Here is a 124,202-nt window from a genome sequence, read left to right as displayed (position 1 = left end):
TAATCATATTTCAGCACTAAAACTTAACTACTACTAGAGTGAGAGTTATGTCTCTGTCTTTGCCTCGCCTTAATTATGCTCCAGTTATTTTTTAGTGTCACAGGCTTTCCATTGAGCCATCATCCACAATACCATACCAACTGAAGAGGGCCATAATTAGTATTAACTATACCTGTGTTTACCCTGCCATGTCAAAATTGCTGCTGTGATAACGACCAATTATCTTATTAAATGGACAACGTTTTTTGAATGATTCCACTAAATCATCAAGGGCGTCTGCTAAATGACCTAAATGTAAATGACCTAAATGTAAGGGGTCCCATTTCGGGAATTATAGCCTATATGATGCCAAAATAAGTAATAACGTTTATATTTAAAAATGGTCACCCTTTTTTATGTAGTGTAATCATAATTGGATGTAAGGGAAAAATGTCAATCTTTAAACCAACTTTGAGAGGGTTTATCAATCCAAATATTCCCTTTATAATTAATGGGAGTCAGACCCTATGTTTGGCTGGCACGTGTCAACAAATCCACTATCCTGATTGGACCACGAGATGGCGACAAAGCACAATTTAAGTGTATCCCTGCCTTCATCACAGCTCTCTATTGATTCCCTCTCACCACATACTGATTTTCCCTTTTCTCTCTCTCCCCGCCATTCTCTGTCTGAAACAACCCACTCACTTGTTGACTGAGCAAAACATTGCATAATCTGAGAGATTGTGTGTCATATATAATAACGTGATCATCTAATCTGAGGCTACTCTGAAATGCACACCAACCAACCAAGGTGCCTCTCAGACTGATTCAAGTCAGGCCAGCGCGCAGAATCTAAATCGGTGGTGGATTAAAAAAGCAAAAGGTCACATTCAACACACACACACACACACACACACACACACACACACACACACACACGCACACACACACCACATTGGAGCCAGTACAGTTCACTGGGCAAGTACCAAAGGAAAAAGGAACACAGCAAAAGATTTAGCTCTTAAAACACAGAGAGAGAGAGAGACAAAGACACAGCGTTCATAGAGAAGATAGTGAGACAGTAAGGCACACAAAATGTGTATCCGGGGGGGTGGAGGACATAAAACGGAGTCCATTCTGCGTCATGTCCTCTGGATTCATTGTTTATTTATTAGTTGTTATACAGAGACAGAGAGGCACTGGAATGAAAAATTCAGACAGGAGGAACGGCCTTTTCTCCTTTTAGAAATCACAAGATTACACACACCGGGGCGGTAATGGCTCCTGTGCTCAGTCGTGTGTGTGGGAGAGACAGAGAGGGGAGAAGATGTGTGGACGGTGGCTATATTTCTCCACAACTCTGACACAGCAATAAGCATCCGTGTGTGCTTGTGGGTGTTAGATTTGATGTTAGAACGGCTGCTATACATCACAAATTCCTATGTTTTATTTGTGATTATTGTTGTCCATGTAAGTATACTTCGTTGTGTGAGAAAAGTGCGCCTTCCCTATGTGCTATACCGACCACTCAAAGCTTGGACTGCGTGCCCGTATTCATTTTTGGCAGGGTAATGTCCACGTTGATGGTGAGGCGTCTCAGGAATGCCAAGATAAATGAATTAAGTAAGCAATCTTCTGTATGCGCTGTAATGGAACACTATCATTACAGAATTTAGCAGCAATCTTTAATGCCCGAGAACAGTGGCGTGTGCTTTATACAAACGTAATTAGAAGCAGCGTTGCAGGAAGGTTGGCTGTATTATTTCTTATACGACAGTTTGACATGTCATGTCACTAATAATGTTAATGATGCTTCTTTTCTATTCAAGACTCCCAGTACTTCCTGACAATGTGACAGTGAGTCAGCGTGCACAATAGCGGGACCTTGAAAGTGAAGCGCCTAAATGGATTTCAGCTGTCATTAATTTGATTATTCATAACTGTGTTTTTCTTACTGTGACATGTCACAGTGTCTTCTTTGATAAGAGCCTATTGTGAGCAGTTCAGTCTTCACCAAGTTAACATTTGCCCTTCAATTTCGTTTGAATTTAGGAAGCTTTTTCTGAACACCAGTCACTAAGGAGGCATATTAGATGTGATTGGTTTCTGTAGAAAAGTATACTAAGTTGACTTTGACTTAAGGTTTGTTGTTGATTTCTTTCGATTTGATGAAGAATAAACTTTCATGCTCAACACCTTTATATTTTTCTTGACTTGCGATGGACCTATTTCACTTTCTATAGTGAGTTTTTTGTGTGTTTTCTGAACAAAATCCACACAGATTACTCTTCACAACAGATATCTCTAAACTTCAATGTATTGTTCCCAATCTGAAGAAAGTTTCCCGTAAGGCTTACATAGAGAAGCAGAATTTTAGAAAGAGCACTTACAATAAGAGGGAGGAGGTGGAGGAGGAGGCGGTGAGAAAAGTAAGAAGAACAAGGAACGGGAATGGGAGAAGAGAAAAGGACAAGAGATTGAAGCAGCAGGACAAGAAGGAGGAGAAGGAGGCTTTGGTTTGTGATGTTGGACGGAAAGCCTCATATCTACCATGTTCTTAATTCATGGCAGCCGAGATGCTCCTCTGTACTGCATCTAAATTCCACTGCTGGGGAATTATGACCAGGGACCATAAAACACACACACACACACACACACACACACACACACACACACACACACACACACACACATGAAGCATAGTACTATAGAGTACGAGAGAGAGAGTGCACACAGGGTGCAGTGGACGGACGGGGCGAGAGAGAGTGAGCACACTGCTGCAGGATGAGGGGTAGATGAGGGGGATGATTCAAAGCGTGTCATAAAACATCGATACGCCGCTAAAGGCCACGCTATATGAGCTCTGCTTACACTGGAGGCAAATATGCCTCTAAATAATTCACAAAGCCGGCACGAGCACTCATTCACACAAATGCAGTGCAAACACAGAAATGGATACAACACACACTTCTTTAAAGAACACACACACACACACACATGTATTATCCTGTTGTGGACCATACCGACACAAATCATCGATCACATGTTGGAGGTTTGGCTGGAGTAAAACGTTAGACTCCTTGGTGAAGGCCTCTTTGTTAAAAGAAAGGGGGAAAAAAGCAGCTGATAGATTGTTGGACTGTTTTAGTTACGAGGCAGACTCTCGCTAAGCCGGACACTGTCAGCCGTGATGGAAGGATACCGCCGCAAACCTCCAACCTCACTTCCACGACAACATCTCAATCAAAGCAGTATTGATTCCCACATGTGGTGTTTGTGACTGAATGTTACAGATGCCTTCAGGTTCGACAGTCAGTCAGCCTTAGCAGTCGTTTCAGATCCTACAGCATGCTCAACATGTTCTCGACCTCAAACTGAGATGCAGTGTTATCAGACAGGTAGTGTGATTACATGATGACTGGAAATAGAATAAATAGATACATTTCCAGACATTTTTCCCATGTGCTCTGATTGTGACAGTAATTCCCTGTCACAGTGCAATTCCTGTAGAAAAAAAATGAGTTTGAATGTAGCCACATCAAAGAGAATCCATCATAATCTGAAAGGTTTTTTTTTTTTTTAATGTCTGGTTGTATTAATGCCTTCACAAAATGGCTATTCATGTCTCTGCCAGGGAGGCCTCGGTTTGATATCAGCTCCTATATGCCTCCATCTGTTGCTGTATTCTGTGGTGTGTGCTAGTTCTCATTCATTAGCTCTGACTCATCCTTCTAATAACAACCTCTTTTTCCTCTCTGTAATAGTTTTCAGTTGTTTTTCCAACTGTACGATTAGTCTGCTCGCCTCTGAGACTCACTCTGTTTACTGTCAGCATAAAGCTTCCCGTTTTCGTCTTTTAGCTTTCGTACGGATGACTTTTCATTGTGGCCATCGTCTCAGGTTGGTTAATCCTGGCAGTTAAGCAGGCCATATTTGTTTGTTAGCTTCCCCATTCAAACATGTTTGCCGTCATGTTTGCCTTCAGGTCTTACCGGATCTGTATGCAAACATACCTAGCTGGTGGTGAGAGGTTTGATCTGTTACAGGATGTCTGATTAACACTAAATAAAACCGCCTATTAATTTTATTATTATTTTGAAGCACATTTTCTACCCCTGTCGTATGAAATGTGCTCTATGAATACATTTGATTGACTAAATGATAGATTTTTTTAGGGAAATGCAAACCAAGCTGCTTTTTATTTGGTCTAAATCTCCCTTTCATTCCTGTGGTCTATAAAAAAATATTGTCTCTCTGTGTGGCTCCTCTGTTTGCGGTGTGGTTAGCTGATATTTACCCTGTGTTTAGTTCACTAAATAAAATAATCCAGGATGATGCACCAATACTTTGGTTGAATCCACTGTTCAACATTTGGCAGCCGGCAGAAATATTGTCCCGTAGAGCTCAGGCACATTCTCATTACAGCAAATGTCCATTGATAACCCTTTATATCAAGAAGCACTTCATGGTACACAATACAAACACAGTTTTAAAGGTTTAAAGTACTTGAATTTAAATAATTACTTCTCTTCACACACACAAATTTGAATATTAGCCACGAGAAAATGTTACTCGACATGTGTACCCGCCTTCGTCCAATGTCAGCTACAGGTATAGCCTATTGATGGGTGGATCGATGGAGAGATGAAATCAACAGCAAGAACATTATAGATCAGAGGGATTTTCACACCATTTTATTAGCAACAATGTGTCTGTTAGTTATATATTAGAAACAAGGACAGAAACATTTCTGCTGTACTGTACTGAGTCTGAAAAACCAGCTGGATCATAAAATAAAGCAAGTAATTCAAAAACTGCAGGGAAAAAGCAACACTGCATTTGAATATACACTTGTAATAATAATAATAATAATAATAATACATTTCTATCATAATTATTTATGGCACAACATTTCCTGTGCAACTGTCACATCTGCTTAAAAAGTAAAAGCATAGCATTGAGAACTCTGTGTGTGTGTGTGTGTGTGTGTGTGTGTGTGTGTGTGTGTGTGTGTGTGTGTGTGTGTGTGTGTGTGTTTGTGTGTGGGTGTGTTTGTATTACTCATACGTTGTGGGGACATGAATCTGTTTACACAGTTACACTGTTGGGACTTGCCTTCCTTGTGGGGACAAAATGCACATCCCCTTAACGTAAATTGGGTAAGATCAGGATTAGGCAAGACGGTAAGTCAATGTAATGTCCTCTAAAGTGATGGAAACACAGCGTGTGTGTGTGTGTGTGTGTGTGTTGTAGTGTTTTTGCAGGAAAAGCACACATGTCACAAGAGGAAAAACTAAAACAAAATCACTCACTGTTTCACCCTTTGGGAATCTAAATGAGCATGATTGCTGATAAGATCAACAGTGTGTGTGTGTGTGTGTGTGTGTGTGTGTGTGTGTGTGTGTGTGTGTGAGAGAGAGAGAGAGAGGGAGGAGGGGGCAATCAAAGGGACAGTCCAATCAGCTTCAAGCCCCTCACGCTACCACAAGCATTTCATCTTGAAATCCAGCAGTAAATTATTTCATTCATTAAATGTGCATCCTCTGTCCATAAAACTCAGTCACTGCTCCTCCAGTCAGAAAATCAGCCGTCCAGCCAGGCCGGTCAGCCAAGCGCTGAATATAAAAACAATCCCAAGAAGGAACTCTCTGAGTACCTTGGAGGAAGAGCAAATATTCCTCAGTCCAACGAGTCGAGAGAAGAGAGAGACCGGAGTGTATGCTATGGTGTGTCAAATATTTATAGATGTGCCTTTAAAAGGTGAATTACTCTTTAGCCCACGAATCCATATATCAACAAATCAGAGACGACACAAGGAAATGACGTGAAGCATCCACGAAATTAAACTTCGTTGAAGAATTAAAAATCTCACTCTGAGTCGGCGGTTTAGCATCAATCAGGAAAATAAACATTTACAAAATAAGAGTTTGTCACGTCATCTGGTTGGGTCTTTGCACGAAGCATGAATTTTAAAGGTAAAGTGGCAAACTAATACAATCCCTTCACCCTTTTACAATATATGTTTCAAATGTTATTGCAACCCACCACTGGGTTCGGTACACATACAGGAGTGACAGACTGTGTTTAACCGTATGGAATATAGAATCCTGGTATAACCACTGATGGAGTTATACGCACACGCACACATGCATGCAAGCACAGTCACACAAATGCACACGAATCCAAGAACCCCAACCCCCTTTGGCACCTAGTCCACCCTGCCTGCGAGAACACAGAGGCCGATCTCTGCTGAAGTGTGTGTAGTATACTGCGTACACACTTTGTGTTGTCAGCAGACGCTCAGAGAAACCAGCCTCCCGTCAAACTGGAGACCTCTGTGAAAGAACGTGGAAACCGAGCAGGGTTTTCCATCTTCTGTAAGCCCTTTATGTCGTGAAATATTATGGCCTAAGTCAGGTCTATCTGAAATGTCGGTGGGTGGCAGCGAAAACATGACATCCCTCTTCCTCCACTGGTGGCGAGCGATATTTTATTAATCTCTATAATCTGTGGATGGAGGAATGAACACATCATCCCGTCATAGGAGAAGGGAAACACCGGACGTCTCCTAATCCTATTTTGTTTGTAGCAGCTATGGCAGAGAGAAAATCCCTGCCGATTATGTCATTTTGACATGGCGGGAATCTGTGTGTCCAGAGAAACTAGGGCTACACAAACGTTATCAAATTGTAAAACAAATTCCATTCTTAACGTTAAAAAAGAGCTATTCAAGACGAACCGAGAACTTCAATTTAAAACATACAACATTTTAAATACTTTAAACTCTATAGCAGCCCAAGTGTAAGGTCCTGGAACTGAGCATAGTACCTTTGAAATGCCTGTCCTGAGAGCCATCTGAGTCTTCCATTCTGCAAGAGATGACTAGTAGAGTGAGACCAGACTAGATCAGACTAAACTGGTCAAGATGACAAAAACACAGTCTGACTCATGGCCCGGTCTGGATTAGGCCGTCCCAATTCATTTAAGAGCAAATTTACACCGAGTTCCAGTCTCGACCAGCTAAACATCAGTGCTGATGCTACAGCTGCGTGTGAACATGTCCCTCATGGTGACCGACCGGGCGAGGTTTGGTTTACGGTAGTTTGAAATGTTCACAGGCACGGGCAGGTCCAGGTCCTGCTGCTGGACGCTGCGGTAGCTGATCCGGTCGCCTCCGTTCCTCAACCCATCTGGTTGATGGTGGATCTGTGGCTGAGCAGGGGGGGGCTGGAGGTAGAAAGGCAGCTCATAGTGTGTGCAGGACGGACAGAAGGTCTGTGAGCGTGTTAGTTTCCTGGCCAGTGGAGGGGTGGAAAAAAGGGCGGGGCCATTTGGGATGGAGGAGGCGGCGGCCGTCGCCGCCACGATGTTGTGATTGGAGTGAACCGGTGGGAGGCGGGACGTAACGGCGAAGTCTGGCTCCTCCTCCTCCGACTCGGACTCTTCCTTCTTGCAGCAATAATACTAGTGGAGGGAAAAGAAGGAGGAGGATGGGGAAAGGAGGTGAAGAAGCGAGAGAGAGAGGCAGGGATATTTATTAGACAGAAAGGTTCAGAATGATGTAAATTGTAATTGATGAGAGATGGGAGGTAAAAAGAGGCATAACAGAATGTTAATGAACAATAAAGAGAAAAATAAAAGAAAGGGAGGGATATTTATCATATTGAAATGTCTGCATGCCCAACCACAAGAAAATAAATGCTTCTGCAAATTTGTTTACATGCACTACCTAGCCAATAAAGTCTGGGTCAGCTTCTGCTTTATAAAATTATAGTCTTTTTCAATGCGTACAGCCAGAAAGTCAGAGTTTTTGTGCATATTGAAGAGAAGAAAATGTAAAATAATATTCCATATAAAATAAAAATGTTTTATACATTTATCTACAACATAAGAACACCATGAGGCTGTGGTTTGTATATTAAGCATGCATTCAGTCAACACCCTTCAGAGGAAGGATGTGCACATGATCCACATGACCCTATAGATGGTCGTATTCGTCGCCTCAGTGCAGCTGCACGTGTGCTATGGGGTAATTTAAAAAAAACGTTTTTGTCTCCTTGGTTGATTCTTTCATCATTCAGTTCAATTACAGTTCAAACAGACTTGCATACAGAACCCATTTCAGTGCAGAATTAGGGGTTGATAGTCCTGGCTTTCATGTTCATTCCTGGCATCCTGCCAACTAATATGAAGCCATAATTTGTGAATCACTTTTGATTTTTTTGCTGTGAAATATAAAAACCCCAAGAACTGCAATCAGCTCCAAGTGGAAATTATTATATGAATTCCACTCTAGCAATGTTTTCAGTTGATCTCGTTAAAAATATATATGTGTATGACTGCGTGCTCTGCAATTTGCCTGTCCTTCCCCTATTCACACTCAAACAGCGAGCTAGGAGCATACCACGACCCAACCATTGGGAGCCATTTGGAATTCAATGTCTTGCTCAAGGACACTTTGATACGAGGCTAGGAGGGCCATGTATAACTCGGCAATGAATGCTCTAAATGCTGAGTCACAGGCACCTAGAGTCTTACATCAAATGTGTCTGCCATAGCCAGATTTAGCCATTATATACATATTGCTGTACATGTATCTTATCGTGACATACATGCTGTTGCTTTTACACTCCATTAAGACATGCTTTTCTACATTAGAAGTGAATGATTCCATGCAATGTGAAAAGATTTCTAGTACTGCTCATCCCTTTCTAGTCACTGCCAGGGTCGGCTCATTGTTCTGGCTTCAAACCTCCCCTCCTCCTTTTCTCATTTAGACTCTGTAAAAGCTGTTTGATTGACTACTGAACACATCCACAATCAAAGCATTTAATGGCGTGAAGCATCATCAATTGATGGGGCTGAATAAACCGCTCTTGTAACGTTTTCTGAATTATTTGAAGCAAAGTTCATGAAAATACTGTAAAGAGCTTATGGATTTTGGAATTCTTTGATGAAATCATTATTAGTCTCTAGACATCAACCGGACCCAAAATCTTGTGTATATTGAAGCTCAAGAAATAACAACTGGAAGCAGATTTGGAGTTGCTGGTAAAGTGAAGACATACGTTTGTCTCTTTGATACTAGTTTGATACTACTGTCATCTAAGTGTGGAATCAATCTAATTCAACAGAAACTGACTAAAACATAAGTTGCAACTGAATTTCTTTCATATTCTGTTGCCAAATCGATTTTTTTTTATGCTGCTATGAAAGTCAAGCAGTGAAGTGCACAGGGGGATTAGTTCAGTGTACCAGAAAGTATACAGTAGTAATACTTCCTGGAGGTGTTAATAGTGTTTCAACACAACTGGTGTTTCGTCAAGCATGAAAACACAAAGCAGTTTCTTTTCACCTAAATCCGTTTTCAGTTCATTCTTACATCAGATCCACAAACTCAAAGAAAGGTTTGTCAAGCATGAAATAATACTGAAAGTCTGTAACACAACTATGTGAGATAAAGGTAATTATGTGAGTGCAGACATAGCTTTTACAGCAATATTGGACGTGTTCTCTTCTTCCAGCTCGACAATAGATGATTCACCTCAGAGTCTGAGGCCCAAAGACCAGGATGAAGAACTACTGACTGACATTCGGAGAGTTTATGCTTCGTTACCATATATATAAATTTTAGTGGTTCAAGGGCGGGCAATGTCGTTCCACCATTTTTCAAATGTGGAACATCAAATGTTAGAAAGCTAAACGGTGATGAACATCGTAAAGATGACACTAAACATCAGCATGTTAGGATACTGACATTAGACTGTAGACGCATTCCCCAATCTGTGCATTGTGAAAGTTCCTGTTCTATTCAGATAACAGAGAGAATGTGTGTAGCCTGGACAGACACAGAGGATGCTGCTGCACTCATAAACTACATTTTTGGGGATTGAAAGAAAGCGCCTATTATCCTTGGTAATAGAAGGCCACAAACACGATTTCGCAGATTAAAGCAGCTATACTTGTGACTGTCAACAAAGTGCTCACTCAAGGACATCCCTAACATGCAGCTGTGCAGACTCTCCGAGGGAATAGTCGGGAAGCAGCCGTGCACTCACCTGCAGCCTACAGTAGCACAGTACTGCGATGATAAGGAGTAATATAACTGTAGCTAGAATTCCTCCAGTGATGACCACTGTCCCGGCTGTCATTCGAATGGCTCTCCATCAACACCCTGCAGAGAGGAGCGGATGGAGAGGGAAAAAGAGTGGAATAGGGCAGAGGAGAGAAGAAATGACGGAGGAGAAAGCACACAATTCATCAGCACACTGGCTTCATTAAGTAGATTATAACTGTGTGTCATCTCGGTAGTGCTTATTGAATTATCCAGCAGTTAGGAGACATGTAATAGAATCATCCTCCAAATGCTGCTCGCAATATAGACGGCATCTGAGGCAGGAACACGTAGGGATGAGGAGGAGGAGGAGAGAGAGAGAGGGGAATCAGCAGAGCAGCAATAGGAAGGAGTGGAAGAAAATCGGCCCGAGAGCCGAGAGATAAATGGGTGGTGGGAGCGGGGAGAGTTGAAGTGACTTTGCGGGCGATGGAAACAAAGGCGGGCGCGAACGGGGGAATTTACATAGGGCGAGAGGGAGGAAGAGGTCAAGATGAGCCGAGGAGGGATGGAAAGGGATGTAATGAATGGAGCGACAGGATGATGGAGGGGATGAAGACGATGCTGGGAGAGATAGATGGGGAGAGGTGATACATAAACAGAGGGCAGATGGAGATGAAGAGGATGGGAGAAAGAGCAGACGAACAGAAGAGGACAAAGGGAAACGGGCTGTGCATACTAACATACCATTCATGACTTGAGTATACTATATGAAATGAAGAAATATTTATATATATCATTTTAATTTGCCTTAAGATGGAAAGCTGAGAGGAAGAGGCACATTTGTGATGAACAATAGTCATTCGGAGTTTACTTCAGTGTGAATAGTAACGGTGTACTCATGTGTTAAATTAGTAGGCAGTGTGCAGTACATACATATTGAGTAGGTAGTAGCATGCAGTACATTAGTATGCAGTATGTTAGTATTCAATTTCAAACAAAGCCAGGGTTATTGGGTTACTAAAAAGATAAACAGGTGCAAGAGAACAAGAGAAACGAGAAGCAATTCTGCCGAGATGTTGAGTTGTGAAAGCTTTGAGCCGACCTCACGGTTGAACGAGAACATCCAGGATTCACAATCCCATAATGCCAGAGACTTTTTGTTCAGGCTCGATGCTTTAACAGTAATGAAAAATAGATCCATTGGTCTATGGTAAAATTAAAAAATTAAAAAACTAGAAATATCGAGCACAAGTTCTATGCCACAAACTTTGGGAGAGGCCAAACTCTTGCAATCGTTGTAAAAAAAAACAGTTTAAAACATCAATGTTGTCATACCAGCCCATTTGAAACGCAATATTGTGATACAAAATACTTAAAGTTACATCAAACATTGTACAATTAAAGTAAAAAAAAGTGTTTAAACGGAGGCTGAAAGGTCAGAATCATTGTCATATCATTGAAAAAGATCAAAATAAACTACATAAATTGCTTAGAATTAATGCAGATAGTCAGTGACGTATGGTTCACTATATTCCCGGTTTAAAGAACAATGTCTACTATGACATTGACTGGAGCTGTTATGGACGGACGTATAACTGGAGAGAAATGACTCTGTGGTTTTCAAAGTCACAATGAAACAGCATTTTGAGGGCATCGCTTCCTTAATCAGATAAATGTCTTGATGAAACTTAGATCATTTAGAAGTCTAGACTAAAGGGACATCAGATGAAGGAGCGAAGAACAATCTTAGATATCGACTTTTCATTTTTTGCTCCGATTCAACAATGAGCAGATCGAAAAGAATAAGGTTCTGTGACAGAGAAAGAGACCATGACCTTTATTGTAGTAATCAGCAGGAAACATCCAACTGGACAGCTGTGAGCGACCTGTGAACTCTGACCTTAAATCAGAGAGCACAATAAAGACAAATAGACATGTTGACCTAATATTCACCAAGCTTTGCAGAATCGCACTGCAGATCTGCAATGACTGTTATCCATCTTGTTTTATTTCGATTGCATTGTTTCTTTTTGTTGCACGCTTATAAACTATGCAGAGATTTTGTCTGTTCAGGTAGTTTGATTTTCCAGATTGAAATGACTGGGGGTGAATGCTACAGACGTCATAAGAGCATTTGCAGCAATATGATTGACTTGATTCTGAGCTGACCTCATTCTCAGTTTATTAGATCAGCGCTTCCCTTTAATTACCTCTTTTCAGTCTCTACAGCAGCAGGATTACAGGAAGAAGCCTTGAGCCCACAGGCTTGAAATATTCATGTTCCTCTTGAAAGTAGTGTATATTAATCACAAACATTGTAAATGCCATTCAAATTGTCAAAAGCAATTACTTTTCTCTGCCTTCCCTTCACTGTGATGTATTTGAGGCTGTCACATAACTGAGGAGTGTCATGCCCGCAGCAGCCAATGTGTCCATCAACAATACATTTTGTGTGTCAACAACACACACAAAAAATGTGTAATTTACTTAAAGCATGAATGACCACTTGGAGTAATGTATAATCACACTATAATGTATTTCAAAAAGATTAGAATGCATTACAATTATAGGAATTATAATACACTAGGATCTTGCAGGAAAATAAGGTCAATGAGTGACCTGCAATTACGAAATATTACGATATTTGACCTTATAAGTCATTAGAAAACGCTTTATAATAGTTATAATAACAATAATATAGTTATATTTATTGTTGTACAGCATTATTTATATTTATAAGATGTATAACTATAATTATACAGCTATAAGCAGATTATAACACATTAAAAGTATGTTTATAAGGCATTATAGACTTGGGTGTCATAGAAACACAGATGTAAAAATTGCAAACCCACATTATGCCACAATATTACATTTGCAGTAACGACCACAGTAAACAGGCTCTCCAATGCTCTAAATGTCATATGACCTCCATTCTAGTGTAGATTTATATAACAGCACATTCTGAGAAATCAATCACAGTCCCTTTCAACAGAATAATAATGAAATATAAGTAAGAAATGTTGAGTTGTAAAGAGTTGAGATGGATCTGTATATCATGTTGTTTTCTTTAAAATCAGGCAAAAATGAAGAACATTTTGCAAAAACAGCCATAAATAATATAAAACAAACATTTTGTGTCCTCCTATCCAATCCAGTGTTTATCTTGCAGTGACCTTTTGCCCTCTTGTCTTGAAAGTATACTATATCTGTATTGCATAGTAATAAAAAATAAATAAATACTGAAAAATCAAGGTTTCATTCTTAGATTCTTATATATATATATTGGGGAAACCCTGCGGACACTTGACAGGTGTGGGAACAGACCTTCAAACTGGAAGTGTCATAGCACCACACCATTACACTGCATTGTGGATAATTGCCTGCAACCAAAAATAGGACGGCGGGCTTGTTGCTAAGCTATGACTCAACGGTGCGAGCCATTATCAGCAACAAGCATACAGCGGTATAGGCCGGCGTTGTCGAGATGCCACTCAACTGTGACGCGGACACACCCTAAAATAGAAATAGAGAAAAAAAGAAGCAGGACTGCCAAAGTCATACGGAGCATTGTTAGGTAAATTTAAGAGCGTGTACTATTCACAGAGTCACTGACAGCTCTGACCTTCTCACCCCGAAACACCTCTAAAGCATGTTGAATTCCTCTGTGGGTAACTTGGCCAAACCATATTAGCTTTCATTGCGATATGTTTCTCCAGAGACGCTCTATAAAGTTAGAATGGATCAGACTGTCTCTGCAGTAGCTATCTGCCCGGGCTACAAACACAGCACAGCTAGCCTCCCCTCAGGCTGGAATACAGCTGGAGCTCTAATCCAATCTGCAGGCCACACAGTCCAACCAGGCAGATCAATATGAAGGAACAACAAGAGCAGAGCGGTATATACTCGGAGTTAAACCGAAGAGGGAGATGCGGTGATTTGGGGACGTTTTCGGTATCAGGAAAGGAGATTTTGTTGTTGTTGTTGTCTGACATTTAGGTGAAGTCGAGAGTTATTGATCTATGCACTGCAGGCCTCTAATCAAGTCTTCACTTATCGCTTAAATTAGGGCTTTAAATATCAATAATCCGTGAATTCATGATGTTTCGCTTAAAGCTGCACCAATCAATATTTTAATATCAATGGATCAAAAACCAAACAGGGAATTATCACCTAATTCTGCAGTTCCCTTCATCTTTATGGGTGTTTTAGCATCTTTTAGCTAATTTTTCAGTCTGCAACTTCACCGTCGGTCACCCTTGCTGATCTTATCAGCGTTGTTTCTGGATCACTGCAGGCGGCTGTCTGCCACCTGCTCAGCACCACCAGACCACACAACATAAGGGACTAGTTGGTGAATAAATTAGAGTATTCCGCAGAGAGGCAGCTATTTCCCTCCGAATATTGGACCAAGTCTTCAAACATATGACCCCAAATCACTGCTGCTGTGTCCGCTGGATGATAAACTGAGAATATGTCAATGTTGTGCTAACAACAACATGGTGCTTGTTCTACTGTCCCCAAGTGTCCAAAAAAAATCTATTATTTCTGCTTTACAAACACTACCCTGGGGACGGGGTCACATTGTTCATACAGTATGCTGTTATCTTTACCACACATAATGAATACAGCCAATGAGAATCACTTTTACGAAAAACAAATACAGGATGTTTATTGAATCCAACACCATTTCTTTTTCACTTTAAAAGTCTGACAAAATATATTATACTAGTAAAATATATTATCTAGAAACCTGTCGATATCGTGAGCAGTATTTCCCGTGGTGGTATTGAACTGTTTCTCCAGAAAATTGCTTTTACTCCTTAACCTCTAACCTTTCTCTAATAAGTGCACACAAAGGAATAGCGTGAAAACACACACACACACATAATGCAGGAATATAGCACACAAGCAGTCAAATGGCACAATATTATTAAGCATATTAATAATATTATTCTATTCTATTCTTTGGATGTCTGTGTATTACAAAAAAACTACCCAAAATCTTGACAAGCTTACACACACTAATGCACACAAAATAATGGCACTGGAAAGGTCATTAGTCATGTGACACACACACACCCACACCCACACAAACACACGTGTACATGAAGCATTAGTGATGTGTATCTCCTGGAGCTCCCTTAATCAGAACTGTGTGTGTTAATTATTTAACACCCAAACACGTAGCTCAGGCTTCATTGTGAAATAGTGGAGAAAGGAAAACTTGTCTGCTCGGCTCCTTTTGCTGGTAATCATCCACAGGAGTGACAAGCGGGTTCGGAAGCACACGAGGAACAGCAGTGTGCACATTGCACACACAAACACTCACATGCAATAATTTTAGTACGAGCTAACGTGCTCAGACAGTGGGGCTTTGGAATAAACTGCCACGCTTTGATGAAACATGGCAGGGATCACAGCAGAGGTCTTGCCAGGAATAATGGCTGTTGACAGGCTTTCAGTGGAACGGGGGACAAGTACACAGTAGGTGGTGGAGTGGAGTCATGCACAAGGGACAATAACATGCCCCCGGAACAATGGGATGAGCCCTCTTACAGCTGGAGCTGTCAAAGAGTGATTTCACACATGTACTTTCAGCCATACTCACATGCATGTGGTTCTCCAAGGACATGACACAAGCACCTACAGCATGCATTTGTGCTTAAAAGTTTAGTGGACGAGTGCTCAAGTTTATAAGTTTCTAGAACTAAGACACAATGAACCCTTCTTTGCGACAAAATCAGTTCAACAGCTCTTTGGCTGCGATGAGTCTACCCACTGATTGTGCAATCAGTGGTTATTCAACTAGGATTTGGCAAAAAAAAAAAAAAAAATAATAATAATTTCCACCTACAGTGTGATTAACTCAGATTTCCATTTTACAACATTCATCACATCTACATCAAAAATGAGCCGTGATGGTGGAACGCTGACTATTTATTTATTTATTTTTTAATCTCCATTAAACCTCGATGCAAGCAGTCTTATAGACCTCCCAAAAGCTTACAAATTCCTCCTTAAGCCCGGTCATTTTAATATCCTGTCTGGCTGCACTGACCCTGACTGCAGCATCCCTTATTCTCCCTCTCAGGCTCCCAGCTCACCGTGTTCCAGCATAAAATTTCACTCGGCGTACAAACATTTATTTTTCCCCCGTTTCTTTGTCTCTGTGCACTCGACTCCCACCTCATCCCTCGATCGAAAGGAACCGACAGGCTTAGCTCATCCCAAATTCTGACCTTGAATGAGGTAGGAAATCCCAAATGCTGGGGGTTGTGGATAAAGAAAATAGAGGAACTAGTTTTCTTGCGTAGCCATGACTGGGAACAAGGAATCCGTTTTATCCCCATCTTGTGTCCTAGTATAGCCCGGTAATCATTTCTGTAATTAGTGCCCCTCTGTGGATGATATATCATAAAAATGGCTTTTGGCTAGTACGAATATAGCACCATGAGGACATTTGAAAAAACCTTACTGGTGACCTGCGGGTCTCTTCATTTAATTACACAGCTCGCTAAATGTCTCCCATCCATCTGAATGACCTTGCTTCGTCGCGCTTCCAGTTCGAATTGCATGCTGATGTAACGTAACTTTAAACGCATTGTTCATGCACTGGAAACGACGGAGCATGCCCTTCGTTGTCCACGACGTATGGTATTTTTAGACAGTGGGGGGTTTTTGGTTTTGGAGTCCCAGTCCACATCATAGGATCATTATTTGTCATATTGGAGAAAATGAAGCCTTTTCAAAGGAGTGTCATCCCCTGTAGTATTTCTGAAATTTGGTTTTTGTCTTGTTTTTGGATTAAACCACTAGAGGTGACAAGAAATAATCAAAGCAAATGTTGTTCCCTCTTCAATATTCCAGTGAAAAAGTTGTCTCCAAAGCCGTAGTCTCCTTTATTCTGCCCTCTACATCTTTTTTGACTAATCTAAAAGAGATTTAGCATGCTCGATCAACATGGGATCTACTAACTGTCACATGTATTTTCCTGAGTCCATGCCAGAAGTACTCAGCTCTAATATTTCTTACAGAAATGTGATAGAACGTGGATTGTTTCCCAGTGTAGTGCTGTAATCGGCTCCCGGAGAAAATCACATTATGAGAATGCTTTCTTGAGTAGCATCAGTGTTCAGACAAAGGCTCTCGTCATTTCAGTGTGCAAGAAATGATAATGGTGTAGCAGGAGACCAACATCTCATTTCACCTCACTTTTTAAGAGTGAGTGTTCTTGTGCTTTACGGTGCAAACAATTCCAACAAACAATCTTTTAAAAAGGATGTTCATTCATCGATCCGTCAGTCTGCAGAGTACATTGTTTCATTTCCAAAATTGTCTTTTCCTCCCGGAATGGTTGAAGAAAATGAGCTTTCATTTTCGAATCATCCCAAAATAATTGCATGTAATCACATTTTGTCAGTCTGCCATTGCACTTCCTGCTCCTCCCCTCTGCCACGCCATGCTCTACCCTCCGCTGTGCAAATAATACCACTAGTCTTTGTGTGACAGGCTATAATCTTGGCACCAGCAGGAGCTGAAGTTGGCTAAGAGATATTACGGTTCTTTCAACTTCGCTGTTGATGGATTGAGGAGCAGTTCTTAGCCCAGAAAACAGAGTGATGCAAGCGTTAAAAAAGGATCCTCCGGGCACTTAAGCTCTTGTCCTGGAAATAGGTGAATTTAAGGGGCATGTTAAGGGTTTTTAAAAGTGACTGTATGGAACTTAATCTATACATTTGGCCCGACAATAAGTACATTACATCACTTTAAACAATAATCTGATTTTACAGAGAACACAGATTGGTTCTGTCTCATAGTATACAGTATCACACTGCCTGCCTCTACTGTGGGCTAGTGCCAGCAGTGTTGGACACACCTCAAAAAGGTCTGCTACAGAGGCTCAATGAATTTCAGCTTGGTGCATCAAGGCCATTAGATACACACCACCAACCCATCACCTCAGAACTGAGGATGTGTGCAGACCTCTGTTTAATATAGGGGTCGTAGTTGAGGCAAGTGCACATCATTGTTAGTCTGTGTCAGTGTGTGAGTATCGTCAGCAGAGAAGCATGATTTGATGCTTTAGAGCAAATTATTTATTCCAACATCTCCTCACACACACACACAAACTCCAAGCAACTCCTCTCTAATAGCACGGATAGTAGTTACTGCCACATAAATATAACAGGCAAGAGTAGAGCTAGAGTTCGACAGCACGGCCGGCAGAAATAAAGTGCTGTTTACGACGGCACGTCTGCCGAGAGATATTCATGCACACTCTCTACACTGTTTCTTCTTTCACATGAAATATTTGCACATAGGTGTGTCAGTTCTACTCTAACTCTGAACAGTATCATAACAGTAGCTGCTGCCAGCTCAAATTCCTGGTTCATAAATTCAGTGTCAGTCAAGTCTGCTCCTGAGGAATCGCAGCGACATGAGGAGACAGTCTGTTGTGACACCCGGAGCTCCGTTAGGGCCGCCTGGTGCGAATATCGTTAACCATGCAAACAACAGGCAGATGATACTGTGACAGGTTAATACTTTATTGCAGGGACGTACGCGGCGTACACTGCAGGCTACATGGTCCGTTCAGGGTAATACACTGCCCTGGAATACATATAATTCCTTTTCCCCATTAGATTACATTTGTTCCTTGACACTTGACAATGATGTTGACTTTTCCCACACTTTGCTTTCTCTCCCCAAGCACACATGATGGTACATATCACTTCAGCCCTGGGGACCGGTTAGTCTGTTTGGGATGACTGGTGGAAACATGTCTTGAAACATCTCTATGTGTCTCAGATAAGCTGCCAAATTGAGGTATACGTATAGTAAGTAAAAGTACTTGTTTCGAGACATATCAGGCTTATTAATCAGTAAATGCATGGCAAATAAAGCTATAAAAAGTAGCTCTGATTTGTGTGATCGCTTTACAGATTTGGCTTTTTTTAAGATCAAATCCTGAGCTTCATTAAATGTTGTTGGATGCATGATTTTGTACCGTTCCATATTTCAGAAGACCCACTCGCTATGTGACAGAGCTGTTGAAGCCGTAGGTTTTCTTTGGATATACAGCAGTTGTCATTGTACAGTATACCGAGGCATCAACATGTACAAAGGCACATCTCTGTCAAAACCCTAGCCGAGTCCTCACTCAGAAAAGACACCATTCCTGGCGCCGCGCCAGTCACGTCATTCACTTTTTGTCATCTTTCTGTTGCTTTTGCTTTCCTCCGCCATTGTCTCCATCGTTTCTCTCTTGCTGTCTCTTTCCCTGTGCCCTCCCTCCGTCTGCTTAGCCCTCTCCTCCCGTCTGCCTCTCTGTTCTCCACCACTCTCTGCCTGTCCAGATGATGTGCGAGCAGGCCTCCGTTTCAAACATCACCAGGAACCACCGGTGCCACTCACCGGGCCGAGGCGGCGCCTCTGAACCGGAGATTGATAGATCCCGCTGTGTGTCACTTTGCATATTCAAAGTGTCAAGAAAACATGATATCGACAAGAAGTCACTCAACTCACAAGAGTCTCAGGGGAGTCAGACGTTACTACGCATCTCAGGCACTGATGAAATCATCACACAGCTGTGGCATGGCATTGCAAAAGGCACTGTGGGAAATGATACCCACAGAAATGTGCACACACACTATATATCATCAGTTCTGTGTCTACTGCATATGAGTGCACTTTTAAAGGTCTAAAGGTCCTTGCAGGAGCAACAATGCATGGCAATGCATGTCAGCATAAAGGAGGTAGGTAAGACGGCCAAGATGGAAAGAGAAGAGGAGTGATTAGTGGGAGTTAACAACATGAAGGGAAGAGAAGATGCAGACAGAAAGGAGAGGAAGATGTAGACGTAGGTGTAGAGCGCATGGAGAAGAAAAGGCAGCAGAAGGCACGGTTGCGAGGATGAGGCGATAGACATCCTCGATGAAATGTAACGCTAATGAATGCGAGTGGTCAGTGCTCAAGAGGCAGCGTGTGTAAACGTACGAACAGGTCTTCAGTTTCTATGGCGACAGGGCTATTACAGACTGACATTTCACCGTCGCCTCTCCCGTTTCTTTAGTGGGTGGTTTACACTTAAACCCTCTAACCATATTTTCCTTGAAGCAACTTTTCTCTGTCTCCGAGAGAAAAAAAAATACTAAGCACCGTACAATCAGGCAGATTTGCAGAGATGCACAATAAGATGCAATACATCGGAAAGAGAGGTATTTATGAATGAGAATTTCTCCTTTCACATGCATTTCTGTTGCGATCAACTGACGGGGTAAGTCACGACCTTGCTGAGCTTGCTTGTTCTGGAATTCTTTTCGCTTCATCACTTTCTAAAAGGACCATGTCAACGTTTGCAGCTTTTTAGTCTCAGATTTAACATATAGCTAAACTTGGCTGTTCCCACAATGAGCGCATATGGCCTTGGACCATAAAGTTTGTAATGAGAAGGTCCATAATGCTGTCTGAGCAATGTGCCATCTGCCTACAAGTCAGACAGGTCAGTTGTGTTCAGACTTAGAATAGTCTATGTTTTCACAACTTTATTTGCATCTTTTTCTATCATTCCTAACAGTTATGTCAACATTTTAATAATATACCAATATGGGATCTGAGATCACAGTAACAGGTGTTTAATTAATCCCTAGCATATTCTTACATATTAAGAAGTTCAAACTGAGGTCAATCTCACAATTGCATTGTGAATAGAGGCTCAGATTTATTTTAAAGTATGCAGATGATTCTGTCATTGTAAGCCTGCTACAAGGGAATGAAACAGGCCATGGCCCAGTCGCTCAGGATTTTGTAGACTGGTGCGATACGTCCTTTTTACACATGAACATTTTAAAAACTAAAGACATGCACATAGATTTCCGGAAACTCCCCAGTGCTAAGGAACTCACCAGCATAAAGGGTCAGACTGTTGAGTGTGTGGATAACTATAAATACCTTGGGACCATCATCGACAATAAGCTAAACTTTGAGACAAACTGCGAAGCTGTGTACAAAAAGGGGAACCAGCGTTTATATTGTCTGAGGAAACTTTCATCGTTTCACATTGACAGTAAAATGCTAACCATGTTCTACCGCTGCTTCATTGAATCTGTTATATCCTTTAGCCTGGTGTCTTGGTTTAGTAACCTATCCCTAAAAAATAAGAATTCCCTGAACCAAATCGTGAGGTGGGCTAGTAGGCTGATCGGAGAGCCACAGCTGAACCCAGAATCCCTGCATACAAGGCAGCTACAGAGACTAGCTGGGTCTATCTTAGAAGATGGATCCCACCCACTATATGGTGAATTTCAACTTCTCCCATCAGGCCGTAGGTACAAAATGCCTGCCTGCAAAACAAAGAGATACAGAGGCAGTTTTGTTCCCTCAGCTGTCAAAACGTTAAATAGTCAATAAGTAATTAAGCCACTCACTAACTTATTAACCTATGGATTGTATTTATTTATTTATTCTGACCTGTTTTTTTTTTGTATCTGCCATGATGGCTTGCATTTAGTATTTATTTATCTTTTGATAGTAATACCCTTTTGTATGCTTCCTATCCATATTCCTATGTCTGGAGCACTGTTGTCACTTTTATGTCTATGTCGGTCGATGATGTTAATGTTGTCTGCGTGTGTGTGTAAGCAGCCAATTCATTCTTTCTTTGTACCTGCAACCAAATCTACCTTCGGGTACAAATAAAGTTACCTTAACCTTATATGAAAAAAAAAAAAACTCTGGTTATCATATTATCTAATTCAATTATTATTGAACTATTCATAAACATCTATGCGTTAAAAATAATCCCCAGACACACATGATAATGAAGCTGCCGTGGATGAGCAAGAAGGGAAGGACACACAGCTTTTCTTCTGCTGCTGCCTCTCCTCACCCTCTTCCTGTTTCCTTCCCCGCCTCCCTTACCTCCCTTCTACACTTTGCAATGGGCTTCAGTTTTTTTCCCTCCCTACAATCACTCACTGGGATGAGGGCAGCCGACCAACGGCTCGTGCACGCGCGTGCTTGCGCCCGGCGTTGTCTGCGTGGGAACCCATCTGTGCGTGAGCGTGATGTGTGAGCATGTCAACGTGTAGCGGCGAGGGGGGGAGCGTGGTGCTGAGGGGGAGGGGAGGGGAGGGGAGGAGAGACGGGTGGAGGAAGGGAGAAAACGGGTGGTGACTGTTTAACATGATCATTGAGCAGCCATGTTCCCTTCCCCCAGTCTCAATCCATCCACTCCACTTCTCCATGCTCCTCTTTATCTCGCCCACAGCAGCGCTACCATGAGTCCCTCCTCCCAGTTGTGCATTTTAAAAGGTAATTAAGCTGATATGTGAGTACACTTTAAAACGTCCAGGAAACAAAAAAAGAAAGAAGGAGTGGATATGCTGCCTCTGTAATTGCATTTACTCTTAGGTGATTCAGTGTTAAAACATACCCTCCTCCTCCTCTTGTCCTTCCCTATCTCCCTATTTTACATGCAATCTTCTCTCTTCACCTATCTTCTTCTTTATTCATCACCCATCTGTCTTTGAAATGTGCTTTCTTCCATCCAACTCATCTGCTTGTCCTTCAACTCAACTCCCTCTCTCTCCGTCTGTCTCCGCCTTGTCTCTCTCCCCCTGTAATGACTGAGAGGCTGGTAGACCAGCAGCAGCAGCAGCAGCAGCAGCAGCAGCAGCAAGCAGGCAAGCAGGCAAGAAACACACAGTCACTCATACTCACGGTCTGAGTGTGTGTGTGTGTGCGTGTGTGTGTGTGTGTACGACTGATCTCCCAGGGGGCCAAGGTTGTTTCAAGGGTCACTGAGGATGTCGCCATGGGAACACAAGCCCTGCCTTGTCTTACACTGTTGTTGGCCCTCTCAAAGCACAGTATGCTTTTTGTGTGTCATCGTCTTTGCAATCGACAACATGGATTTAGTCCTAATTGCCATCCCTTATCTTAGTTTTAAGTCGGAAATTATTTGATACGCAGTGTTCAAAACCAGTCTCTGTGATGCTAAAATAGGACAGCATATGATCCTAAAAAAGAAATAGCAGCATTGACATCACAACATTATTCATCATAGCTCAGTAAACAGTCACACAGCGGAGGACTCCCAGGTATCAATCTCAGTAAGTGTGCAACCTTCAGCCCCTCTTTGCCCCCGGGAAATTAAAGCAAAAAACCTACATTAACCATCTAAGGTGTTGGAGCACAACGAGCCTCCAGAGCCTCTCTGGAACTGTACTGGAGGGAGGAACGCCACTCTGCCAAAAGATATATCTCCCATTTGGTGATTTGACGATGGCGGTGGAGAGCAACGGTAACTGCGAAGAAGGCCGTGGTGTTTGGTTCTCATCATATTCATGCATTCAATGACCCTTCCATGCCCTGTATGGAAGCATCTGCATTGTTTTTGCCCATTTATTTACTCTGTCATTTGTATAGCATTTAGGGAGATAAGCTAAGGGAAACAGACACAAGAAATGACGCGTGAGAATCAATCATTCCAAATCACATCTGCTCATACACAAGTACAGCGGAGAATAATGAATACTATTCCTGCTTTGGTAGTTTAAGCACACAACGGAGCCTGATCTGGGGCTCCATTAAGACTGAAACAGCACATCAGAGTTTTGATACTCTAGCAGTTAAGGAAGCTGCATTACATTGATATTTTTAAAGAAGTTATTGTCCAAGCTGGACAGAAATAGTGTGTTTAGTTAAACACATCTGAGCAAATTATCCATATCCACTATAACGCCTCATAACTCTTCCCAATCACTCTTAAGACACATCAACTACAGCGGTCAGGAGTTATCATTATGTTTTTTAGCCCAATGTCTGGCTCCCCCTGTGTTCCTCCCCTGTGCTTTGACTGCAAATGTTCCCTTTTATCGGCTCTAAATGCTTAGGAAGCTATTTAATTTCCCCACACCTGTGGGTTCAAAGTTGGGATGGTTAGTTATGACTTCATCCACCACAGTGTTTCCAAAACACCCAGTATAGGTGGTGGGTTGCATGCAGTGTGTTCCCTTGCCTGAAACATATTTGTCGTTTTTGTGTTGTCTCGATTCTGCATGAGATGCATTTCAGCCCTGCCTAAAAATAACAGTTTGGATGTGCCCATGGCTAACAGTTGGTGACAGTAGCTGTGCCTCACAAGACATGCTGATTTGTCAGCATGTAGCTAGCCAGACGAGCCAGCGAAAGCACTGAACCTCTCCCCTCGCCTTTTCTCATCTACCTCTCTGCCCAGTTATATATCGATATCTGTTGCATACCCACTACTGTATCATGTTTTCATTTGAGCTTCTGGAAACACACTCTGCTCCGTTGCACATTTGCACTGAATGTTATATGGACTACAAGTCATTCTAAATGTTTTGGGTGAAATACTGTAATAAGAAGAGCCTCACATCCTGCAAGTGAGGTTCTGTCCATGGTGCTGAAACGAGAGACTAGCTTTGCTTCTCAGCCCAAGTAAGTAGCCATCTGGCTCTCTGTCTATTCTCTGTCTCAGGAATGAATTATATCTAATTTCTTACAAGCTAAGAAGCCAATTTCTCATTAATCATCAAGCAGATGTATCCCTAAAACAATGTTAATATCCAACATGAGGGTTAGAGCAGAAGACATTAGGACTCTTACCTTCAAAGATAAGAGGAATTCGCAGGGTCACATCTAGGGTAGTGATGGCTCAGGTCCCGACCTCTGCTGGTTGTAGTTTATTTGGACCTCAGTCACTGAATAATGACACCAATAGCAAAAAACACCCCAAAAAACACCCGATGTCAGCAAAGTAATCAGCAAAACACTGAAGTGCCAGCTATCGAAGCTCGATTTGAGTCCTAAAAAAAAAACCCGCTGGGCCTGATCCTCTTTAGTTGTTAATTAAAAACATATGACAAAAATAGCACATGCGTAATAACATCTGCTAAATATTCTTATTCTTCGTTGCCAGGCTACTTTTCCAGACACATTCCTGCCACTCGCGTGCAAAACACGTTCTGTCCAATTCCACACCTGCAGGAAGGCAACTAAAAAACACCCCAAACACGAGAAAAAAACGCTCCGGTGATGACAATGATATCTGTGGGAAGACGTGTCCGCCGCACGCAGTTCCATCCACCGCTTGTCTGGAGTTGTTTGAACAGCAGAGACTGGTTTAACCAACGCTGCCCAGCAAAAGAAAACACTCCTACGCAGACATCATCATCATCATCATCAGCCTCGGCAGCGTGCGTGTTGGAGGAGAAGACGGGATGAGAGAAAATCTCGACATCTCCATTCCAACAACTCAGTTTCCCCCCCACCGTCCGAAGGAGGTCGAGGTCAGGTGTTTGTTGTAGTGCTGCTCCGCGGCCAATCGATGCGGGACTTTTTTCTCTCTCCTCCTTCCCTTTCAATTCTTTCTATCCACCTATTTATCCATCTTCTCTTCCTCCAGCGCATTCCTCTCTTTGCGCCCCATGTTTTGGGCGAATAGCAAGCCAGTCGCTCTCGGGCTGTAAAAGTGTCTGCAGCTGCTCGTCCTAGTAGACAATACGAGCTACAGTATATATGTTCATGCACGGCTGTTGGATTTCCGCGTATATGTGCTGATTCCTGCAGAGCGACGTCCGGCGCTGCGCGGAGACGAGCGAAATGCGCTTAGAAATCAGAGGTGCCTGCAGACCCAGTGAGTGGATGCAGCCGGAGAGATGGCGCTTTAGTCACAGGCTCAGATTGGCTGCGGGTGCTAGTCGAGAGAAGGGGCAATAGGGGGGGGGGGAGGGGGGGCTTCCAAGCAGAGATCTGTGTGCGTTTGGTGGGTACTGGATGCAGCTCGAAATTTTAATTACATCAAAGACTCCTGTGTCAAAAAGTCTGGAGAACTAACAGGTTCAAAGTGCAAGAGGGATGAAGTGTGCGTCCTCAGACAAACTCTGCAAATGCCCAACCGATGCATCCATGGAGCCTCATAGGTTAAATGTGAGATGTCATGTCCGACTGCAGTGGAAAACCAGCAGAAGCTGGCGCAGCGTTTAGATTCATTCAGCTCCCCCACTTAGAGTCGCAACAGTTCATCACCCAAGCTATACGAATACGTGGCAGCCAACTCTATAAAAGATAATTAAAATGTTACACCTGTCCTCCGCCCCGAGGTTCAGCCAAGGTGGAAAAACAAACTGTCCCTCTGAACGTTTTGTCCCTCTGTCTGGAACAAAACGTTCATTAAGTTCCATTAGGACAGCGGACACGACTGTCGCTGGAAGGATCATTTTTCTCTCCCTCTGCTTGTTCACTCCGTCTCTGTTTCCGGACATATGAGGAATGCATAGAGTAAAACTATTCTCATGTAATCCATCTCATGTGCCACAGTATTCCCCCTCTTGTCAACCTCTGAACATGAATTGTTCCTCTCTTTCTCTCTCTTCATCGTCTCCTCTAATCATTCAAAGCAGCCCTACAGGTGTTCTCTCCTTCCAATCACATCAGACCAACGGCAGTTTGAGCCAAACTTTAAGATTAGCACTAGTGTGTTTTTATTGCATTCATTATTCAAACTCACAGAAGTGGAGATCCACTTCCAGAGTGTGAGGTGTTGAACTATTTATATCAGGAAAGAATGAGATGGTCAGATTTGTCATATTGAGGGGAAGTCTGCTTTTATCTATCTGTCTCTCGCTCTCTCTGACAGGATGACAAAGAGGCGGCTCACCTAATAGGATTATAATAAGAGTCTGTTGCAAAAAATAATAACATAAAGCACTTCAATTGAGTGAGCACAATATTAAAGCTTGTTTACCAACAGGCAACTTACAAGCAAAGTGGGCAACTTCTATTACCCAATAATGTGGCTCTGCTGTAATTTTGTACATTAACTGTATAATAAATCCTATACATGAATACAAAATAACTTATTCTAGGATTGCCATTGAGCTGGACCAACACAATATCACTGTGATGCAGTTTCTGAGATGTTATACATGTTGCAGGACTAGTATTGCTTAATAATGTACATTCAGTAGAATGCATAACCTAATGCAATCAGACTGTAAATGCAATGCAACCCATGCATAACAAACAATGTTCACAAGCTTTGTCGCATACATTCCTAATTAATTTTGGCATCTGTGTGTGTGTGTGTTTCTGTGTGTCCATGCATGAGCTGCTCCCAAACTGAGAACAAAGCATGATGGGAAAGTTTGGGGGGCAATATCTGGATTGTTCTCAGCAGGATAATGTCAGATAGACCCCCAGGCCACACACACACACACACACACACACACACACACACACACACACACACACACACACACACACACACACACACACACACACACACACACACACACACACACACACACACACACACACACACACACACACACGGCTATCATTCTCACCCTAAATCCGTTCTTCCCAACCCATCCCCCTATTCTATCCCCCTCTTTTCAGTCGTTCCCTCCAGATCACCGCCAACTTTATGCCATTTATGTTTGCTGACACATCAGCAGCGGCGGCAGAAAGATAACTCGGCATGTAAGAGGAATGAGACGGCAGGAACAGACGAGTGAGGGTGATCAGCGGTAACAGAGAGCAGTGTGACAGGGGAGAGACGGACTGGCGAAGAGGTAGAGGTGCGGTGGTGTTAAAGATGGAACGAAACAGAAAGGCACACAGAAAGAGAGATTATTGAGCCTCAAGTGAAGGCCAGAGACACACACATCTCTGTCTTTTTGCCTCAGGGACTAACAGTCTTTATTACATTAACCAACACAATACCACTCTGTGCCTTTCTGTTCTGCTCTCTCGTTTTTTTTCTGCACAGATCCAAACCTTTCCTTTGTGGAAAACGGATTAAATGGCTTGACGTCATGAACAAAATTTGGTCCAAGACACATTCACCCTACAGCACATTTGATGACGAGCTTTGACGAATTCACAGGAACTTGAAATGTATTGAATCATTCTTCCATGACATGAAAAGAGATGTGACAAACTAATGTACAAATGAGGTTGCATCTGCTGCAAAATGTCCATCCATGCATCCGGGTTTCCATCCATCCCATACTTGTCCCTTATTACGCTGCTACTCTGTGGCTAATAGCCTGTTTTACCAGCGTGATATCACTGGAGTACATCAGCACATCAATGCAGCAAGGTGAGAAGTTGAACAACTGGAGCTCAGTGTAAAGTTACTCTTGAAAGCGTCATTAAACACATTTTTTTTTTTTACTTTTTACCCATGATGCTCTCCTATAATATAACCCCCGACAGGAACCTGCTGTTTCCATGACATCATTATCTTCCCTTCAGCCTCCTCTTAAAAATTATTTGTATTGATTGATATTTCTTTATGTTGGATGTTGTTTAGATTTTAATTCCAAAACTCCAACTGATAGCACTCCTTTAGAAGGTGGGATTCAGAGCATTTTTTTTTTTTTTTGCCGCCACATGGCTCTCAATACGGTGCCTAGCAACCAACGTTGTGGGATGGGATGATGTTATCACCTGTGAACACCGTATGAGCACAATGTAGAGGAGCGGTTGGTTTTGAGAAGTGCTACTGTCTACAAATAAACTATATTTTAATCAGATACACTGTTAATGGAGATTTGTTACAGTACAGCCTATCATAACCCTCCATGTTGGTTTTCATTCTCTCACCCATTTGAAAAATATACGTATGATTTATAATATATGACTGTGTTGCTGTAACCCTTGGTTGTGTAATGTCAAGTTCCCTATTTGCAATCATTTTTTATGTCGTATCGATTCCTAAACGTGTGTAGAAAGTGGACAAAGAGCGCATGCACACATACTTTTCTGCAGGGTCTTTACTAACCTTTTAAACCAACCCTGAATGTGTCCCTCTTGTGTTTGAAACCCATAATTGACAGTTTGATTAGGTCTTCTGGAGCCTTAGGCGGTGGCTTAAGGAAAAGGCCTAATGCATTAAAGCCTTGTTTATGCCTCCACAAGCGCCTGTTGTCCCCTAAATTCGCTTTGAATCAAATAGCCTGTATGTTTACCTGTTCTATGGGGAACATATAAGGTGACGGACTTACAGGAAGTATGCAGGTTGACAGTCAATAAAGTGTGCTAGTTGTCTCCCGTCTGGAACTATACATTACGACATGAACAGTACATGTTTCATGGTGTCAGAAGTTGAAGCTGAATCCCGCCTCAGACGGTCGTTTGTAAGGAATTGCCCGTCGCGGTAAATAAATTAAAAATCAACGCGCGAATCGCGGTAGGTTCTAAGCTAGGCTAACGCTAGCCAGCAGTTAGAAACTATGCAAGCTAGCTGGACGGACGACGAGGGAGCCAACAAGCCAGGTGAGTGTCTGGGATACTTATTTTTATTTTAAATGTACAAACAAATACAAATGTATGATACATTACCAAAAAGCAACAAAAAAAGACAGATGGAACGAGCAATAAAGTTTAGTTGCTCTAAGCAGATTGTCATTGATAATGTCCATGGATGGATTTGGATCAATTAGGGGCGGGCAGATGTGCAGAATCATGGTTGACCCCAGGGCTTAAAGGATACAATCCAATTTTCCTCAACAAATGTAATACCATTAGGTTAGATAAAAACAGACAACTCACAAGGGAGGAGTCTCTTAAAACCCGGGGAGGAGGGTGAGACAGTGAGAGACGGAGCAGTCGCTCAGAGGAGAGAGAGACGAGGGCTTAGAAACAGAGAGACCTGAAGACTGTAAAGTTTAGTGGAACTCAAAAGAGAGTCAAACTTTTCAAAAAAGTCTGAGTGGATAGAAAACATAGTAAGAAAAGGAAACAACCTCACCTGACCGCTGCATGGGAGACACCGAGTCCACTGTGGCCAGAAAGGAGAGCGGAGCTGAAAAGGCAAACAAGAGCAGTGAATGTTGGAGTTTGGAGAAGTAAAACTCTACAGCGCATTTCCCTGGATCAAACTGCACATCAGCTCTGGTTTAAAAGACTGAAGAAGACAAAACAGAAGTGGAAAAAGAACATCTCTGCCATATCGATTGGGCTATGAGAATCTGCAATAAGGAACTTCGCCTTCAAGACATCACCATCATGTACTTCACCGCCCTGGCTGCTCTAATGGTCATCTTGGTGGCTTCATATCAGGCGCCCACCGGTGCCATTGAAGTGTCCAGCCTTAAAACAAATCCATCCGGCCCTCTCCCACCCCTCCCCATGCCCTTCCACGTGCCCCTTGACCCACTCGGGGATATCCAGCTGGCCTGGAACATCAGCTACGCCGACCAGGAGGTTTACATGGAGCTGAGGGTCGCAGACATTAAACACGGCGTGGTCCTGGGGATGTCTGACCGCGGGGAGCTCACCAACGCTGACCTGGTGGTGCTATGGGACTCTGGAGCTAACAGCTACTTCGGGGTAAGCAGGAATATATGCGTTACCTGGAAGATCTTCTAAATTATTGAATTTCAAATAATTTGAGGGATAAATCCGTAAAAACGCAGACTGATTATACAGACTGATGCATCTAAAATGGATATCTTTCTACATAAAATGTCTTTGTCAGTTTTGTCTTTCTCACTTGCTTTTCCAAGTTTTTTTCCACTTGGTGCCATGTCAAATTCATAAATGCACAGGGATTACATGAAAGTCCTTAGTGGAGATTCCCCTCTGTCTGCGGTGTTTGTGTAAGAGGAGCCGGCGGACGGCTTGCTTTATGATCACATAGTCTCAAAGGATGTTATCAACCCTTGCTAATTGGAAATCACTCAAACTGCACTAATAGCTGAAGTTCATCTGGGAATCATTAGCAGATATTAGCATATCAAAATTAAATCCCGTGCTGATTAAGATGTTTAAAATGCCTCATTTTCATTTTGACACACGCAAGGAAAACAAATCTAAGATTCTTTTCCTGAAATGTCCTCATCGTTTTTTTTTTCAGAAAATCAACTGACCTTCTTGTTCATTTGCATTTTGTCCATAGGGTTTATATGGAAATATCAATTAGAAGCAGTAAGAAGGGGGAATACTAATTGCAGCTGAAAATGATCCAGAATCAGTTCTGATGCATCTCACTTAGAAAAATCAGATCCGCCCTTCTTGATCTGTATCTACGGAAGCGTATTGCATTCACTTGAGTAATTTTTTTTTGGTTCGTTTTTTGGAGTAAATATTTCTGTTTTTCTGAGTAATTTATTTCTTTGGTCTGTTTTTCGGAGTAATTTATTTCTTTGGTCTGTTTTTCTGAGTAATTAATTTTTTGGTCTGTTTTTCGGAGTAATTAATTTTTTGGTCTGTTTTTCGGAGTAATTTTTTTGGTCTGTTTTTCTGAGTAAATTTTTTTTGTCTGTTTTTCTGAGTAATTTTTTTTTGGTCTGTTTTTCGGAGTATTTTTTTTTTTTTCTGTTTTTCGGAGTAATTTTTTTCTGATTTTCTGAATAATTTTTTTTCTGAGTTTAGACAGCATTTGAAACAATAGACGCATTCATTCCTTTGTGAAAGCTCGATAATGGAGGCCAACATGACCGACTTGTTTAGTTTGATCAAGTTCTACTTTGATCTGGGATTAAGACACTGGGAGATAGTCCTGTCTTTGAGTCATATAGATGGTATTACCATAAGTGTATCCACTTTACGCAGGCACCTGAGGACTTTGCGGCTGAATAGCTGAAGATGGGGCATGTGTATGCAGGAGTCACTACAGGTCCATGGGAGTCACTTGCAGGTTGGAGGTTCTCGCGGGAGTTCGAAGTATCGCGATAATTCAGAAAAAAAATTACTCCGAAAAACAGAAAAAAAATTACCACGAAAAACAGAAAAAAAATTACTCCGAAAAACAGGAAAAGAATTACTCAGAAAATCAGGAAAAATAATTAGTCAGAAAAACAACCAAACAAAAAAAATTACTCAGAAAAACAGACCACAGAAATAAATTACTCAGAAAAACAGGAATAATTACTTCAAAAAACAAACCCAAAAAAAAATTACTCAAGTGAATACAATACGCTTCTGTATGTATCACATTATTAACACAAGAACAGAATGTAAAATCAAATTTTAGAATAACTTCAATATAAACTGAGAAACTGACTAATTTCAAACAATAAGATAAAAAAATATGTTGATGGGGTAAAAAGTCATAAATATTTTACAAAATTCTTCTGCTATTGTCGTGCTGTATTTTCACCACTTTTTAAAAATGTTTAACCATAACCCTCCAAAGCTTAACACTTTTTTTTTTGCTGAGAATGACATATTTGCTCCTCATCCGCCTGTCTTTGTAGTAATGGATAAAGAATCATAAAATGTAATATTATTTGACGTAATGCTGATTGCTATGCATTGGATTAAAACAGGATTTCTTTTTTAAAAACAGTCCAGACAACTCCATTAAAATGTTGGGTTTTATTGACTTATTCAGCAGAGATAAAACACTTAAAAAAAGAAATGTCTGCTGTGAATCCCTTTTGTGATTAGACTGCAGAGGACGAGGACGAGACACACTTGTGTCTCATAAGTCCCCGAGCAGTCTGTCTCATTACGCCAGCACATTTATTCCATATGTTGCTATTAACGGCGATCAACAAATTAGACCTCCAGAAGGATAGTAAACTACCTTTGCGGCAAACACTTCGTTTTATGACAATCAAGGGATGCTTGTAAATGTGGATGTATGGTTTAGTTTTGTGCTTTATAATTATTTTTTATAATTACACACACATACTCTGGTTCAAGGATGACTGAAATCCCCCTTTTTAAATCAGGCCGTGGAGATTTGAATTTTTTTGAGATTGTGTCTCATGATATCATACCAGACATATAATGACAGAAGGCATTTTTCTATTTTTTCCTGGTAATTGAAATCTAAACAGAAGAGAAAAGATTCCACCCAGCAAGTTTAAAGATCACCGAACCTCTTCCTGCGAGCTCAATCAGCTCAAGGTCTCGATAGGCCGTAACCTCTTGCCAGAGGGTAGTGACTCAAACAGGTTTATGTCCAGGGTTAGAGGGGTCGGCCACGATCTTTCCTGCCCGCCTCAGGGTCCTGGAGAGGTGGCAGATTGCAGCCAGTCGACTTTTTTTCCTGCAGAGCGAATGATACGCTGTGGCAGTGGCTGGTTTGAACCAGATGAGGGGACAGTGATGTAATGATGGTGCCGAGGAAGCCGGGGGTCTCCACAGTGTCGACTGGGGAGTCACACAGCATACAAAACTGTTTTTAGAGCCTTGAGCTGGGCGTAGGTCACCGGATGGTTAATGCGGACTCATCCCCTCCAGAGATGAGGGGCGCCGTTCCCGAACTTCAGGAGCTTGACGAAGTGGCTACTGGAGGTGCAGCCCTTCCCTGCCTTCTTTAACATTAAGCTGAACATAACTATAACCACAACATCAAATTTATACATAAACATGACGACTTCAAGTCTTAGAACTTCAGATCTTTTAAAATTAAGGTAGACATCTTTGTCTCTTCGGGTCGTAGACGGTGTATTCTGTACATACAATAACACAGACTGTATACTTCACACATTTTCCCTCAGATTTATATATAATGTATTTATTTACATCATCTTTGGCCTCATCGCTTGTCGTTCATGTGGAACAGTTATATAAGAGTGACCGAGATTTAAAGAGGAATACAGAGATCTTGGGTGCTATTCTGGACAGATATGAATGTGAGAAACATAACAGGAGCAGAGAGACGGAGCTGCTGCAAAGCCTCCTGGCAGAGACGTGGAATCTTGTACAGCAGGTGGGGAAGGTTTCAACACCAACCACCTCACATTTACCGGTTTCTCTGAAACCTCTTGGTGTAGGTTTGAGTTGGTCTTAAAATTAACAAACAATAGCAACATTATTGATAACATTATTATAAGCTTTCTCTTGTGTCTCGATTCCCTTCATATCATTTTCAGCCTAATTCAACCACTAGTTGCTTTTTTCCCCCCTGCTATTTAATTTATAACATTTGTGGCTGGCTTGAAATTTCTTCAGTAATGGATGAAGATGAATAATGAGATTCACATAGTGAACCAGCTCTACTACGCCCAAATACACACACCATTCCTCTTTCTAAATAGGAAAGAGAAGAAAGAAACCCTTAATGGTTTATCAGTACCTTAGTCTTATACATAGATTATCCATAGTCTGATGTACTCATATCAACATGCTCGTTGGTGCTAACATCTACAGGTTTGGTTCATCAACGTGATGTGTGTCTCCTCCTTCAGGATGCATGGAGCGACAGCGAGGGTCACGTTTCACTGGACAGCCAACAAGACTACGAGCTGATGGAAGCCAAAGACAAACCTGACGGATTCTACCTGCTTTTCAAGAGACCGTTCAGCACCTGTGATCCCAGAGATTACCTCATAGAAGTATGTCGTTAACACGTTCATGCTTTCTGAGCGAACGGAGCATGGACTCCTGCATATTAAGGATGTTGTGCTGGACATCTTCACAAAAGGAATTTGCCCCCCCATTGTTCTACCGTTTATCTTTCTGCCGTCTAATTCATCCTGTTAACTGCTGACCTTTATGAAAAGTGCTGTACAAATTAACTGATTTACAGGAGGATTTTCCTCCTACATTCATGTTACCCATCCATTCTGCCCAAGTGCATGCAGGCAAAGGGCGAGCACACTTATCACTCAGTCCTGAACCGACTGAACTTGACAGTTGGCAGGTGACGAGAAGACAACGGGAAGGCGGGAAAGATGGCGTTTGAGTGCACACTCGTGTGATGACACAGTGCATTTGCACTCTACGTGGGAGAGTGCGTGTCTGCAGTTTGAGATATTTTCATCGCAGTCTTTAGTGCATAAAGCAAAAGGCAATGAGACAGATTATCACGGAGAGCTCGTGGTGTTATGGTGTGAATATAAAACCCTCGTATTGGGACTGATCAGCAAGCAATTTCCACTGAAACATTCATTATAATGATTATGGTTACCATGGTGCTGCATTAGACCTCCAAGTTGCAGACACAAAAACCAATGGTCATCACCATGACAACATAATGAAAAGTACTCTGTCATAACAAATCTATTCATTTAAAAAACATCCCTGTTTTTCATGTTCTGTTTTGAAGCATCTTTTCTGATTTTTTTTTCTCGATTGCTCAGGAGGGAACCGTGCATATGATCTATGGGATTTTGGATGAACCACTCGCCTCACTGGAGCAGCTGAACCTGTCCCGGATCCACACGGGGCTTCAGAGGGTGCTGATGCTGCGGCCCGACACGCCGTCGCCCACCCTGCCTCCAGATATGCAGACGCTGGACGTCTTGGCGCCAAACGTCGTCATCCCACATCAAGAGACCACCTACTGGTGCTTCATACAGAAGCTGCCTGAAAACATGCCCAAGAACCACATTGTTATGGTAGCCTACAAATGCCTCTCACATTACTTTTTCTCAGGATTATGAACAGATACATTACACCGTTGCTGCATGTCACATCCCCCTCTCTCTCCCATGTTTCCTCTCTGTCCACTGCTAAATAAAAGGCGTCTATGCCAGAAAAAAATAAAAAAATAAATTAGAGTTGCTATTGCAGAGCATGTTTTATATAATCTAGTTCAATGGTGTTTTTATTGACAGGCCTGTGTTGAGGTAGCAGTATTGCCAAAGCAGGATTCACACTTCTTTCTTTTACCTGTTTCTTTTTTTTTTCCACCTCTCTCCGTTCCCGTCAGTTTGAGTCAGCGATAACTCCAGGTAACGAGGCCATCGTGCATCACATGGAAGTGTTTGAATGTTCTCCGGATGTCCGCGACGTTCCAGAGTACAGCGGCTCCTGTGATGACAAGATGAAGCCGGGCAAGCTCAACTTCTGCCGCCACGTGCTCGCCGCATGGGCTATGGGTGCTGAGGTATGATGGGGAAAAAGACACCCACACACATCCCTATTACTTCTGTCCTTATGGGCATCTTCCTGAGTATATAACTCAATATAACTTTTATCATGCAAATAAAACCCAAGCCGTAACCCAAAGAAAATCACCCCTTGATGCAACAAAACACCATCAGATAAAGCAGAATAAACTCTACATGGGCATGTTTTTAATAGACATAAAAGCTTTCCAATAGTTGGAATAAATCTTGAGTTTGGTCCTGTCCTTGTACCGATTATGAGAGATAAAAACTCCTATTCAAGTAACATCCACGCCTAGGATGGAGGAGATAAGACTGCAAGCAGAAAACCTTGTAAAGATGATCCTATATGCAGCACAAGTGTATCAAGAGCTCAGAGACGGTCTGTGTTAGCACACTCGCATGCGGTTATTCAACTGGTTGACAATCTGTACACGGCAACTCAAAGCCAAACATTTATGCTTGTCGGTAGAAGGCAGATATCATCATAGCTGATATTCTCAATCAAGTGGCCAAAACGATGAGCAATCCTAACAACTTGGCTCCGGCTCTGACAGTCAGCTTGTCAACTAGCCAGCCAGCTAAAAAGGTGGCAAAAAATATAGTCACGGCTGGAGAAAGGCATGTTTCCTTAGCCGCCAGCTAGTCCGTTAGTCATTTATTAGGCATTAAATCACCTCCCTTGCGTGCCACGGCTACCAACCAGTCGGCTGACCGAGCAGGCAAGCAAGCAGCCTGCTGGTCACATAAAGCAAAGAGGACAGGGGAACGGTGAGCCTGTCACCATATTTCTCTGCTCCGCTCCCCACTGTATCACAGCCAGCCTGGCCCCCTCTCTGATTGGATTATCTGCCAGCCAAACAAAAACAAGCAGGATGCCTTCTGTGAGCCGCGAAGACGAGATTAGGTGGGAAATATTCAGGCCTCTTTCATCACCTCTTAATAGTGTTGTTTCATTCTCCCCGGCACCGCATCAGAAGGGAAACGTGGCCTTGCAAATAACACAAAACAAAGGGAGGAGATGGGGGGAAGTTTGAAAGAGGAGAGAAACAATAATACCCAACGCTGTCAGGATTTGTACGAGAGAAGACAGCGCCAGAGAGAAAAAGAGATGCGTGTTGTTTGGACATCAAACGAGATTCAATGAAACAATTCCCTCTTCCATTACACACTGTGTGTATCAGCAGAAGTGGCTTGAGGTGGTCTGAAAAGACACTGGTGATGAATCCAAACAAGTTTCTCTGATAAACGTCAAGATATAAAAAGGTCTGACACCCAGAGGTGACTCAAAAATGTGTGTTTTTTAAAGCAGAATAGCACATACACCAAGGAGTTAAAGAGGAAGACAATGAAAATATACCTCATAAGTCCAATCGGCATCGAAGAGGGCGCATCCATACGAGAACACACACCTTTCTCTGCAAAGAAATAATCAATAGAAATGGCTTGAGTTGGCTCAAAAGACCTTGAAGACATTTGAAGATTCTAAACAAGGAACAACTGATTTAGTGTCAGTGATCAGCTTTTTTGCATCACAATAAGTTTTAAACCCCTTATGTCTTAAATTCTGTTCCAGTTACAATTTTAGAATCTGTGGGTGCTCGGGAGTTTGTGAGTAGGCATGGCTTTATTTTTAGAGGCCATCCTCAAACATAGTAGAGAACCACACGAGTAGAGCCAGAGAGGCAATCTATTATCTCCGCAGTGTGGAAAGAATATGAATAAGACTTGATAGAATTGTGATTCCTTAGCTGTGCCACTTTGACTAGGATCACTTTGGTGGTTTGAGGTGGATTAGGCAAGCCTGTAATTGATTTTTAAGCCATTCTACAGTGGACGATATGAAAAACTCTTATCTGTGTTTGAGAAACAGATGTCAAGATGGGATGGATATATGCGTTTCAACACGCAGGAATCGGGTTGTTTTTAGTTGTAGTTGTTTTCTCACCTCCATCATTAACATTTGAGACTTTTAAATGTGTTTTTATTTCTCTTTTGGGCATTTGAGTTTCCTAATATATAAACAATATATATATAAAATATGGAGCTATCATGTAAAATCAGGAATAAAAAATTCACATGTATTTTGACTTTTGCACATAAAGAATAAACATTTTTCTTACTCAAGAGCTCTAAACCATCTGTATGTGAAAAAGAGCCTTCGCTATACCTTCAAAGTAGCGGTGCATGATTTAGAGGTTTTAAAGATTGTGTGTTTGTGTTTGCAGGCTTTTTACTATCCTTCTGATGCAGGGATGCCTATGGGTGGACCAGGTTCCTCAAGGTTCCTCCGTCTGGAGGTCCATTACCACAACCCCCTCCTCCTCTCTGGTACATACAGTCCACGTTAACACGTGCACTCAGCCTTTTTTCTCTCTTTTACACACACGAACACGCAGCAGGATTCTCTCTACTTCCCCCGCTGAGTGCCGGGCTTATCGTCCACGGAGAGATTTATTTAAAATTTTCCAGATATACCTTTTGATCTCCTCTGTATGAGTCCACCGCAGACTTTGCCTTCCTTATCCTGATCTGACCTTACAATACGCACATACATCCTCTATAACCATCGTCTTATTCTCTGCACTTCTTTCTTGCTTCAGTGTTTTATTCGGTTACAATTTTGCGCATCGTCTTATCTCTTCCTTCAAACTGTCCCGCAATTCAAGAGAGATGCATCAAAGGCTTTGCCGCAACACTGGTGTGATCACGATCTGGATTCCTCTTATGTATTTAGCATCTCACGTCTTTAGAGGGTTGACGGTGCACAATGATTCTGGTTGGTATTTGAATGTGATGAAATCGTACATCTTTTAATCTGCCGTGTTAATCTCCACGCAGGCCGCCGTGACTCATCGGGGATACGGCTGCATTACACCCCCAGTCTGAGGCGCTACGATGCAGGGATCATGGAGCTGGGCCTCGTTTACACTCCCATCATGGCGATCCCACCCAAGCAACAAACCTTCTATCTCAATGGATATTGCAGCTCCAAGTGTACCCAGACTGTACGTAAAAAAAAGAAAGAACGCTAGGCCAATATTTCAGCTGTCGTGCCACACACTTTTTCAAGTTTTGGTCCCTCAAGCACAAAAATCTGGGTTGGAGCTTCACTTTAAAAGGTCTGTTTCTCTGTCTAGGCTTTTCCTGCAGGAGGCATCTATATATTTGCATCCCAGCTGCACACACACCTGGCGGGCCGTGGGGTGAGGACGGTTTTAGTGAGGGGAGGCAAAGAGCTGGAGGTGGTACAAGAGGACCAGCACTTCAGTACACACTACCAGGTGAGCAACAGCAGGGCTCAGTTTACCCTGAGGAACACCTTCGTGCGTTGTATCTTAAATGGGATAATATTAGTTTAAAACTTTACTTTCGTATCACACAGAGTCGTGTACCAATGGGACAAAGATTATCCTCTGCTGTTATTACACCTTTGAAAATAAAAAGCTGCCACCTCATTTCAATAACGGCTTAGAGTTTCTTTAATTTCACAGTTTGTGAGCCATATATATACGAGCTGAAAATTACAAGCACAGGCTTGACGGTCCTTCTTTACAGACGAAGAAAATATAGTATATAGTAGTTTTTTATAGTTACTCCAACAGGAGTAAAGACATGAGCTTTTATCGAAGCTCTTGTGCATTTTGCCGGTATTCTACAGAAAGACATAACCCTTTTATGATCAATTACAATTATATCAGTCAGGCCTCGTATGGTAAAGCACACTATAATGTCCATCCACATGACAGCAGAATAAAAAGAACGAATTACAGAAAAGATCAACTTGACAGTCAACACAACAACATTAACATTGCTTAGAGGCAGCAGACGACATCTGTTGTCTTCTTTTAAATGCACAGTATCCTGGGGCAGGTACACACACACACAAACACACACACACGCGCACACGCTGGGCAGAGAAGGACATCTGCTAGACCGCCTGATAAAATCTCCAGCTGCTGTTGATGTCAGACAAATCTGAGTACCTGTGTGGCGGTGTCGTTTCAAATCCTGCAGCCTCATTATAGGCAAATGAAGACTTTATCAAACCATTCTAAGCAAAGCTAATAGACCTTTTCTCTCTCTCACACACACACACACACACACATCTAACAACTATGAAAGCTGCCTCCAAGGAAATCAAAAGCAACTAGTGTTTCATTTCTTTGCGTTTGGAATAAATAACATTTCTATTACTTTAGAATAACTTCAACAAAGCCCTACTCTAGTCTATCTACTAAGATCACAGTCAGCGAACCATCATTCTAGGTTTAGTGTTCAACAACAGAGTCCACAAAATGAATGTTGGATGGATTTTCCATTTACTGCAGTGTTTTTGTCTTCTTTCTTACAGACGATCAGAGTTCTAAAGAAATTGACGAAGGTTTTACCCGTAAGTATAAAATAGGTTACCACGCCTACATTTTACTAAATCAATGACTATTACATGCTTTAGTTTTCCACTGTGCAGATGTTACATTCAGATTTACTATTCGGCAAGCTCAGCCAATTACTTCTGAATGGGAGAGCCCCAGATGTATTTTTTCCCGTGCATTTAAAGTATTGAATTAGAATACCTCGCAGCTGTATAAGGTGCTTAAATGGAGTGGAAATAGGGGCCGGCTGTGAAATAGGAAGTTCTCAGGAGACACAAGACAGCTGAGCTCCAAAAAAGTGTGAAAAAAAAGATTTTTTTATTTTTTTATTATTGTCAGTGATCTTTGTTAAACATAAAAATGCTGGTGTTTGTGTCTGATGCAGGGTGACGTCCTCATAACAAAGTGTACTTACAACACAGAAGACAGGAGCAAACCTACAGTGGTGAGGAGCAAACCATTATATATGGAAAAAAAACCCCACTTTCAACGGAATAATCGTATCGCCTCCTCTAATCTCTCTCCTCCCTCCATCTTTCTTGTAATCCTTTCATCTCTCCCTCCCCAATACCTCCCTCCGCCTGTTGTACTGTACGACTACACCTCCATCCAAATCTCTTTGTGTCCTCAGGGAGGATTTGGCATCATGGAGGAGATGTGCGTTAACTACGTTCACTACTACCCTCGAACCAAACTGGAGCTCTGCAAGAGCCACGTCGACCCAGGATACCTACAGAAGTACTTTAACTTCATAAACAGGTAACATCTCTCTCTCTCCTCAAGTCGTCTTGTTCTGCGTTTCAGCATCCCCTCCCTCCCCCCTCTGCCCTTCACTCACAGGAACCAGAGATGTGATTACTTCTTTTAATCTTGAAAACCAGATGCTTTGTCCTTTAAAGTGAAACCGTGTTTCTCCCGATGCCAATTCTAACTGCTCTTCCAATCTCTCCCTCCTCTCTCAATCTCACTCTGCCTCCCTCCTTTATCGACTTTCCTTCAACCTCGCTCCTCCCTGCAGGTTCCACGGAAACGACCAGTGTGTGTGCGGCGAGGTTGACGTGACGGAGCAGTTTTCTCAGCTACAGTGGGACGCGTTCACCGGCGAGGTGCTGGACTCGCTTTACAACACGGCCCCCTACTCCATGCACTGCAACCAGTCGAGTGCACGCCTCTTTCCTGTAAGTCACACACACACACACACACACACACAGGTCAGAAAGGATCACTGCGTATTTAGTTTAATATGTTATTTCGTTACCTTCAACTCCAAACGTGGCAGGATTTCCATTAACGCTGCTACCACTGGAGGGCAGCTGAAAGACTTTGACTGCGTCTGCTTTCAAGATATTTTGGGTGAAGCCGCCATGCGTGAAATCATCTCAAAGCATTTCAGCAGCCGAGGGTGTGTAGTCGGGCTCTCGCAGTGTTAACTTTTCGTGCCGTTGACACAGCAGAAAACTAAGCAAGGAATGGTGTTCAAGGCACCAACTCCTTTTAGCAAAATAAAGTGAATTTTTATTAACGAAAAAATGGTGAGAGGCAAAAAACGTGTGATGGTACAAGGCGATACAATCTCTAACGTTTACATTTAGTCTTCTACCCGTCTTTCCATCTCTCGTCCGTGTCCAATCCCCCTGCTGCTTCCAGGCCTTAATGATAATGATGCACACCTGCTTTCACCTCCACTGATTGAGGAGATGATCAGGGACGACATCGTCGGCAGAACGAAATTGACTGATGAAGTGGCGAAACACTAAAGCGGAATTGATTATGTCACAAAAAAAAACATTGCTCGTGTCGGGGAACTGGACCTTGTGAAAGAGTGGAAAGCAGCATTTTCAGTCTTTTGTCTGCCAGAAAAAAAATGCACTCAAAGAAACACAAAGAAATGGCCTCGGTGCATTTTTTGGACGGCAGGCTCGATATATCGTACAATGCAGTTATCTAATAAAACCTTGCGCTCTAAATATCAAGGATACGGTCTGTTTTTTTGCCAAACAACCCATCAAATGTCATGACCGACATCGTAAATGTGTTTCTGCAGGGGGACTGGGACAAACAAGCCGTACCGGTGGTTACCTCCATCCTCGAAAAACCTCACTACCCCTGTGAGGGAGGAGCACATCCCACCAGCCGACCCCTTACACCCTCAGTGTGAGCGGGAGAACGTCACAGCATGCTTCAGTATGAGAGTTTACAGAATTTACTGTGGGTTTCATCTCTGTGAAATACCTGCTGTTATCCTATGCTTTTATCCCCCGTCTGTTATTATCAGTGCACATAAATGAGTGATAATGATTAATAATAATCCTAGTTCTATGTCATGTTTCAAAGAAGTGGACATGTAATTACTTTTAATTGACTATCTAATTGATGCTGGCGATTAAAGTGTTTAAAAGTAGTTAGTATTCCTTGACATAATATGAAGAAATAAAATGACTAATTTTAATTTAGTACTTTTATAGTGTTTTGTGTGTTAAATAATAAATGTTGCAAAAAAAAAATGTAGGCACTTAAAAATGAATTTATTAAAACAAAAAATGCTTTGGACGAATTAAATGAGTAGTTCAACATTACATTTACAATTTTACTGGTCATTTTTTGTTATCTGAAACAATATATGGTCAAACAATTCTCTTTCTCAACAATTAAGAATACATTTCACCTATTTTTCTATCATTTTGCAATATTCACATCACACCTCAGGAGAAAAATAATTCTATGAACTGGATAAGAAAGAAAACTCTGTGGACATATGGTGGTAGAGGACCAGAAGTGATAGTGTTTCATCAGTCTGTTTTTACATTTCCCATATAAATCTTGTTATTAAGCAAAGCCACTACGGAGAACAACCATTTCAATGATTAATGGGCTTCTGGGCCGAATCAATGAATCATTTCACATTAGTAAACATTTTGTGCTGAACGTGCAGCAAAACAGAAAGTAGTACCCATACATAAAAATGCCTTCTTCGACTTTGATACGCTCTTTCCACTGCTGTTCACAACGTGTATGTGATGAACTTTGTTTTTTGTTTGGCCACTGTGTTGGTGTAAGTGGATGCAAACACTGTCAGAAAACATCAAATTCTATGTTAGGTATCGCAGCTGTGTACAGTATATTGCATCTACGCTAACACGATGTGTGTTTAAGACAAAGAACGCAACAGCTGCCTAGCTAGCAAATGTGTTAGCTGTTTTCTATGGAGTTTATATGGAGCACGTGTTGGCGTGGGTTCTCTCCGGGTTCCTCCCACAGTGCAAACACAAGCAGGTTCGATTAACGGATGACTCTAAATTGCCAGACACCACAGCACACCTTCAGAGGTCTAGTGGAGTCCAGGCCTGGACGGCTCAGGGCTGTTTTGTCGGCAAAAGTGGGTCCTTCACAATATTAGGCAGGAGGTCATAATGTTATGGCTGATTGGTGTATATATATATAATGCATATCAATCTGTATCTGCCTATCGATATACCCTTTTAGTGTCAGTTTGAACATGCGTAGGGCCCTTTAAGATAAACTTTCACAGGAAGTTCGGTTTAGGCAACAAAACCACTTAGTTAGGTTAAGGGAAACGACGGTTTGACGTTAACATAACGGATCGCATGACTAGATACATGATTCACGTAAAAACATCTACTTTTAGTTTTGCACGGGACACAAACAGCGGTTTCCTGGATGAAAGTCCTGTGTTAGTTGACACCCCGATGCTTCGTATTTGACAAGTTAGGAGTGAGACCCGGTTTGTCTGAGGCCGGTCTGCAGTTTAACACTGCAGAGTACAGCTACAGGGGGGACGGATCAGAAAACAAGAGACTTAGTAACAGCTGCTTTCTGATAAAACTTGTTTTTTCTCCAGCAGTGTCTTGTGCCCAGCTGGTATTCTGTGCCTCAGGATGCTTTTTTTCCCTCTTTCCATCCAACTCTGATAAACACTCAGAATTAGAGACCTAACAAGTAACGGCTCGCCTATCTATAATAAAAGGCGATTAGTTCGTGTTTATTTTGTTGAAATACATTTTCTGTACACTAGGTGGCAGTCACCTATAATGGGATTGAATCTATACAGGAAGGGGATGCAGACAGGCACGCTGCATGCTGGGTAGGGCTGCACGATGTATCGCTTTTTCATTGTCAACGCTTTTAACTTCCCCAGAGAAAACATTGTGTGGACTACGTGGCGTTTTGGCCAGCTGGCATTTGCGGGAGCGGTTAGTTTCCATCACTACCGACAACGAGTCAAACGTGAAGTGAACCAACCGGGTCAGACTCTAGTCTAGTCTAGTTTACTTATGCAAGAAAATATGAGGCAGTGAAAACGGTCAGGAACATTGATTTAGAGAGATTGATAACATGCTGTTATTTGAGTACCAAATGTCCAGAAAAGGCTCATTCAAGTGTTTTGTTTTTGTGTACCCTGGTGTAGTGGGAGACTTCATTTGATTACTGGCGATAACAAGATGATAAGAGTAGTGGTTAACAGTAAAACAGCTGCACTTTAAAAAAATATCACAGTTGCAAAACTTGCCGCTCTCCGACCACAGTGCGTTTTCTTCAGGTTCTTCTCAATCATAGATGCCCTTGACACGTTTATTCGCAGGGTCGAACGGGGATTTGAGGTGGGCCTTGGCCTTGTACGCCACTCCCATCCTCTCCAGGGTGAACTCGCCGCTCTTAACGAAATCAGCGCTCACCTAATAAAGAAAGGAAGAGAGAGAGAGAGAGACAGAGATCACACGAGGAAAAACGGAGGACATTTACATTTTCGCGAGATGGGGAGTCGATGGAGATTAAAACAGAGTGCGAAAATGAGATGACCAATTAATCCACACTCTTTTTGAAATTAGCGTTCCCAGCTGGCAGAGCACTCCAGAACCGACAATTTCACGGTGTTCCTATCCGACAGAAGAGAATGGCGTAGGAGTTACAAAACGCTGAGAGCAATCCATTCGCTCATGAGTCAATGTCAGCTCCCTTGTAACCCAGAGAGCTAATTTTCACGCACTAACTCCCTTTTTCCCTCCCTGCAGCTCTGCCACTGATCTGTCACTCTTTCATTCACACATGCACACACAGAGCTCCCTCTCATCGCCACTTAGATTTTACTACTTCCACGGTGGAGAGAGCAGTATCGTGATCAAAGCCTCTATCCAACAAACAAACCTGCCTTTACTCCGACTCAAAGCACTCTACAGCCGTATGACTTTAAAGCAAAGGCACACCTGGAATGATGTCGATGCCCTTGTCTCAGTTTTGGACAAGTATTACACACACTAGCCAGTTTGAACATCAAACGAGAAAAGGATCCATCATTTATTTTTGCATTGCAGAATTTGGCTGCATTCAAGTGTTTCGTCAAAATCCTCTTAGGCCTTGATTCCTAAAAGCCCGTTGCCACTCTTGTTGTTTTCTATTACAATAGAAAACGACTCCAGGATTCCAAAGTGAATCCAAAGTCAATCTAAATCCCAAGTTTTACAACATGACGAAAGATCAGTGTGCCAACTACAGTTCATGAATGTCAAATGTGCCTTTCTGCAGGGAGGTGTCTCATAATTTGCAAAAGCACAGTCCGACTTGTGCAGAAAGATAATGCAGCTCATACTCAGCTCTGGCATCTTCTCCAACAACATTAAATGCATTTAGCAGAGTTGATCGTTTATGTTTTATTTATTATTTCCTGGGGCTCAACTCACGGCAGACGTCACTTTAAGCAGCCCTGCTTAAGATTAAGCCACTGAAGCTTAAGGACAGGAAAAAAAAGAAAAAAAAAATCTAAATCACTTGAGAAATACTCTTATCTTCCTGTGAAACATTACATCTTGAACTACATATAAAACTGCACTTGGTTGTTAGCTTGTCTACAGTTATAGCACAGCAATATTATAAGAGGAGATGTGTGTTTAACAGTCGGCAAAAACTTAACTTGCATTTCCAAAGACCACGTTTTAATTTATTCAATTCACCTCATGATCCAACAAGACAGGCAAGCCACGCCCACTGTTGATTTGTCCAATCAAACATGAGGAACTCCTCATAATTATGTCCTGCCCACGTGCCCCGCTTCACTAAGAAATCAAGTTAAACGTCCTTTTTCTCTGACTTGAATGTCATTCACCATCCAGCCCAGCATTTCTTGTTGGTGTGCACAAGCTTAAAACTGCAACCTCTTATCAGTGAGTACACTTACTTATCAAAGCGCTGAAGCATGTTCAGTACAACCACTTCCATACTAGTACACCACAGGAGTGAAATAGACTAGACGAAGGTTTAAGAAAGAAGACACTTCTGTTGAAGCCAGTGATCTAAGTGCATGGAATGTGCTCTGTAATTCGGAGTGACAGGAGACTGGATATGTGTGTGTGTGTGTGTGTGTGTGTGTGTGTGTGTGTGTGTGTGTGTGTGTGTGTGTGTGTGTGTGTGTGTGTGTGTGTGTGTGTGTGTGTGTGTGTGTGTGTGTGTGTGTGTGCACGTGCATTTGATTGAGTGAAGTACTCGACAAAGCCACGGGTCATTCCCCTTTGTTTTGTTTTTCCGGTCACGACTCGGGAATGGGCATGAGCACACACGCCATACACAAGGACACATGCTATGATGTGTGTGAATTATATGTGTGTTTGTCAATATAATTCTTCTGACTAATAATAATAAAAAAAAGAATCTTTGCCTTTAAGTACACCACTTCAACCGATAACTGTCTCCCTTGCTGCTTCTCTCATTCTGTTTGATGGCCCATCTGTTATTCTGTGTATGTCTGTATTATTGTTGAGGGAGAGAAATGCATAAAAAACCCTGTATGCCTGCCAATAAAACATATTATTCAGTGTTAAGTGAGTGGTGGAACCTGACTAACAGTCTGAGGCTATGAAAAAAAAAAAAAGAGTATAAAAAAAATGCACCTTCTGATGCACCTCCTGGCTCACATTATTCTACGCAGATGTAGTGCTTTGTTTTTCTGGTAAATAACATGTATTTGTTCTCAGCATTGAGAAAATGAGATATACAAACGTAAGATTATATGAAACTCCTCCGTTATTGAGTTCTCAAATCATAAAAACTACATTTGAAGATATGTTCTTGTTGCTAGTGCAGGACTTGTTAAGTGGAATTATCTCATCACTCTGGGGAAAAAAGTTTCTTAATTTAAGAAAAATCTAACAGGATAGAGACAAAATTACCAAATAAGAAAGCCTAAAAAACAAAACCGAACATATTAAATGCAGTACAACCAATGTTGAAGATAGAAGGTGTAGGGATACGTATAAGTGTTGTGTGTTTGGCATTTACCACTCCTCCATCAGGGTTGCGGATATATCCATATCCAATCGTTTTGTCGATGAAGAAACCATAGTCCGAACGCCGGAGGTGACCAACAGGAATGCCGTTACGGAAAACGGCCTCCAGACCAAACATTGGTACTTTCCTGGTTGAGAGGGGGAGAGACATTTTATACAACTTATTCTTTGAAAATATGTCATGAAATCTGTTCATTTGTTTCTCTCTCTTAAAGAAAGCAATGTTCTCATGTTAGCGAGTCGCTGCAGACGATCCTCAACTCAATCGAAGATGACCCTCCATCTGAAGATTAAACATTAATAGTAACCAAACCGGCCGTTGGTGAAACTGCATTCTACAATCTGAGTGAAATACTTTGTATCGATTAGATGTTTGTTCGAAAGCATCTAAAGCATTCAGGCAGAAATGTCTTCAAAGGCTTGGTTTGCGCCTGCAAATCCAAAGAATGTGTTAAAAATGTAGCATGGAAGATTCCATTAAACTGCTTCTTTTACACCATTTATCTGTGGCTACCAGTTGTCTACCGTATTACATTTACTCACTGCACATTTGGTGAATGCCTCAATATAAAGGATTCTGCTCTCCGAGTAAGACCATTGTTGAAACTATTTTTAGGCTATGGTTAGGAATCTATTTGTGGAAGATGTGGCTTCACTACAAGAAGCTTCATTAAAAAAAGCTTTAAAAAAATGTCTTCTAAAATGTACTGCCATGTTAAAAATCTCAACAATTTCATTAATTTACTATCATATAATCTCGATTCTACTGACTCATCAATGGTGAAGCAAATGATGCGCCTCCTCAGCCCCTCCTCCTTCTGTTTCTCCAGCCTATCACGGCCCTGGAACGGGATGGAGCTTTTCAGTTTGCAGGTGAAGCCTAGAGCCGACTCCAGGGGCGTGTCATCGGGGCGAAGGTCGGCATGCCAATGTCTGTACCCTGATAAAGACGGGACGATAAAGGTATTTTATCTGTGAGAGGAACCAACATAAAGCTCTACCTATATCAGGGTTTACTGTACGACCTCTAAAAGTTACCTTTCTCTATGCTGAGTGAGTCGATGGCCCTGTATCCTGAGTTGATGATGCCGTGCTTTGCGCCAGCAGCCATGACAGCATGGTAGACCGGAAGGCAAGAGTCTTTTGGAATGTGCAGCTCCCAGCCGAGCTCTCCGACAAATGACAGACGCATCGCTCGCACCTGGATATGAGAGCAGGGGCTTAGAGAGATGGAGAGAGGCATGCAGAGGAGCAAGCTGCCATCTCTCTGCTTGTGCACACACACACTTCACCTTTAAGGACCGGATCTACAGCACTCGTCACGCATATAAATACCAACAGCAGTTTCCATGTGCTGCTACTGAAGAGAGAAAAGGGGGGAAAAAACAGGAAAGAATTGGAATAAGATAAGGTACGCAGAGAGGGACACAGGGAAACTGTATTCTCCATTTAGAAATGAAGTCCAAAATGCTTTAAGTCCTGAAAGAGATTGAAAATGATGAGAGTAAAGAGTCAGTGAGGTGAAAACAGAATAGAGAAACGGGGCAGGGAAGCAGGCAGAGAGGGAATCTGAGAGAGAATGAGGTGAAATGTATAAGACGATGAAAAAGGAAAATGGAGGCACACAGAAGGTAGGAAAGGAGACGCTACGGATCAAAAGGGAAAGAGAAATGATTCACCAACCTGGCTGTTATTCTCATAATATCACCTATATATAAAAAAAACTAAATTAAATAAATATATTTAGTCTTTTACAAAAAAAAATCCTGAAATCCGTGTAGCTGCTGTAATGAACTGTTCAACAGCTTTGGAACAACTATCTGTGAGTGGTATCCGTCTATCTTATAGTGACTATTGTGCGTTTTCTCATACATCTCTAGGATGGATACGAGTTAAATCCAAGTCAGGGGACTTCTGATAGACTGTAGATTTCTGTTGAATTTTCCAACATCTGTCAGGCCGTTGGACTCGCAATAGAAACACTGTGAAAAAAAACACCCACGTTGAAAAAATACCAGAATGGTTAGGATTCAAAATTATGTAAAAGAAGTGGTAATAATAATAATAAAAAGAAAGAAAAACAAGCAAGTGAGGAAAAAGTGGAAGGAGAAGAAAGGAGAGAAAACGCTCTCCAACAGTTTCCCCAGTGGGTGCTGTGACAGTCAGGCCATCTGGCCAGCCAGGGATCACCCTGGGCCCCATATGTACACTAACAAACTCTGGGGAGGACAGTACATGTAGACCCACGCTTATTCACAACACACACCAGATAGACTAGCAGCAAACTTAAACACATGCACGCCTTATGCACACGGTCCTCAAACATTTACCAGGCAAAGCTTGGAAACACAGACACTCGGCGCACGGATCCAAGTACAAAAATGCACATAAACATGAGTTCATACGATCCAACGCATGCCGGCACACTTACTCTCACTGGCAAGCTGGGAAGGGAGAGAGTCTAATGAGCTTCGAGGGGAGCAGAGGGCAGACAGAGAGAGAGAGAGAGAGCTCTGTTCTCGCAGCAGTGCAGCCATTAGAATGTCACCCAGACGAGGCCGGCAAACCAGCTGGAACACACATGCACACAACGCTTCTGCAGAGCAGTGAGAAGACGCTCTGCCGCAATCACCGGAGCGTTGCATAATTCATGCAGGAGCAACTAAGACGGGGCGAGCGTGTGTGGACATATGTGTCGCCGCGTGAGCCGGTGCAACATGCTCTTTTTGATGCGAGGCCAGGAACAGTGCGGAGGTCAAACCGAGATGGCTCCAATACCGCACGGCGTTATCGTGGAAAAAAAAAAAACGAACGCAAAATAGAGCCAAGTGCAAATGGATGATTTCCTCAGTGCTTGGAAGAAGTAGAAAGAGATGGAACGTGGAAAGAGGAAAAGGTGTGGACAGACTTGGTGTCCAAGTAAGTCATGAGGACGCCCGATGCCATCTGTCCCACACACATGCACACACACCTTTGAAACGATAAACCAGTTTCATGCAAGTTGCACATGAGTATTATTCATTTGACAGTGTCTTTTATTTAAGTCGCACCGATGTGTCGAGGCACCGAGGGTGTGTGCGCTCTCACCTGATGCCCTGCCGCGCTGGCAACTTTGTGAGTGGAGAAGGGGAACGCTTCGTTGTCCAGGTCTGTGTCCAACACCTCTTGAAGAACCTCTCGGCTGCACAGAAACACACAGAAACGGCGGCACTTGGTCAATTTATGTTGCTTTGGCACCTGTACAACTGGTGTGGTGAAAGATGCTTGATTTTTAATGCTTAAATAATCAGTTTCTTTTACTTAAATCTTAATAAAAAAAAATAAAAAAACATCACAACAAAACTACAGGACTACTTGTTATATTTGTTGTCGAAGATGTGTCTCTCCACCTCCCACAAAAACACACACACACTGAAATCAATATTACATAAAGATGAGTCAACACTTAAAAAACGGGACTAAGTTTAGCTAACTTTGCTACTTGTGCGTTTGTGCGTGGGCAGGTAGAGGCCTTTTTCTGGGAGATATTTCTACAACAGCGTGGCAGGAAGTCAGGGTTGAATGTATTTGGGGTTCGGATTACGTTTGTGTGTGTGTTGTACATGTTCGTGCATCTGTGTTGGTGGCCTTTTTTAAAAGTTGGATATAGAACTGTGTGTGTGCAGGTGTGGTCATATTTGATGTGTGTGAATGTACTAGTATGATGCACAGGTTAAGGTTCTCTTCAGGCCGTCCTCCAATTTCTGTCCTCTCTTAAGCAAGGCCAGTTAGCTCTATACACTCACTGAATGGCTGTGTGTGTGTGTGTGTGTGTGTGTGTGTGTGTGTGTGTGTGTGTGTGTGTGTGTGTGTGTGTGGCAGGGAGTGTTGCAACCACCAATTTGCTTCTCTGTCTTGCCACTTAACTGTGGCTCTCAGCTGTGGATCAGAGGATGCAAACACACACAGGGAGCTCTCTTGCAGGATATCACATAATTTCATATATTATAAATAAGGTTCATAATTACAAAGCAGACGCTCGAGCACACAGTTTCCCCCTCCCGAGTGTGCTGCCAAGCTGTGTGGGTCTCCGAGACATCTCTGGCAGACGAACGCGTTTCTAGAAACACTCTAATTTTCCAATCTCCTCCAACTTTGAGGAGATCACTTTTGCTCTGTGAGAAAACAGCAGTTCCTCATATGTGGCAGAAACAATATGAGGGCGGCGCGCGGAGAGAGAGGCAATACAGATGCTAATCTTGTTTATATTATTGACACGCACACAAGGAAACATCCAATGATGCTAACATAAACACTCACAAGCCGAGTGCTCTTTGGATGCTCAGGAAGAGCAATGAGCTCCATAATCAACATCCTTTCAGGTGTTTCTATGACACACACACACACACACAAACACACACAAACACACATATAAATTGCTCTCCGGCTGACGCACTGATTTCTGGTTTGACGTAAGCAACAAAAGGGAGGGACAGAAAAATTGTGGAAAAGGGGAAGAGGACACTATGGATAGGCAATGGAGCAAAACAGGACGGACTGGGGAGGAGAGTTTGAGAAAAAGCTGGGTAAGATCTACAGAGACCTGACAACTGAGAGAAAAGAAACTGAGGGGAACAGAAGATGAGGAAAAAGCCTCACGGAGGAGAAATCGACACAGCCCACACAGAGAACAGAGTGGCCTGACCCTGCTGCTGGTAAGGGGGAGGAACAAAGATGCAGGGTGCTGAGATGGGGAGGAGGGGAGATGCGAGGGGAAGAAAAGATAGATGAGGAGTTCAAAGACGGAGATCGGAGAGAGGGAAAAGGTGACGCAGCTTGCTCTTTGAGCGCAGAACAAAAGGAAAAAACTCCAGGAGGCAAGAAAATGGGCAGTACCACTTCCCCCTGAGCAGTACACAATTTATCATCCTCAGATGAAGAATTGGATGGATGAGGGTTAATGGAAAATACAGGGGACCTAAAATCTGCACACTGTATTTTATACGAGACCTAATATTAATTGTGATAAACAGTTTTGACATGTAGGTCACTGCAGTGTTTTTTTAAGAAGAACTTTTTTTTTTTTTTTTAACTATTAAGAAGAGTTTACAGTTAAGAGGACTCAAATATAATCACCAGTCTCTACTATGAGGTCTCAGTTGTCCTATAATAATTCTGTATTAATGCTGGTAATTCATATAGTTAAAAACCAACGAATGGGAAGTTAAGCAATCACCGGAGTCATTGCACTTTATCCTGTGGGGACCATGGACATATGTAGAAAACTGATGTTGGACTGACCAACTGTCCAGGGAGACATGTCCATCAAAAGAGCCAGTATGGCTAAAACAATGACCAAACATAAAACCATAGGTTGATATTGAATCTTTTTCAGGTCCCTTCAGGCTTGAACCCAGTTGCTTTTGCCTCCATGAAGCCGTTTTCATCAACATCCGTCCCTGCACTCCGTCACCCTGTATGCCGATGGCCTAGTCCAGAGAATAGGCACTTAACCTGCTCTCGCCTTATTGATCCCACAGCTTTTTAGTTTCCCCACCTCCTGAGTCTAGGATATGAATCATAACCCTTTTTTTAGGGTAACATCCATCTTATACCCTCTCCTCTCCACTGCTCTGTGCCCTCCCCTCACTCCCGTTTTTCCTTCCTCTCACCTGGAGGTAAAAATCCCCCTCCCCCTTTTCTTTCCCCACCTCTTGGGTCCCTGGATGCTGATCATCCCCATGTCCTCGGAGTGGTCCGTCAGCTGGCAGTGGAAGCCTTGGTCCTGAAGAACTGTTCTAATGTGGTTCCAGTTATGTTCTGCTACACCGCCTCCGATGGCCAGGTAGTACGCATCACCTAGAGGAACGAAGAAAAGAAAAGGCATGAACCGCGATTAATGGGAGCATGACAGAAAACAACGGACGGCACACAAATTGACAGCTACATTAGGATACAACAAAAGATACACGATGGGTAGAAGAATATAGATATAGAGCAAAACAACAACAACACAATGACAAATACATCCAGTAACAGAAAAAACTGTTAAAATGACCAAAGACAATATAGAATGATAAGAGAGAAGATCAGTATGCGGATCATATCGATATGAAAAGAATACACACAGCCTCTCAGTTTCTCACCATTGGACTGTGGTGCCAGTGGCAGGTTGGCAGCGCCAGGTTCCAGTCTGCTAACTGTCAGGTCAGCCTCCGTCCCTCCTCTCTTATTCAGCATGCAGGTATACACAGTGGAGCCTGAAACACACACACACATCACACACAACTGATCCATAACATGGACTTCAAAACGCAAATTCACAGTGTGTGCAGTCTGCAGATGCAAGTCTCATAATAAAAAAAAACATAATCCAATACTAAACATTCCGTTTGTAACCGATTCTTTGTGAGGAATCCAGGTTTCGTGCATCTTTTAAGGGGCAATTATTATAAATCTGACATGAGAATCACGTCCTGTTGTGAAATATGACTGAATTAGGAGCCCCATCAAAGCAGGGCACACATTCATCAAAATAATGTCCAAACGAATGAAGTCTGTGTCTAAATTACAATATTCCCGTCATCCGTTGGCCAGAGCCGCTGACGGCTGCAGTGACACACTAATATGTGGCTGTCCCTCAGCCAGCTCTCATTTGAAATAATGATGGATGTTAGAGTTTCATTCTGTCGCCGGTATTAAAAGGAGCACAGGTCGGCCGACTGTAAGTGCTGTAAGTGAGAACCGACAGAACAAAAGAGCGCGATAAGCAAAGAGACGGAGAGAGCGGGGTCAGATGATGTGTCGTCGAAGATGTCGAAAAGGCTTTTGAGAAACTAGCTCCGTGGGTGGACTGGGATCGGGTCGTCATAATGAGTGCAGGATAATAAAGTGCAAGTAGGTGTTACATGAAATCCATCACACAGGCTGCAGAAAATAAACAGTTGTGCAGGTTTAAAGTGACAAGATGCATTTTTTTTCTGCATTAACCTTACATTATGACATTGTTGTTTGCACAATGTAATGGCTACAGCATAATGACATCATCTGTGTTTAGATCGGTTACCTATAAGCGGATTTACTAAACTGGTGCTACCAGGTGTGCAAAATGAAAAATATGTACAAATGGCTATATATACTGTATATAAAAATACTTGTGACATTCCATTTTGTCTATTTAAACAAGTCGTTTTAAATATTGAACACGTTTTATATGTTTTAAATCACTCTTGTGGCTCTCCTAGTGTTTTATTAACCTATTAAACGTCGACATTGCGTTGCATGCCAGGGGAGATCACTGTTGGAACCAAATTCCCCCCAAAAACCCTTTGATTTTGAATTTGATTTGACATTATACAACTCCTTCTACAAGCTACGTGCTCCCCATGTTGAATAAAGTGACCTTCACGTGGAGTTTCAGATTTCCAAATCTCACATAAAGAGGCTAAAACCTAAAAGATGCATCTGTCAGGACTTGATCTGACAGATGCACTACAGAGAGACAGTAGACTATATACTGACTATTATTTATAAGTATTATAATAAGTGGTATTTAAGATTTTTTTGGACTGATTTGCTAACAGTTTGGCATCTTGTTTAGTCTCCATGTATCTGTCCTCTTCATCCTGTCAGTTTCTCCCATCTGTCAGTGTGTGTGTGTGTGTGTGCGTGTGTGTGTGTGTGTGTGTGTGTGTTCTTGCTGCAGCAGACTGACCTGGCTTCTTGTTGACATCAGCAGTGAACAGCCAATCAGCCGCCTTCTTGGCATCTGGTCCAGTGAGATAGAACTTTCCAAAGTAGGACATGTCAAACACCGCCACGCCATGTCTACACGAGAGACACTCGCTCTTAATCTTCAATAAAAAAAAGAAGACAGAATTAACGCCTCACATATGCGGTCAAGTTGCAGCTCCATGTTTGTCCAAAATGCCATCACTTCATCTTTTTTATTAATAATAATAAATCATTTAATTTGTGTGGAATTGTCACAATTATCAAATCAATTATTGAGCTATAGTCAAAAATGTGGTTTGTGAGATCACAGTGACCTTTCATTGAACCCTGGACCCTGATCCTCTTTGTCAAACACGACATTACTAAGATATCTGGAGGAAGATCCTTGAGGGAAACGTTCATCACAACTGTGAAATTAAAAGTGGAAACTAATTGAGAGGGGTTTGACGTCAAGGTTGGTAATTCTCCCCTTGTGGTCCTTCCTCTGAGCCGCTGTGATGGTTTGGTATGCACTTCATGCACCGCAAAAACCTCACTAACTGTTCTCTCATCACTATCAGTTGTCTGTGATTTCCCACGAGGACACGTGTTCCCTTCCCTCCCGGGAGCCTTTAGAGAGCGTTCACTCTCATCTGGCAACCCCCAGGTTTTTTTATTTTATTGACGTTGTTCTACTGATAACACACACGTTCACACACACGTTATGCTTGGTTTCTTACCACGTCATGATGCGGAGGAAAGTCAAAGGTGTACTCGTTTCCCAGCAATTTGTTGTATTTGTAGTTCACGTTCTTCTTGACGTCATAAGCCCCGTAGTAATCGTAGTCTTTGAGCTTTGCAAAAAAAAATACAGACAAACAAATAGTTAGAAGAAAATTAATCATCAACATTTCCATGTGCAGAGGAGGGCAATTATTGGCAGTCAAACTCTCCCTAACAAGCAAACCTTGTGAAAAAAATTGGACCTTAATTGTTTGGCTTTTCCAAGTGCCTATTGTCGATACGTGGTTGTGAATAAATCATTAGTGTGCGCGTGCTTGTGTGTAGGATGTGTGTGTAGCGTCTCACGGGAGCGGGCCCGTCTTTGTTGAACCAGCCAGGCCTTTCCCAGCCGTGTCTCTCCTGGAACACACAGCCCTGCTCCGTCAGCACCTACAGCAAACACACAGAGGTCACATCAGTGCACAAAGTCCACAAAGCTGGCAATGTTTACTATTTAGCGATTGCTTTGGAATCACTGCAGAAAAACCTACGCCAACGTTGGGTTAACGCTTACTGATTTTTATGTGGCCACATGGGGGCAACAGAACGAGCTCCACCTACAACACTGACATAGTCTCACTAGTGGTGGGAATCGTCAGTCAGCTCACGATTCGATTCAATTATGATTCAGAGGGTCACGATTCCATTATTAAACGATTCTTGATGCATCTGGATGCATCTAATTTTTCCTTTAAATGTTCAAACCAATTTTTTTTTTGTTGTTGCCAAAAACCGCCGTGGAAATGAGGTTGATGAGAACAGAGAGACTGATCTAAAACAATATGCCGTTAGGCCCTATAATGCTCCGTAGAGCTGAGAGGAACTCTCGGGGATAGTGATAAGAATTCTTCTTCTTCTGTTTCATCAAAACAAGCAAAACCCTTTCATATTACACACAGATCCATTATTAATATAAAGACAATGATGAAGTGCAGCTTTAAATCACGTACAAGATGATACAAAAAATGTCTTGACCAGCGTTGAAATAACATCTTTTCAGCGCTCGCCATCTTCCTTGTTAAAATGGACAGTCGCCCACAGTTAGTAGGTATGTTCTGCTATGCTCTCCTCCTAGCAGGCAACTAGCCGTCTCTTGCCAGAACTTCCCACACCGAGCTATATTTACCGACCATGCTGGAGAAAAAAAAAAACATGTGAGCTGCAGTGTCAGAGATGGCCTGTTTGTGCTCTGAAATAACACCGTGCTGCCTCCTAAAAGTAGGGTCTCATTATTTGCACAGGAAAAGCTTCTTTGGTGGATCCTTTTCTATGTTTTGTCCTCCTTCGATCTGCCACCTGTCTACATTAATCTGAGGCTCTCCGACCATAGGAAGGCTAGTTGCTAGGTGATGGCCCTCGACAAGTGATTACCAGGGGTCTAATGAGCTTGCAGCCGAGAGTATGACCAACCCAGTCTCAAAGGGACAGAGCTCCAGTCTGTCTACCTGAGAGCAGTTATTTGTGTCTTTCAGCGCTCTATACCGTCGCCTGCAAACATAAAAAAACTCTGCTGGCTTAATTACATTGAGCATAACATAATAATACCTGCTCTTGCACTTGTTATGCAAATTAGTCTTTTGTGCTGGCTGGAGAGAACTGTACTGTAATAGTAAGGAATTAAGGCATAATGGCACAGCAGGACACTGGATCTGCCACAGCTGCCTGAAAATACCACTGCACGCCATCTATTCAGCCTTTGAAGTGTCAATCAGCTTATATGTTTTACATCAGATAAAGGATTTCATTTGTGCTATCGGTAATGACTCTGTGAAAGTCATGGGTTATTTGACTATTTAAGGCTGAAATCCCAAATGAAAACGTCTATAAACAGCACCGGAATGTGCTGATCAGAAGGGCAAGTGTGATAAAAAACCCTTTTTATCCTGGGGAGTTGATACAGATAGCGGCATATAGAGTACGCCGCTGGTGTGTGGTCTTTAGAAAGAAACGTGTGGGCGTTTTGACGTTCATCATACGTCACCGGAGCTCCCTTAATAAACTCTAGGGGTGGGAAAGCACTCAAGCAGCTTTATGCTATAAGTAAGGTGGTCTTGTTTTTCATATTTGTGTTTTAATACCATTTTCTACTTGTGCTCAAAATAATAATGAATCCAAAACACAATTAGACCTTCAATATGAGGACACAAGCTGCTAACTAAAAAAATATGAAAGAAGTTACCATCCCTTCATGCCCTTGCTTATTCGGTACGTCTTAAAAACATTCAGGAAAACTGGTTAATTATGGATTTAAGGTGTCAGGGACGCTAACTAAAACGAGCGGTAAGAAAGCGGATCTGCGGAATACATCGGCAACATTTGCTAATGCAATTTGTGTGACAGTAATCTGTTCTGAGAGAATGCCTTGCATGCGTGAGCGGGGGTAGAAATTGCAACGGTAAAAAGGTAAATTAAGTCTGGAACAGGAAAGCAAGGCTAAGTGGGTCATTAATGCATAAAATATGGTGGCGAGGCCCATTAAAAGTTGCGTCGGGCTACGGAGGGAAAGGGAAGCTGAGAGACATCCGAGACCAAGCTGCCGAAGCCAAGTGTATCATTTATAGTCATGTTGGCGAGGCTGGCATTAATGAATGTAGCTGCCAGGGATAAGTTACACTGCTAACTAACGTTTGCCTGAGCCTGAATCAGCGATTTGCCTCCAGAGAAGACGAGAAGAGAGAGGGAGGAGGCAGGGAGAAACACAGAGAGAGAGACGGGGTCAGAGTTTGACAGATGATATCTTACACTAGCATCACCACTTTGGAAAAACATTCAATGACAGACAAGCTTACACACGGTTTGTCCTACATTCATATTTGCAATTTAAATCCGATTTATAGCATCAGCAACTGCAAGTGAACTCAATTACTACCACTCTACTACTCCGCACATTCATGCGCACATTACAGCACAGCCTGCAGGGCATCGTTTACGCGGCAACATATACCGTCTCAATTATCCAATGGGACGGTGCAGTTACAGAGGTTAATAGGGGACGGCGGCGTCTCTTCTTCTCTCACACAAAACACAGATTGGAAATAAGAACAAAGACGGCGGCAACCACAGGAAGACGGAGAGGGAGAAACAGACATTAAGTAGGGTGAATAGAGGAGAGAATTATGTTGCAAAGGATGACAGACATATGAGTGAAGGCCGTGGGTAGATGCATGGAATAAAAAAAGAAAAGAACAGAATAATTGGCAAGAAAAGAAAAAAAATTAGAAAAGCACGACCTCTAAAAATACTGGAGGTGATCAAAGATCAGGAAACTGCGTCTATATGGGTTCAGGAAGTTTCCTCTCAGCTATGTTCAAGCCAAAAGGTGTCCGTCTAAATCGTGAGCGATACACTACACTGCCTACACTTTTTCACAGAAAGTAAAAGCACTGCTTAGCGAACTGAAAGTGCTTGAATAGAGCCAAGGTAATGCTTACTGTTCATCAGGTCAAGGGACAATCTCAGGGAGAGACAGCACAATTAGGAGAACTTTTTTGCTTTAGTTAATCTAATCTGATTTCTTTAATAAAACACTGTATACTGCGTTTATGTGTATTTTCAGGATGGAAAACAAATACAGGCCCAACCTCACACCATTCATTATAGCAGGGACGGACAAAATAACAAGAAAATAGCCTTTGTGGAGATATTGTTTGTATGGAAGGTTATCCAAGTATATAAGTGTATAATATTCATGAATTATCCGATCACAATTCTTTTCATTCCTATTTTCTATAGATGCTAAAGTAATAGCTGTTAGATATAAAGCTGAAGAAAAAAAAGAAGATTTCTTTGCCATTTAACCTGTGGCGACTCATCAAACCATAGTTGAAAGGCGTGCGACTAACTCGCACCTTGAAAGGAAAACACCGTCTACCTGATGGAAAGGGTCCTTCCTCATGTTGCGGCTGGCCAGTGGCTCATCAAAAGGGAACACCACAGAGTAGTTTTTAGCGTACGACTCGTGGCTCCTCTCTCTGATCCAGCTTGTGTTGTCTGTCAGCGAGTTATGGAAACGCCTGAGACAGGAGGGGAGAGGAATCGACAAGATTAATGCTCATTAAAAGACACAATCATGCCAGACTTCATTATTCTGGTTCCTGCTGTCCTTTTGATGAAATGCCAAAACAGAGACACTTTGTACAGCGGCGTCATACCTTTTGTGCTTTACCTCTGTAGGTTTATATACTAGTCTGTGCATCGACGTACCTGATGTCGTATCCATACATGTCCTTTTCAGGGCGGCCGTGTATGATCCAGTGAGCCAGCTCTCTACCACAACCACCTCCCAGCATCATGCCTGACAAAAACACACAGATGGACACAGAAATCGTCATGAATAGCATCTTATAATCAAATTTCCTTATGGAAACATGTGAACTAATGCTGAAACATTGGATCAGTCGATGACATTCTCCCAAACCCGGAGAACCTGCATAGCTGGGTTATGGCAAACATTCCAGCAAGCCAACTGTGCCACACAACGGTCACCTTGAAGCATATTCACATTCGCTGCATGAAGGTGTTGGGGATACGGGACGCCACGACCTCGCCATGAAAGGGCTAAATATGCAGACCTTGTAACAGAGTGCTGGAGAAATGGCTGCAGAACCTGCTGTGTCCAGTCAAAGAACATTTTGGAGGCTGCTGAAAAGGCCTTGCAGTGGTTGTGGATCAGGAAGGGGAGCAGTGTGCCACGTGCACAGTGTGTGGGGTCACTCAGGCGAGGCCGTGTGATGATTAAAGACCCGAAACACCCGATGACCAGCCAAACGCAAAAAGGCTATATTTCCTGGATTCCCTATAATATTATTCTTGAATGTGAGGATTTGACTGAATATCTTTCAGTTTTCTTATTTCTTGGAAATAAGCCTGCATTTGAATAATCAATTAATTGCTGAAATGCCAGACAAAAGAGAAAAATAACAGACAAATTCACTGCTAATGAAAATGATTGTCAGTTGCAGAATCAAAGCAATCTGTCACAGATTACTGCACAGGTTGGGGAAATAAGAGTGGAACATCTTAGGGACCTCTCCTCCCTTCTCTCTCACTGATTGCCTGTCTGGAGGACTCGGGAGTATGTCTCATCAATTTGGAGAAGTGAAGAGATTGTGTCCTCTGCAACAGCCTGTAAAGGTCATATGACCTACAGAGGATTGTTGTGACCTTTGTTGCATAATCTGACCCATGCTCACAGCTACCCCTAAGCAAACTGACCTCATCAACAGCTGCAGCCTTTTTTTTTCCCCCCAGCACGCCGCAAAAACAAAGATGGCGATTCAACATTTTGTCCGTCCAATCCCAAAACTGCTGGGTTAATGAGCTGCTCCCTTTAAGCAACCCGTATCTTGTGTTGCTGGTAATTTGCATGTGTGTGTGTGTTGTGTGCCCGTACACACACACGCTTGCATGGGCTGCAAACACAGCATCAATATGCAGCAGCATGATCATTCTGTCCTTGCATTCCTCCTTCATCCCTCCATCTCCCATCTCTCGCAGCGTGCCCTCTGCCTTTATCTCTCATCGCTTCACTCATCTGCAGACACTCCCGGGCAAGCCTGGGTGGATGTCTGAATGGTGGGACGGGTGGATGGACGGGAGCAGGGGTGGAGAGGGATAGAAGGGGGGGATTATAGAGTTCTCCCAAGACAATGTGGGGACAACTAAGAAGGCGAGGTGGCACTGATAAATGTCACCCAAGACGACTACGCTGATGTGTGAGGCGAGATGTGTAGCTTCCACTCATCCCATCATCCGGCCTCCCTACTTCCCCTCCCCGTCCTCAGTGTCGCTACCTCGCTCTGTTAGTGTGCGTTTACGCCGTGCAAACATCTGTTCCTTTCTGTGTAACAATCACTCCATGTCCTCTCTTCTGTATGGCGTTCAGATTCTTTTTTAGATAGTTGCCGTCTCCCTTTCTTCTGACATTTACAGCGATGCCGCGAGTGAATGGAAAAACGCTTTGAAAACCTTCAGAATTGATTCATCCTTCTTTAATATCTATGGGAGGTGCTCAGCTCCGTGTTTATGAGCAACATGGTGATACAGTTGAGGTGCAGCAGTAAAAAAATCATTTAAGAACCATGAACAGAATAACTAAATGCGCTCAAAGTTCATCAAGATGGTTTTGACAACAAGAAAAAGTTACTTAAGGTTGCTAAGTAACAAAAAACAACTTCTACAAGTAATCATTACGGATTACGATCAGGCTGATGGAACGAATAAGTGTCTGGGAATTAGATAGCAAGGGAGCAGGTGCTCAAATGCAACAAGGATCAGTAACAAAAACACAAAAGGAACGTGTGTGTGTGTGTGTGTGTGTGTTAAAACAACAATATGCTCACTCATTAGAGCTCTCTGTACATCCTAACCTCTTGTAATAACCACTTTAGAGCTCGACCCTGTGGTCTTTTGCACTTATGCAGAGAAAAAAAACTGTCCGTTAACGCTGATGGCAATTACTTTACCCTTTACGCCCCCTCTCGCTACATGTTTCAGATCGCTGGGATACTCACATGCCTCCCTGTCTAATGTCAAAGGTAAGTAATGGATTGACTTGGGTTGTTGTTTGTGTGAAGGGGAGAGAGAGAGAGAGAGAAAGTTCTCCATTATTCATGCGCGTCTTGAGAGTGTCCACAGAGACGAGTGAAGTCTGGGTCAAAGTGTGGTTAAAAACACTCTTCGGACATCTTCGGCTTGCTTGTTTTCCCTCCTGCTTGTATCGCCACGTACTGAGGATTGCTTTGACCCTCCTGGCTCTATCATTTCACGGTTCCCTCAAGGGAAAGCTCGACGCCACAAAGTATTTGAAAGCATACAACTGCGAGCGATATGGATCATTTGCTACGACATTGATGCTCTGACCCAATTTTATCTTTACACTCTGGCGTCCCCGTGCACCCCTCATTTAACTCTCTCCATTTTCCCTTTTCTTCCCCCCAATTCCTCCTTCAATCTGTCCATTCCTGGAGCACTTACCAGCACTGTTGAAGCCACAGCCCAGGAAGAAACCTCTGACCTCCGGGGCTTCTCCCATCAGCGGCTTGTGGTCGGCTGTGAATGATTCTAAAAAGAGACGGCGAGAGAAATGTTGCAGATTAAAGTGGCAACAGACCTAACAGAGGTGACATACTTCCCCCAAACTTTGTGTAAAAGAACCTGAGCAAAGTAACAGGTAGAGCAAAAGCACATTAAAAGGCAGAAATATACAAGTATTATCATTATCAAGTTGATCTGAATTGAAAGACTAAAACACACGCGTATTATACACGTGATCAATTACCTACAAAGTGGCCAAATTAAACATATTTAACCTTTCACACATGACCCATTTCACTGTAATTCCAACCTTAATCCTAAACCGACCTTTTCAAGAAGTGCAATTACCAAAACCTTTCTACTGCAGGTTGTATGAGGACATGTAGGTACTCATGGAAACCGTAACACTCGGCTCACGATGGTATGTGCTCTATTGCTGGAGCGTTGCATGAGATATTTCACAGACGGATACATTTTAGTTTTAAATTAGAAGGTGTCCAATTTAAAAAGTGTCATGAACGTTGCTTGTTCCCTTTGGTATTAGATAAGGTCACTCTGCAGGAAAGCCAAAAATACTCAGCTCTAAGACATTTACAAGACGGGCTTGCAGGATTTTTCTGTTGAACTAGTGCACGTGTGCGTGAGACTACCTGGTCCACAGACGGTGGACTTGATGCCAGTCTCCTCCAGAACGGGAACTCTGTTGACTGCACCCTCAATGTGTTGCATGAAGACATCCCAGTCCAGGTCAAACAAGCTGAAGGCAAACTTATCGGACACCTGGGAAATCAAACACAGCAGAAATGCAAGTGTAAACGGATTTATTTTTTAATAAAAAAATGTTTATTAAAGTCACTTTACAGTAAAGCCAAATATAGTCTTGTTCATATTTCCCATAAAGCGAATCAGCATTATTGCAGTACATTGTTGGATGTTGATGCACCACCTTAAATCCACCGTCATCGAGACTGATCTCTATTTCCCTTTCCTTCAACAACACTCTTGACAAGAATGCCCTGACTAGAGTCCGAGTCACCACATGTCACCGTGGACCGCCAACAGGGCGAGCAAGTCACATGCACTGCAGCTGCAGCACAATCCTGTAGCATCTGTTGAATCGAATCCTTCTCTCCAGGGAACAGACATCTGTCGAATCCTTCTCAGTTCCCTGTCCAAGCTTTAATCATCCTCCCATCTGGACCTCTGCAACGCCCTCCTTGTCAGCCAAAAATGGAGAATTTAGCTCTTACAGCTCACGCCGTCGAGTGCGGACCGCCTCGCCTTAAAAATCCCTCCCCTCCTCCTCCACTAATCTGACTAACTCGGGGTGCTCAAATCGAAAAAGTCAAGTGCAACGTTGTGCTCTGTGCAGCTATTTTGTCTGTCGTGCATTTCTCCTGGCGCTGATCTGGTCAGCGCTCCACTTGAACTTCTCCACCATGACTCGTCGATGGTGAAATGTCATTCAGAAAAAGCAGTCAGTCTCTTATCACTTTGGATAAAAGCATCAACATACAGACTCAAATGTCAAATATAAGTGATTTTTTTTTAAATTGGAAGTCCGCAGTTGGACGTGCTGAAGAAGAAAACAGCTCCCATGGCTTTACAATTAGTTTTGATTAAGACTTGACTATCACAGGAATGCGCGAGGATGGCGGTAGCTGTTTTCAAAGTGTTTCTGCGTTTTTATTACCACGCACCGACGCTGAACCGGAGTATCTGAGGAGCAGGACGCCAAGCGTCTCTCAATCCCTCCCAAGCCATCGATCCTGCTCATCTCCGCTCAATAGGCGTCCTCTATTCTCTCCGTCTCCGCCTGCTAATTCTCCTTTCTGTATCTGCCGCTTTCTTCCTCCGTTCGCCTTAAGACATCAAAGCAACACTCGGCAGCAGAGCGAGAACAAAAGGAGCTGCTTCTGCATAAAGAAATCCTCTAAAATGTAGAAACCACTGAGGAGTCTGTGGACAGGCAGGCAGCCGGCCAGAAAAGACAGAAAGTCACAAAGTCAGGATTTTTTTTTTGCAGGACACTAATAATACTGTCTGGTGCCATTCATAAAAACTGAGATTAAATTATTTTCTTTACATATTTTCACCTGATATGGGGCTTGATAACTAACACCATGACGGACATCTTTACTCCTGACTGGTGTGGTTCCAGGATTCATTGTAAGAATAAATACATGAAACAGGAACAGGAAAAAGCAGAGATACCTGTCAAAATACCTTAACAAGCTGCTCCTCAAACCCGTGAAAGAACATCCATTAAGACGAAGACCACCTGTCCATTTAAAGGCTCTTATAAAGATCATTCTTCAAAGTCAACCAGCACTTAAAAGTATCAGAGCATGAGAGAACAGCCTGTACGATTATCTTCGAAAGAGTTGATTCAATCATTTTCCCTCATCTGCACAGCATTTTTGTGAATGCTTTGGTTTTTATATATTACGATGAAAGTGATTTCAACGGTAGCGGGGCTAATAATGTTAATTTTGTGAACGGCTATGGGGTCATTTAAATTAATGGGTTTATCACCTTTGGAGCGTGAGCTATGCTCATCAATCTTTATGTTATGCTCAAATGGATAACAACGCAATACTTAACAAAAAGCACTGAATCCATTAGGCCCTCCATTAGTATGGAAAAACAATTTATTTTATCTCTTTCTATTCAGCATATCAACCTTATTTATTTATTTAACCTTCATTTTGCCAAGACCCATTGAGAACTAGGTGTCATTGTTGATGGTGCCCTGGTAACATCCATCCATCAATCATTTGTAAGCGCTTCTCCTGTGAAGGGTTGCACCCTGGACAGGGTCGCCTCTCTATCAGTGCTGGCACACACACATTCACACCCATGCTCACACCTTGTCAAGTTGATCAGAGGATTGATAAAACTGTCGTGTCAGCACACAACTCCCCCTATAAACACAAATTGTCACGGTTACATTTCTCTTCACGAAAGAGTTTAACAAATGAGATATATTTTGTAAATTTAAGCTATTTGGTAGGCATATTTTAACCTTGGGACAGAGCCAGGTTAGCGGTTTCTCCTCCCTCTAAACTAACAACACACCCTTAGTCTGGCTCCGTACTTTAAAGGCATCGTTCAAAATGTCTGGGAAATGAGCTTGTTTGCTTTCTTGGCCAAGAGTTAGAGGCGATATGATTATATAACTCTCATGCTTGCACTCTGAATATGCAATAATCAAAAGCCAGTTAGCGTAGCTTAGCTTGGAGCGAGCTAAACACAAAGAAACAGCTACCAGTCTATATCCAAAGGTAACTTCATTTCGCATTTTACACTTCAGAGGTGCTGGCAGTCATATTTCTGACCTTCAGCGTGAACCAACCTAGCTACCCCTACTTCCAGTCTTTATGCTAAGCTAGGCTAGCTGCCTCCTGGCTACAGACATGAGTCGCATCAATCTTATCATCCAACTCTTATCAAGAACGCAAATTTAGCATAAAAGCATATTTCCAAATCTTTGGACTTGCAGTTTGCTGGTAACACTTAACAATTTCTACTGATACAAAGTTTTGAACGAGGACTTTTTTTTTTCTCATAAGTGAATCATTCTATAGAAAGATATTTCTACTTTTACCTGAGTAGGCTGAAGGACCTGAATACCTCCTTCTACCACAGATAAGTGAACGCACAGTTTTAAGAGTTCTTTTATGAATATGGTTTGGCCTCCAAGCTTATCCGGCAGCCAATAATGAAAACAAGGAAAAGAAAAACAGACAAAATAAGGTCAAACTGACAGAGTATATAAACACGAATAAACTGTAGCTGTCAGCTTCTTGACTGAAACATTTGATTCTATGTCAAACAAGTGCGTCATCACACTCACTCAGGCACATAGACAGTCAATACATGATGTTTCAGAGTCTAAAAGCTACCCACAGAGAATGAGACCATTCATCATTTAGGGATGTCAGCATTAATCAATGTTGCCATAACGGCGGTTACATAATATCAGTTTCGTAATCGTACAAAATCGTATAAAAGCTACGGTTTCTACGGTGTCATGATCCCTGCATTGTTGCCCTCTTGTGAGAGTCTGGTTTGTCTTGAGCGTGTGTAAAAATGTGCAACGGGAGCATTGATGCTTCGTCGAACACTGATGATGCTACACTGTGAACAACAAATCCTTGAGGAGAAGAGCTCGTAACATTGGGAGCACCGGAGCGAACGGCTAACGTAGAGTCGTCCCATTCAGTTATATATACAGTATATCCTTTATTTAACCAGGTAAAAAAAACTCATTGAGATTTAAAACCTCTTTTCCAAGAGTGACCTGGCCAAGACGGCAGCACACAAGCAGATCAGTTGCACAACACACAAGACATATATAAAATACAATCACACATGTTACATTATGAGGCGTTCGTTCTCTGCTCAGTAAAAATGAGTGGGGCAGGAAGGGAAATTATAACGTTATGTTGTGTCCAAATGTAATTTGTAAAATGTAGCTTTTGGCAAGAAACTTGAATAAATATACTTGTTTGAAAAATATGTTTTTACCGCAAATGAAATACATTATTAGAGAGGAAATTATGACCCGTTTAACTTCGGAACAGTGGCTCTACGCAGCTTAAAATATATAATTTAGTTTTTTGGAGTTTTTATTAAAAAAAATGCAATCTTTTATTTTGTAAACGCTTGAATAAATTGTGTTTTTATGCAAATAAACGAAGTAACTGTGATATTTACTTTTGACAATCACAATATCAAAATTCATAAAATAAAAGCTTACGTCATCCCAGAAGATGGGGTTTTGTTCATATCCACCAACAGACAGGGCGTCACCTTGGAGGCGCAGGTACACTGATGCATCATGGTCCCTGACATTTGGCATGTTCTGCAATGAGTGAAGTGGAAACATTCAAAACATGAGTTAGTCCAAAAACATGTTGTTTTAGTGACAATGATGGGCATATTCATAAAACAAGAGGAGGGTGAATTATAAGATTCCCAATCTTCAACCAAGAGATTACTTGCTTTGTCAGTTAGAACTTTAAAATAATTCATAATTAATACACATAATGGACTAAACATACAATAAAAACATTTTGAATAAAAAGTGAATCACAGTTCTTGGCTGATTTCATGTTAATCAATGAACTGGTTCATTTCAGCATAACTTTGCTCCTCACAAGGAAACCAAAACAATGATGGAAAAAAATGGGTGGAAATTTGCTGGAACAAAAGAAAATCATCATGCTGTTTATCTCCTATTAAAAAGCTAATTACTTCCCAAGTGCTTTTCAGAACTTTACACAAAGGCATAAATACATAAAAGGGGATACAATAGGGGAAATAGCAAACCATGAAAGTATTTACAGCTCCAGTGGCATAAACCATGACATGCCTTAACAAACCATAGGGTTTCTTTATGTAAGGTAGCAGCTACTGGCCCTCCATGAAATCTTCTTTCAAGAACACATGAGAGAGAAGCACTCGTCCCCTTGAGTCCGAATAAATATTATTGTATCTGTGTCTAATGAATGGTTACGCTTTATGTATGTTGTGTTATTCCACCCCCCAATTCTGTCATGAGTGCTTTTCATTCCATATCAATTGAGTCTGGTAGAAAAACAGAATACCAGTGAACAAGCTGACATTTGGAAACAGCACACTATATATAATAGCAGCCAAACTGCCGCTTCCCTCTCTCTTCTGTGCCGAGTACAGTGAGGCAGCGTACTCCCTGTGATCAACACTGGACTTCAATACACTCTGTACAGAGATAAAAAAATAAAAATAATTCTTCAGTTATCAGCAAGACTTTTAAATTTGAGGGCAAAAACCAATGTATCCACACAAACATGTGGTCATCAAGATATGTTTGACTTGACAATTTGCACACCCTGATGGGAACTGATTTCCCAGTGGCATCCGAATGCATCATTCTGTGTGTGTGTGTGTGTGTGTGTGTGTGTGTGTGTGTGTGTGGGCTGATGTCTGTACATGATGTAGCATTAATGCTGGTTAAGCTGCTCTTAAACTACATAACAGGGAGAAGCTCTGACAGCCCTGCTAATACCCCCGGCCTCTAGAGGATGAGCACAGTTATGCATGTGTACACTAACTAACAAACACACAGTTCACAATCATGCACACAGAGCCTCCCCCAATGTTCCCTTTATGCACATATCATCAGCATTAAAGGACACAAACAAAACAATCTCCCTTTCCTTCGAACACAAACAAGCAGGTCATTCCAACATTCACTAAAAATTAGAGGGGGAAATCTATGTCACAGTGCCCCCTTCTGGTCATACAGACTTAATACAGATGCTTTGTGTCTCAGCGGGGAATTAAATGAAGAGAATCCAAAATCCAAGTTATAGTACTGTATCAAATAATCATGTCATGTGTCATTATAAATGCAATCAGCTTTCATATGTACTTATGATGACGTTTTCAAGATAAACAATGAGAATAACTTTTATACAAGTTTTTAGAGAGGCCAAACCCTGGTCACATATCTGAAGGCTATCAGACAATCATGCTCTGCAAGTAAAAAAAATAAAAAAAAGAAAGAAAAAGAAAGCAGCAATCTCGAGGCCTTCAGGGCTTCAACAAGTCTTGCTTCCAATGATCAGCACCTCATCACAACCTTAAGTGTGCGTTACTTTTCCATTATGTTGGGTCTACGTTAACATTCCACATAAACAAAACAAATGATAGAAAAGCGCTGTTATAATAAGGAGATTTTGTTTTTAGTATAATATAACCACAGTCATGCTGTTCAGATATGACATATGGAAAGTCCTACCTGTATGCCTTCGATTCTCTCCGTCACCACATAGGCATGATGCATCGCAACAAGAGGCACCTTCACTCCGGCCATTTCCCCCAGCTTGGTGGCCCACACACCTGCACGAGGCACACAGAGACAAACATATCATAAGTATACCTGCTTTAATTTGAGATAAATGCAATTTAGGCAAAAAAATGCAAAAAAATTGCACCAAATTGCTCCCAATATCTCCCTGAGGAACATCAAGAATACCTCCCGTTGTGTAAAAAAAAAAGGTTTATCTTAGATGTCAGATAAAATCGGCTTAGTTGTCGTTGTCTGAATCTCACCTGCACAGTTCACCACACACGGCGTCTCGATGGTCCCGTGAGGGGTCTCCACTGCCTTCACCCTCTTTATACCGAAGTCATCTGCCCGTACTTGTACACCAGTCACAGGGCAGTTCTCGATCACCTGATTTAAAGATGCACATTCAAGATAATGTGAGTACCCGTATGCAACATAGACACACGTTATGACGGTTAATCAATCTAACATTAGAGCTCTTTTAATATCTGCTCACTGAGGCTGTGAACATGTTGAAGACCGTGCTGTGACACAGGTGGGGGTTCAATCGATTTCCCTTTTCCAATTCTGCCTTACTTCATAATTCTCTTCATATTAAATTCCTTGAAGATTTCTACTTTAGTATAAGATGAATGTAAAATACTTTTAACTGCTACAAACATATACGGTAGTTTATATAAGAGCAATAAATGCACATGCAGGCATATCGAGTATAACAGGCACCTTCATGCAATACAGCTAATGGAGACGGTGAGTAAGTTTTCCCCTCCTATGTGGGTGGAACTTATTTGCACATCATCTAAAAAGGCTAGTCACGAAATGTGTATATACTGTATGTTAATCTTATATTTTGTCCCCGTTTCTAGCCTACTTCTGTTTCTGCTCTGTTCACCGACCATCAAAAACATGCAGGCCTCAGATAGGATAACTATGTCGGTCTCAGATAGGTTAAGTATTAGGTTCTCAGGCTTTAGATCAGTTTAAGTATGGTGCTTTGTGTGACATATTTACTGCCATTCCAGATGTAATTTGTTTCGAAATAGAAATGAAGGTGAAGCTGTACACAAGGCTGTGACCTTGCTATCTCGGAATTATCTCGTTCAGATAACGGGGCTTTTTCTTTTGGAACGGCAGGTAGAAAAACAACTTCAACGTACAAGGTACATACAGTTTTTTAAAACAACCAAGATTAAGTTCTTTTTTTTCATCTTTAAATTTGTAGCATTTCTTTAAAAGTTATGTGCAGACGTCAAGTGGGTGGATACGGACGATTAACACGATGCAATATGATGTAAAGCGCAAAAAAGTAAGCAAATCAGAAGTGAAACTTAGATACATGCAAATGTATAAGCTCATAATTGGTATTTGAGCTTTTGGTGCCCTCGAGACTAAAAGTGCCTAAAAGAAAACGGGTATTAAAATCTAGAGCGATCAAGCCACAACCAGACATACAGCGTCGTATCCATGAATAGAACAAAAGACCAGCGTTACCATGGCTCCCCTGGCGGTGGCAGCTCTGCTCAAGGTGGTGCAGGTGCCTGCTGGGTCCATGGTGCCATCTTTTGGTACATACAGGGTTCCATACAGGTCATCAACATTCATCAGAGGATACAGGTCCTTGGTCTCCGCAGGTGACAGGACATGGGACTCGATGCCATAAACTTTGCCCAGCTAGAATTGAGGGGAGATTGCATGTTTCATCAGTTAGGATCTTGCCTCAGGGTGATTTTTTTTTATCGGTTATCAATATTTGTTTTGACTGAGGGTTGATGATCTCAATATTTTTGCTGCTTTTTTCATTGGTGGATCAATTTCACACCATGCACCACACCATTTGGTGAAGTTTCAAGGGATCTTTGAACCTCAAACACACATCAAGGCAAACAAAGTCTTTTCTCTGACAGTATGTGCTGCTGCCTTTCTTGGCCAGGTCACCCTTGTGAAAGAGGTCTTGATCTCAATGGGTTTTTTATCTGGTTAAATAAAGGTTATAATGTGGGTGTTAAGCAAAAAACCCAAATATTAATTTAGCTTTTTAAAGCCCAATGTAGTAGTTAAAAATGTTGTTTCACTCCATTCAAATATAATCCTTAAAAACTGCTTAGATGGAGCCTGTGGTGTACCTACACAATACATTTCTATCACTTATTGTTCAGGGGTCATTACCTTAATAATACAATTAGATTTTATATTCTTCTTAGTATTTTCTTCCATGTTTGACACAGAAGCTGAGTGTTGATATGAACGGTTTTAAAGAATATTTTATCATAATTACATTAATAAGAAACGGTTAAATCCACTGGGCGTTTGTTAACACTGCAACTTATTAAATGAGTTATTTGAATGAAAATGTTTTATTATTAATTTATTTTTATGATTTTTATTATAATTATATGATTATATCAGGCAGTGTTCCAAATGAGACACTACACCACATGAAAACCAGTTACACCAGTTACACCATGGCAATGGAAACACTATTACAAGATACAACTTTAATTTGCTCGCAGCACCCGAAAACCAAGCCATCTCGATTCTCACCGACATGAGACGCTTGTACTCGTCCAGCCTCTGTTTGTTGGAGGCAATGAAGAGTCCTCCGTTCTGGATCCAGCCTGTGTGGAGACCCGTCTCCTCCTCCAGGTCTTTGCTGATCACATTCCTGGTGTGGGCCAAGAGCTCTACCTCAACATCACTGGGACGGAGCTGCCACAGGAGGCCTAGTGAACATGGTTAAAACAGTACCAGTAAATGCTGCACTTAGAAGCACTCTACACTGCACTCACACATGTCCGTATTCTATATGGTTTGTTACCCGCAGTGTGCCAGGTGGTGCCAGCGGTCAGTCTGTCTCTCTCCAGCAGAACTACGTTGGTCATCCCCATTTTAGCCAGGTGGTAGATGGTCTGGCAGCCCAGACTGCCTCCTCCGATCACCACAGCATCCGCTGACCTGAGGCAGGTGGCAGATAACTTCAGGTGAGCGGAGGACATGACTTTCAAAGTGGGACAAGGACACTGCTACTTAGAACTCAAACCCACGACACGACTCACTGAATCAAACCAAGTCACAAACAAATGGTCCTTTTAGTTTGACATTTTGGGAAAAAATGTTTTGCCTGAAGTTAAAAACTGAAGTATCCTCATGATTGAGTAGATTATTTTACATATATCAAACTGACAGTCACATGTATATGTTTTCAGAGCAATTACAATCTGTTCAGGCCTTGGAGAGGTCATCATGACCATTATTCCTCCATCAACTGGTCCATAACGTATTGAAATGGTGTGCCTATTCTTCACTATAAAACACATCATAAGAATTCAAACAGAAGCTGGTTAAATTGCAAAAACCTGCTGTAAGTTTACAGTCACTTTAACAGCAAATAATACAGTAAACGAAAAGCATCCATCCACAAAGCGAACCTGGGTAAGGGTTTAGTGGGTCCAGAGGAGGGTCCATCCTCTTGTTTGAGGGTCTTCTCGTAGGGAACACTCTTTTCCTGGGTGGGCTCTGAGCTGTAGGACCGAGCAGTTGTCCGGCATAAGGGAGAGAGAGGAGGGCGCACTGCCGACACCACCCGCCGAACTGCGCTCCCAAGGAAGGCCATGGCCCCTGTGGTCAGAAGACACAAAGGCAGAAACATATGTGGATTGTATTGCACAGAAGATCATAGCAATGTCTTCATTCTGGTTGCAGAAGATACAAAGCAGTGTTGTACTGTATATCAGTTGTTCCAATCGTCACATTGCGGTCATGAGGGGGATTGTGAGGGATTGCTAGAGTGATCCAAACCTGGTGACTAAATTATACTATTAGTCATTTGTCCTACTCAGCTATGTTTTTGATGGTAATAGGCAAATATCCGCTCTGTAACTGACCAGAGGCACCAAGGAAATATTTGCATAAACTGCTGGAGAAGAGACAGCTTATCTTCCAAGTACACACTCTCAAATTAAATAAAAGTTTATTTATGCAGTGCTTCATTTGTGTAGTGATTCATTTGTGCAGTTCTACTTTATATGCAGTAGAATAACAGAAACTACATAATGCAGTGTAACATATACTGACTGTTTTAATACAGCTGTAGGTCAAGCAACATCCAGCACTCCAGTGAAGCAGCCTGTAGCAGGTGACTTCTGTTAATTGTATGTCAGATCTGTATTTATGTTACTAATACCAATATATGACCATGAACATATAATGCAACATGTACATTTATTCAGGTTGATAAAAGACACATTAAAGCTAGAATATCTTATTCCCATCAAAACTAAAATTTAAACCTTTTTTTCCCCACTCGGATGTGTTTTTTCCCTATTGTGTTTTTTTTTTTTTTTTTTAACGTTTATTTGATAGGGACAGATACAAGTCATGTGGATTGTGCAACAATCCAACAGAAAGCATCATAGCATTTATAGCCTTAGCTAATTTCCAATGCCCGTCCCTAGGGGGGCTTTTAAAATAATGGATAATGAGGAAATGTATGAGTCATTGTGTATCCTTAATAAAGTATTCATATTAACTACAGTTGCATGTATGCTTGGATTTGCCTGAAGGTGAAGGCACCTGGGGCACCCAATCTTAATTTTGCCCAGGGCAACAAAAACGACTAGAGCCGGCCCTGGCTGAACACTGAAAACAAAATTCCTCTTATGGAAAACAAGGGTCAGTGTGTTATATGATCAAACACACACAATGCACATGCAATCCAACCGCATTATTTCTTCATGCTATAGCTGTTGCATTCAATGCTCCCCTCTCCGGAAAACCGGATTCCACCGCTGAGATACATTGAAGTAGCCCAACCAGTCGGCTTGCACGTAAACGCCAAGTCCCAGAATAACGACCGGAGCAGCTGCGAGGCTAACGTGGCACAAACGCGGGGTGTGTGATCTCTTTACACCAACAGGCACCGAATAAAAGCCGCTAGTTCCTCCATACAGCAACTTAGTATAGGAGAGCAGTTCGGTCCCCCACCCTCCATGCACACTTCGACCCCATGCACAGTTACACACTCGGGTTCACCAACTCTCGCGGGGGAGAAAATACACCAGATGACTTCTGAAGAAGTGGAAAAACAAACAGTTTGCGGAAAGATTGGAGGAGCAACAAAAGAACGGACCCAATACTTACGTTTGTCAGAGGCAGACCGCGTTCAAATTCTTTGCTGCAGCTCAGTAGCTCACTCGCTCGCTGCTGTCAAGATCACTTCCTGTTTTCACAGTCCCGCGCGCACAGCTATAGAGTCGTGCGCGTGTGTATGATGCAGTATATGTACACACAGTATACGTGTAATGGGTTCCCTCACTTCAGTAAACCCGTGTTGATTAACTCGCGAGCGATACTTGATATAAGGAAGCTGTTCACGCGTGTTTGTTCATTCATGTGCACGAGATAAGTTTGCTCCCGGTCTTGGGCACCGTCCAACCGGAATTTAGGAGACAGCGGTACCTTAATAAACCCCACCTCATTAGAACACGTCAGCACGCAAACACTGTTGTTCAACAGTTTTATTTGAGTTTGGGTTTGAGTCATAGGGAAATACTCAGAAGCAGTGTTTCTCCAGGATCAGCTCATCCAGGGGTGTCATATCTTATCCAATAAGGGCTGGTGTGGGTGCAGGTTCACCTGATTCAACTAATTAACTATGGTCTTCACTCAGAGTTTGCATGTTCTCCCCGTGTCAGCGTGGGTTCTCTCCGGGTTCTCCGGCTTCCTCCCACAGTCCAAAGAAATGCATGATAGGGATAGGTTAATTGGTGACTCTAAATTGCCCTTAGGAATGTGAGTGTGAATGGTTGTCTGTCTACATGTCGGCCTTGTGATGGACTGGCGACCTGTCCAGGGTGTACCCCGCCTTCACCCAATGTCAGCTGGGATCAGCTCCAGCCCTTCAACCCTGAATACAGGATAAGCGGTAGACGATGGATGGATGGTCTTCACTCAGGACCTTGACTTGGATCAGGTGAGGTAGTGCTGGGCTCAAACTAAAACCTGCACCCACACCAGACCTTCTTGGATCAGGTTGGACACCCCTGAGCTGAACGATCTGGCATGCTTCATGGATATAAGGTGATCGGATCCAGATCAGGCGTGAGCGTGCAGACTTTACAAAGATTAAAGACATTTCCTTACAATTTAGTGGACATTTCCTTTGGATTTATCATGGTTGTGAATAAAATCAAAATCATCTTTCATCCATATATTGCCTTTTTTATACCCTTTGTTTATCCTTTATTTCAAAACCGGAAGTCACACTTCGATCCTTCCGCTAACTTTGAACAGTCAATCTATTTTCTAATGGGTTTCAAAATAATGACAATTTAAAAACATTCTAATCTTTAGTACGGCACTGCTATGACTCCATACTCAGCCACCTTGACTGTGGACACAGTACTCAAGGAAACCCTCTGGAAAAAGCCTGTATAAAATACTAATAGCAGTTTCCTGGATGTGACTCCAGCTATATGAGCATTTGCTTAGCTCTCTGACTGACTGCATGCCCAGCTGGCCCCTGTCGTCAGTCGCTGAGGTCAAAAGGGAGCAGATGGGGTCGTGCTGCTATTTTATAGTGCATGCGTGCGACCACCTGATATGCCTCAGGATGGGGTAAGCCAATTGCAGCCCGTTAGAGGGCTATGCATGTACTCATATATCTGGAATACATCCAGGTAACTACCACTTACAGGAGATGAGAATGAAAACTTTTTGAGAATGTTCAGCCAAAGGAGAAACACAAGAAAGTCGACATGTTGTTTGTTCAGTGTAGATTAAATTGTATTTGCTGTGTGTGGCTGTGTGTGTTGAGGGGATGTCACAGCAGCAGCTGTTGTTGAGAGGCATCACAGTCCAGAGACCAAACCAAGCAGAAGTGGAACATCAGATAGAAGTGTGTGTGTGTGTGTGTGTGTGTGTGTGTGTGTGTGTGTGTGTGTGTGTGTGTGTGTGTGTGTGTGTGTGTGTCACTGCATACATAGTCGTGGTGATCTTAAAGCACATGAGAGAATAAAGGGTGATATGGGAAGAACTGAAACAACCCTGCCAAAGCAACTAGAGTATGAAACCTTGTGCTCTGCATTGAACTATATGCAATGTTCCACCTGCTATAGATATGGGAAAGATTACCGAAACACTCACTCCTAGCCTGTAAAATTTCATTTTAACATACCCCAGTCTATCAGCTGACTCCTAGCAAGGGGTGAAATCTCTACTTGAATACTGAATGTATTTATTTGTAGTTGGAGACTGTGGGCTCAAGTGACTCAAGTTACTAGTAAACTTGGTTCAGTTTAGTGATTAACTCAGGACAGAATTTCAACACCTCTACTGCCAAGCTGATGAATCCCCACCTCCAAGCACGCAGCCAGTAAGGCGCTGAGTTGTGGTTTCCTCCTGTGAGAGGCGGTCCTCTCCAGTTGGTACAGCCTTGAGCAGCAGAGGAGCTTAATCTCAAAGCTGCAGCCAATCTCTCTATTTTGTCTACGTGTATGTGTGTGTGTGTGTGTGTGTGTGTGTGTGTGTGTGTGTGTGTGTGGGTGGGTGGCTTTACCGGTTTAAGACAACCTTTGAACTTTGATATAATATCTGAAACCCTTTCAGGTCGCTCAATAACCAAGTTTCTCACACGCACACAAACCTTTTCCATATATGTTTCAAACATGTAATACAAATTGTTTTGTTAAGTTTAAAGCAGATGTCTTAAATAAAGATTGAGGCAATAAATGACTGAGGTATTGTTGCAACATTGTTTCTGCACTATTTGAACCCTGCTGACCTTTTGCAGAGCAGTTCGCCTGTCCATAACCATGGTAACCATGGTAACGTGGTGCAGTTATAAGAGCTGTTTGTTAGATAGGCCTAACGTTGTTTACTTGCAGTTAGCATTGATGGACTTATATATATTATATATATAAATATATCGATTTGGTTTGGCTCCCACAGTCCAAAGACATGCAAGATGGGGATAGGTTAATTGGTGACTCTAAATTGCCCATAGGTGTGAATGTGAGCGTGAATGGTTGTTCGTCTCTACATGTCGGCCCTGCGATAGACTGGCGTCCTGTCCAGAGTGTACCCTGCCTTCGCCCAATGACAGCTGGGATCGGCTCCAGCCCCCCCGTGACCCTAAATACAGGATAAGCGGTAGAAAATGGATGGATGGATTTGGTTTGGTTTGAATTGTAACTCACGCCAACAACAAGACCATAAAAATTTGACCAAACCAGTGATTTTACTTTGAAATTTCCGGGGGGAGGGGGGGACAGCTGGGATCGGCTCCAGCCCCCACCCCCCCCCAGAGCGCCACCTGATGGTACCTGGAAATATGTTTTTACACTTTTACATCTCCTTTTAAGAGATTGAAAACCTTTAACTTTGACGTACCTGCATGAAACCTTGTAGGTACATAGATCATGTAGAGATGTACAAAAAAGCCTCTGGACCCATGCCCTAAAATGTACAGGAAGTCAGCCATTTTGCATTTTATATGCTAATTGAAGCGATTTTTCGCCTTTTTCATGCAGTATATTTTACCAAACTCCTCCTACAGGGTTGTTCTGATTACTACCAACCTTTGTGAGCCTGTTCCAGAGGCCTCAACGATGAAAAATCATCAAAAGGTCTTACATAAGTCAAAGGGCGTGGCCAGGACGACGCCACAAACACGGATGAATTTCATGCTTCGCAACACTCTAAACTGATATAACTTCAGTGTCCATTGTCCGATCTGGTTCAAACTTCTCACGCTTGATGAGAGTCCCCCCCTGAACGTGTCTGCACTACAATTTTGACACACAATCAGAGCGCCACCTAATGGCGACATGAAATGTCACGTTTTTACACTTGTATAAGGTCCCAGTGTCTTGGAGACTTTGCACCCCAGTCGAGCATGATGACTTCAATCGTCTGATACGGTGATGGACACGACGATTCAGGCAAGGGACTACCGGCTGCGTGGCGGTGGCTGTGGACGACCGGCAACGTGGCCAGGCCAGGCGGTCCAACACTGAAGGCGGTCGTGGCACTAACCGAGTTGCGTGTATGCGAGGGCCCGTGCATCACTGCTCGTTTTAATTATATCAGCTTTTGTCCCTATCTGTATACCTTTTTTATTCACCCATACCCATATAAATATCCTTATGTTGATTATCAAATGGCTGCTAAGCGACGCCTGCTGTCTTGGTTAATTGGTGAATAATAACAAAAAAATATTTTCGATTTGATGTTTCCTGTTGCATGTGGGCAAACCTGGCAACAACATCAGTCAGGATATTTTATTACTAGTGAAGTTATTACATTATTGGGTTTTATTACATTATCAATTGAGTTAAGTGTGTTATTACATTTTCAGGAATTATTACATTATAGGGTGCTACATGGCAAGCTTAATGTCAAAGGCATGAAAAAGTATGTCAGTGTTATCAAGTTCATTTTCAGGTTTATTTATCATTAATAAAAACAAAAAAATGTGGACATAAAGTGATTGTGGAGGAGAGAAATGTAAAAGTATATGTTTCAAACTTTGCAAACAAGAAATGTAACTGCTATAAATTAGACTAAGAACCATCTTTTGTTACCGATGATGATCTAAGGGAGCTAAGAGGCCTCGCTCCTGATGCAGCTCTCATTATGGACCTCAGCGATAAAGATTTTGCATCTGAATCAGACACTGAAACAAACTGAGTATGAGCTGATGTGAAATGAAATCTCTCAGGAGACTGAACCTATTACAACAAACATTGTTTGACTTATTATTAAAGACCAGAAGAGGAAAATCAAGACAGAATCATTGCTTTTTATAGAGGAAGTAGATCAGATTGCACTTGAAAATTGCATTTCCTCCTCTGTCACCTGATCACACCACTAAAAAAGTGGAGCACCATCTGCAGGTTCTTCTTGTCTGTGGACAAAGCCATCTCCAAAAAATCTGCAGACGTGGAGCGGTTCATATTACTATTTCATAAGGCGTCATCTGCCCACCACGAGAGAAATCTAAGATAAATGTTGTTGCAGCCTCTGGATGTTACCACTAGAGGGCGGTTGCTTCTATGTAAATTTAACTGGCTCCTCACTTTTACCCAACTTCAGCGGTTCTCATCGATAAGATGCAGAGAGCGATTCTAGAAACTTTCTGTTTATTACTGATGGATAATTAAATAAATAAACCATTGTTGCTGTAAACATGGAAAAATGTTGAAAATGCGACACTGTCTTCTTCATCCTCCTCTGCTTCATCTTCCTCCCTTTCTGACACACACACACACACACACACACACACACACACACACACACACACACACACACACACACACACAGACAGAGATGTGCTGATAGTAAGGTGTCATTGCTATGTGTAACCAGTAGAGGGGGGCCGAGGGACTGCCCCACGTTGGGCACTCGGGATGAGGGGCACGGAAGAATAATAAAGTGACGAGCGGGTTAGCTCATGAAAGACAAACGTCTGGTTCATTGAAAAATGATGAACAAAACATGGTGCCAGGAAGATTGCGTTGCTGCTCACGGTAGCGGGTCCCCAAGCCATCGAAGTCTTCAACACCTTCGAGTTCGACGAGCGTGACGACAGCGGTAAATACGACAAAGTTGTTGAAAAGTTCGAGGCACATTGCTCGCCGAGAAAAAAACACAGTATATGAGAGGTACGTGTTCCGTTCCCGGATGCAGCAGCCGGAAGAGACTTTTGATTGCTTTGTGACGGATTTAAAACTGAAGGCGCAGTCGTGTGATTTTGGGCAGCTGAAAGATTCCATGATCCGTGATCAAATTGTATATGGGATCCATGATAAACGGACGAGGGAACGGCTGCTGCGGGATCCTCAGCTGACACTAGAGGTGGCAGAGAGACAGTGCCATGCAAGTGAGTTAGCATTACAGCATGCAAAGACATTCAGTGAAACAGGTATCACTGCTGGAAATGACAATGCAAAAGTGGCTGTGGTTAAACACAAAATGAAAAGAGGCTCGCCACAAAAGAATTGCAAAGACGACGCGAGCTACTCCTGCAAACGCTGTGGTGGACGGCACGAACCCCGGCAGTGTCCTGCATATGGCAAGAAGTGTGCAAAATGCAATGGAAAAAATCATTTTGCAAAACAGTGTCTTTCCAAAGGTAAACCAAAATCAGTGAGAATAGTGGAAGAAACTGACCTGAATGAGACTTTCTTTGTCGGGATGGTGTCACAAAAACAAAGAGCTGAGGATATGCATGGATCCTGGAGATTTGAACAAGAACATAAAACGTGAGCACTACCAGATACCAAAGCGTGAGGAGATTGCAAGTGAAATGGCAGGAGCCAAATACTTCTCAAAACTTGATGCAGCGCAGGGATTCTGGCAGATCAAGTTGGATGAAGAAAGCTCAAGATACTGCACGTTTAACACACCTTATGGACGGTACAGGTTTCTCAGAATGCCATTTGGCATAATCTCAGCATCTGAGATTTTTCACCGTGCCATGGACACCATGTTGGAGGGCCTAAAAGGGGTTTGTTGTTATGTCGATGATGTGGTCGTCTGGGGGTCCACCCTTCAAGAACATAATGAGAGACTGATCAAAGTGCTCCAGAGAGTCCGTGAGAATGGGCTGAAGCTAAACCGTGCCAAGTGCCAGTTTGGTGTGCAGGAAATCACATTTTTGGGCGACAAACTATCTGCACAGGGCATTGAGCCTGATGAAAAGAAGATAAAAGCCATTCTAGACATGCCACGACCAACTGACAAGAAAGGTGTGCTTAGGGTCATGGGCATGATAAACTTCATTGGAAAGTTTATTCCAAACTTGTCGATCAGAACATCAGCGTTGAGACAGCTCCTTCGTGATTCAACAGAGTTTGAGTGGACAGAGAGAAATGAGAGAGAGTGGAAGGCTTTAAAGACCACACTGACAACTGTTCCTGTCCTCGCTTATTATGACTCAACCAAGAAACTGAAAATTTCCACGGATGCTTCAAAAGATGGGCTTGGTGCTGTTTTGCTGCAAGCAGAAGGAGAAAGCTGGAAGCCCGTAGCATATGCCTCCAGATCCATGACAAAGACGGAAAGCAAATATGCACAAATTGAAAAAGAGTGTCTTGGACTGACTTATGGACTCGAAATCATTCATTGTTATGTTTATGGACTTCCCATCTACACAGTTGAAACGGATCATCGTCCTCTTGTGTCAATCATCAAGAAAAGCTTGAATGAGATGTCGCCGAGGATTCAGCGCCTCATCATGAAGATGCAAAGGTATGATTTCGAGTTGATATACACACCTGGCAAGCATCTCGTGTTAGCCGATGCACTATCACGTGCTCCAGTGTTGAGTCCTGTGAGCTCCACTGAGAAAGAAGTAGAGAACCATGTGAACATGGTAGTTGAGTCTCTGCCAGTGTCAGATGCCAAGATAAAGCAAATAAGTGAGCAGATTGCTACAGACAAGGAGCTACAGACTGTGATAGAACACCTCCAAACCGGCTGGCCCAGAGGTTCATGTCCAAAATATTATCACATCAGATCTGAGCTAAGTGTGGCGAATGGACTGTTATTGAGAGACAAACGGATTGTCATTCCACACAGCCTGAGAATGGAAATACTAGAGAAACTGCATGAGGGACACTTGGGCATTGAAAAATGTAAAAGGAGATCCAGAGACTCTGTATACTGGCCTGGAATAAATAAAGACATTGAAAATATGATTGAAAAATGTGAGACATGCAAAAGGCACCAGAGTAAACAGGCCAAGGAACCCATGTTGATTCCTGATCTTCCCACTGAACCCTGGAAGAAAGTAGGAACAGATTTGTTTCATTGCAATGGAAGAGATTATGTGTTGGTAATTGATTATTATTCCAACTTTCCAGAAATTGCTCTGCTCGCAAATGCAACTGCTAACAGTGTTATTACACATGTCAAGTCCATGTTTGCCAGGCATGGAATACCAGAGACTGTAGTTAGTGACAATGGTCCGTGTTATAACTGCAATGAGTGGCGGCAGTTTGCAAGACAATATGGTTTCCATCATGTCACTTCCAGTCCCCAGCATGCGCAGGCAAATGGCAAAGCGGAGAAGGGAGTGCATATCATTAAGCAGCTTCTGAAAAAGGCCACAGACAGCAAGTCGGATCCATACTTGGCTCTACTGAGCTACAGGTCCTCTCCCCTTGACTGTGGTCTCTCCCCAGCGGAACTTTTGATGAATCGCAAGCTGCGCACTACTCTGCCCCGCTACACGGAGAACCATCAGAAAACAGAGATTCAGTTGAAAATGGAGAACTTAAAATGGAAACAAAAACAGCGTTTTGACAAGTCAACAAGATCTCTGAGACCACTTGCACAGGATGATGTGATGAGGATCCAAGACCAGGATGCATGGAACAAGAAAGCGACGGTTCTTCAAGAAATAGGGCCTCGGTCCTATGCAGTGAGAACTGAGGATGGACATGTGTTCAGAAGGAACCGGCGTCACCTTCTAAAAACCAAAGAGACTGTTCAAAAGACCCTAACTGATGATGCAGATGGAGAAGATGCTGTGTCACAGGCTGACACAGTGCCTGAGCTGACATCAGATGGACACGTACAGGTGGACACAAGCAATGTTGCCACAGAGTTACCTGTACTGAGGCGATCTGACCGTCAGATCAAAAGAACGGTTAGACTTGACCTATAAATCAGTATGATAGATGCTGAAGTTCTACTGTAAAAAAAAAAAAAAAAAAAGTTAGCAAGAAGTTAATGCAGAGCTGAAAATGTTGTAATTGTGATTGCAATAATTGTGATTTATCGTCTTGGCATCATATGAATGTGTTCATGCATATGTTTCTTATGCTCACAGTTCATTACTTCAAAGAAGGGAGGATGTGCTGATAGTAAGGTGTCATTGCTATGTGTAACCAGTAGAGGGGGGCCGAGGGACTGCCCCACGTTGGGCACTCGGGATGAGGGGCACGGAAGAATAATAAAGTGACGAGCGTGTTAGCTCGTGAAAGACAAACGTCTGGTTCATTGAAAAATGATGAACAAAACAAGAGAGAGACAGACAGAGAGAGAGAGATTACATGGACGGGTTATTACAATGTAAAGTTCACTACTGGTAAACAGTATTTGTGCCAAGAATTTTAAAAGTCACAAGAAAAGACAGGTGCTCTTATTTACACAGATGTCAGCTAGCCAGCATTATCTATTAGCCGAAGAAGTCCAGACAGAGAAGCAATGTTCTGAACTAGCTCTGGTTACTGTACGACCAACAAAGTCAAACGCAAGCCTGGAGTTTTAATACTAGAACGGGGTGAATGACAACTTCCCAATAAACACTGAGGCTGTCTGCTAACGCTGAAGCTAACGTCATTGGCAGTGTAAACAAACCATATGTCAAGTCAGTTTGTGTACACGACTACTACTACGACGACCACAACGTTAGCGCTGATGCTAACGCTGAAGCTAACGTCGCCGGTAGTGTAAACAAACTGACTTGACACAGCCAGGTCTGTTTACACTACAAGTGCTAAAGCTAATCTTCCTTGCACAACAGTATTACGGAAATATGGTAATTGATAAATGATAGCATCTGGATGCTGCGTTATCACATGCAATGTTGCGCTCTTTTAAACAAAAGTACCAGAAGCTCCGCGACCATCTCATCTGTTTGAGCTCCGGATGAAGCTGCATTAGCGTCCGCCATTGCTGGAAAGCACAGCCGATATTGACTTGCGTCTTGCCTCTCGACTCATCAAGTGTTTTTTTATGTGAAATAGTCTTATTTTTGCTGGGGTGGAAGTGGCGGCTTGGCTTGGTCGTCATTGTCAGTTATTCGCTGTCCCATGCTCTCTCTCTCTCTCTCTCTCTCACTCTCTCTCTCTCACAGACCGCTCTGCCGCTCTACCGCTCTGCTAGAGAGGCGCGACTAGCAAGCCGTGACCGCGTAGGCGACGCTCCGACGGAAGACAGGCAGGAACCTCGGCCAATCAGTTTATTCGGTCGGAATAAAATGATTGGTCGAGACTTTTATCAGAAATATATGAGAATTAAATACTGATGAGTTTCAACACCTGATGGATTTATTAAACATTTTAGGGTGCCATACACTTATTAGGAGCATTTTAAGATTACAAAAGAAAAGTGTAAAAATGCCAGAAAGGTCAGAATTATTTTAAGTGCAAATTTTCTCAAATTTTCAGGAATTATTACATTATAGAATGCTACAGGAATTATTACCTTATATGGTGCTACAGGCCCCAAAGTCAAGCATTCTGGTTGTCATGGAGATGTAGTGCATCTAAGTTTGTTGTAAAAAAAAGAAGCCAAACGTGACATTACTGTGATTTCTGCCTTTGATCTAGATCAAAGCAAAAAGGTGTGACATCACTGGTCCAGAATACTATATAAGCAACAGATTGCAACCCAAAAAAACACTAAAAAAAAAAAAAAAAAAAAATACCACAAAAAAAAAAACACAAACAAGAGACGCAAGAGTTAAAAGAAGCAGCCTCACAGTAACAAGGTCCTGGGTCTATCCCATGTCCTCTCTGTGTTGAGTTCTCATGTTCTCTTGTGTGGGTTTTTCTCCGGGTGCTCCGGTTTCCTCCCAACAAAAAAAAACACAAAAAAAGAAAAAGAGAAAAAAAAGAAGAAAAAAAAGAAACAAAAAACAAGAGACGTAGTAGTTAAGAGAAGTATCCATACTCCAGGAATGTTGCATTTCTTTGTGAGGAGCATGAGAGTCTGAAGCGACCTAAACAGAGAAATATGTATAATGATATGTATATCTTTATCTCTCTGTACAATTGACTGTAAAAGCACAGTAATGCTGCCGGTGCTCACCCCGTGGGACGTGGTCTGGGTATGGGAGCTAAATACGTAGCGGCCTGGGCCCCTTACTGCTGGGGTGGCAGGTGAGCATGTGCGAGCAGCTGGGTGTTATGTTGTTCAGTCATGTGCTGTTTTGTGATATCGTTTATGTCTTTATGTATTTGCACACATGCATACACATTGGTGTTGGTATTGTAACAGTACTTTCAACCAGATGTGTGAACAGATGTGTGAACAAGTATGCAAAAAGAAAAAGACCCATCATCAATTGCCTAACAAATAACAGTTGAAGAAAACTGAAGAAATATGAACTCTTACCACATGAAAATGAATCAAAGAGAAGAGCCAATGCTGCAAGTGTGGACAGCCGAGCCCTCTTTCTCATCCATAGGCAGAAAGGCCGGATGATGCAGAAGTGGTAGGAGAATAACATTAGGCCGATATGACAATTTGGCCAAAAAATATGAACTCTTACCAGATGAAAATGAATCAAAGAGAAGAGCCAATGCTGCAAGTTTGGACAGCCGAGCCCTCTTTCTCATCCATAGGCAGAAAGGCCGGATGATGCAGAAGTGGTAGGAGAATAACATACGGCTGATATGACAATTTGGCCAAAAAATATGAACTCTTACCAGATGAAAATGAATCAAAGAGAAGAGCCAATGCTGCAAGTTTGGACAGCCGAGCCCTCTTTCTCATCCATAGGCAGAAAGGCCGGATGATGCAGAAGTGGTAGGAGAATAACATTAGGCCGATATGACAATTTGGCCAAAAAATATGAACTCTTACCAGATGAAAATGAATCAAAGAGAAGAGCCAATGCTGCAAGTGTGGACAGCCGAGCCCTCTTTGTCATCCATAGGCAGAAAGGCCGGATGATGCAGAAGTGGTAGGAGAATAAAATTAGGCCGATATGACAATTTGGCCAAAAAATGATTTAGGCAATTATGCTATGAGGCTAACGATACACATTACATGACACCTGACGTACATCTCTACTCACAAATGGTCGTTATATCATGGAGTAAGATGTCAATCTCAAATCTTACTCCAGCATGGGCCTTAGTTTCGTGGCAGCTGTGGAACGCAAATGATGAAGACATCGCCGCGCCGGCTACACCTGGTCTACGAAACTAGGGACCCATGTCTTCTCCGAGAACCATTACCTTACCGCGGTGGAGAAGTTTGCGTGTCCCTATGACCCTGAGGGCTATGTTGTCTGGAGCTTTGTGCTCCTGGTAGGGTTTCCCATGGCAAATTGCTCTCAGGTGAGGGGCCAGACTAAGAATGGTTTTTACTTTTAATATTTCCCAATATAATATTTTCTTTTATATTTATATCAGCTTTTGTCCCTATCTGTATTTTTTTGTCTTTTTCATTTACCCATAAATATCCTTATGTTGATTATCAAATGTGTCACGGTTCTGCCGGGACATTTTTTGGTTTTGTGCCTGTTTGTATGTTTTCCCTGTCTGTTTTCCCCCTCCTTTCCTCTCCCTCACTGGCTCCTCCTCACGGTGGGCGTGCCGGCAGTCAAGGCGGAGTAGGCGCACCTGTTCTCCATTCTGCTCATCAAGCTCCCAGCCAGGTTTGCCCTGAGCCAGCTCTTGGTTAAGCTGCTATAGGCCTAGACTGCTGGGGGATTATAGTGGCACACTGAGCCTCTCTCTCTCTCTCTCTCTCTCTCTCTCTCTCGCGCTCTCTCTGTGTATGTTCCCCCGGAGTCCCTGTGCTCTCTTGCCTAGCAGGTCTCCCTGGACCGTGGTGGAACCTGATCCGGACTGCACCGATGTTGTGGTCTTGTTTGCCTCTTACCGCCAGTATTTTAAATTAAAGTAATTGACTAAAATCGGCATCTCTACTGTCACCAACTTGACTACTCCCGGGATCACTCCCGGGAGTCTGGCTATGCTTTCTGGTCCAGCAGAGTCCACTGAGGTCCTGACCGATGCAGACTGCTAACTGGCCTGATGCTGGAAACACCACATTGTAGTTCCACCTGCCCGCTGTGTGACTGTTCAACTACTCCTGCTTTCTGGTCTACGGCGACGTGGTTGGGATGGATCCATCTCGGCGTGGCTGTGCCTGCTGCCATGGACTACTACTGTTGATACTATTGCTTCTGTTAATACCACCACTACTGTTAATGCTACTACTACCATACTACCAACACCAAATGCAGTTGGAACCCAAGGGCCTGGGCTGCACGAGATTTCTGCCTAAAAGCCTATTAAGGCAGTTTTTTCTCGCTGTAAAGCTTGCCCCTGGGTGATGTTGGGAATATAGTGTCCTGAGATGACTTCTGTTGTGATTTGACACTATAAATAAAATTGAATAGAATTGAATTGATAAGTGACTGAGCTGAGCTTTATCGATCCAAAACAAGAGCATCTAGGCTTAATTGGTTGCACAAAGACCAAGCCAGGATGAGCAGACACGGATTCATCAAGCCAGGTGAAACCAATCCTGGATAGGTGCGCGCTCACGGCTCCCTCAAATAGACCCCGCCGCCGATCACAGATTCACTGATTCACCATGGCCAATAGAGCGGCATACTTTTCCCCGCCAGAGGCAGAAATCCTCATGGAGGCATACGAGGAGATCAGGCTGCTCTCACTCAGTTTTCGTACTAAAAAGTACGAAAAGTACAGCACGATATTTTCGTATGCTTTCCTACGTATTACACAGAGCCGTGGTCACGTAACTGTTTTAATCAGTTCAAGCGTCAAAAAACAAGTATTAGTTTTCGGAATATGAGCTGATAAATAAACACAATTATATGAAAAAGAGAAGACATTGCAGATATTAAGATTTTAAAAGATTAAGAAGAACTGCACATTTTCTCTTGGGTAGCATCGGAAACTACACACATAATAGCAGACACAGTAGCTAGACAGATCTCGTACTTTATTTGAGATTAATACAATAAATATGCAGGCATAAAGGAGAACATGTTTCTATTTGTTTATTAAAGAGACAAAAAAACAACAAAAGATAACTTTCAGGGTTTAAAATGTTTCATCAACCTATATATTTGCTTTAAAGATAAGACAATTGCTTTGTGCAAAAGTGTAAAAACAAGTTCTGGTTTTGTGGGAGGTGACAACTGGTGTTTCCCACTGTAACGTGGGGTTGGCGAGAAGCTTAGCCACGGATGCTAATAGCTCAGCTCCAGCACGAAATAAAGTTGTGAGGCCGGAGACGAAGTGGAGGGATTTCCGCACTGTACATTTATTCACAGATACAGACCATACAAGCCAGGTCTCACGGCATAAACTATTACCCTCAGCAAAACAATAAACGGAGGAAGAAGTAGTTCGTGACCTGTAGCCTTCACCAGCGTCCACATTACAGAAGTCAAGGAAGTCGACTAGGGGAGAAAGGTGATATCAAGTGACCAAACAAAAGGAGGCGCCACCGTGTGGCGTTAACTGGTAGTACCCTGTTATACTCTGGCTGTTACACCACTGTTTCCAGTCTTTATGCTAAGGTAAGCTAACTGCCTGCTGGCTGTAGATTCATATTTAACATATAAATGTTCTCATCTTTGTTGCAAGAAGGCGATTAACCAGAACCAAAAATTGTAGTTTTTTTTTTTTTTTTTAAAGTAGTCTAATGAACTGCGCATGTTGTTCACTGTCATACAGATCACATTCAAGCAATCTTTGTACAAAAATAATTTCTGAAATCATGTGAACATAGAGCCTAAATAAATTTAAGAATAAAATTGTTTTAGATTCTTGAACCTTTTTGAAGTCTACTCCTCTGGCCCAAGAGCACTTGTTTGGGTTCGGCACATCCCTCCACACAAACCTCTTCATCCTGGAAAGAAGTATGATATTTAGGTTGCATCTCTGTCTAAAGGTGTTCCCCTCCCTCCACAACTCTAACACGCTAACATCAAGTGTAATTACACTCTTTTCACTCTCTCACGCACATTTGTCATGGTCAATGTCTTTGCTGTTTGATTTCCACCATTTATAATGTCTTACTGGTAAAAAGACTATCCTGATACTGCATAATTAATACCTGGCAAGATTATTTATATAAAATAACCACTTTTATTTAAACAAATATTTTTTTAATAATACATCCAGAGCTTTTAGAAAGTTGCAGAATCAAAATATCACTTCTCGTGAAAAAAATGTTTTGATTGTGAATTAATCATTTTCAAAAATGTTGAAAATGAATGTTTTGTTTACCTCTGTGTAGATGTGTGACGTGTGGCTGGCTTCTAGCAAGGCTTGTGAGCCAATAGAATAACGACGTTTCTATCACATGGTATCTCTGCCATGTCTTTGGGGTTGCCAGTTAGTGAGTTTGACAGCGGGCGGCATTGGCGGTTGTGCAACAAACTGGCAACCCATTGAGGGTGCATGGCTTCAAGCAACAGCTGTGTTGTCACGTGAATGCAATGTAAGGGGGTAGTGCGAGTGCGACATCTAGTGGCTGGATGTTATCAATGTTGTCAATAGCACCTTTAAGTGTCTTTTTTAATATAAGATTGCTATTGCACCCCAATTCATATCACATGTTTTTCATAGTGATTTTCCAGGAGTTTTCTTTTATTTTAACATCAGTCTTTAAAAAAAGAAGTAACAGAAGCCTCTTACTTGTTTTGGGAGAGAATCAGGGTGACAAACAGGACGATGGCGAGAAAAGAGATGATCACCAGCAACATGTAGGCTGCAGGATCTCCTCTGGAGGCTACAAGACCTACAACTAATAACACAACAAAATAACTTTTCGTCCTTTAATACAATAATGTTGAATACGATTCTGATGCTACAGCCAGAAAAGGTGCATACCTGTAGCGTGCATCGGCTCTCCTTCTCCATCAGCAAATACGGGGTACAAGTAGAAGTCAGACTCCTCCGAGCCTAAGAAATCACCTGAAATTATACATCAACATCATATTTACTGGGTTTTTTTGTTTTTGTTTTACAGTAAGACACACTGTTACATTGAGAAATAAATCAATACATAGAAGAGAGAAGAGATACGTCACCTCTCAAATAGATGGGACGATCCATGTAGGGCAGCCTGGCCCATGACTGTCCACTCCTGCCTTTGTGATGATCAGAGTCCTGTTGCCTTTGCGGAGACCACTGGACCACCATGAACAGAGGCACAGTGACTCCAGGTCAAAGACACACAGGTGCTGTTGATAACCAACACACTGAACGAATGCAAACAGAGGCCTGCAGAGGAGAGGAAGGGAAAAGAGTGAATATTCTTCTTCTCGTTGACTTCTACCCTTGTGGTTCATGTTCTGATACACTTGCATAACAAATGGAACAACTAAAAGTAAAATGTATTCTCTATGTCTCTCTGACTCTTTTGGAGGGGTAAAACACCATTCTGCACCAAAAAAAATCCTTTATGTGGTGTTTTGGATGATGGTGGCGACGCCTCGCTCCCTGAACAGAAGTAACATTTATTCATGATATTCCTGTACGTTTTGAGCAATTACAACTGAACAAATTGAGATGAATAAATGTATATTTTCTTTCTTTTTTGGCCACTTTGGGGCAACAAGTAGGTGTTGTGAAAACACATTACTCACATTAACCTTTTAATTGATATGATTGACTTGTTTTGGACGTTTTTTGTGTCCAATTGATGGACATAAATTACCCTGTTTGTTTTATCTATAAGTATAGCCAAAAATTTTCCCTGGTTTAACTGACCTTAAATTCACCGCGGCAGCTAAAACGTTTCAATACGCGCAACTTTTATTTTGAAGTTGAGCTGTCTCTTATTCCGGTTCTCTTCCGGATCGTTTTAAGAATACTATATACTTCTATGGCAACGGAACAGATCTGCACCTGAACTACTGTAGACACTGAGTTGAGAGAAATTGAGACATAGTTTGACGTTACATCAAAGTGAAATAAGAGTTATGCAGATTACCACCGTTATGAAACAATAAAAGTAATCATCCCTTGTTTTTGTTTCCATTTTTGGACAACTTCTCCAAGTCAACTAAATGGAAAAACGGCACCCTCTTGTGGTGAATTATTGTCAGTTTGTTTTAAAGATTACCATACTTTGTTTATTAACTCATACAAAACAACCGCAATCAGACAATGAAAAAAATATTCTCATTATTTTCATATCATTCATCAAGTTTGAAAAGTTGTCATAAAATCCTATTTCATAATATCTGCATACAAATGTATTGCTCAAAGACACACAGAGAGGCTTTTGTCAGAAATACCTTATCATATACCGTTACTCATCCATCAACCAAATCAAGTATGACTTGATAAATAAATTAAGACATGAAGGAAAAGCAACACTCATAATAACAGAAAGAGATAAAAAAAAAGGTGAGTATATGAAATCAGACCATGACAAATGCTTATGAAGGCAGATGAATATAATTCATGTTTAGTGTAATTTAATCATCATAATTTAATCTGTCATAATTTGTCTGCAACCTTGTGCAGACAAAAGGTTAGATTTAGGGGGAAAAAATCAATCAATAACATGATCAGACTTTTCCAGACTTGCCAGGAGTTGTGAACGGTGCAGCTCCTCAGTCGGCGCTCGACAGATTCACATAACAAGTTCTTGGAAAGCCAATTCTTCTGTGTCCTTTTAAAAGCGGTGTAATTAGAAGTACAAACATGCAACCATCTCAAGCACGCAAGAGACCACAAGCATACATTCAAACAGAACCGCTGAAACTGTATGAACTCTCTCAATATTAAAAATGTCTCAATAAAAAGGACACAAAATAAAAAGTCTAAAAAGGGTGGAATGGAAAAAGTATTAAAACACCCGTTGTTTAACATTTACAAACAGTCCCTCATATCGTTTCCCTCCCAAAAGCATATCTTGCTTTGAAAAGTCCAGTTTAAATGACGCGGAGCACGTCTGTGGTGCGACACTGAGTGGACCAAAAATAAAGTCTGGGAACACTCTCTCTCCTCAGCATCTGTCTCTCTGACCTCGTGGCCTTTTGACCCGCAGGACAACCGGACTCTGCTCGGCGCTAAAGTTCATCCTTGTAGGCGGCTGACAGCACGTCGGCCGGCGGCGCGGCCCCCTTCAGGGTCTTGTGGGAACCCCTCCAATCGGTGCGCACGTTGTCGTCGTCCCACAGAGTCGACGTCTCCGTGTCGCTCACCCACTGGGGATCACCGGCGTAGTGGCAGGGCTGAACCAGGAGGGGGCGTGTGCTGAAGGCTTGCAAGTGTCTGTTGGGGAAATGGGACTTGTAGTCCTCGCTGCAGAGAGAGCACAGGGACAAAGATAACTGACTTGATTTGAGACTTTTAAGACGTATTTAAATCCTAATAACTGTGTGGGGAAACCACATCACACATTACCTTACAATCCGGCAATATTTGTGATTTATTTGCACCAATTTGACAAGCGATTGAGACGGAGGCTGGTTTTCAAAGACATTTCAGTTCACTCTTGGCGTGAAAGGCGACAGCAGGACCGGTGTGTGGTGTGCGGTCGTTGTTCATTCTTAGCGGACTAGTCAAGCATATCGAATTAGAATCACAGAGGTGAGAGAGAGAGAGAATAGAGAAAGTGGGTTGGCTATAAGCCAGTTTTCCACACATGATGGAGCACACAGACTCTGCCAAGCCTTCTGGTTCGCAGGCCCTCCAGCACAAGGTGCATTTCATCTCTTACAGCCTCGTGTGTGTGTCTCCGTTTGTCTGCTAGATCATAGCTGTGGGACGACGAGGAAAAACAAAATCGTTCGGTTGGGGCTGATTTCGGAGATTAGGGTTAGAAACGGGGTCAGTGTTGCATCGGGATGAAGTGTTTTTTGAAAGATAACACAATAAATGCACCTTCAATGTCTTTGTATTGAACCAGGAGGAGGAGGAGGACAGAAAGAAGAGAGGTGAACATATTTGGACTTGTGGGAGGACATATTTGTTGTTGCAGTTTTAAGACAAACTTGGTTGGACCAGCTATGAAGTCAACATGAATATAATAAATGAAAGTAGAGTCACGACCAGCAGCTCTGTAAAGGCTGTATTCAGGCACAGTGGAGCTAATATATGCACGCTAGCGTGTCACCAAAACAATGGCATTATCATGGCAAGTATGGAACAAACTCACATTGTGACGGCGCTAATTAAAAGGTTAAGAGGTCATCGAAATTATTTCATACTAAAGGGGAGCATGAATCGAAGTTTATGGCAATCAATCCAATAGCTGTCAAAGAGGAAACTCAAAACTATTATTTTTTTTTTTTACAAAAAACTGAGCACAAGTCTGCGACAGACACATCTGAATCCCCTCTAGCTGTTCAAGCATATCTGGCAACCACACTGTGGCCAATCCACATCGAAAAGACATGCTGCCATGGAACCTGCACTCCATTAAGGGAAAAATGTTCAGGAAGATTTAAGACCTACACTGAAATGTGGTTTTCTCATTCAGTTTGACAAGCAGTACATATTAAACTCACAAGAATAGAGATTATGGCCAAAACCTTTTTCTAAATAAACCTCAGATTCCAGTGTAATTCTACTAACTAACAAAAACAAGGCTAAAAATATATAGCATGTATACAAGTTTAGGTAACTATAGGGAAGAATGTTTGCAGCAAGTATGAGGAAAGTTTTATGTGTATGGGTTTGGCAGCAGAAGGAGGTAGTAAAATGCCGAAAAACAAGTTTTATCATCACTGAATGGAAAAATGATTGATACGAAACCATCACAATTCCACCAAATCAAGATCAAAAGAAGAAAAGCGCGGTACGTACTTGGGATGTTTGTCATACATGATGGGGAGGAATTCATCGACGGGAAGCATCTTGGACAGCGGCTCAGCGTTGAGCAGCTTCTGGGCTCCCTGCAGGGAGATGGCGTAGGACAGAGTCCAGTACGAGTAGTCGGCCTTCACCAGGTTGTGAACGTTCTCCACCGCCTCCTCCTTCGCAGGATTCACCTGCTTCCTGCCAAAGTATCTGTAGCAACGAAAACAACAACAACAACAACAACAAGAGAGAAGAAGAAATGAGGTGATGTCCGAAACATCTGAGAGCTGAAATCTGCTGCAATGCTGCTGTTCTTCGTTGCCACATGTGTTGGGAATCATTTTGGAAGCGTCGTCTTTTCTGCAGCATTTGTTCTGCATGTGTGTCTAACTTAAAGTCACAACAACCAAAATGGTGATCTCCTTGTGTGTCTGAAGTTTAATCATTTCAGTTAAAAACTTTTCCTCTGACCTCTGTCCTCATTCCTCCATTACTCATTCCTGCCTGAATAAAAATACGTCCACCATCTTACATGAGGTCCCAGTCCAGCTCCGTCTGCTCCACCTCCTCCATCAGTCTGAGGACCCGTCGTTTGAAGTTGGCCTGAAAACGAACGTCGTCCTCCAAGACCAGCGCCTTGTCCATCTGCAAGTCCACCATCTGGGGAGGAGAGGCGACAAAACACTGGTTTCACGATGACCAGGAGATGGTACAGTATTTAAAACTCAATTGATGGAGAACAGAGGGGTGAGACTCTAACGGGACGTCCATGTGTGTATAACGTGTGTGTCTACTCACCTCCTTCCAGATGAAGTAGTGGCTGAGGAAGCAGCCCACCTCTCCTTTGGTGAGGGTGCGTCCAGAGAACGGGTCATAGTAGCCTGGCAGCAGGTCAACACCCAGGACCTTAATGTCACTGCTGTTCAGTGCACTGTGCACACACACACACACACACACACACACACACACACACACACACACACACACACACACACACACACACACACACACACACACACACACACACACACACACACACACACACACACACACACACACAAAGAGTATAGGATATAATAAAAACATCCTCATTTTTTATTCATAAATGTCTTCATTCAGCTTTTTCTCAAAATTAACCATGAGCTGAAACATCTCTGGAGAAAGCGTAAACAACCGTAAACAGATGTTTGAATGGCCATAATAAAGAGGATATTCTCCGATTAACATCATTCAGAATGTTTATGAAATATGGGGATATTATCTGGGAAACCACTACCATCAATTACACCAAACCACCGATTCAACATTATATTTCTGTACTGATTTGTCTCGTTCTACAAATCTAGAAATCTAAGCCAGCTGGCACTCCAGTCAGTCCGTCCCCGAGAGTTCACTCACTTTCCATCCACAGCGTCCACCACCTTCACGTCGATCTCCAGCTCATTCAGAGAGAACAACATCCGCCTTTGACGGTCGAGCCGCCGTCGCAGATTGATCAGATATATCTGGACGGGAGGAGGACAAACTGTTTATGTCATCACGGAAATGTAACTCTTGTCTTCTATAAGTCTGCAGTTTCTTCAGCGTTTTCATTGTTCAGTTACACCGTGCTTCACGCCAACTCTAAATGATAAAAACAGCCTAAAAAAGAACAAACGTTCCTTCACGCTCTCAGTATTTTCATTGTGTGAGTTGAAAAATGTAATTAAAAGCAGATGTCAAGACAGGCGAGACACAAACAGGCATAACTCCAGCATTTTGATTAATACCATTCAGGAACCAGAGTATGTACTACTTTAGCCCAACAATGTGCCTCGTTACAATGATAGACTTACAAGTTGAACAGTATATTAACAGATCAGAAATGATGGTGTCCCTAAAACATGGTTACTTCTACCAGAGAGACAACAAGGTGTCTCTTACCTCATCAAAGCCCATAAGGTCTCTCTGTTTGGGGGACACATGGACGTATTTGGAGGTGTGCATCGGAGGACCGTCAACTGTTTGAGAGAAGAAAATCCTTTCACAGTTTAGATATTTGTCTGTGCATCAGTTTTTTTTTCCTTTATTAATATTAATAGCGATTACAATCTGCCCTTACTCATGGACTCCAGCTGGAGGTGGACAAAGTTGAGGCGATCGTCCTCCAAGGTGTGTTGAGGTTTGGCCGGGACGTTCAGGTAGCCGTAGCGCTCCTTGTTACACAGGTACATCTGCACCGCTGCGTCAAAAGAGGAGCGGATCCATATGTGAATTCATTAACATTCATTACGTGACATCTTATATTTAAACGAGCGCTGACCGACCTGCGGCCCGGCAGGAGAAGGCGAACACGATGATGTCGTCGTACGGCCACGAGTAATCCTTGTGAGGAGGGTAGAAGGCCAGCTTCTTCATGCCTTCCTTCCTTAAATCCAGCAGCATGGTGGAGTGGATCATGGGCACGGGGAAGCAGCCCAGGCGATGGCGGTGACGGGTGGGGAAGTACTCCGCTGTTCGCCGATAATATCCCTGAGACAGATGGATTTGGCATGTACAATCAGTCTTCCCCGTGTGTTCCCTTCAGCAGATGATGGGTCTGTCCCACACTCACCTGTGGAGTGATCCCGCACCAGTAGTTGGAGTACGCTCCCTGAGAGTCCAGCATGGGAGCGATGGCCGACTTGTTCTCCGCTATCATCAGGTTGAGGGTGTCCGGGTTGGTGAGGATGTTGTCCGAGTCGGCGTACTGAAACGGAGACACAGACGGATATGCGAGGGAAGGGAGACTGTTAGTGTCACGTCTCTGGAACAGTCTATTTCTTGGATGAAATAACAGCAGCAGAGAGGGGGAAAGGAAAATCTCCTGGGATAAATCAAGGGGAGGAGCGCTTGTCACAAAAGGATCATCTGATTATGTACCAGGATGTAATCGGCCCAGCGTTTCCTGGCGAAGTTGAGTGCGGCCTGCTTCAGCTTCATCACATACTCATATCTGCTATTGGGCCAATGCTTAGGACCGGACTCTCCTGCATAGGACCTAAGACAGAGAGAAATAATCAGGAAATTGTTGTACTGATTTGACATTTTTGTCACATCTCATGATTTAGCTCTAATTAAATGAGGCTGAGTAGTTTCTATATAGTGAACACTGTCTATACACGGCTTAATAGAGCTCAATGGCAGTGAGCAGGTTTGCAGTCAGAATGCAGAAGTGACACGCAGAAATCATTCCCACTAATTGCCTCTTCAGCTCGGATGGACGTCCTCGCAGCCGAGGCGTACGGACAAGCAGAGGCGTGCTGCATCATACCTCATTATGCAAAGTGAAAAGGAGTGTTGTCTTGAGGCAACAGCGTGGATCCACTATGACTAATAGGTGCACTACAGACTTGGGAGGCAATCAACAAAAAAAAAAAAGGTGGGTTCGTAAACATGCACGGCGCATCGGACGAAGAGAGACGATCTACACACGACCTGCGGGATCAGGACGGGGATGCTGGGATACATTCATACGTCTGGACTCACGTGGGCTGGTCCATTGGTCTCCACTCAACGTAATGGTAGAACTTCTGCATGACGGTAAGCCACTCTTTCAATATGGCTGTAGTGTTGTCTGCATTGTGGTCCGTGGCTGCCCTGAGGAACGCCAAGAGAGAGAGAGACATGGGGGGGTTTAAATCTGAACAAGCTTCAAACGCTGGTTTAATGGAGGGGGAATTTATTCCAACACATCTTTAAGACATACAAATACATCCTCGACTCATCTCGGTGACTGAGTAGCGATTTTCTTATTCTCTTACATGTTTAACCACATTCTTGATTCAGTGTTTCATGATGTCGTTGCGTAACGATATCAAATACGCTTTGGATCTGTTTTACTTCATGAAACTTCTGAGAAAGCTTGAAGATGCCTGGTAAAGCAGGCCGTTTTAGGCCTGAATGTAAATGAATTAGCAGAACTTCTCTCTTTCTCGCATCACTGAGGTGAGGTTTTGACTGCCAGGTAATCTGCTGGATAAACTGGATTATTTGTCTTGTTATGTCATCAATAAACAATTTCTCAACAGTTTTTTTTATTTAGAAGGACTTATACATCACATAATTAGTGTAACAACTGGAATTTTATTGTCACACAGCTGTATTTTTTACTGGCAACAGAATTTTCTTATTAGATCCACTTTCATCCAAAAAAAAAAGTTACAAGCAGATTTGAAATGAGATCAGTTAACTTTATGACACATAAACTACACTAAGTTCCCCACAGAGTCGTATAGCGCTAAAATAAAACCCTTAGAGAAGTTTGTGCTGTTTAATAATTAGTATTATGGGTGCTAAGAAAAAACACATCAGTCCCAACCAACTCTACGGAAAAGGAAAAGTCATGCGGTCCACAGTGGGAGCTGAATGCGGTGGAGTGAGAGGCTCCGAGGGGATGAGGGGAGGGGTGGGACGCTGCTGCTGCTGCTGCTTTCAGCAACTCATTTAAATGCCATTGACCTTTTGAACGGCTGCTATAGTCGGATAAAAGACAGAGCCCCCCCCCAACAAACGGGCCCGGCAGCGCATGCAAGGAGAACCCACCACACAGTGATGCGGTCTTTGGGGTAGTCGAGTCTCTCCAGGGCTCCGAGGTAGTAGGGCAGGGAGTGAGCCGTGTTCCTGGCTATGATCGCCACCACCACCGTAGGCGGCTGCATCTTCGACTCATCCGGATACTTCTCCTCGGAAAAGTAACACTCCGCGTGGGAAACTAAGCCCCCTAGAAGCAGAAAGTGCAGTAACATGGTGGCGAGCTGCTGCTAGCGGGGCTCCAGCACAGCACGTAGCCGGTGGACGCGTCAGCAGTCCAAGAAAAGGGGGGAAAAAAACCGAGAGAGAAGGGTTTTCCCAAATGTTCAACCCACCCCTTACTCAGTGTACAAGCTGGCTGGCTCGTTTTTTTCCGAGAACAGATCGAAACGCAGCCAGAGAGAGTTTGCATTACAACTTCCGCTTTAGGTCTGTAGCGCCGGAGACGTGTGAGGCCAGAGACGGAGGCGTGATTTGGCCACATTGTAGCTTTTCCGAAGTCTCTTATTGACAAAATATGTTGCCGAGCAGTTCACATCCAAACCTCCACATCCGTTTGGTATTTGAAACCTGGGTCACGTGCCACGTGATAGTCATCATATACAGTTACTTTGAGCCAACAACACTGCAGCTTTTCCCTCCATGTTAACAGAATCTGTGAATCAACACATGAATAATGTATGCACGTTTAGACTGCAGGTCCATTTATATCAAAAGCTTCAGGCTGAAATGCACATCTGTGAACGGTTGTTTCTGGTGGTTTATTCTGACTGCAGTTTCAGTGATTCGCCAGCAGAGGGAGGGTTTGATCCAAAAGGAGGTCAGTACTCTGAGGTCAGATCTCATGTTTTTCTTTGATTTATGGTGGAGTGTAACTTAGAACATTTTCTCAGCTACAGCACATAAGTACATATATGGGGGTAAATGTACTTAACGCGAGTATTTTCACACTTTTATTTGGCAACAATAATTACTAGTATCTTTGCAACTTGATCACTTTACAAAGCGTCATGCAGTGTTGCAGGTTAATGCACTCAACAGTGCATAGCAGTTTAAATTAGTTACAGAATTATTATTATTATTATTAATAATAATTAATAAGTACATTTATAAGTACATTTATTTCAGTTACATGTGAGGCACAGAGAGTCTGGTGTTGGGTCACTTACTGATGGAACAAGGCCAACCGTTACAAAGCAAAAGGAAAATGCCGAGCGGAAATTGATGGGAATAAGACTGTGGATATAGCTTCCATTACTCACTTAAATGAATAGCCATTGATATTTGTCAGTCCAAGGGTCAACTACTTCTCTTATTTAATAGTCTCCTCCTGATGAGATCATACCTGCTATAAGGGCTCGCATCTTCTGTACACAAGTGATCACTCCAGCTTTTGCTGCAGTGGACCACCTTGAATCACCTCAGCGACCTCCTGGAGGCCCCTGGGGCCCATTTTAAGAAACGCTTTTGACAACTGTGGGACCGTTTTTCAAAAGAAATATAGAAAAACGCAAACCCAGTCCATCACAGGTTACATCCAGCAAGTTAGAATCATCCTTGTAGTTTGTAGAGAACGTCAAAATGGATTTAACATCCCTCTAAAGTAAATGCTAAAATAAACGGAACCTTGAATGAGATAGATTACACACATGTATCACTAAAGTCACAATCTGTAGCATAGAAACAAATCTATCATCTGCAGTCCACAATCATACATACATAAGCTTTTGCATGCAAGAAAACACTTTTCTAAGAATGAAAAATACATATTGGAGCAGCTTGGGGGATAATACGAATACTCATTTCAAATAAATAACGATGAAAAAAGGGTAATTTCCCCAAAAGTTGTGGTGACACTTAAGATGAGGCACGACCGGGAGTGTTGCATTGGTACACTTTAGCTGAGAACTGAGTAGTAAATTTGAGGATACAAATAATTTAGTAGTAATGCTCAATCTGCTCAGCACTTCGAGTGAAAATTCAAGATCAGAGGATGAGGCTGACTGTGAAAAGGGGTAAAAAAAAAAAAAAGAGGAGTGATGGGAGCGGGATAAAGGGAACGAGCATGATGGAAAGAGCGTTGAAGAAACGAGGAGAGGCATAAAGACATAAAATGTGGGTGGAAAATAATAAGCAAAGTGGTATATAATGAATTTTGACGCCTTTGGCGAGCTCCCTGAATAAACGAAGGCAGTCATGGCTGACAATAGCGGAGTTGGGTTAAAGGGGCCGTTTGTGTGGACAGGTCAGAGGGGTTGAGGGTCAAATCCCTCCTATTCATGACACCCCAAGTGTTGCCACACTCGCATACAAACGCATGCACACATATACGTATGTCAGGGGCATTTTCCCAGCGTTGGCGGCGGAGGCAGATCTGGGAGAGTTCAACCTCGGGTGCACTAACTTTTCACTGCGAGGTCAAGGGTGGAGATGGCGTTTGTGTGTGGGGGGTGTGTGAATTAAAGACAGAGGGAGAGGGAGAAAGGGGAAATCGTTATTGTTTTGACCAGATTGCAGGAAAGAGACTGGGGTGGAGGGGGAGAAAAAATGAATAAACTTCAGTAATTGAGGCTTAAATGTTTGGTTGACTCAAAATGAGGAAAAAAGACGTATTTTCTTACTTGTCAAAGCCATGTAGAGAGTTTTAGTTTTATTTGTGCAGGTTTAGAAATATCAAACCCTGCGATATCTTATATATATTCTGACATTTCCTCCTTCACAGGTATAGAATTACATTTTTGGCACTGACAACTGACATTTAGAAAAGTCAAAAGAGGAGAGATGCTGATTCTGGAAAAGACAAGTTGCGGCTGATTTATTTTTTCACACTGTAATGTTTTACAGCTTGGATCACCGCATAGGAAATTCCTCCATTGTACTGGAGCAGCAGCAGAAATGTAAAGGACGAACACCTCAATGTTCAAGCAAAATATAAAAAAACGAAGCCGTCTCCACGATGCCACTGAAGGTAAGTGGGCGAACAGGTTTTATGAAGCTACATGCAGGATTCCCTGTGCCACCAATCTGTCTTTTCGCCAGGCGTGATGCTTTAGTTGGCGTGAGAGAATGAGTGGCTGCAGGTTCGGATGTGTCAGAGTGAAAGTGCTTCTGTCTTTGTGTGTTGGGACAGCAGAGAGTCGTGACATTCTCACAAGCTTCCGGGACCTTTATTGCCGTGGCAATAATCAATAGCGTTCCCACAGAGACGTCTTTTGGCTGGGCGGGTCAATACCTGTCACTCAGGGTCTGAGCCGTGGCACATACCCTCTTACTCAGCAGCCCCGCTCTGTCTGCTCCCCTCCTCCCATGTCAGCCTCCGTATCGCAGTGAGTGTGAGGGGGTCCCACGATTTAAGGAGTCATGCGTTTCATCTGAACTCATGTCCGAGTGAGCCACTGTATCAGTGATTCGTGTCTCTGCGTGTCAGTGTGAAAGATCTATAGTGACTGAGACAAATCGTGATTTTGATTATTGTTTTTCGAATAATCTATAGCATCACGATATCCCAGTGGTGTTCCATTTACAAGGATTTAAAACAGAGAAAAGCAGCAGATGAGCCGGAACTAGAGAGTGATTTTGTTTTCTTCATAAATGACTTAAACAATCAATTGGCAGCATTGTTATCAATTCATTTTTCTGTCAATCAACCAATCCATTCATCTTTTCAGCACTAGATGCAGTTATTTGCTTTCTGTTGGCATAGAATATTCTGACTGCTTGAGTTAATAACACTTTAAAAAGTGATTTTATGAACCAAAAATGTATTTTTTTCCTCTTTCTTTTTTCGCACATCCAGTCCATATTTAGAAAAAATATCTGTGATTTTATTTGTGTTTTTTATTACACAAATTTTCTTTTTCAGCTGAGGTAAAAACGGTTTCTGTGACAATGTTTTTGCATGTTTAAGTATCGACTAGCCAGTGCGTTTGTGTGTGTTTGCAATCACAAATACTCAACCTTATAGCATCATGTCTCTGGTTCAGATAGACAGTGTGAAGAGGCAGCAGTATAGATAAATTGACTGCCAGGCCAGTGGGCCGGCAGTGGTTTTTTTTGTTTTTTTTTTACCCCAGGTGACTGAAGCACTTAAACAGAATTGCTTCAGTAAAAAAATGACCTGTGCACGTCCACTCCAGCCTTTACACCACACCACTTAGTCAGCACAAAGAAACTGATGCTCAGACTGAATGCTCTGGCGATGCCTGAAATAATGAGATTAAGAGGTCAGTTATCTGCTCTCATGAATATGAAACAGATCGTCAACAAAACGTATATACTTTTTTTTATGCGATTTTCTTTTTTAAAAGTGCATTAATTTTTTATTATCAAATAAATTACCAGTGAATTCATTTCGCAGGAGATGATGATGACCACAAGCCTTACAGTGTAAAGTGAATAGAGGTTTTGATGGATAATGAGATGCTTGGACGTTCTTCTTCTACCTTTAAGCTGCTACAGTTTGGGGTCAATTCAGAGATTCCGGTTGCCGGGGCAGGATTCAGGAATTCAAGCCTTTTTTTTTTTTTTGTTACTTCTAAAAACTCAAAGAATTTTCAAACCTTGCACGAGGCGGGTTCAGTTTTGTGTCTTTTAGTCCTGACACACAATGACAAATTACAGGATATTTGTGAGCACCCTCGAGCCCTGTGATCTCTACAAAGTAATGGTGAGATTAGTGTAGACTTCTCTGCTTCTCATCTTCTCTGCTGCTCCCTGGATGACGCTGTCCGTCGCCTCGTTGCCAAGCAACAGAGCAGCCACTGTCAAAGAATTCTGGGGGATATTTAGGCAGTGGCATGCTTGGGGGGAAGGAGTGTGTGTGTGTGTGTGTGTGTGTGTGTGTGTGTGTGTAAGCAGGGGTGTGCACTGGTCGGAGTAGAGAGAAGCAGGACGCACTCGCTTGCGCTTTTCTATGAGAATTTCCGTTTAATCTTGTAATCTCGACTATTATGCCACTTGGTGATTCATCATTTTACAATCCATCACGATCCTTTCATCAGTGTTACAAAGTGCTAGTAATCTCTGATGAGTCAACTTTTCTCACACCGAGGAAAAAAACGTGATGGTTCCTTCTCACTCACATTTATGCGGTGTGTTTTCAGAGGTCCAGCCTGGTCCCGAGGTCAAATTCTTGTGTGTGAAGCTCGAATGGATTGTGAAATAACTGGTGGTATGAGATTTGTCTCCTTCCGCCTAAACTCATAAAACATTTCGCCTACGAGCAACATCGCAGCTTGGCGGGAAGTAAATGCAAAAAAAAGCAAAAGTGCGTGTTCATATGAGGACTCCGAATGAATGTGTAATGAAAGCCAAGTCTGTCTCTCTCTGCGTGTCGTGGCCTTAAGATTTCTATGCCTCTCTATAATTGGTTTCCTGCATTTGCTGTCTGTCTCCTTCAATGCCCCTAGGTGTGCATCATATTTCCTGCCTATCTATGACATTTTCAACACTAACTATTGCGAGCTGCCAGTACAGATGAACAAGTACTGCTCTTATCATGGCTGCTGGATGAAAACAGCGTCGTGCTGCTCCCGTGACGACCTTTTCAGGACAGTGTTCCAGCAGGATGTACGGACGGTCGGTTTGTCCACCGAGTTCGGAAGCTCTCCTCCCAAATTGACCTCTTGGTCCATTTGACACCATCTTGCCCAAACATGCTTCCCGCTATAAATTCAATGACATTCCCTGCCACAGCGTCGCCTCTCCCTCTAACCTCGCTCCTCTGCTCTCCATCCTCTATAGCCGTGCCCTAGCAGCAGGGAGGAGATGCCTTCACCAGAGGAGGTTTATTTTAAGGATTCCCCTGTTCCCTTTGTCTCCGCTCGCCTCTCCATCTCTCGACGGGATGGTTTCATAGCCCACCCCGCCGCCTGGGCCTCCCTCTCCCCTGCCAGGCCTTTTAGCCAGCGGGTTAAACATTGATTTGTGAATGGAGGGAAGCACAGTGGCCCCTGCGATGAGTGCAGCGCTCCCCTACTGTTTCTGTGTGTACACACTCACACCCCTACTATACACCACCAAGACTAACAGCCAACATGAAAACTACCGAGCTAAAAGGCCTTAATTCAACGACTGAAGATAGTCCACAGGGTTTCAAATGTTTTTTTTGTGCTGCTATTTAGCCTTAAGTTGTTTTCAATCATTCTAATTTGCAGGTTTAAAGATGTTTCTCAGCCACAAACAACACCAAAAAAAAAAAAAGGAAGTACTGCAATTGATCCCACATATCATCGGCACTTGTTGAGGTTTTTGCCATGCAGGTGACTTTTTTTTTAGATGCAAATAACAAGCAACCGTTGCAGATGTCTCTGTGATGCTAACAGTACATGTTCAATGCGCTTACAAAGTAAAAAATGCATCTTTACACCGTGGTGCTGCACAGTATAAATCCAGAGTGTTGAAACTGTTCAGATCCATAACCCCGAGTACAATGAGTGAGGCGAGTCAAGGTGAGAGTAAAAGGGGACCCTCTTGACTTCTTACTGGGTTTCCCGCCTCTGGAACAGTCCGGGCATGAAAAGGCAAAGAAAGGGAGAGAGGGAAGTGGAGATGGAGGGGTTTGCTTTTCACCGCTCCAAAAAAAAAAAAAAAAAAAGAGCAATGAATGAGTGACTGGCTGAATGAATGAGAGGCAGGCCGGGGCTGAGAGGGGCTCTGGCCCTGTGGATCAGCAGAGGTTAACTCGGCTTCTTCAGAAGGATGAAAAGGGGAGAAAAACGGATTGAGCTTTAAAGAGGAGGATCCCCTGCGCCTGGGGCGGGATCAGACAGGATGATTTATTAGAGTTAGAGAGAGGGAGAGAGACAGAGAGAGAGAGAGTGAGAGAGAGGAGGTGGCGTTTGTAAGCATCAAAAAGCTGCAGAGCAAACGCAGCATTCAAAACTGCTGATATGCACGACATGAGGATGGGCTCGACTCAGAGAGACACAAGCAACACACACTCCTCACCTCTTGAATTCTACTCACATGTTGGGGCATTTACGCAAAAAAAACCCCTTTTAAACACATGAGCATCTCTTTCCCAGCGTGCTTAAGGTGCAATTATCTGGGCGTAACAAACATACAAACGCTCCAAAAGGATCATTAACTGTGCTCTTCTGTTTTAATGCTTGTAAAAAAATAAATAAAATATAATAATTAAACTGATCTCATTAGTCAGTGTTCACGTTGGAACCAGGTGTGCCTGAGGGCCCAAAGATGTAACCTTGGCGTTTTAAAAGAAAATAAAGGAGCAACATAATAGGAGTTAATGTGTGCAAAGCAACGCTAAACTTAAACGCAATACATATTTGTATTGACTATGAACCGTGTGGTATAGGCTATAAATACAGATCCTGCAGCCGCTTCAACCGTCTGTCACATAAGCATCATATTAATCCTCTCGCTTTCTGTCACAACACTTTGCCACACGGGGCCCTCACTACAGTATCAGGCTATAGCTGGCCCCCTTTTTTTCTGCAGCAGAATGGCTGCACATGGCGCTGAAGGCACCGCTTTATGTCTAAGTGCCTGGTTACGGCGTTGCACTAGTTTGCTCACACAAGAGAGGGGGGCACAAGACAAACACTAAACGTCATGCAGTGCGGTCAGAGAGTAAACAGTGTCGGGATTGTAATCTCTTTTTTGGGGAGAAAATAGGGCTGTTGTGTCTTTAAGAGGGGCTGCTGGTCCCTCATCGCAGCTGCTGGCGTGTGTGCGCGCGCGCGTGTGTGTGTGTGTGTGTGTGTGACACAGAGGACAGCAGAGATTCATTACTTAAGCAGTACAATGGACATTTATCACCCCGTGGTGTTATTCAAATTCAGTACCAAGCGAGGACCTTCTCCACTCCTCTCTGCGCGTCGCGTCGCGGCCGCAGCCTTTTCATTGTCGGAGCCGCGGAGAGAAAAAGCCAGGAGGGCAGAGAGACACCAGCCAGTCAGTCGGTCCGAGAGACCCGTAAAGGAAGGATGGAAGGAAGGGAGGAGCGTCTGACCGGAGTGAACGAAGCCCGCTGCTCTCCTGGTCCTCAGCCTCCCTCTTCTCTTTTTTTTTTCTTTTTTTTGGGGGGGGGGTTTTGTCACCATCCAACGCTGCTCACTGGGGGACATTTGGACGGAGCAGAGATCCGAGAGAACGCACGTCGTGGGAACTGAACCAAGGACGCACCAACGGGGACTAAGGGGTTTCCTATTTTTATGCAAAAGGTTCGGTTTCATCACCAGCTATAAAAGAGAACCACATTAACGCTCCAAGTGCCTTTCTTCAAATAGGAGGGGGATTTTTTTTTTTTTTTTTATAACCGCGGAAAGCCATTGTGCATCTTGAGGCACCAGAACTGAACAGTCTTTCCTTAAATCGATGACAGTACTCAGGTGCAGAAATGGCGTTTTTCTTCCCCCCCTTTGGCGTTCTCACATCGGACTTTCAAATGAAATGAAGTCACTTTGATTCTTCGCTGCTCTCTTTAAGCCACTTTCAAAGTGAGATCCTCTGGTGAACTGAAGGAGATGACATTTTTTTTTTTTTTTTTTTTTACTTAAACGTGCAACGGTCATTCAGCCATCTTAAGGGCCCAGAGATCCGGACGGACTTGGGGTTAACTTTACAACTATAGCAACCAGTGTAAAGGCACGGAGAGATCCCAGCAGCTGTGAGACGAAGTAGGGAATAGGATGTTTTCAAACAGCAATAGATAAGTCACAAAGTGAATGTGGCTGCAACAATGCCTCCTTAGCATAATCAAACAACTGCAAAAAGAGAAAAAAAGGATGGAACAGAAGGGGATCATCGTTTTAAAGAGGGGAATGTGCTCCAGCAGTGTTTTTCATTGCAAAAAAAATGTATTAAGGTTTAGTTTTCTGCTGAAACAGCTGTGTTGGGAATGCACAGTGAGATTTCTTTCAAGAGAGGCCGAGGCAATGCTGAGCATCGAGGCTGTCAAAAATAATGCACAGTACTGCAACTCCCAGTGAAAAAAAGAGGGAAAGAAAACAGCTTTCAGTGTCAAGACGCAGCCAATACTGTCAAAGGGCATCATTTAGGCAGCAGTAGCAGGTGCAGCCACGGGCCTATACAATAACTGCCCCTGCACACTTGTGATTTAAATAATCAAATGCTTCATTTCTTCTTCTATTTATAAGAAAAATAATCTTGGCAGAGGATAAAGAGTCTTTTAGCGGCTGATTGTCCAAACGCAATTCTTGAGTAAACTCACATTCAACCCCAAGAATTGTGTATGGACATCTGTTGCTGCAGACTCACATTCATCACTGCTGTCTTTGGCCACACCGAGAGTGTAGGCCTCCACACCGCAGACAAGGCTATACAAAAAAATAATGTCTTTTGGTTTTGTAAACTGTGTCGTTTCAGGTAAGATACAAGCCACACTTATCACGTGATGGAGGGAGGGAGGTGGGGGCGCGGGACCGGGCCAATAAAGTGGAGGAAACCTCGTCCTGCCTCGTGTAAAGTGTTTTTCGAGGTGCGCGTCGCGGTTCGCCCGATTGGTATTTACACCTTGTCGAAGATCTAATCAGGACTGTTTGTTTTAAATGGCAAATATCGACCGGAAGCATCGATGTATCGACTGTGTTTGGAAAATAGTAGAAAGCGGCGAGTCGAGTGGTCGCGCGGTGAGGCCTGCGCGTGCAGCACAGATTGCACGTGAGAGGCTAGACACTGGACCATCACATAGAATAAATACAATTAAACGAGGCAGGTTTGAAAGTCAAATCGCTCAAATATGCAATTGGATGAAAAAAAAAGCCTCTTAGAGAATTTCCAATAAGTGATTAATTTATAAAGAGCATATTTAGAGCCTAAAGTGCACTTTACTATAGATGTATTACTTAAAACGCATTTAAGGTTTCTAAGGAGAAGTCAAAGTCATATTATTCCATAGGCCACTGCATATTAATGTTACAGTGCTGTAAACACAAGCACTACCAAATCTCTGGGCCCCAAACAGCGTCACTGATAAATCACGTGGGATACTTTTGGCTCATTAGGTGTTTTATTTATTTATTTATCTTTTCACTTTTTCCACATTCTTTTCTTTATTTATCGATTTTAAACTACTTAAAATAATCGTAATTATTCTTTTTTTTAAATGACAAATTATTTAACAATTTAAACTAATAAATACACAATTTAGACGATTTAACCTTGATTCTAAAATATATAAATTAGCCTACATTAACCATAAATTATATTTTCTTTTATCAAATATATTTTTTTAAAGAAATGGCATTATTTTGTGGGCTGAACATTTAATTGAAAACAACAGGACACATACACACACACACACACAGCCAACGTGTGTGTGTGTGTTGTTTGTGAACATTAAAGGCTAACCTTTCCTTAATTCCAGGGGATCAGTGCACCATGTTTGCTCTTGCAGAAATGCCTCTGTGTGAAACGGACTCGGCCATCGATGCTCTTTATTTATTTTACACAACAACATAGCCTCTAAATTATACAAATAAATATATTAACTATTACTAAAGTAAGATTTGTGCACGTGTTTTCCTGCGCATTAACACAAAGCTACTGCATGACGAGAATATCAATATAGAGCGTATTTAAAATAATAATAATAATAATAATAATTATCAGCAGGTTTGGTGATGGAATAAAGCCGAGACTTGTTACATTTTGATTGTGACGATTATTGGTTGAATAATTCTTATAATTAAGAGTAATTTGGACATGCAGGCTGTTTATTTCTAACTACAGTGTTTTTATTTATGTCTCTGCGCAGGAAAGTAGGGCTGCAATTGGAAAAAACACTTGTCAACATGATCTAAATATTAGACTCATGTAGGTTTTTTTTTTTATGCACGTTACAGACGAATATTTCACAAAGGGATGCCCTGTCAGCCAACCAAATCGATGCTATTATGTAAAAACATAATCTAGCAGTATATTTTTATTGGCTGGTGTTACGTTGTTGTTTATTACAGAATGGAGAGCGCGCGGGCGACTTCCCCCCTTTAAGCCGAGGAGCTGCACGTGTGAGACCTGATGGTGAGGCCAGGTCGACTCTCACCACCAGCGTCGTCACCGTCTCTGATGACTTGCTGAGCAGTCATATGTCAGCGAGCGGCATGTGGACTTAGCTGTAAACTGTGCATGTCCAGGTAATAGTCCAAGCCCAGAGTGCGTAAACATTCTGGGGAAATAACAATGGGAGGGAATTCAAAAATATGGGTAAAAACCTTGTTTACACGAAAAAGCTAGAGTCTAATGTTACAATTTAGGCTTTAATAGATGGGCTGCAATAACAAATAGTAATACCATTTAAAACAGCCCGACTTTCACGTTATTATTTGCTCCAAAAATGTAAAATGGTGGCCTATAAGAGGCATCCAGCCCATACACACACATGCATTATCAATCTCCCACTCACTCAGTATCCCAGGCCTGCACTGGCTGACACAGAGCTCCACTTTCTCCTCTCCATAACCCCCTCGCAGCCTCATTAGCATTTCCTTTCTATCTGCCTTTATCGGCTGGTTTCCCGTTGCAAATCGGACTCCACAACCGAGAAAAGGTTTTAGGTCGCCCCGGGCGTTCAGGGGAGGGCAGCCCGGGGGCTAGACCTCGACCTCCCGCAGTGGTCCTGTAGTTCACACCCCTCCCACCACCACCACACATATACACAGACGCGCACGCACGCACACACACACGTATGCATGTCCCAGCTGAGTGGGGCCACAGGACGGTAAAGTCTCGTCTAATCAGCCTAAAAGTGTGGTGCAGCGTGATCACAGAGCCGGGCTTAAATCGATCAGATATAAGCTATCACCAGGAATGATCGAAGCGTGATGTCAAATCTTCATTTAGAAGAGCGTTTGGACGCGCCTGTGCGCGTGCTGCAGGGTGCTGTGGACCCCTGCAGCCCAAACTGTAGCTATGGAGGGGAGGGGGGAGAGAGGGGGAGAGAGAGAGACAGAGAGAGAGAGAGAGGGGGGGGGGGGGGGGGGGGTTGCAGGTTGTGAAAGAAAACGTTTTACATTAGAGAACAAACAGAACATAGACGACAGTTAACAATAGCAATATAAATTCACTATAAAATGCTTTTCTAATGCAATACACTATTAGAATGAATACAAGAAAATATATGAATTAAATGCTCAGAATGCACCAGTGTGCTTATATAACTCGCTCCCGTCAGGAATGTATATTTAAAATCACATTACATATTGCCTATATATTGGTAAAATATTCTGATAATTAATAAGTCAGAACTCAATTTCTTTGAAGACATTTTTTTTTAATTTTGTGAGAAACATTTTTAAGAAACAATGAAAAATAAACACATTTCAAGAAGAAAAATAAAATAAAATTAGGATTTTTTTTCCTTGACACTTTGTATGAACCCTCTAATTAGCATTTCCAAGGGCTAGAATTTTATAACACAGTATACTGTAGTTGTCAGCATATATTAGGACATTTTTTAATTTATTTATCCACAACTGTATCCCCATTTGTGAAGCATCAGTTGTGGCATAAAAAATTAAATGAATGACAATATCAACGGATTAAAAAAATGTCTCCATCGGAGAAGTTGGAAATGTGAAAATTCTAAAATGTCCTTATATTGGTTAACAATTACATTACAGTGTGATATGAAGATATTGTTAAATATTTTATCTTTAGAGATGCTAACTGTGGAAGCAAAGCATTACCTTTTATTTTAATATTCTCGTAGACTGAAGGTCATTGTTGACCCAACGATGATTTTGTCTTTCATGCTGATGCTGGAAGAGAGGATGCAGGGAAATTGAGGTTTACACACCAACTGCGTGCATTAACAATTGCACCTGTGAGTTGGTGAGTACAACCAGGGCTTCATACGACTGCTCCACCTTTCCAGTTTGATTTAAAACATTTTTGTTTGCAAGCGTCCACAGGATCCCCATCTCGCAGTTTCCACATTTTTCTTGGTAATCATCTCTGAATTTCCACTCATTCCTGCGGACCGACATCAATCACGGTCAGACTTCATGGTGCAGGCTAACATCCACAGCGTCCAATGGGGTGGCGTGTTGTTGGGATGTGTCGGGGGGGGGGGGGGGGAGTGCACAGGATGTGGAGTAAAGGCTGTTACAGAGAAAGATATGTTTGCCTTGTCATTCAGCTGCTATCCCCCATGAAGAGTAGAAATAAACACAACGTTGTCTTGGTCTTGTAGTTGGTAGTCCAGCTCCCCCTGAGGTTTAGAAAACACACACAACATTCAATATTCAAGCATCTCTTCAAATATCTGTCTTTACTCAAACAAATAGGTGCACTACTCCTGTGCTCCCATTGGGGTCCAATCAATGACAAACTTTTCATTTAATTTACATCCCGTCTTGCGTCCTGTAATTGAATCAATGGATTCAAATTGACGCGCTCACACCGTTTGTGCATGTAAATATGTGTTCAGATATGAGACCCCGAGGACAAACTTGTCTCGCAGCGGCTTTCACGTTACATGAAGCATCGACTCGGAGAGGAAACGACTGTACCGACGGTATCGGTGAACATGTGGGCTAACCTTCATCCTCACACAAACAGTCTGGAAATGAACGTCCACATGAAGACATGCAGAGATGTCATTCAATCGTTTAACACCACAATGGTACATCCTGAAAATGGGCAACATAGCTTTAAAGAGCTTCAAAGTACACACACACAGACACACACACACAGACACAGACACACACACACTCTTCACCATCTGACAGTGGCTCCCAGGGCTCACCATTAGCTCCCAGTCTGCATCATTGATAAGCACCAGTATCCCAGGTCTCCTGTGGGAAAACACACCGTTTTGAGTCAGACACATTTCCCAAAGGAAACACACACACACACAACCACATCTACATATACGTGCAAAATGGAGACAGGGAGAGGAGAATGTCTTCACAGATGTAAAGAAAAAATAAATAAACACACACAAACAAACAGGCAAAAACACTCATCTGTATCCTAAAATAACAAACGTTCAGGTTGTTTGGAAATATTATATTAATGAAAGAAGCACCAGAACTAAATTAAAATGATGTTTAACAAAAGTCACTTTCTATCTATCTTGGGTTATTTTCTCTCTGAATATATGAAACAGATTTTCTCACATGGATGCACACATATATAAGTAATTATTATCATTTATCGTGGTTGATTGGTTACACCGCCTGACTAACAGTTACATAATCAAAGTAATAGTGAAAAGTAACAAAAAATATGTAAATAAATATTTTATACACACACACGTATATATATATATATATATATATATATTAAAATAGTATTATGTTAACAACTCACTATATTCATGATAATAAATCTATTAGTATAAGTTACTGCATATGTGTGTTATATCCATGTTACAGTCGATATCGGATCATAAGAACGTATTATTCCTAGTAATCCAATATTTACAAATAATAATAATATATATAATATATATAATAATAGTAATACACTCCTAAAATTGTACTGAAAATAATGATTTGTTTTGGGTTTTTAAAAAAAAAAAAGACATAAGTGTCTGAGGTAAAAGAATAGCGAGATTGTGAGGGAAAACAAACTGTCATTGGAAATTAATGGCGGCCCAAAAATAACATTCAGATGAAGCCTAAAAAAAACATCACCACCCTTCAAAAGAGGAAGAAGGGGATAATGGAGTCGGGTAACAACAAACACCTATTGGTGCAGTCTCCTTAACATAAGTTGGTGTAAATTGTTTCCTGAGCCACAAAGGAAAGAGTTTCAGTCGTGTGGATGGAGAGATAACGCCTGAAGCCGTTCTAATAAGCTTCTGTCCACCTTGTAGCTCTATGACGTCAATGAGAAAGGGCAATGTGAGGAACCTGCGGGTACAAACATGCACACACAAGAAAAAAGGATGCTTTGAGAAAGAACAAAAGGAATAAAAACAAAGACACAGATTGTGGACTAATCACCACATAGATCTTTTTCTCTTTTTTTTTAAGATAATGAAGAAAACAGTGTATGTGCTGTCAACATGAAGTACACACAAACACACACGTCTAATCCATACGGTTTATAGGTAGGACAGCTATTTCTCCATTCATTGGTTAGGTGGTGCTATAAATAGTCCTGCACAAAGGCAGCTGTAAAAGTCAGCCAGTCCTATAAGGCTGCTGTGAGCCCTGTATCCCCCCCCTACACACACACACACACACACACACACACACACACACACATACATAGGCATATGTGGGGAAAAACACACAATCTCACAAGCACACAGGTAATCATCTTACTGAAGCCCATAACCTGAAGGCTTGGCTCTTTTTTCTCCAGCATCTCAGCACTTTTGAACTGCAGGGAAAATGCCTCAGAAAGCTCCTCGACACACAACCGACCTCCGCTTCATTTCCACACGTTTGACATACTGAAAAACGGCTCTTATAGAGCAATTTAGATCAAATATTACAGTCATATTTGGCAGTCAAGATTATTTTTTTTCCGTGGCAGTGTGATCTCGTACACAGATTCAAGTGTGTGTCAAGTGCAAAAACTCACACAGAGTCTCCCTGGACAAAGAGCTCGGGCCGTTCCTTCAGCAGGTTCTGTTGGATCCAGACCAGCAGCTGCTTCACGTCCCCTAGAACACACACACACGCACACACGCACACACACACACACACACACACACACACACACACACACACAAAGCCCATACACAGGCAGACAACAGAGGTCACAGGTCAGGGGTTAAGGTGCATGGTTCCAGCCCCCTGGTCGATGTGACGCGACAGAGGCACCAGGCGGGACAAGACTGTGTGTGTGTGTGTGTGTGTGTGTGTGCATGTATATTTATGAGTGTATGTGTATGTTTGGGGGGACTGGAAATGGGGGGAGGGTTGACTGATGTCAATGGCCAAGAGCGACATTGTTCACCTTGGCTGGAAAGAAATAAAATGAATGATTTGTGTGAATAAAACTAGAAACGACTGAACAGATTAGAAAACACAAAAACATCTACAGCTTGAGATTTTCATGAGATCAAACTGAAGGAAAATATTCAAATATTAAGCCAGATATTTTTCAAAAGCATCTTCTTACATTTTTTAAAATAGATTTCTCTCTAGCGTAGCACTTTAAAAAATAAAATGTTCCAAAAATCCAATTGCAGAATAATAATTTCCTTTGTTAGATTCACACATTAAATGCTCGGCTTCTCGTCTGAGCTTGAATATCAGCAATGCTTAATTCTCCTATGAGTCTGACCTCTTGAACAATCAGATTGACCTCGTCTCAACAATACGTTGAGCTTCGCTCGTACCCGCCGACAGAAAACCACAAAGACGATGACAACGAGAGGTTTTAGGACAAATCCAGACTAATATAACAATGAATATATTATAGTTGTTAAATTCAAGATTCAAGGTGGTGTAAAAGCTATTGAGTGTATGCGTATTAGTGCCAGCCCCCCCCACACACACACACACAAATCTAATATTTTCCTGTGACCATTTCCTGGTTGTGTTTTCGAGTGTGTTTCTATATGATCACAGCTTCTTAATGTACACGAGCATGTTGCTGGTAGCCACATCTCACACACACACACACACACACACACACACACACACACACACACACACACACACACACACACACACACACACACACACACACACACACACACACACACACACACACACACACACACACACACACACACACACACACACACACGCCATCTAAATGAACAGTATCGGCCTCCTTGACCAGTTTACACAGGACCCAAAGAACAGAGAAGAGGTATGCAAATGTACAAAGAGAGAGTAAATAAACAGAGCAGAAAGAGAGCAAATAGATTAGAAGGGAGGAAGGGGAAATGATGAGAGGCGCAGCAGCAGATGGAGCCGATACGAGGGTAAGAGGACGACAGCGAGTCATCTCAAGCCAGGTGTAATGAGAGCGATGAAGCCGTAGCAGGTAGGCGTAAAACCACACGGGGATTCAGGGGTTCAGCTCGATCAGAGGAAGGCTAATAACAAATTAACGCTACAGTTTTTACATGAAATACATTCAGAAAGATGCAGGTGAAAGAAGGAGGATGCTCACATCTTTACTTTTCAATTAATTAATCTATACAATATAGAATGCGGGCATACATTTTGTGCATCTCTACAATAACTGAGATATTTTGATTTTGTTATTTATTGAAAACCCCACAGATACCTACATTTTATAGCATCTAAAGAACATTTTTGTTTTTTAATCTTCTGTTGAAAGGTAATCTTAAACAGCTCAAGGTTTACGTTATTGAGCCATAAAAATCACAGAAATGACAATGCTTGCTGATTACAAACACGATATATGAGGCATCGGCCTGTGGCTATGAGGGCAGCAGACTGTGTGGATGATGTAAAAGGTGCGTGTGTGTGTGTGTGTGTGTGTGTGTGTGAGAGAGAGAGAGAGAGAGAGAGAGAGAGAGAGAATGGTGCTCAGGTTAATTGCAGTGCTGTCGGCCGGCTCAGTAGTATAATGATAGTGCTAGTTTTCTACGGTTCCAGGCCTCCGTATAAAAAAAGACAAATACCTCTCCTTGCAACACACACACACACACACACACACACACACACACACACACACACACACACACACACACACACACACACACACACACACACACACACACACACACACACACACACACACACACACACACACACACACACAGAGCAGTGAATATTGACCTGCACCTCTGCGGGGCTAAAAACAGAACTAATCACTACAGCAGTCATAACTCCTTCTTTGTGGTGACTCTTTTCTTTGCTCTTTCCCTCTCTGCCTTTAACCATTGGTCATTTTCCTCCACCATTACCTCTTATTTGCTCTTTCATCCTCTCACCCATTTACCCTTTCATTTGCTCTCTCTCTGTTTCACAAACACTCTCTTGTAAAACCTGCTCTCTTCTCCTTCTTTCCTTCATCTCTTTCGCCTTCTTCCTTTTTAAATTTCCCTCCCTAGACACACATACACACACGCATGTTAAAAGTTGGACACAGAAAATAAATTGGTTATCGTAGCTCAATGCACAGGCCGGTAATTCAGACAGCTTTCTTTTAACAGGAAGAGTCCTCAGCCGCTGCCCTTTTAATGGCTTTCTTGTAAAAGGTTACATATAGGGCAACACAATGTAAATTATTTTATGATGTAAAAGGGCTGGCTTGAAAACGAAAGACAATGTAAAGAAATGAGAAGTTCAAAGAAATGAAAGGAAAGAACAATGCGATACAGAGGGATGATGGTTTTTGATAGCGCTTTGCAGTCCAGGTAGAGGGGGAAAGAAAATGAGGGAACAGACGGACAGGAGAGAGGGAAAATGCGTCACAGGCTCCTGAAGCATCTTGGGATAGCTGCGTTGCGTGGGTGGAAAGGAGACACAGAGGGAGAGAGGGGAAAAAAGGCGCCATTTTGACGCTGATTCAAAACCGTGCACGCTTTTCTTTTGTGCGTGCCGTTTCCCTCCCGCTTTCTTCTCCTTTAGATTTTCTGTCTTTGTGCGATTATGACGGTCATGTGAGGGGGGGATGAGCTATCCATCTTTCTGCTGATGCGTGGGGCAAAAACTGTGTGATCCTCAGACCACAGGGGGTTCGGGGTGTGTGTGTGTGTGTGTGTGTGTGTATGACAGAGAGAGATAGAAAGTGAGAGAGAGTGGGGGTGGGGTCTTTCAGTCGAGGGTCATCAATCACCGGCTGGGGTCAAAGAGAAATACGAAGGATTCAAAACCAATTATATCTGCCTTCACCCTTTCTGTACTAACACACACTCATGCAAACACACACACACACACACACACACACACACACACACACACACACACACACACACACACTAAAGATCACAATAAGCAAATACATCCAGGAAAGGTAATGTCAAAAATTAAAATTAGGAACTGCGTGCACAACATCGTAAAACATCGCGTTTATCACACACACACACACACACACACACACACACACACACACACACACACACACACACACACACACACACACACACACACACACACACACACACACACACACGCACACACACACACACACACACACACACACACACACACACAGCAAGGTCATATCAGGCTGACATTCCCGGTTCTGGTCAACTTTTGTCTTTCCGTTGTCGTGGTAACATCAGCTCCATGGATGAACATCCTTTGTTTAGTCAAATACCAAAGACACATACTTCTCCCATGTGTTCCCTCTCTCTGTAACACACATACAACATTTTAACCTCTTCCATTCACTTCTCCTCTCCTTCTTTCTCAATGACCCAGGTCCTGAGCCAGGTTTGGGAAATAAAATCGGGCTGCGGGCAGCTTTCCCTCGACTCCATGTTGAGTCAGTGACCCATATAGGAAGGAGCCCGAATCCCACATCAAAGTCAAATCTAATCAATTTGGATCCCGAGGTGGAAAAGTTTGTAGGTACTGAGAAATGAGCAGCCAAAATGATCTCAGACAAATAAAAAAACAACCTGTCACCAAGCTGCTCTTGTAAAACCCACAGAAGAAAAACATAAACTTCCCATTTTGTCCCCTTCACTACCTCCAGCCAGATACACACAGACATTCGCATTAGCAGCGGGAACCATTCACAAGGGTGAAGATGGAAGGAAAGAGGAGATAGTGATAGGAGGACAATCGAGGACGTTGGGGCAGAGGGAAAGCTATTACATGGCTTCGGCTAATGTCCTGTTCTAACGTTGTTATATCAGCAGTTATAATGCAAGTGTGTTTTAAGTTTTAAGTTCTACATTTAAAGGTTTTAAGGTTGGGGAAAAAACGTGAGATGGCTTTATGGAGCAGCATCTGTTACCGTTATATGACGGCTATACTCAATAGATAAAGCACTGATACAAAAATAATGGAAATCAGGTATATCACAAGCCACAAATTACAAGATGTGTCTCCATACTCATTCCACAAATCCTTATAAATAATAACTTCCACTTCTGGAAGAAAAATAACACATTTGGCACAGTATTTATACCATGTTTGCTTTTGAGACAGCACTAATTATGGGCAATGATGACAATGCTGATGGCTTTGTGTTTTTATGTGATTTATCTTTAAATGAGCAAACATGCCCATTCTCTCAACAACACGTCATTAATAAAGTCAATACAAATGATCAACAGCACGGCGGATTCTTTGGTTTCTCCTCAAACCATCCTACCAGCCAAGAAACCATTGGTTTCCAATGATTTAAATAAATCATCACACTGAACCTCATATAGTTTTAATCTACTTAATTTAACATCATCATCATATATTAATGCAGCTCAAAACATGGATTCATTTGAAAAGTCTGCTAAAATGATGGCCACATTGCATTGTTTTTATGGCCCTGAAGGTAAATAATAATTTACAGCTGAGATATCTTGGACGCCCAAGCGTCCCACCATGAACACATAACATACAATACCATGTATGTCTGTGTGATTTGCAGTGAGTGGACTAAAGCTTGCAAAAACACTGGACATGACATTCAAGTGACAAATCTAACCAAACATTTCACATCCTGAGATGCGGCTATCTGACATTGATTCACTACAGTCTCTTGCATTGTAAACACAGTTTTAATTATAAAGAATTAAAATATTAAAAGGACATCACTGTTTCACAATAAGGCCCTTATTCTGACACAGACAGGTGATACTCACAAGGATCGGATTGGCTTGGAAGGGTCACACGATGTTCCTTAACACCGCCGACAAGCAGCTCTGCTCCACCGCTATTCAAAAACAGAGTCAGATGAAGTGTGTTTTTGTGGTCTTTAGATACAAAGATGGATCCAACACAGAACAAACTAGTTGTCTGTTAACATTACAACAAGTTTAACTGAGCAATGGAAATAACATTTAAAAAACAGCTGTTTAAAGTACTTGGGGGCAGGTCCAAGTCAGGTCTCAGGTGAAGCAAACTGTGCTCCAAGTTTTTATCCTGTAATATATCTGAATGCAAACCTTCAGACTAAATACTGTATACATTTATACCATTACAGTTACTCCTTTCATACCTCTCTGCTTATATTAAGTCTTTGTTATGGACAAATCTCTGAGCAAGGCAGGTTTATGAACGTTTCTTCGCATCACTGTAATTGACTTCTATGAAATGCCAGGTGTTTAGATCACTTGCTTAGCAAAAAGCAGACATGGTCATTTTATTCATTAGTATGTCAATTGTTTGAAACAAGTAAACAATTGAATTAATAAGGTCTAGAATTTCTTATTTTTCCTCCTTTAGCAGGCATGGGATGTTATAAAAATGTCATATCACCAAATATCGCCAAAATAATTCACAATATTATCCCGATAATCATCCAAATGTGCTTTAAACTCTTAAAATGGCAACAGTGCATTACATTTATTTAAGAAACAAATATTTGTTATTGCATCACAGATAAAACATCTTTTCTTTAAGATGATCATGAAGCATTAGCTCTCTGTGCATAAAGGATGCATACATTAAGAACTGTATTATTGTATCCTGTATTTAAATGAATAAATCATGCGGGACTATACATTTTTTGAGTTTACAAACAGTTGTTGAGTCTCATTAGTCTTTAAAGGACTTCTTTGAAGAATGGCTTACAATCTTCTTAATGATTAGAAGAAAAAGAAAAACCTCACAAGATATCAGAAGATATGAATTTAGATTTGGAAACTTTATTGCCCACATTTGTTAAAAGTGTATGCTTGTCTGTAGACAGACATTTGTGGATGTTCCTCTGACCTGCTGGCTAAAAGACCTTCCTATGATTACTGTTACATATCAGTTCTTTTCTAAAAAAGCACATATTTATAGTGTTTATTGAGAAATCTCAAGTAAGTCAACTCTAACAGTCAAACCTGAAGTCCTGGCTGTTATTGACGCAAGTCTAACTTGAGTCTCAGGACTATAGTTTGTTTGTTTGCTGGTTTTCCTTTTGTTTAGCACGTCATTTATTGTGTTCATGATCTGCAACTAAGCCGACAAGCGACCTCTCTCCGTCGCTGTCAAAACAGGGAGAGAAAGCGACCACGCCATGCTGGATATTTCATAAACAAACCGAAGACGAGCAGGCAGCCCGTCGTCACTCTGATTTGAGGGCTCGTTTTAATAAATGACGCCTGAACATATAAAAACAAAACCATACAACGGTTACATAACGTCTAGTTAGCGCAAAACTGCTCACGGAACACAAAAACACGGCGCTAAATGATCACAAAAGGGTTTAAATTCGCCTACCCGAACTCCAGCTGAATCGCTACGGGCGCTGCCATATTGTCGGCACATGCAGGAAGTAGTGGAGGGGGAGTCGGAAGTGACGTAGGTGGATACGATTATCCATACAAGAGGATATTTGTTTAGGAATCTTTTTTTTTTTTTTTACAGAACTCAATCTATATGGCATCAAATCTTGATGAAACATTAAGAATATTAAGCATTTTGTACATTTTAATTATATATATTATATTCTTTATTCGTTTCTAATCCTGATGGTTTATATAAGTACCAGTAGTTTCTGGTTAGATTTGTATTTTATGTCCTAAACAGGAGATAATGATCTCTGGAGTATTTTCTTCAGACACTTAGATGTTAGTTTTTATTCAGTGTTTCCAGGAATACCATTTTGACACTTTAAGTCATACACTCCCTTTTTGAACTTGAACTTTATTCTGTGAACTGTGAATCAACACTGTTAATGACAACGCCTTTATTCCAAGGCAAGGAAAGTCTATTTACACATTTCATACCCAAACGAAATTTAATATGCTTTACAAAATTAATTTGAATAGATAATAATAAAAAACAAAAGAAAGACAGCATACATTTTTTAAATACACATATATTAATAGAAACATTTTAAAGGAAAATAAAACCTTAAGAACAGACACATAAATACAGGAGCTGAACAAGGTGGTTAAGTGTGAGTATTGAAGGTTAAGTCAAAGGCAGTGAGAACATAGAAGTTTTTTTGTCTGTATTTAAAGTCACTGCAAGACTAATATACTCTGGATGTTTGTTCCAGCTCTGTGGGGCACAGGATCTAAATGTTGCTTCTCCATGTTTGGTCTGCACTCTGGGAACAGAGAGCATCTCTGTAACTGATTCTGTGTGACGGTGCCCCATTTATGAACTGGTATTCCCTTGAACTTAACTTTAATTTAGAAAATCATTACATTGGAAAGTCATTAGTGTACACTCACGCGCCTTGTGCATGTCTGCATGTATTTGCATCGCGTATGTCAATATGAAAGCGTGCAGAGGCCTGACATGCGTGTGTGAATGCACACCCGTCTCTCTCTCTCTCTCTCTCTCTCTCTCTCTCTCTCTCTCTCTCTCTCTCTATCCCTCTCTCCATCCTTACGCACATCCTCAATCATACTGGTGACAGTTCCAGTTCCAGTAAACAGGGCTGGGAGGGTGAGGTGGGGTTGGTAGGGGGTCGGTCAGAGGTTTGAATTGCAAATCCGCTGCCTTCTGTTGGCGTCCAAGCCTTCGCAGGCCCTTCCCTGTCCTCATTCATGTGTTAATGAGGAGTCAGTGCAGGGGCAGATAGACAGATCGACCAGGGGCCTGGCGGGGGTGAGGGGAGAGTGAGGCGTAGGTGGGGAGGCAGGCGGGAAAACAAGGGGGTCCTCTGATGGTGGAGGCCGCGGTGGACGTTTGGAAAGATGATGAAGACATGATACGTGCCATGAGAGGCTGCGGCCTTTCGTTCTGGGACGAGGAGCACACAGTCACGGGGCGAGCTCAGAGGGGGGTAAAGAGGCAGAAGGCGGGGCGTGGGTGGGAGTCGCTATGGCTGTAAGTTTCATGAGCCTCCAGGAATGATCACACCATCACTGGGTGCCACGTCACATTTGTTAGGCTGGCTTGAGGTGCATGTACGGCGTAGGATGGTACGCCATGCTCCCGTTGTACTCTGATGGCCTTCTTGTGCTTCCTTCATCTCTGTATGCTGTGAACAAAAATGAGCCGTCACATGTATTTGATAAATACTCACATGTAACATGATTTATTATTAAAATTCAATATTTTTTTTTTATATTTATATATTTTCAATGTATGTATTTCAGTTATCTGCTAACCTTAACCTTTACAGAATCACTCCTATATTCACAATGCTATGTTTGTGAAACCTGAACACACAATACCGTTAAAAGGTTCTGCTCCCATCATCCATTGCTAATATTCAGATATGTTTTAAATGACAATTTCTCACTAAAAAACGTGAGCCACTACCTGATTCATGACCTTAAACAGCTTTTATTAGATTATTTAATTCTATAAAGGAGTAGTGGTAACCTCTGAGGGGACAAATACTCATCTTTTCCCCTATTAATGTTGTTGATGTTGGCTGCCTCCATCTTATGTACCGCCAAACTTTGTCCATCTTCACCTCAGCTTCTCAGACTCAAAGTTGGATGTGATTTAATTTCGCCAAATTAACAAAGTTCCTCCTGATGAACGCCAAAAAGGCACCAGCCACAGAGCAGCCAGGGTCACACATGATCAGATGACAATGACCCACACAATGGATTAGCTATAAAAGGACTGGGGGGAGAGATTAGGGGTGAATTGATGACGGTTGGCTGGCTGGTTGGCTGGCTGGGCTGGCAGGCCTGGGAGATCTTGGGTCTGTTTCAATAAGGAACATAAAGAGCTGAAATTAACATGTACCATGATACCAAGCAGAGAGAATCCTCTTAGAGATTACATCCATAACATGTTACGCCTATGGAACTGTATGGAGAGGGGAGACAAAGAGCAGAGCGAATGATAATTTTCTATTGTAGCAGGTTATGGGGCATCCTATTCTCTTCCATTCTGTCTGCTTCTATTCAAATTTCTGTTGTATATTATATTTCTTAATGTCAAAAATGCAGTAAATCTTTCACCTGGAATAAACCGGACCCCTCTCCCTTCATTCTAACAGCTAGGACACGACTACACTTCTACACTACGACTGCAGCAAGAGCAACAGCAATATTCCTGCGACGCCTGTGTCGTGGCGTACACACACACACACACACACACACACACACACACACACACACACACGGGTTGATATAAAACACACACATGCATACATACAGACACGCGCTCACACATGCACGGATACACACACAGCCCATCTGTCTTTGTCTCCCTCCCACCGCCATCAGCATGGGTCTGTCTGCAAAACAATGTGTGATGCTTCCTGCAACACGCATGCTCACTTC

The 124,202-nt window shown here is 42.3% G+C and overlaps 5 protein-coding genes and 1 long non-coding RNA gene across 6 annotated transcripts; 1 reads left to right on the top strand and 5 right to left on the bottom strand.

The window, feature by feature from the left end:
• Positions 1 to 4,653: 4,653 nt before the first annotated feature.
• Positions 4,654 to 25,632, bottom strand: LOC311030412 (protein FAM163B-like). Its single transcript, XM_084036147.1, has 3 exons — positions 24,674 to 25,632; positions 10,041 to 10,156; positions 4,654 to 7,446 (listed from the first exon to the last, which is right to left on the bottom strand). Exons 2-3 carry the CDS (start codon positions 10,131 to 10,133, stop codon positions 7,003 to 7,005), a joined length of 537 nt encoding a protein of 178 aa, XP_083892273.1. The 5' UTR covers positions 10,134 to 10,156; positions 24,674 to 25,632; the 3' UTR covers positions 4,654 to 7,002.
• A 4,227-nt stretch (positions 25,633 to 29,859) lies between these two features.
• Positions 29,860 to 43,775, top strand: dbh (dopamine beta-hydroxylase (dopamine beta-monooxygenase)). Its single transcript, XM_084035855.1, has 12 exons — positions 29,860 to 30,406; positions 34,219 to 34,365; positions 35,113 to 35,370; positions 35,685 to 35,861; positions 38,091 to 38,193; positions 38,704 to 38,870; positions 39,003 to 39,146; positions 40,217 to 40,255; positions 40,624 to 40,683; positions 40,870 to 40,997; positions 41,257 to 41,416; positions 42,283 to 43,775. The coding sequence occupies exons 1-12, from the start codon at positions 30,038 to 30,040 to the stop codon at positions 42,394 to 42,396; spliced, it is 1,866 nt and encodes a 621-aa protein (XP_083891981.1). The 5' UTR covers positions 29,860 to 30,037; the 3' UTR covers positions 42,397 to 43,775.
• A 27-nt stretch (positions 43,776 to 43,802) lies between these two features.
• Positions 43,803 to 75,146, bottom strand: sardh (sarcosine dehydrogenase). The gene is made up of 22 exons (XM_084035854.1): positions 75,018 to 75,146; positions 73,307 to 73,496; positions 72,697 to 72,833; positions 72,423 to 72,601; positions 71,373 to 71,552; positions 70,145 to 70,268; positions 69,831 to 69,931; positions 67,806 to 67,910; positions 63,694 to 63,823; positions 62,984 to 63,070; positions 60,212 to 60,302; positions 59,880 to 60,021; positions 56,315 to 56,398; positions 55,966 to 56,079; positions 55,227 to 55,365; positions 53,659 to 53,772; positions 53,224 to 53,371; positions 50,621 to 50,714; positions 48,572 to 48,734; positions 48,305 to 48,473; positions 47,526 to 47,661; positions 43,803 to 44,932 (listed from the first exon to the last, which is right to left on the bottom strand). Exons 2-22 carry the CDS (start codon positions 73,489 to 73,491, stop codon positions 44,804 to 44,806), a joined length of 2,751 nt encoding a protein of 916 aa, XP_083891980.1. The 5' UTR covers positions 73,492 to 73,496; positions 75,018 to 75,146; the 3' UTR covers positions 43,803 to 44,803.
• Positions 75,147 to 89,389: 14,243 nt separating this feature from the next.
• Positions 89,390 to 90,820, bottom strand: LOC311029600. The gene is made up of 4 exons (XR_014598897.1): positions 90,694 to 90,820; positions 90,494 to 90,577; positions 90,299 to 90,401; positions 89,390 to 89,507 (listed from the first exon to the last, which is right to left on the bottom strand). It is a non-coding gene; the product is annotated as an uncharacterized lncRNA (long non-coding RNA).
• An 894-nt stretch (positions 90,821 to 91,714) lies between these two features.
• Positions 91,715 to 99,331, bottom strand: cercam (cerebral endothelial cell adhesion molecule). Its single transcript, XM_084034639.1, has 12 exons — positions 98,984 to 99,331; positions 97,928 to 98,038; positions 97,322 to 97,439; positions 97,014 to 97,148; positions 96,727 to 96,931; positions 96,522 to 96,641; positions 96,344 to 96,420; positions 95,819 to 95,925; positions 95,219 to 95,351; positions 94,953 to 95,080; positions 94,427 to 94,630; positions 91,715 to 92,920 (listed from the first exon to the last, which is right to left on the bottom strand). Exons 1-12 carry the CDS (start codon positions 99,184 to 99,186, stop codon positions 92,686 to 92,688), a joined length of 1,776 nt encoding a protein of 591 aa, XP_083890765.1. The 5' UTR covers positions 99,187 to 99,331; the 3' UTR covers positions 91,715 to 92,685.
• An 11,884-nt stretch (positions 99,332 to 111,215) lies between these two features.
• urm1 (ubiquitin related modifier 1) lies at positions 111,216 to 121,279 on the bottom strand. The gene is made up of 5 exons (XM_084034647.1): positions 121,222 to 121,279; positions 119,655 to 119,725; positions 114,494 to 114,575; positions 112,704 to 112,752; positions 111,216 to 112,166 (listed from the first exon to the last, which is right to left on the bottom strand). The coding sequence occupies exons 1-5, from the start codon at positions 121,254 to 121,256 to the stop codon at positions 112,098 to 112,100; spliced, it is 306 nt and encodes a 101-aa protein (XP_083890773.1). The 5' UTR covers positions 121,257 to 121,279; the 3' UTR covers positions 111,216 to 112,097.
• Between the last annotated feature and the right edge of the window lie 2,923 nt (positions 121,280 to 124,202).

This window comes from Eutrigla gurnardus (genome assembly GCF_963514095.1).
Source record: "Eutrigla gurnardus genome assembly, chromosome: 19".
Taxonomy (NCBI): domain Eukaryota; kingdom Metazoa; phylum Chordata; class Actinopteri; order Perciformes; family Triglidae; genus Eutrigla; species Eutrigla gurnardus.
This window is presented reverse-complemented; position numbering and strand designations above follow the sequence as displayed.

What these genes read in the sequence shown, in the direction of transcription:
- cercam (XM_084034639.1), bottom strand. Translation starts at nt 99,186, where the DNA reads ATGTTACTGCACTTTCTGCTTCTAGGGGGCTTAGTTTCCCACGCGGAG. An exon ending in CTTCTCCTGCCGGGCCGCAG is followed by an intron (nt 96,642 to 96,726) that starts GTCGGTCAGCGC and finishes CTTTTGACGCAG; the next exon opens with CGGTGCAGATGTACCTGTGT. An exon ending in ATGTATGACAAACATCCCAA is followed by an intron (nt 92,921 to 94,426) that starts GTACGTACCGCG and finishes CTCTCTCTGCAG; the next exon opens with CGAGGACTACAAGTCCCATT.
- dbh (XM_084035855.1), top strand. Translation starts at nt 30,038, where the DNA reads ATGAGAATCTGCAATAAGGAACTTCGCCTTCAAGACATCACCATCATG. An exon ending in CCAGAGATTACCTCATAGAA is followed by an intron (nt 34,366 to 35,112) that starts GTATGTCGTTAA and finishes TCGATTGCTCAG; the next exon opens with GAGGGAACCGTGCATATGAT. An exon ending in ACAGGAGCAAACCTACAGTG is followed by an intron (nt 40,684 to 40,869) that starts GTGAGGAGCAAA and finishes TTGTGTCCTCAG; the next exon opens with GGAGGATTTGGCATCATGGA.
- sardh (XM_084035854.1), bottom strand. Translation starts at nt 73,491, where the DNA reads ATGGCCTTCCTTGGGAGCGCAGTTCGGCGGGTGGTGTCGGCAGTGCGC. An exon ending in ACCCCATCTTCTGGGATGAC is followed by an intron (nt 63,824 to 67,805) that starts GTAAGCTTTTAT and finishes TTGATTTCCCAG; the next exon opens with GTGTCCGATAAGTTTGCCTT. An exon ending in ACTGGCACCACAGTCCAATG is followed by an intron (nt 53,372 to 53,658) that starts GTGAGAAACTGA and finishes TCGTTCCTCTAG; the next exon opens with GTGATGCGTACTACCTGGCC.
- urm1 (XM_084034647.1), bottom strand. Translation starts at nt 121,256, where the DNA reads ATGGCAGCGCCCGTAGCGATTCAGCTGGAGTTCGG. An exon ending in TCCAAGCCAATCCGATCCTT is followed by an intron (nt 114,576 to 119,654) that starts GTGAGTATCACC and finishes TGTGTGTTCTAG; the next exon opens with GGGACGTGAAGCAGCTGCTG. An exon ending in ATGCAGACTGGGAGCTAATG is followed by an intron (nt 112,167 to 112,703) that starts GTGAGCCCTGGG and finishes TCTAAACCTCAG; the next exon opens with GGGGAGCTGGACTACCAACT.
- LOC311030412 (XM_084036147.1), bottom strand. Translation starts at nt 10,133, where the DNA reads ATGACAGCCGGGACAGTGGTCATCACTGGAGGAATTCTAGCTACAGTT. An exon ending in TGTGCTACTGTAGGCTGCAG is followed by an intron (nt 7,447 to 10,040) that starts GTGAGTGCACGG and finishes TCCCTCCACTAG; the next exon opens with TATTATTGCTGCAAGAAGGA.